We start from the raw sequence: 144,179 nt of genomic DNA, 5'->3' as shown, positions 1-144,179 counted from the left end.
TTTTTAAATTCTTCTTTACAATTAACTTGAAGACTGTTCAAACAGTATGATTGAAATGCCAAATAGAATAATTAGAAATGTCATTTCAGTTTGGCATGAGGAATACACATTGCTTCAAATGTAAAATCCTTGTTTGTATTTTGTGTGTGTACATGTGGTTTTTATTTCACCGGGTCTGGGCTCTCTTCAGAAGAAAGTAAATCCATGCAAATATACACATGTACATCCTTATTCAGGAAAGTGTGTAAAACTTAAGTAGAAAGTACTTAAAGCCAAACATGTACATAGTCCTCTTCCCATAAAGCTAGTGGGATTTAAGCAGAGGTTTAGCCCGTTTGCTGAGTCAAGTAGATCAGCATGGATGGTTGCTCGACACTCTTCAAACAGTAACATATGCTCTTCATTTTAAGGTTGTGAATAATCCTCCTGTTTTCAGTGTGACTGGTGCAATTAAAATTTAATACATATGCAAGAGCATTCAGCACTGGCCTGGAGGGTTCAAGCAGTATATTGTGCTACTGAGGAGAGAGACACCCACTTGAGGGCTGGAAGGTTTCAGTCTATGGCAAGGTTCAACAACATATAGCATAAGTGCCGAAGGTGGGGGAGAGGTGGATCCTCAGTGTCACTCAGGTATAAAGAGGAGGGGCTACTGAGTCCTGACAAGACATTTGGGGAATCTCCTGACTCTTTCTCAGTCTGGGGCTCAGACATCTCTCCTCACACAGGGGAGAAACAATCAGCTGCATCACCCCTTTCAGAGGCCATCTTCCCCAGCTCCCCCTGAGCTCCTTCTAGTGCACTTAGCTTCCCGCTTGGGAAAAAAAGAAGTCTGGCACACTGTGCTCGAAAAGATTCTGACCCCTGTTCTACATCTCACACTTTCATGGGAAACATCTATGGTTGTTGAATTTAGCTATATCAGAGCATGTGTTCCAAATCCTGTGAATTTATGTGTCTGTTAACAGCAATTTAAAAACCTGCCAGTTTTCATAGTATGCTATAAACAAGAATATGTAGTACTTCTGAAGAGTTATCTGCTATTGCTCTGAAAATAGTATGATAATTACCAGGGAAGTCACCACCAGTGGTACTACACGTTCCCTATTGGTGTGCATTCTTTATTGTAATAATATTTGGACTTCTCACAATGTGAAGTGGAACACAGTGTTTACATGAGTTAGAAGTACAGTGCTGGAAAGAAGCAGCTATATGAGTTAATGTTCTTTGAATACCAGTTGAATAAACTTCCATGGGAAATTTGTTTATTTCTGAACTTAAAAGTGGTTCCAGGAAATACTCGTGCTGTGACAAAGTTTCACTATTCTCTGGAGTAGAGAGAGATTTTATCATGGGATCATGACCTGGCATGTGCCAGTAAACGAATGGACATGCTATACTTTTTATTCTGAGCTCTAGTGTTTACAAATATAAAGAAAGAGAAGAAAAAAAAAAAGTAATTCTGCAAACCAACATTGGAAGTTGTTGGAAGTTGTATTTAAGGTCTCAGGAAAGCCTTAAAAACCTTACAAATCCTGATAGCAAGTTGAAGGAGGAGATGATGGGGATTCATAAAAGTAAGCAGTTGTGGGAAACAGCCACTGCTGAGCTTTTTCACTGCAAATATCACTGCTTCTAATGCTGTTGTCCTCTGTACATAAGCAGTAGACGTAACATTTTTACTGAAGCATGCAAACCAAAGATAAGTTTTACCTCAATATTTTTTTTTTTAAACCATTAGAACTACAGGAAAAAAAATAGATGTGACATGTAGAGCAAAACACAGAATCTTCTAAAAACTAGAACAATCCTGTATATATAGTGAAGACTACGCCAGTGAAGTAGAAGGAGCAGACCCTTGCCACAGAAGTAATTTCGATGGCATACTGACATTTTTTCTGTTTCTTGCACAGGAAGAGCTGTGGAACATGTCTCCAAAGCTTTTTGACTTACACCTGTGACAGTCAGCAAGGACGGATGACTGGTGAAGTAAGAGCTGTGTGATGGCAGCACACCGAAGTGTCGGTCAGTTGCATCCTGTAAGATAACAATGAAGATTGCTCTGAGTTTTTCCAGGGATACTTTTGAGGTACCTTTTAGAAAGCGCAGGAGGTTCAGTTGGCATGTCCATGGGAAAGGACAGTCTGGTGGACTGCAGGCAGGGTGAAATTTCTGAGTTCTAGGTCTAGCCTGGCTGTAGATTACCTGTGTGATTTTTTAAACAATTGCTTCATTGAGGTTTATTCTTTAGGCAGGTGTGTACTTGATAGGCTCAGTAGCCAGGCTGGCCTGGGTGTGTTATCCCAGCATGAGGTGGGAAGGCATTTCTCTTAGTGTAGAAGGTGAGATAACTCCAGTGCCTCCCATTGAATTCAGAGGCCAGATTCTGGAATGGAAATCTTTGGCCTTGATGAGGAAACTCAGTGGGCTTAGTCACCCACAGTCATTGTTATTCAGAGCATCCTCATGGTTTCTGACTTGCCCTGGTGAACCTGACAGGCCTGTGGCAGCTTGGCCTTTGGATGAACACAGGGGCACCTGGTGCAAAGTGAACACCTCTAGTGAACGGGGGATCAAAGCGATTTAGTGTTCTCTAGTGGTTCTGTGAAATTCCTGTTACCACAAAAGCGGGTAGAACACTCAAATACCCCAATGAGAAGTGCCTAAAATGATGAAATAGCTACAGGCTTTGGACTGTGAAACATATCTTACACCAGTTCAAACAAAACTGAAGATTAATGTAGATTTTGTAATGACAGGCAGCTGCATTTTTGGCAAGAACTCAAGCAAAATACAGGCATGGAGAAAAAGTTGCTTTTGATTATACAAGGTTTGGTTGTACGGTCATAACTGGAATTTACACAGCTTCTTGTTCAGGGAATTGGCACTTTGCTGCATTCCCACAGCAATTATAAAATAGTTGTACAGAGAAAATGACAAAATGCAACATTATTAATATGTACTGTCCCCAATCCTTCTCTTTTTTGAAATGGCAACTTCTGAATTTTTCCTTTTTTCCCCTAAAAAGTACCAGTTCTAATAAAAACAAAGCTTGTTAGAGAATGGCGTTAAGAGAAGGACAAAATCTTATTTCTTCTTAGTAAAACCAACTTTTCTTTTGAGAATGTGTCAAGAAATACTAAACTTCATGAAACTTCTTTAGCCTCTCATTCTTTCATAGCGAGTGATGGATCTTCTGGTGACAAATGATGAATAGTTCTGTAAAATACTTGTTTCTGCTAGCAGTAGCCTCAACATATTTTCCAGGAAAAAAACCTCTTAGATATAGTGATTCCTGTTTAAAGTAGAACTGATTTTCAGAATCTGTACTGTAGTGGAATCATTGAAACCAGACAAAAGGAATTTTTATTCTCTTCCAGCTGCATATGCAGTTTAAGTTATTTTACTTGGATGGCCTTCTCCAGCCTCAAAGTTATGTACAAGCAGTTAGCTAATTAGTAAAGTAAGGCATGCAGGCAGGCAGGAGAGAAGTTGAAGAATGCTTTCCAATAGCAAATGGATTTTGGAGATGACTGGTGATACTCATTAAGTGAAGCTGAGGATCATTTTTTCTGGCTAACTCCTTGGCTTTCTCCACCCCTCCCTTCCCCACCTGCTACATTCCTCCCTCCTCGCTTTTATCTGCAGCCTCTCTTCTTCCTCAGACCACAGCTGTCCAAAGGCCTTTGCTTGCTGCTTACATTTTTTCCGCTCTCCGTGCCGGCTTACCTCACTTCTGTCGGCATCTAAAGAGACATATCAGCTGCTTTTCCTCGCTAGAGAAATCCGGGCTGATCCCCAGGGATTTGACACTGCAGTAGGGATGGGACTAGTCAGCATGTAAGTAGCCCGAATTGTGCAGCCAACCCTGTCATTTTAGGATATCACTACAAGTAATGTGTGACCATTGCTGTGATCAGGGGGAGATTTGCCCACAGCTTTTAGCTGGACCATGACTGAGGCCTTAGAGTGCTGAAAATTAAGGAAGAAAACTTGAAACCTCTCTGTCAATGTTTTAAAGATGTCTGTCACACAGAAAACACCCTGGTCATTGGGGACTCCTCTGTACTGGAGCAAATTATCTTTCAGACAGGAAGAAAAAAGAAAGAAGAGAAACAGATTTTATTTGAATACTCTATTTAGAGTATTAGAGAATAGAGTAACAGAGAAAACTTCATTTAGTATGGTCCTCTCACAAAGAAAAATCTCAAACTCCAAAGAAATGCAAGAATAGGGATTAAATGAAGGAACAAATGTCAAATGTAGAATAGAAAATGTTTTTGCTTGCCCACATGTAAGAAAAATTAAAGTATCTTCGTAAGCCAAACCTTCACATACAAAGTTCTTGTAAATAAGGACCGAGTGTGACTGGTGGCAGGAATTTGGATGATATTGGTAACTGCATGTCCAGGTCTGCAGGTGCCAAATTTCTCTGAAAAATCACTTTCCTCCCAAAGTGCTGGGCTGGGGTCACTGAAGGTCTTTTGGTACAGTGCCAGTCCACATTAGGTGCTTCACAGAGATATTATGAGTTGTATATTATGATCCTATATATTCTCTACAAGGGTTAAGCAGTACTGAGCAGGGCTGACACTGTTTATACACCTTAACCAAAGCCTGGTAGTCTGCTAAGTAAAATTCCAATTAAAAGTATTTGTGAAACTGTCGTCCAAGTAAAACGTAGAAAATATTTTTTAACATAAAGGCTAATACCCATCAGTGAATAAAGTGCTGCTAAATTGATGGTGATTTTGTCTTTTGGATGTGTCAGTGGCTTAGTGCAAAGCCAGACTATTATGTCCCCAATGAAGCAGAGAAAGCAGAGTAAGTAGCACTCAGCAAACAAAATCAGTCCCTCCAGTCTTATGTCTTGCAGGGAAGCTTAATTTGGCTTGAATTAGCAGAAATGTCGTTGTAATGGGTATGCAATGATGGAAATCAAGTCTGACTGTAGAGTGCTGCACCACTTCAAATGCAGGTTATCACAGACAGGGTCCAAATGAGGCCTGGATGCAAAAACATTAAGACTTCAGAATCAGGATAAATTTTTCAAGTCAGATCTGTAATGCAGTTTCAGCAAGGAAAAGGAACAGAAAAATGTGTCTTTTTTTTTATTGGAAATAGTTCTTCTGACAGACTGAACACCCCTCAGTCAACAGACTGACATATTTTATAAACTCTATTTTGTCACATTGGTGAGAATTTATGCCTGCAGAAGTGTTATAGGACACAGCAGCAGTAATTAATCCCAAATCCCATCAGTTGTATAATAGTTTTAGTGCTACATGATGTTACTAATAAATAGCATGCCATTTCTCTAGGGTGAGGCTTCTCATGCAAGGAGTATATTTCCAATGTAAGATTCTATTGTTATGCTGGCTGAGTATGTCTAACAATTCAGTAAATTATATTTCTCAACCTAATTTTCCATTATTATTAATGAAATCATTTGCTATTCAATTATAATTGGTAATAATTGTCTGTGAAATTCTGCTTTCTGTACTAATTTTATAGTTTCTCCAAAAATGACAAAAAATGTAGTTATGTGGGACAGCTTATGGTACATCATCCCATACCTTAGGTACAAATCAGGACCAGACTATATGTTGCAATTAAATTATTTGGTATGTGTGATGACACCTCCTTAGTATCTTTCAAATGAAAGCATGAATTTTCTGTGTGTCCAGCTTTGTGTATATGAAATTTGTGGTGTTCAGCAGTGGCAGCTTTCAGGGCTACTGTCAGGGAGGCACCCCGAGGTTAGTTTAAGGGACAACAGGGTCCAAAACAACTTTTATTAAACCAGTGAGAAACAGGGTTTTAGCACTCCAAAAGTGACTTAAATACACGTTTGGATATCAGTTGAGGAAAATTATTATGGGGCAGCAACTAATACAACAGGTGGTCCACAGAGTGCATGCACATGGCTTCACCCAAAACAATGCTGGAGCCATCCCTGAGTCCCGGAGGAGTACACACTTGCCTGAACACAGTGTGGGATTATTTTTAAAGAAATACACGTACTTGTAGTGAGTACGGAAAGTGTACACTCGCGATTCTGTGAGGGTAAATTTATAATACACTCGCAATCCTGACAGGGTTAATACATGTGCAAATGTGCACGGAATATTACACGTGCTTATGTGTAAGCACGGGAAGAAGATACACTCGTGATTGTGTGAGGAAATAATTTATACATGTACTCATATTGAGCACGGAAAGTTACATGTGCTGATGTGGAAGCACGGGAGGAAAATACACCCATGTTTGTGCGAGGATTAATTTTACACGTGCGCACATTGAGCATGGAAAGTTACACGTGCATATGTGCACGGAAAGTATCAATATACTCGCAATCCTGCGAGAAGTTTTACTCACACCCGTGGCGGCAAGGCAAGCGCAGTCCCCATCCCAGGGAGGGGGGCTCTCGGCGGCAGCATCTTGCTCACGCTCCGAGAGACCCGCGACAATGGGCGGAGTCTCGATGAGAGTCCCGTTTTTTATAGGCTGATCAGATCTGACTGTAGGCATTCTAGAAGCTTCTCTGCACCCCTACACTGGCTGTGGGTGCCCCTGAAGCCTTCAAACATCCCCCACACTGGCCGCAGGCGCCCAGCGGCTCACTGGCACATCAGCACTCCCTTCTCCTAATGGCCCTGGCCAGGGTGCTCTGGGGCCAAACAAAAGAACCTGTTAGCCTCAAGTGGCAGAGAGAGAGGGAGATGTGTATATTCCTTCCATTATGAAGGAGGGAGGGGGAGAAAGGGGGGTTTCCATTCTGCCACAGCTACCTAGGAATTCTCTGCTTCTCTATGAAGTCCCTCCAAAAAAACCTTTTCAACTGTCGATGTCATATATAGTTCACAATATCTAGGGTGCACTGTGCAATAAACTGTCCATGTGGAGCTAGTCTTACTGCCAGTGCTGTTTAAAGAGTCAAGAGATGCTGGGCATAACGTGCTCAGGAACTGCTCAGTGTGGATGTGTTGACTCTGGATCAGCACCCTTGCCTGGCACTGACCCCCCTGCACACTGGCTGTGGGGTTCCTTCAGAGCAGAAGCGTGGGGACCCCATCAGCTTTGTCTGCAGGCAGCAGCTGAGTTTGAGTAATCTTAATCCAGATGTTTGAGAACCACATTAAAACCCAAAACCTTCAGATTCAGAAGCTGTAGACAATTCCCATGGCCTGGGTTACACTTACCTCCAGGCTCTTCTGATGTGCCTTTGTGTTTATTTGCTCATCTGGGCAGCCAAAGACTCCCTTGGCATAGAGGCCATCCAAAATGGATTTACAACAGCATAGCAGAAGGAGAAATTTGTTCCTTAATCAGAAACATACCTCTTAGGAACAGTTCTCAGCCTGCTAAGTTTGAAATAATCTATATGATGTTATGAACTCCTGTAGAAGTCACTTTGGCCTCTCCTTGGGCTGAAGGTGATGGAAACAGAAAAGTACATCACTATTTCCCATTTGTTCCTCACCATGGAAAGGCTGCCTACTCTTTGACTTATAACAAGCTGAACCTTTCCTCATGAGGTCACTATGCTAAATGTGTCAGCCAAGCCCCACGAATGGCCCTTTCCCACTGCCTGCATGAGCATCTTCAGCTAGGAATAGACTTCTGTATTCCAGAACTGATTTATAGGGTTGGGTTAGAAATAGTTTAAGTAATAAAAACCACCTGTGAAATGCTGAACACTCATTGCTTATACCCAATCAGAACAGGAAATTGTTTTATTCTTATACTCCTTTCCTGCACTTACAACTAGGCAAAACTATGGTATGAGGTGCCCACTCAGTAAGACAAGATCTTGGTGAAATACAGGGGAAAAACAGATTCTTAGTTCTTTTAGATTTCAGAGTAATTAAATGATACTGTAAAAATGCTGTCTGTGTTCATGTCACCCGGTACTTACCAAGTGTATTAAAAAAAACAAACCAACCAAAAAAAACCAAAAACCAAACCAAAAGCACACACAAAACCAAACCAAAACAACCGCCACCAAAACACAAAACCCCCTAACAAAACAGAAAGAAAAGAAAGACAATTAGATTCTTGCAGAATACAGCAAATCATCAAAAGTAACTGAAACCACCTGTTTCTACTTCCTCCCTAGAAAAGAGAATACCACCATCTATAAAGCACAGAGCAGTGAATGCAGCAAGTCCTGAAGATGAATCATGAGTGAGTGCCCTGTCAGTTCATGTTGACTTCATCTGTATACTCACTGAGTAGTTTGTACCTCTGGACAGTAGAAGATGCATTCTCTCTGTGTGGTCTCCTTTGTTGCTGACCGATACTGATGTGTTTTGAAACTTTACTGTCTTTGCATCCTTTAAAACAGTAGAAAGAACATTTTCAAATATCAAATAGATAGCTGTCATTATTACTGCTGCCCTTACCAAGACCAGTCAAAGCCTTGTTTTCAGAAATGTCAGGATCTTTGCCATATATACAATGGGTATCTCTACTAGTGTGATCCTAAAACTTCAGCTGATTGCTGCACTAATATTTGAAGCCAAATATTGAATATATAATATATATAATATATGAAGCCAATATACATCTCCAAATATCAAGACCTCATTACTTAGACCTTTTATCTTTTTTCATTTTAATTAACTTAATGGAATGAAATAAGTAAAAGAAAAAGCAGGGAAACAAAACAAAACCAAACAAACAAAAAACTCCACAAAAAAAAAACAGAACAAAAACCAAACCAAACCAAACCAAAAAAACCACAAACACAAGCCCAACCAACCAACCAAAAACCAAAACAAACCACACAAAAAAAACAGCTTGTCATCATAATTGGCCAGATCCTCAGCTGGCAAAACTTCAGCAAACTTGCATCAGCTTATGGGGTGAGGCCTTCAGATGCTGGAGAAATTACCCCAAGAAGTCTGTATGCTATATACACTATGTATATAATAGTTTGCTGCACAATAGCTGCTAATTGATCATTAAAAAAAAAACCTTAGCATTTCAGATAGCATTAAGTATATTATGCATTTGCACTTCTAGATCTTCCATTCACATGCAATTATGTCTTTTGATTGACATTTATATTGCCAACATTTACTCTGCAGTGTGCATAGTTAAATAAGCATTAATTTTAAAAAAATCTGGTTTTCATATCTGCTTGAAAACTGCAGATATACAGCCTGCTGTGTTCCTGTAGTACTGGCCTGAAGAGGAGATGCAGGAGCTTGTACCAGACAGTGGAATGAACTTGTGATTTGATTCCCCAGAGCTGGTTTCCCTTCAGTCCTCCTGTAACATGAAGGTGACTCAACAGTGCCGGTAGCCAATGCAGCTATGCGGAGCGTGTTTGTCTGGTGTTTCTTCACAGTTCTGTTCAGGTTTCCCTGGGGGACAAAGCAGTTCAGGAACAACAGTGACATTGCGTATGCTTGAACTGGGAGCACATGGCTCCTGTAAAACTTCCATCCTGAATGGCTTGACAGTGGATCATTTGGGAATTAGGGATGAAAGCAACAGATGTTATTCATTCAAGCACCTGGATAAAGAAATGAAAACCTGAAAACTACATATATTATTTTGACAAAGCAAAACAGTGAAACTTGCATTTGACTGTGATGTCCCATCCTATTCAGATATGGTGCTGTTTGTTTTTAAATGGAAATATGGCTTGGCATAGCACAACAAAACCATAAAGGCCCTTGTGGCCGTGTTACATCTGGGGCAGATGTATTTGATGTTCTTACTTTGATCTCCTGTGTAATCAGTGTGTTTTCAGCTTAGATCTTGAATCCACATCTTTTGTAAACAAGAACAATTCCCAGACCTTTTGATCTGCAAAATGACTCATTCTTCCACAACTCTACTCTAGAACAGCAGAGAGAAGTGATTCCTGTTCCAAGGGCTTTCTTTGGCATGCTTCTCTGAGGCATAGAAAGCTCTCTCCTAAAAAATGAAAGGGGCTAAACAAGGTCTTTACTGGATATCTTGGAGCTTTTTCTTTGACATTCTTCCCCTGGCTTTCCTTGTGCCTTTAAAAACTTGGATAAAGTTTCCCATGATGACTGTATTCATTGACTGCATTGCCTGGGACTTGTTTGATAAGGAAACTGGGACTGTAGAGAAAGAAAGGAAATAATGGATGTATAGAGGCTGATGGGTTGTGAAGGATGCAACGAAACTGTAGACAATGAGAACAGAGACAGCAGAGCCAGCAAGGACTTCGTGACAGGTGGAGCTTTGAGACGAGCTAGGCGAGGACATAAGGACAAAGGACTGAGGTGCAGGACAAGGGCGTTGCAACTGGCTGAGGAGTTTGAAGGAGAAATTATACATCTGAACTCCTGGGATCAAGCCCTGTGAGTAGGAAGAAGTGATGGGAGGTGGTGGGGAGAGAAGCCAGGCAGCATGAGGGGTCCAGGGCGGGGGGAGTGGGTCTAGCTTGGGAGGAGAAGAGGAGAAAGCCTTGGAGGCACGGATGTGGAAAAGACAAGACAAGACTAAGGCCAGCCCAGAGAGAGAGGGAGAAGTGGTGACCACTAAAAACATACTCTTCACTGTACAAGTGCACGCCTAACCTTCACTATTCATCCACACTTACCACTTTTTGTGGAACAAATTGGCAAAATGTCCTCTTCCTTTCAGAACGAATGAAAATCTGTTCCTCTCTTCTCTGAATTTAAGGGGTTAAGTTTTGTACTAAAAACCCCCACATTAGCCTTATGTAAAAGTGTGAGGGTTCATTTCAGTTTGAAAAGTGATTTTTTTCTTTGAAAGCGTACAACCATTTTGGAAAAACATTTTTTTCCCACCTGTCTATCCCATTCAACCTGCAGTACTAAATAACATGAATCTTGCTAAAAATAGGGTGAGATCATGTGAGGAAAGACAATCCCAATGCATTTACAGAAGTCTGAATTACAGTAATTCTTTTTACTGGTGCATTTTGACTTTTCAAATCACCCTTAATAGTACTCTTTTAAAACACACTTTTCCATTACTAGATAGAAACATTGCTACCTAATATAATGAGACATTACCCACAATTTCTATTTCTGTTTGCCTCCTCTGTTGTGCTTCTTTTGTGTGATATACTCAGAATGTGGGTAGTAGCTGTGAGCTATTTTTGGTATGTGATACTATAGATGTGAGCAATGGCTCACATTTCAGAACAGAGGAGGATTCTGCAGAAGATATCTCATTAGGTGCTCTTAAAATTATATAACTCACAAATAATGTTAAATGTTGCAGCCTCCCTGGACAGCAAGGCATGAAACCCGTTTGTGTGTAAGCAAACAGAAACACAAAGCAGTGCTGCATTTTTCTAACTAATGGGTGTTGTTCACCTTCTAAACTGCTTATTTTGGCAGTCACTACACAGGCACAAATCTTATATTTTACTTCTGTTTCCCAGTTAAATTATTTGTTTCTTGTCTTTTCTCAACTAGAGGGAAAGCAAGTGTCTGTGATTCTATGATCTCATTTCTTTAACCTGTGGTTTTTTACCTGAAAAGCACTTACTGCGAGCTGTGCCAGAAAGCTTGCTATGGTGTGTCATCTTCAAGCGCTTGAGTGGCTGCGTATCTGGGACCTGCCGTGTCCAGTGGGGTCACAGAAACCCGGGCCAATGAGCTTCCCTGGCATGGCTTTCACATCGTGCACAAACACATACTTAAAATATGCAGTATGGGCCAAGACACCCCTGTTGCCCTTTCCCTTACTAAAAGTACTGCTTGCTCATCGCGTCATTTTTAGCTTTTGACTAGAAAACTGATGGGGTTTACTGAGAGGCTCTGGGAGTTCCCCAGTGTTTTCCTTTGGAAAAACCTACATCCTGTTATTGGGGTACTTTTTCCACTTCCCTTCACAAAGTGAAAGAGGTCCAGGAATGTTTATCTGCTCCCAACTCTGTCTGGCTTGTGTCTGTGAACAATAAGTGCCTAAATAAAAACGGAAAGCTATCTAGTGGAGTGCTGATTTAAAAACCAACACAGAGTGAATGGCATGTAAGTATACACAAGTGTGTAAGTGTATTAAACACTGTGTGACTGATCCTAAAAAGCCTGTGCTTCGGGCCTCAAACATTTACATTCATAACTGAAAATTTATTGTGTATGCCTATCTTTACCTATTTCTATACAACACATATGTGAGGGTGTATCTGCTCATTTCACTTCATTACATACACCAATGTGGACCTGACCTTTGGTCTTTTTAAAATGCTGGTGAGGTTTCCCCAGTGTCAGCCAGCCACTAGATGGGACTGTGACCCTCTGCCTGAGAAGCTGGATTTGGGGGCTTTTGTGCATGGCCTTTCTGTGGCTAATAGGTATTTGTTTAATGTTTAGCTGCCAGGTCTGGCCTGTGTCTGTAATAAGTCCCACACAGGCAGGAGGCAGGTTGTGCCTGGAGCCTTCCCTTTCACCCAGTTGGAAGATGGAGGGCAAGGGACGGTGTTTCTGGGTGAGAGGCTGGATGGGGAGGGAGATTGCTGCCCTCATGCTAACGTCTGACTGCAGTGTGGGAGGGAAGGGTGGCCCTGAGACCCACACTGGTCCCCCTGGACATTTTGCTGTAGAGATTTACAAGTGCTCAAGTGATGTGTTTGGAGTGAGACTGCTGGATTCACAGTGAAACCTGGTAATAAAATGAAATCTGGCCAGGCAAAAGTTTGATCCATACACACCCCTCACCTCCACTTCCATAACACCGAGACAGAAGCATATGTGCACTTGGCCGGACAAGAAAACCATTCAGTGATACTTCTTTAAATGATAAAGAAATTACTTTTTACATTTTTATAGAAGGGAGAAAGCTTAAATTATGCATGCATTATCTAGATATATTTGGGATATAGAAATCCTTTGTGCAGTTATGATATTTATTAAAAAAGAGTCAGTGGATAAAGAAAGCCTGGACAATAAGCAGCCCAGTAGAGGTGAGACACCTGGTTCATGTCCACTGTTGTTTCCATGTCCCATAAGTTTATTACAGACACATGAGACATTTTACAAGAATAAACCCATATTGATGAAATACCTTTGCTTCCCTTGGGGCAAAGAGAAGGCCTCTGAGCTCAGAGATACAGTAGTAACATTTTTCCATGTCTTTTCAGGGTAAATACTAACATCTTCTCCTCTTGAGGCATTCCCTGTTACACCTGAGTACTGTGCCAGTCCTCTGGTACAAGGTCCAAAGATGCCATAAGCCTTCTCACCTTCCCAGTTCCTCCCAGCTTACTTTACTGCACTTTCTTGGTTTATTGTTTCCTTAAAGCTCCCCGAAGCTCTCAAATGCCTTGAAAACTTTTGGGGATCATCCAGTTTGAAGGTCAGTGGAGTCAATTAGGAATGTTTCACTGACTTCAGTTAATTTGGATAAAGCTTCCATCCATGTTTGTCTTATGATTCCATCCATGTTTGTCTTACGATTTTCAAGCATTTGTGAGGTGGAGAGGCATGATGATTATTCTGGAATAAGCTTCCAGCTGTGTGAACCACTACAGGTACCATCACTAGAGTGACTTTAATTCATACAACTGCCTAAGCACATGGCAGCTGACTCTCAAGGTCCCATTTGAACAGCAAAGCCAAGAGCTGGGCTCCTAGAGCATCCTCTACACTTTTGGAGCATACTGGAGATTTGTTTGCTGATAAAAATCAGCCTGAATGCTTCTTCATCTGAACTCTGTCTGAGCGTGATGGATGAGGTGTCTGATTCTGAAGCTTTCAAAGGGTCTGACATAACCACAGGAGCATGTGGTATGCAGTGGTACCAGGTTAGAGATTCCCAGCCAAGAGCTGTCTGAGCTGCTTTGCAGCAGCCTCTTAGCTGGGGAAAGGGACCCATAAGCAGTGGTACTAATTCGTTGCAGTATATGCATCTGTACTCTGGGAGTTATTCAGAGAATCAAAGGCACTGGAGAAATCTGCAAGATTATTTTGTAGCTTCTCACAAACCAGATGATACAAGAAAATGAGCTGGAAATCTCTTTTCTTAAGGAAAAAAAAAAAAAAAAAAGCCAGGCAATTACAGGTCAAAACTGCAGAGTCGTTTTCAACAGCAGCAAGTCCAGGAAGGGGAAAGTGAGGACAGCCTAGAAACAGCTCCTTTAAAAGCGCTAGGAGAGGGAATTCCCTGAGCTCCATTTTGTAAGGAAGTGTCGGGAGGCAAGAAGGAAGCACTGTGGTTCGACTGCAGTGAGAAATAGGCCTTTTGTGGCTTTCTGTGGTCACCCAGGATTTCTGTGAGGTGACCTGGTGTTTTGAACACTGATGTAGCTTGAGGTGGATCATCCAGGGAGGAGGAGAGTGAGAACTCCACAGTCATGTGGGCCACATCCTGGCCTCTTGAATCCAGCTGGAATCTACTACTGCAAATCCTTGCGTGTTCAGGGTGTCCCAGGTATTGTCATTTTCCTTTTCCTGACAGCGTCTCAGACATCAGGTGTGTTGGTGATTTAAACTTGCACCGACCAAACTATAAAACAGCTTCTGAGTAACCAGGATATGATTAAAAACTTTCAGCACCTGGCTTTGAACAGGTGATTAAGTGCTTTATAGCCTGTGCTATGCACACCAGACCCCATCCTACTTGTATCCACACTAAGCAACATACACAATTTCCTTTTTTTCACTTATTTATCTTTGTGAGTTTTTATTGGGTTCTTTTCTTTGCTGCTTGGTTACAGGTTTGTGTTGGACTGTGAATAATTGCTTCAGTTGGTTGCTTGCTAGTTTGGTCTAACTGATCTCATTGATTTAAAATAAAATATACAAAAGTCCAAATAAATATAAGGAAGAACCAAAGTGGCTGCAGAAACAGGGTTTTTTTTACTGTCCTAATTTTCACTTCCTGTTTGACTTAGTCTGCCATGAAGGTCCAGCTGTCAGAATTTGTATCTCCACACACACACTGTAGCAGAATGCAAACCCTTCTCTCTCCCCCTCCCTCCTTAAGTATGGAAGGAGTGGGCACATCTCCCTCTCTCTCTGCCACTTGAGGCTAACAGCTTCTTTTGTTTGGCCCCAGAGCACCCTGGCCAGGGCCATTAGGATAAGGGAGTGCCGAGGTGCCAGTGAGCCGCTGGGCACCTGCGGCCAGTGTGGGGGATGTTTGGAGGCTTCAGGGGCACCCACAGCCAGTGTAGGGGTGCAGAGAAGCTTCTAGAATGCCTAAAGTCAGATCTGATCAGCCAATATAAAACGGGACTCTCGTCGAGACTCCGCCCATTGTCGCGGGTCTCTCGGAGCACGAGCAAGATGCTGCTGCCGAGAGCCCCCCTCCCCGGCATGGAGACTGCGCTTGCCTTGCCGCCACGGGTGTGAGTAAAACTTCTCGCAGGATTGCGAGTATATTTATACTTTCCATGCACATATGCACGTGTAACTTTCCGTGCTCAATATGCGCACGTGTAAAATTAATTCTCACAGAATCGCGGGTGTATTTTCCTTCCGTGCACATTTGCACATGTAACTTTCCGTGCACATTCGCACGCTTACTTTCCGTGCTCAATACGAGCACGTGTATAAATTATTTCCTCGCACAATCACGAGTGTATTTTCCTCCTGTGCTTCCACATAAGCACGTGTAATATTCCGTGCACATTTGCACGTGTAAGTTAATTAACCCTCGCAGGATTGCGAGTGTATTATAAATTTACCCTGGCAGAATCGCGAGTGTACACTTTCCGTACTCACTACGAGTACGTGTATCTCTTTAAAAATAATCCCACACCGTGTTCAGGCAAGTGTGTACTCCTCCAGGACTCAGGGACGGCTCCAGCATTGTTTTGGGTGAAGCCATGTGCATGCACTCTGTGGACCACCTGTTGTATTAGTTGCTGCCCCTTAATAATTTTCCTCAACTGATATCTGAACCTGTATTTAAGTCACTTTTGGAGTGCTAAAACCCTGTTTCTCACTGGTTTAATAAAAGTTGTTTTGGATCCTGTTGTCCCTTAAACTAGCCTTGGGGTGCCTCCGTGACACACACGTACACACGAACAGATACAATGAACTCTTTCATAGTCAGGATTTACTGGTAAATGGATAGTAGTGTTGAGTGCCTGCTGCTCTCCCGTTCATGGCAATTAGTTTGGATTGGATCATACACACTTCTGAATGCTGCCTGTAAGGTGCTTCGTGACCTTGGATGTCACACAACATCCCTCTCCTGTCCGATAGTTAAGTACTGAGCTGCTAGAGCATCTCCATGTGAAGTGGATCTCAGACTCTCTGGAGAAGATTCTTTTTATTCAACAATTCCTTATAAGTATTCTCCAGTAAATGTTCCCTTTAGTATAGACAAGGGTATGAAAGGCTTCACTGAACAGTATTACTGAGGTTGTGTAGTAATGAAAAATGTAGGAGCCCAAGGATTTGTTTATAGCAGATTTCTTAGCAGGTTGAAAGTAAAAAGTATATTAAAAAAATTTAGATCAGTGTATATAACTACTCCTGTATATATGTTTTATAGTGCAATAGTTCAAGAAATATCAAATTCAACACATTTTTTTCTTTAAATATAAATGTCAGTTTATGACAAACGTTATAGCCAAGTCATATCACTGAGGAAAGACAAGGGCTCTCTTGCTTACCATGTCTCTTCAAATTACCTGCGCTGAGTTGTGCAGACATGTGTAAACAAAGCCCAAATTAATAATTTTCTGGGTATGTTGCAAAGCCCAATTTTTATAACTGGTAATCACAAAGGACTGGGCTAGGGAGTAAGAAATAATAAAATGTGTGCACGGAATAGAATGATTTGAATTTACATATTTGGAACTGTTGATTTTTCAGTTCCCGAAAGCACTGAGGATAGACATATCACATGAGCCAAATCTTGTAAAATTGGCTTCTGCCTTGTACCGGCATGCTGTAAAACGCATTTTAAATCCTAGCACCAGTCTTCCTTCTGCTCTGTGAGTCCAACACCAGCTGCCACTGGTCAGTCTGATCTTGCACACTTCCAGAGTGGTCACTGAATAGGAGGAAGGACATAATGCTGAGCAGCAGCTGGGATAAACATGTGCCAAGCCTGGAGCCAAGATAACTCTGCTGTGAAGTTTTTAAAGTGTAGTGGCTGGCCTGACTAAAGCTACCTGGGCCTTGGACATGCACCTCCTAGTTGTGTTGAAGGCACATACGGGGTGTGTGTATTTAATGCCTGTGAATCTGATGGCTGTGATCTCCTAGTCTGCCTGGCCATTTGGGAACAGGAGATCACTGGCAGTTAAAACCATATGTGTAACACATGAAAAATGGTAAGAAAATGTGGAGGAAACATATATTAATTACACGAACAAATACGGTAGGAAAAAAGTTCATCTTAGAAAAGTTACTGAAAAACTTAGTTATTTAAGATGTCATGTCAAAATTCAAATTTATTTCATCCTAGATTAGACTCATGTGCATCTGGATTCAGTTATCTAAATGTAGGTCCTGTGTCATTTCAGCTTAGGTCTTGTGTAATTTTCAATGCTTGTGAGACATCCCACCTGTTGTTCAAAAATATTTTGAATACTTTTCAAATTCAGTGTAATATGTCATCTTGTGAGGGTGCCTCAAATGGTTTAGAGTACCTACATACTCTAAAGTAGCGTAAGACACCTACAAGTATTCCTTGAATACTTTAAATACTTTGGACACCAAAACCTAGTTATCTTAACCCAGTGCTAATTCCCCCTCCTACAATTCAGTGACATCAATTCCAATCAACAAACCTCAAAACTTCAGCTTTGCAAATGTCCATCAGTATGCTTGTACTAGTAACTAGATAATCAGCATCACACTGTTTTAGTAATGATGAAGGCATTGGAGAGCAGTAACAGGCTTAAATTAAGATGAAAGACAGCAGATCTAGTTGCTGTTCTCTGAAAACATGAAGGAGTTAGATTTTTGCTTCCTTTAATGTCTCAGGGACCAAAGAGCCTCACAAGTCTTCAAATTCAGAAAATAAAAAATATTGCTTTCTCAGTAATGAGGAACAGAAGAATGCTCAGTATACTCACACTAGTAAGTTGTTATCAGTTACTGAATCCAATCTGGAAGCTGGAGCTGTTACTGCGGTTCTTTCCAGAATCTGCTTTATTTATGTAATGTAACATTTCATCCAGCCATGCTAAATGAAATGCCACAGAATATGCACAGAACTGCCCAGAGAGAGGTCTTTGGAACATGGACATAGAGTTGGTTTCCATCAGAAAGTACAAAGGCAAAAAGGACCTCAGAACCTTCTGTTCCCCAAACGTGCCCAGAACACGGATGCTGGAGTTGACCCCTTCAGTTTGTGATGACTATGGGAATTTCCAGCTTGATCTAAATATGATCTAAGCAATTCAATTTGTCAACATGATGATAATTCTCACCTCCATGTCACCACTGAATATCGGAGTGTCTGTTTTGGACACTGTGTGCAACTGTACATGGAGTATGCTTCATTGTATCAATTAAGCCATATCTTTTTCTTTTCCTGTATCATTTGATCATTGATAACTCAAAGCCTTTGGCATGAGAAGAGACTTCTGCCTTTATTACTCATCCTTTTATTGCCTTGGGTTTTATCTGGATAATCTCAGGTAACTAATTATGGTTTTGGTACAGTGGCATTTCTGGGAATGGACCCTATTTTTATACAAAAGCAGTCACTCAGCCTCAGTGGAGCAGACCTGTGACCTTGGAACAACCACTCTTTAACAAAGCTTGTTACCAGCTACTCCAACCAGACACACAGCTGAATGAGTATTTCCCACACTAGTGTCTATACTTATTTGAGGATGCCTCATAGTTTTATTCTACCATTTTAATGTAGACCATTGGCTGATGTTATTGGTTATATGGAATTAAACATTTAACTTAAAAAATATGTTCCTAGCTATGAAGTATAGGGTGTGTATTTCTATTTTCCTTTGTGTGTGTCGTAGGAGGCAGCCTGTCTCTTTCTCTCAAATGTTCCTGATTAATTGTTACAGAAAAAATACAGCTCTAATTTTATAAAATGGAGAAAAAATTGTATCTTTTCACCTCGATGGAACTTAGGGATGGATGGAGCGATTTACTGAAGCGTCTTCAAAAATATTTCACCTTGGGACAGAAAACAGAAAGGAAAGATTTAGCTTATTGCAAAATGCAGGGTTTTAACAGCTATGTATACTGTGTACCTATACAGGTGCCCTAAACAAAAAGCAGTGTTTCCTAACAAATCACAAGAGTGTTGTATGGTTTCTAACAATGTATCTAAGATATCTGCATGGCCCCATTATCCAAATGTCAGCAAGCTTCACAATATTTAATGCTTTCTCTCATAAAATCCCTACTAAGGAAAGAATGCCTCTGTCCTTCTTTAGCAGATAGAGAACTGGGAAGGAGTTCAAAGTGTTGCCTTACAAAGGCTGCTGCACTGAACTTGAACATCTGAACTTGTTCCTGAATTTGTGCCAGCACACGAGCTGCTGTGGCTCAGACCTGCATGCTGTGCTCTTTAGCCCTCCCCACTGCACTGAAAGGAAACCTCCAGGAGGGAATACATCTGTGTAACACCATATGCAATCATAAAGGCAGGTATAGCTGTGTAGCCGTACAGCTCTCTTAACGCAGGCATCAGTCCTGGCTAATGCAAAGCAATGCCAGCTTGTCCAGACAAACTACATGAACTCTTTGAGCTTCCTATTTGTTCTTCTTCAGGTTTGTTTCTCTTCTTCCCTGGGACAGGAGAGGTACTCTTTAGTTTTCAATTTCAAATCTTAGGTCTTTCAAAAGGATTTTTTTCAAAACTGTGAAAATCCAGATCAATCTTTACAGCTCCAGACTAGCAGAAAACAGAATGAGGCACAAAAGCAAACAAATCAGTCAATCAGTCAGTCAGTCTAATGGTTGGGATCTTTCTCTGGTAGGCAAATAATCCATAATACATCATGTCAAATATTTAAAATAAATGATCTCTCCATAGTTCAGGGACTAGTGCATGGTGTGTTGGCATTTCTCTTTATACAGGGTAATATTGCTTGCTGGAATGGGAGATTTTAATGAAGAATTTTGGCAGTGTCTTGAGTTATAGTCAGCTGTCATTTATTATCTACTATCATAGCAGCATGACAAGTTTTTCTTGGCATTCTAGGCACTTTCAGAGGACATTAGAAAGATATTTAAGTTGGGTGAGAGATGTAGTACCACATGAGGGCAGGATTTTGAAATCTAGGGATTAAGGGAAGGGATGCATATGATTACTAGAAAGCTCCTGTCTCCAAACTGCCAGTGAATGGCTAAACAAAAATTAAGCCAGTTTCCTCCTGGTTGGTGGGCACAAAAATTTCACTTTTGGTAGTCACCGAAACCTGATCCATCAACATGATAATGGGTCATCCTGCCAATTATTCAAAACCCTGCTAAATAACAAACACAAGGCTGAAATGTTATGAAGCATTAGGATTCGTCATTGGCCAACATTTGTATAAAGAGTAGCTGGGCCTGTTGGTTTAGGAAAGTTACAAATCCAAGATTTTCTGTTACCACCACACTTGAAACTAGTTACAATGCCTCTTTTAAAATATGTCAGATCAGTGTTCAGGAATTGCTGAGTTACAGAACAGACTTGATTGGAACTCATTGTCTCATCTTATGACTGTTTCTTTCTACTTTATTTCTTAAATAGTCAGTTATCAGAAGTAATCACACTTCACAAATTGAAAGCAATTTAATACAAAGAAGCACTAAATTTACTTCAGGAATGTTGCCTTGGTTTTCAAAGCTCACTAGGAAACCAGATTTCAGTATCTACTTTCTTTCCCCTGTCTATAAAAAAATGCATCTAAGTGCAGAAAAAATACTGCAAACTAAAGCAAGCAGCTATACAGTAGGTCCAGCAGTGAGCACTGAGTAGCTGAAACAGTAAGTTAGACATCAAAAAAGTCAGCATTTCATTTCTGATCCTTGGACTTAGCCTGCCACCACTGAGGCAAGACAAAATTTTGCAATGGTATGTGTTCAAGAGAGCCTTAAGCTAGCTCTGAGTGAAAGCATAGTGCAGCACTAGACACAGATGTTGGTTGGTCATAGAAACAGTATATTGCTGTGAACACTGCTCTGAGCCCAAACTAACTCTGCTTCTAGCTTGGGTTCAGGGCTGCACAACCATCACTACTCTACTTGTGCTCTCCTGGCTGCGAGGATCAGCTACACGGCAGATCTGCACTGAGTGTCCTAATACACTGCCAGCACATCCTAGGTGTTCTGCTGGCCTCAGCCCTTGCTGCTGCAGGTCTGCACAGCTCCACTTACCTCTTGGTTACATGCCAAAGGATGGACAAGAAAGAGCAGTTTGATGGGATTTTTTTTTTTTTTTTTTTTGCCAATGCTTTTTGAAGTTTTTATAGACAATTCAGCCTCAGCTTATGATGAACAGTAGTGAAGGACATTTCCATAAGCCCCTGACCATATGTTGATACCTGACTTCCCTATATAGTTAGGCAGTGGTCACTCAATAGCACATTAGCTGTTCTCCCTTGCTTTACAATTTTGCTAGTCAGAGATTTTCAAAAATACATCATGTTCATAACCATGGTGCATCAGAGGAGAGTAACTGTCTTCCTTCTTTCAACTTTGAATGAATCATAGAGTTAATCATGGACACCTAGAAAGCTGTATTTCCAAATATCAGTCAGCTATTTAAAACCTGTGATCAGCTGTCAGTGTGTCCTGATGGAGGTTGGATGGCTCCGAAATGTTGACAAATCCACTATTTGAAAATAAAAGCAAGTTATAACACACCAGACTGCAAGCATCTGTACTGTGAAGGCTGGATGCAAAGCTTAGAAAAGAATACAGAGTGGGATTGCGTGCTGACAGTTCTCGGGCATTTTTATTCCAATGTTTCATTTAGGATGATTTAAGACCTGGATGAGCAATGCCAACAAAATAAATAAGTAAATGCAGACAGGCTACAAGAATGCGGCTATCATGGGAGAATGACAAATACCCAGATACCACATTCTAATGGGGTCCCAGATTGTCCGCTGCCTTGGTGCAACAGGCTCTGTGGCTTCTGAAGTAGTTTTAAAGCCATGCACTGACTCCTGATGGTGTACAGATATGACATCCCTAAACATTTGCAAGTGTGTTCCTGTGTGCATGCATTCAGATGCGCACGTTCACATGCTTCTGTGATTCTGTTTGTGAGGACAACACATTAATAGGAGAACAGAGAGCATGGAAACCATGTGGAGAGCTGAGGTGGCAGGGAAGGGAAAAAGCAGAAGATGTAGGCATTACCTGATGCCTTCTCCCCTTTGGTACAGTTCTCTGTGCCCAGTTACCCTCCAGAGTCAGCATTATCCCTGTGAAGAGAACTGTGGAGCCCCTCCCCATCTTTCTTTCCTTTACAGCATACCTCAGATTCCTGAATCACTCTTCAGCTGATAATCTAAAGATTGCACTAGCCCTCTTCGCCACAAACTGTTGGAAGATGCCATGGTCCATTCAGCTGATTTCTAGTCACACTAATCCTTCTGTCAGGGTGCGTGAATGGCTTCATCTCATCTGAGCAGCATCCCTTCATCCCAGTATGTTGTCATAGAAATATCTGAGCAGAGGCACAGAAACAAAATAATTATGCAGTGGTAAATTTCAGAATATTATTCCAGCCAGCCAGAGACTTCCCAAAGTGAACATAGTGCCTTTGTCTTTAAAAGCTTTTTTGTGGGTTTTTCTTCCATAATTTTCTCTAAATGATTTTTCATCCTATGACAACATTTAACATTTACTCTAACTTGAGACAAAAAAAAAAATCAACTGTAGTTTAACTCTGAACTGGGAAGAGGGGTAATTTCTTGTGTTTGTTTTACACTGCTTTTGCTAGTGCTATGCTCTTCAGGTGTGGATCTTCATGACAGAACCTCACTAATTGAGCGCATGACCAGCATTAATATATGCTTTGAAAGGCAATAGAGAAAAGTGTTTTACGGTATCTAATAGTGGTGTTATGGCACCTTTGAAGGATCCTGAGCCTTGACTGTGGATGAACACTGCTAAGAACAGTACATAGATATAAAGAGATATGCAGACCTTTGTTAGTAAGGGTGACTTAGCTTTGGGCAGAGTTCTTTTCAAGGACAGGCATAAACAGAACATTTTAAAACTAAGAGGACTTTATATTTCTGTATGGGTGTTTGCTGGTATTTACATCTTACAGTAAGACTGAAACTGTAGGAAAGGCAGGTAAATCAGTAGGAAAAAAAAAGTATTATTATCCATGGTTTCCAAGTGGATAAAGAGAGTACAGCAGAGTGCGTGAACTGCCTGGGGTTGCACAGATGATGTTTGTGCTTCTGCTGAACTGTGGCTCTTGATGAGATGGACATTTGTTGGAGTATTTTCAGCCTGGGAAGCCTCTTAAAAGTTGCATCAGGATGCCAGGGAGTGTGGGAGAGCAAGCATTCACAGAGGGGAGTGGGCACTCACGGCTTTCATGCCGTCTGGCAGGGCTCATCTCTTGAGGGAGAACATCAGGGGAGAGGGCTTGCAAGCTTGTGCAGAGCTAGAGAAGATGGCTGAAACCTGAGACTTCTAGGTCCAGCATAACAAAATCAAGAGAGAGTGGACAGATTAATATCTCAGTGGAATCATGACACATTCACACAGAACAGTTAGGGTTGGAAGGGACCTCTGGAGATCGTGTAGTCTATTCCCCTTTTTCCCTTTCACAGTCCCATGACATCCCTTTCCATCTGCCATTTTAAACTGAATTTCTGTTCCCTTGATATTAAACAGTAATCAAATTTCATCAAAGTGGCTGCAACAATTCAGCAGTGGATGAATTGATTTCTTTGTTTCAGTCTTCATCACATATGTGTGAAAAGTGCTGTAAGATCTGTTAAAGAGGGAGGCATAGGTTAGAAAAAGTCAGGGGATTAATGCTACAGCCTGATGGGTGGCCTCCTCTGGTCTTGGAGGAGTTTTAAATACGTTCTACCACAGAAGTGATCAAGAGAGTTCCATGGCTTTATACTTAGGGAAAAAACTCCTGGATGATGGAGATTTAAATATCAAGTACAGACTTGAACCTGTCATGTCCTGTGGATGTCCTTGTTGAGTATTACCTTTTGGCTTAAATAAACTCACCAACATAGTCATATTATGAATCTCATATCTGCCATTTTTTTTTCCCAGCTGACAATAATAAGTAATTCAATCAAATTGCAATATCTCCTGTTGTCAGATAAGCCACTGCCTTAGGAGGCCATGCAGCACTAGTGTAAAGAGAAGAATACAAGCAGACCAGTAACTGTAAAAGATGGGCCTTCAAGATTTGCATTTCTCTATCTTTTTCTTCTTTACTACTACAATATCAATTAAGTTAGCATTAATATATACTAGAGCATCTGGACCAAACTAAGTAGTTGTCTTTTATATTGCAATTCATTGCAGCGCTCAGTCTTTCTGAAGTAGGATACATGAGAGCAAAAGTTTTATTTGAGCTTGTTATCTCATCTGGTCTTACAGACGAGTTAAAAACTCCAGCAATTTCCATTTTTAGTTAGGAGACATCCAAACTTAGTCTTTGATGTTCTTTGTCAAACTGAGATTAGAATACATCTGTGCGACATGTTAGTCTAGATTTTTAGCCTCTCTACTTTGGCCCCTTCTTCTGTGTTCCCTCTGCTCCAAAAACCAAAACCAGACACAATCTTTCTGGTTCAGGGGCCACATCTTCCATTCAGAGTGTAGCACAGTGGTGCCTATGAGACACACATTACAAAGTGTAACTGTAATAATAGTTGACACTTCAGAAACTCAGCAGGACTCAAGCAGATTTGCTTTTACAGACATTTCCCTCCTCTCCCAGTTTTTGCTTTTGAAGTGTTTGAGTTAATCTCTGCTGTAATGCAAAAAAAAAAAAAAAAAAAATCTCATATGATTAGGGAACCAGTTTCTGGATATGTGAGAAAGTTGTGCAGTAATTTATAAGAAATCTTTTAGCAAAGACCTTACCATACTTCTGCTCTTCGGCACTATGAACATAGAAGATTGTTTCCTCTACAATAATCAGGGCTACATGACTGTAGTCATTTCAGTCAATATAGCTATAAGAGAAAGACAACATTTGTGAGTTTCCATCCCAGTGTGAACACAGAGTTTTTTAATCAACTTGTAAATTGATTTATATAATCTAGGTCTTGCTCCCTTTTGTAAAAAATTATCAATCTGTAGCAGTGCCTAGTATTAATATACATCCAATCAAATACATTTCTTCAAGCAGCATATGGCAATTGCATGAATTTTAACTGAATCAGTTCAAAAAGTTTTAATTAAATGGATGTAATCTCTGCATGTAGCTAGCCCTTGGTCACAGAGTTAATCTAGATGACTTTCATGGGAACTTCACTTCATCTTTTATCTTTCTGCCAAGCCAGTAGAAATTAGTGGTTGCATTGTGAGGTGACTCAACAAAAATAAGACAGCATTAATCAGTGGGAACAAATCTTCATTTGCATAAGTGTAAACATGTTTCCAGAAATAGAGCAAACATAATATCAAGATTCACTAGCGTGTCGCTCCCACATCAACAGGTTACAGCACCCAGCTTTCTCACAGAGGTGACAGTCTTCCTGGTAACTTTTCATAGATTATTTTTGTCAAGAACATTCCTAACAGAAAGCAAAGAGAAGATGGTGTTAACACCTAGCCAGGAGCAAACCTGCAAATACCTGGGTCCCTGATTCATGCATGGAAACTCAGTACTAGATGGTGATTACCCATTTTAGTTTGTGTCCTCCATCAGTGCAGCTGATTTGGGGACCTCATGGCATTGCACAAACACTCGTTTGTGCTAGAGAGTGTTGACAGGTCTCTGATTTCAGAATGCCTGGTCCCAGTGTAAGTTACAGCAAGGTTTTTTTAATGGGTACCTGTTGAAGAAAAGTTTCCATGGGAATGAGAAAACACAGAGATCTACACTCACTTTTGTTACCTCACTTTTGACATGTTTCAGATTGTAACTCCCAAAACATCAGTTGTCAAAGGCCAGGCAGCTGAAGGAAGACAGGCAACAAAGACATGACTAATGCAGTTGTGGGAAGCTACATACCAGTGGAGGACTTTCTGCAGCTATCAGTGGCCTTTTATGACCACTTTCTCCTGAAGATGACTCACATGCCCCACACTAAAAAAAGTGCATGTATTTTAGGTGACAAAGGTGAGGAAGGAAAAGGCAAAAATCTATTCCTGGTGGAAGCTCTTCTATTGACTTCAGTGGCGTTCTGTGAAAATACCCAGACTTCTGGGATAGAAGGGGCTGATATTCATATTTGAACTTGTATTTGAAGTCACTATTGTATATACAGGAAATGCAGAGAACAGTAGGAAGGTTAGCAATAAAAATAATTTTGGTATTATATCATATAAAGGGTCTTGGATGTGTGTGAGACTTTGATTTCCTCTGTTGCAAACAGAATCACCGGTTAAGGTTCAGAATATTTTGGTCTAAGTACTTAAGAGATGAGCTCAGGCTTGAATCTAGCTTCTGTGTTTGGAAGTGGTATTGCATCCAGCTGTGCTTTCCCACCTCCCTCCTTTTTCAAAGGTGGAGCAACAGGGTGCAGGGTGCGGCAATTGTCCCTTTGCCTGGCTACAGGAGCAGCAACCTTTGGGAGAAGGGAAGAGTAAAAAATTTCATGTGATAAGCAGTTTAGCTCAACTCAGGCCCTTTGAGTCCTAAATTTAGATACTTAAACTTTTAAGAAGGATATGTTGATAAACTGTAGTGATCTGTAATCTGTGAGAGTACGAAGTAGGTAATCTAGACTTTTCTATAGAACAACAGAAGTTATAAACTTTGTATATACAGTACTCATCGCTGTTTTCATGCAAGTGAATGGTTTAGATTTGTTCTGGGCACAGAACTCTGATTCTCCCAAATGCATGTGTCTTTGCTAAGGAAGTGATGTGCTAGGGTTTGAATTGTGTGCAGCTGGAGGTTAGAACTATTTTATGCTTATAAAGTACAGCTGGGATGCAGAATTTTCATATGTTTCGTAACTGAATCAGTTAGATAGTAATAAGGAAACAACAAAAATAAAATGTGGAATTTTTTCCTAAGGATCTGCTGCAAATGACGTATGATTTTCTAGACACTGAAATATATATATTTTTTAATTTAAATTTTGCAAGAGGTCATTTGTCACAGATGAATACTACCAATAGCTAAATACGTAACTGATAAGAGCTACAGGGACACAATCTAGAGCAGAAGGCATACAGAAACAGTTTGGACTCATAGAAGCTAAAGATTAACATGTGAGATCCCTGACCTGCTTCTGCAAAGCCAAAAAGCTGCCCAGCTGAAAAGCCTTGGAGGAACTCCATCACTAGGGCTGTCTCCTGAAGCCTGCTCAAGTTGTAACCTAGCAGCAGCAGCACTGATGTCCACACAGGTCTTCTTCTTGGGGATTGTTCTTCTACTTCAGTGGAGGAGGAGATACTTACCTGATGTGTTGTGTGGAGCAGGCTGGGCTGGTGTGAGTACGGTGTAACCAGACACAGCCCACAGAAGCAAGACAATGAAATACCAACTGCCTGGCAGCTTCTGCTCTCTTGCATGACCCAGGCTACTCTTGCAGGGTGAGCCCTGAACCAGGACAGATAAACCCAGTGAGAACTGAACAAACTTTATATGCATCTGCTAGAGCATCTCTGCAATGTGCCTGGCAATCTGAGGCGCTTGAGCAGACACCCTGCAGAGACAGCTTGAGTTCATGGCTTAGTAGCTACCGGACCCTGTGCGTCTGGGCAGGAGCTGCCCCCAGAGCAGGGGTCCAGCCTGGTGTAGGGCTGGGCTGGTGGGCTTGGTGTGGGTGTCTGTGCACCCCAGGCACCTTCATCCAGCACTCAGAGGGCTGAGCATGAACTCTCACCTTGCATGGTACTGGCATTTTTTGCTCAGCAGATTAAAGCCATCTGAAGCTAATTCACATAATGCTAAGTTTTCCTGACTTAAAAAAGGAAAAAAATGAGTCTCATTCCACAAAACCACTGATGGAACTCTCCACCAGGCCCTTGCTCAGGGTGGCTTGTGATTGCATGTTGAGACTGATATTTAACTGAAGGAGATTTAAACACTCACTTTAAGTGAGTACATTCCTTAGCTGGCCCTGAATTGGAAGCACTAGTGTGTCTTCGTACACAGTATTACTTATATCACGTCCTAAATATGGCATATGTTGAGAAGTGGTGAATGAAGTCAAATAAACTACAGTAAAAAATTTCCTTCCTATAATTAGAGACAGACTGCAAAAAATTCCATCACACAAATAAAACATAAATGCTAAGTGAACAATATAGTCAGGTTTAATGATTTATAACCTATTATTTTATATATACCTGGTAACATCAGAACTACTACATATATCTAGAAACAAATGAAGAAACAACTTACAAAAATATTAGTGACCAAATAGCACAGACAGTGTGCTGCTTTGCTGCCAAATCATGTAGATTCCTTTTTGATAGTTTGTCTCTCTGGATTTCATCCCTATCTGTTTTTGTTTTTATAGGTATTCTTGTATTTCAGCTCTAGCCTTGCAAAAATACAGACCTCAATGGAAATAGAGACACATAGGAGTGTTTTAAAAAGGTTGTTTTGTTTTGTTTAGCAAGATTTAGGTAGTATACTTTAGGCCATTTTTATATTTTTTAATCTTCTGCTTGATCTAGTATTTTACATTCCTCTTAATGTTTAAATAAACCTTCACTTTATTTATCCTTATTATCCAAACATTCCCTTGATGAAACCAAGTTTTTGCTGTGTACAAGCTGCCAGGAGAAAAATCTTAGCTCTCCTGAAATCAATATTTACTTAAAATTTAAATGAAAATTGTTAGTTCTGAAAATCTTAGGAGACAATCTTGTCTTGCAAGGAACTGAAATAATTTAAATTGCAATAGTGAATGCCAGACTCCATGCTGCCTCAAAAGCAGTTTAATGTTCTTCTGATATTAATATCTGCTAATAAAAATATGAAATCTATCACTTCTTCCAGTGTGAAGCCAAAATAAAGCAGACCAGACCCACTTATCCTTTCACTGCTGTTTTGAAGTTTTGGCTTGCTGTGCTGCAGAAAAAAGGTACAGTTTTCTTTTAAACATGAAGCTTAATGTGATCTTTGATCTTTGCACTTCAAAAAGTTTTTTTGCCTGGAACAGTCTTTCACAGAGGAGTTATAAATCCCTGAAAACAGAAATTTATAATAGAAAAGCTGTCACCACATTAATAATGGTATCATAAATGTGGTGCTGCTTCTATAGTTAGTCACTGCTTAAAAATAAAAACCAGGAAAATAGGATGTTCTGACATGAAGTCTATCCTCCTGTGCTCAATGTCAAATGGTCAATATTTAGTCAACTGTGTTTTTTAAAACTGTTAACTATAGTGCATTCCTTTGCATTTTTCTTTCTTTTGAGAACTTTCATTTGTTGGTATATAAAATACTACATTTCCCCCGACAGATAGGAGTTGGAAAAGAGTGAAGATTACATATATTAAAAAGTTTCATTACATAATAAAAATTATCTTGGATATTTACTTAGAAAGCCATTAACTGGCTTACTTTTTTTTTTTTGACACTGCAATCTTTGTCAGCAGTTTGGATTCAAAGACTTTAAATTTAAAATTTCCTATTGATCTCCCGTAGGTCTTGGCATCCTTCTTATTTCTTCTGGACATATGCCAGCTCTTTAGGCTTTAAATTAATTTGGAGGAGAGGAATCACTTAAACATACTGTAAATGATCTAATACGGTAAACTTTGTAGGCATTCAATAGACTGTGTGTTTGTGTTTGGTTTAGACATGATACTGAAAGCACGTGTTGTAGTATATTAGTATGTATCTACCTGGCACAGGGAAAAAGCATAAATAATGGTACAGTACAAATTTCACAACGACAATCTTCCAGGGAATATCCAAACAAAATTCTAAAAGAAAAATTGTCTGTTGATACAGTGTGCTCTGCTGGAAGGTCTTTTGGACATCGACAGACACACAAAAACCATAACAAAAAATGCTTGTGAAATGGAAATAGATAACTTGTGCTACTATCATAAAGCTGACACTGCAACCCAAAGATTTTGGTCTTGGTTGCAATATTTGTGATCCAATGAATTTTAAATGTTCTTGACATATGTATTTAACCCTTTGCATGGTTCAGAATGTGACAGAAGGATCTTTTAATGACTGAAGATAAGCAGAAACAGAGCAGCCAGCTGTAGCAGTCCTGTTGAGGTGAGGGTGTAACCCTGTAACCTTGAGATGCAGGGTGTAACACAAAGAAAAATGCTTCATTTTTTTTTTTGGTTTGAATTCTCTCAGACTCCTCTCTCTGAAGTCTTCACTGCTGCTCTTGTTCTGCATAATTGTGTCATAATCATCCTTTCTATTTCCAACTCCGTTTTAAAACACATTTCTTCCTAACAGACTACCAAACATTAAACCTTCTGTGGAAGGATGTAATTGTAGGAATCTTCAGAATGAAAAGCCCTTCTCAGCACCAGTGCTGGGTGACGTTATGGGATGTGGCAGTACTGCAGAACCTCCTCCTCTTATTCCAAGCATTGCTGGGCAGAGAAAAACTGTTAAGTGCACATTGAACTCAAAGGGTTTTCATCATCATCATCTCATTTACTGTACATTTTGACTGGTCTTCATTTTCCCTTCCCTATGTCATAATACACAGAGCAGCCAGAAATAGCAGTGTGAAAAAATGCTGTTACTGTTGGCCCTGGTCATAAATCGTCATAGCCAAAATGAGGTGCTTTCCTATCACTGCATGCAAAGCAGCAAAATACTAGTGTCTTCTGCAGAATTCTGTCGTTCTCCTCAGTACAGGACACCTGAGTGTTATCGGTCATCCTGGGATCTTCCCTCAGTATTACCTTTGACAGTGTGCAGTGTGCTGTCAGCACAACCAGATCATAAGTGTTTTAATATCCAGTGCTTTAATATTTCTGTTTTTTGGAGAGGGTCAGAACTTGGCCATTTTAGGTACTTGGATATTTGCTTCAGTAAAGAAAAAAGGCACTCGTAACTCAGAGCAGTTAGTGCACAATAACGCTCTATTGAAGACAGGGCAATTTGTAGGCTGTAAATAAATTAAACATTGAGCTGAAGATCATATAGAAGCCAAATGTGAGCTATGAGTTTCTTTCCTTTTGCTAGGTTTTTACTTTTAGTTAACTAATTCAAGATAGGAACACACCTTTTTTATTATTTTTTTTATTTTTCTTTCTTTTTTTTTTTTTTTTTTTTTAAATCCTTAGAGAAGGCAAGACCTTGCATCTGACAAACCAAAGCAAAAGAACATTTAATTCAGGATCCAGATTTTGCAATTTAGGTCCATCTGTGATAAGAACAGAGTGTGAACTCATGGAAATGCTTGTGTGAATTTTTAATAAATTGTCAGTGGTCCATTATGATACAAGCTAGAAAACTGCAAATAAATGCAGCAAGGAGCTACCATACAGACAAGAGGTGTTTCCTTAGCATTGAGTCCAGCCCAGCCCAGCCCAGTGTGCTCCAACAAGGTGCAAGGAGTAACAACTCCCCACAGCAACATTTGAGTCCATCTCACAGAGCTGCTGCAATGTCAGTAATGGGGCATGGTCAGAAGCACTTTGTTCTGCAAGGACAGGACTCAGAACAAACAGTGGGAGAAGCATTTGTATTTAATCTGGTAACCTGATTAAAACTAGTTACCTTATTTTCAACAAACAGATTACATGCTAACAAGTGCAAACATTTGTAGTAGGTTAAATATACCAAAAAAGCCATGAAGTCTAAAAAAAAAAAAAAAGACATTTAATTTCTTTTTGGTCTGCAAATGATTTGCACTGACTTGTCTGTTTTGCCAAGGAAATGAGAAAAGTTCATTTTAGGTCACTGTTTTTTAATTCTGTTATTTGATAATTTTTTGGCAACCTAACCATACAAACAGATACTCATATAGCTCTAGTTCATAGTTCTGGTGATGGCTGTTTTCCAAGATGTATCTGGGAAACAGTTAAGCTCCCACAAGTGCATTTATTAGGAAGGGAATTATATATTTGGGATTTTGTAATTCTTTCTTACTTCATTACAGTATTCGGTTTTCAGGATTGCAAAGAAGGAAAAACCTAATCTCTTCAATATGAGGCACACAAATTTCAACTTAATACGCAATGTGAAGAATGAAAATTCCTTTTCTGGGTAGAGTTTGAACACTCCTTTAGTAAATTTTGCAGACACACGGAAGTAATCTGAATTATGTTAAGATATGCAAATAGTTTTCTATGGAAACTAGAAAAAGCTGCAAACTTTAAATCCCAGATGGAGTCCTTATTAAGGAAACCTCATACTTCTGAAAATCCTATTTCTCCATCTGCTTGTAATATCTTTCAAGTGTCTCTCTATATAATTGTACTGATGATTTCTCTGGGTCACATTCTTTACTGTTTATTACATAATTCCACTCCTTCCCCAAAAATGCAAACATTCACCTTATCAGTCAGCAAGGACTAAATTCAATTTCTTTGCTGATCTGAGCAGGAGAAAGTGATATATTTGCGGCACTGCGGCAAAAATTCCACCAAGGGAGCGTGCAGCTGGAAACTCACTTCTTCCTCAAACTCTCTGCAGAGAGAAGTATTGTTCTGGGGACCCTGTCCCATCCTTGTGGTCTGACTCATTCTGACTAACTGAGTTTGAGAAAGCATCAGCTATACTCCTTTCTGGGAAACTGCAAAGGAACAATCATGCTCCAAATAAATACAAATAAGTGAGCGGCAAGCATCTGGGAAAAAGCAGTTTAGAGAAGTGAGAAATTATTTATTGTCATCCAGTACTCAGCTACAGAATAATTCTGGTTGTTATCTTATTTTTCTTTCCTGACCAAGGGAATTAAGTTTATAAGTTGTGAACCCAAGCTCAGTACAGGATTTCAGAAAATGAGAGGACACATTTGGTTAAATTTGTATTTCAAACTGTTGTTTAGAGGTTTTTATCCAGCCATTTCAGTTTAAGAATGCAATCAATTTCATTGACTTCAGTACATTCTTCAAGTGCATTAGCTTAAGCCTTGGCTGATTTACTTGGAGAAATGTTATGTTTTTTCAAACAACATTCTTGCTTCTCTATTTATTTGCTTGCATGTTCCTGAGAAGATGATACAAAAAACAGAGGTTCATCCTCCTGATATTAAAAAACCCAAATCAGTACCTACTAGAAACTACTTGCACTAGGTGACAACTTTTGATAGGGAACGTTACAGACCTGTGGAAATAAAATAACTGCACCTGCCCTGAGCACGGCGATAGAAGGAGGGTGCCAGCTGCTAAGGAGCCCTCAGCTTTTCCAGCTTTCATAGGGTGCACGCAGGAGGTGCTGGCTGTTCACTGGGGATCCCCCACTTGGAACTGTAGGTCGAGATACTGTATTTTTCTGGGTATAAAAGCTGTATTTCACAGTAATGTTGTAAAGCCTGCAACCTCTGTAGTAGACAGATGGTGTCAGTCTTGTATTGAAGCTTTATAATTACTCTCCCCTGGTGCTCACTAGAACATAATAAATTCGACTGTTCAGATTTTTTTTTTTCACCTGTACTTGCCTAACGGAAAAAAAAAAAAAAAAAAAGAAAAAAAGAAAAAGAAAAAAAGAAAAGGAAGTGACTTGCCAAAATCTGCTGTGAGCAGGTCACACAGACTGTCCTTGAATTGCAGTTAGCTTTTGCAGACCAGAGTGCAAAATCCGCATTTCCTTAAAACTGAGAGCTCTTCTCTGAAAAATTGCCTGATCTGTCTGTCTTGATTTCTTTGTCAGAATGACCGACTCTTGCAGAAATGCTTCTTATCAGAGAGAGACACAGAAAATAAAGAGTGCCTGCAAGACTTTAAATGGACGAAACCTGCCCAGAATTGGAAAAAAACAACAGCAGTGAATGACAGATCATTTTAAGGCAGGCACCACTACCAATAAAAAGAATTCTCATAATATGCAGAGCTACAACACATTGCTGAAATGATAATTATTATATAATCCATTACTTAATGCAAACATTATGAGCTTTTGGATGAGCTGTAAAACCAAGTTCTTGGCCACGCTTAACCTTCAGAAGTGCTTTGGCACTTTGGCCAAGAGCTGGGGTGTTAACAAAAGGGCTCTGTCCAAATTCCATTTTGGTAACTGTATTTTGCTTAACTGACATTTGCATGTAATTTAGTTCTTATAGTTAGATACATTATTATTCCTTGCTTGTCTCACACTGCAGTACAAAGCTGCTGTATTAAGGGTTAGTGCTGTCTTGCCAGGGGTTTTGATAATCCAGAGACCAGCAAAGGGGTTCCTGTTAGTACCAGAACAGGGCTTGTGGTCAGTGTTTTGGAAGTTTGGAGTGAAAGTGCTCTATAAATAAATGTCCATAACCAAAACTCTGTTTCAAATATCACAGATACCTTGGAAGCCTTGGTATTTGCTGGTGATGCTGAACCCCCGAGACTGTTGACAATGTTAAGGGAGTTGGTTAGCATCCCTGCTGAGCCCTGAACAAATGAAAAAAGAGCACTGGTAAGAGGGCTAAAGAAATATATGCTATGTGTATTTTTCTTAGTTGAATTTAAACTATTGATTTTCAAAAGTATCCATTTTGCAGTCTATCCAAAGTCTGTACACTGCTTCAAATTTGAGCAACTTGTCTCCAGAAGCAGACTTGGCAGTGTCCCTTGTCATTTCTTTTGTGAGGACTGGGTAGGGATTTGTGTTCTGACCACCTTGTTTTTTAGATAGGACATTTTGGAGAGCGTCTTTAGGAAATTTACCTCATCTCCTTGGGAAGGTTACTCCCTCACTGGATTCTCTGTAAGAGGAATGTTTTGCTGCCTATCTTTCACGTACATCATCTTAAATATTGTGATTAGAGCTGTATTAGATAATCATCATGGTAGCCAAGGCTCCTCAGAGCACTTTGTTTGGGGCAGTCTGGTCTGCACAGCAGTGTGAAGGCAGAGGAGGATCTGCCCACAGCAGCTGGCAGAGGGTGAGCCCAAGCCAATGTAGTTACTGCAGAGTCCTGCAGTCCCTCCTGCCTTCTCAGCCTTCTGAAGGGCCGTGTGTGTACCAATGAAATGATCATGGCTGCAGTGAGGATTGGGGTGTTCTCCTGCAACTGCCCACAGTGTCTGTCAGCCGAGCTCATGGCATGTGTTTGAACCACCCAGCGCTCTCCCAGGTGGTACCTGCACTTATTTCCTGGCATAGCGTGAGCCTGGAACAGGTCTCCCTCTGTGGCAGCAAGGATAGGACCACTCTGCTGTGGAGGGGCAGAGAAGCAAGCTGAGGAGACGTCACCGCTGCAGAGCTGGTTACACCTATATTTTGAGAGCACAAAGAGAACTGGAGATGAAACCAAGTTGTGAATACCAAATCCTTGTGGTTGTGTCTTGTGGGTCAGGGTTGTGCTTGGGTCTCCTCATGATGTTTCAGTCCTGAGGAATCAAGACAAGTGGAACAGGGGAAGACACAGCAAAATTTTTCCTGGTCCATGGATTATATGTCTGGTTCTGCCTGATGTAGATAGCCATACAAGAGACTACAGCAGCCAGGTTGGCTTGTGCAGGAAAGCTGAGACCTGTCAGCTCCGCGTAACAGAGCTGGGACCTCTTTAGGACTAAGCAGGCCAGGGAGACAGAGAATTCTGTGACAACTGTGCTCTCACAGCTTGCATGCACCAAGGCAGAGGACTCCTCTGCAGCTGCTTTTCTCCTCTTGCTGTAGTGAACCTCTTTGTTAGTCTGTATTTAGCTTGCCCATTTTATGCCTCTGGAGAAATGGTGACACTTGTCCCTTCACCGAATGACATCAGTGAGGACTTCCATTCACTGACAGTTCATAGGCAGCATCACCATGTGCATCATGGGAGCTGGAGATGAAGCCGTTGGTTTCAAGTTCTCCCTGTTGTATCTTGCCACTGTGAAATGCGTTGTTCTCTTCAGTAGCAATGACCTCCATTCCCCCCATCTTTCTATCCATAAAAACATTATACCAGGTTTGGCATTCTGTTATTTAGTCTTCTGTCTCACCGAAAATATCATGGAACAAGCAGTGAAAGCTGGTACTGTGTTGTATATAGAGAAAAAGTGATATTTTATGAATTTTATGATGCAAAGTGTCACTTCCAGTAAGTAGCTCTCAGTTCATCATGCTTGTTGCTATGCAGAATGTGGGGAAATGCTGACTCTCACACAAGTGAGTTTAAAATGTACTTTATGTGTTACAAAGTCAAAAGCACAACTTGTTTCCAAGTGGAAATAAATACAGAGAAAACTTATTATGAAGAATGGAAACTAGAGGATTCTGATTTTCTCTTTTGCTTTGCTGTAGTCTGATTTCTTCTCCCAGGGGTGCTACTGTAAGAGTTATAATCTAGTAGTGCCCTATTTGTGGCTTTGGTGACTACATGAGAGTCCTAAGAAACCCTTGTCTTCCTGGATTACTTTTTCCATTGAGTTTATAAGCCTAAAAAAGGGTCTTCCCAACTCATTTATATTCTTGAAATCACATAAAATTTAAACAAAAGGGGATATTTTGCTTCTGCCTTACTGTGATGCAACTCTACAGGAACTCCCTTTGCTTCCAAGTAGTTTATCTGGATCTACATAAGTGCAAATCAGACCAGAATTAGGCCACTAAAAATGGAACTGATTTAGACATTGCCTTAGCATGCCTGGCATTAATGATCTCACTTTATTTAGAGAACTAGCCAGCTCTCTTCCAACTTAATTTCCTTTAGCTTTTTTTAATGTTCCCTAGTGGTAATATGGCTTGAGATGATGGGTTACCTTACCCAGCAGTGCAGGATGCAGAGTGACAGAAAACATTGAAACAGTGGGAGAGTGCTGGCTAACACTGACGGTAAAAGTACCATCCACACCCTACGAGTGGCTGAATCAGAGAAGACATAAGATATTTTCCAAACATGCAGTACAAATTAGAAAAAGATCTTTTATGCCTTTGTTATTGCCAATGCTGTAGAGCAAAGAAATTAGCAAATTGAAACCAAGGGCCCTTCCCAGAAGAAGCTCTTCCTTATCACAGGACATACCACACTTGAGATGCCCTTGTCACATCTCAGCTCGCTTTTGGTTTTCGCCAGTCAGAATGAGCTTATCTGTGATTTTTTCATGTTTACTCAAGCTCTCAGCTTGATAGTGATGCATGACTGATACTTGGGTGGTGCCACATTCCAGGAGATTTGTAAAGTAAATAAGAGAGAGAGACCTTTAATTTTGTGAAGTTAGTTTTGGAGCTTTGCTTTCCACAGCCATTGCCATAAAACCTGCAGGCAGCAACTTCAGCCCCATTTGGAGTAATTTGTGCTCTGCTGGCAATGCAGAGGGTCCTATAAGCTGCCATCAGCAGCTAGATGGGGATATTTTCTGTCTGCATGTTGTAATTTGGCTGTATCCTTTTGTGGACAGAGGAAGACTTGTCCATATATACTGGGGCAGTTTCTATAGGGAACATGGTATGGAACACTGGCTGTTCAGCATGGGTTAGACAGCCCTGAGACATGTCCAGATCACATTGAGGACAGAGTCAGTTTGGAACAACCCCCTGAACAAGGAAGTTGCAAGAAGTTTCACTTTCTTTGCTATTGCATGGCTTCTCTGTGTACTTGTTGGAAACAGCCAAGGAAGGAGCTTCATATCTTCTGTTACTGCATTCTGAAGTACTTTCAATAAAGTATAATTTGATTTTCCTATCTAAGGACCTTGAATGACCATGTTTTAGTTGAATTTTTAGTTTCAAAGTAAAAGAATCTAGCTGAAATAAATGCTTTATTTGGAAACATGAATCCCTGATGTCTTTTGTTTTTATAAATTCTTTTGTTACAGTGTAATTTTGAGAGCCTTATAATTGCCACGTGAACTTCCAGGATGGCTGGACCTTTACAAAGATATAATGAAGGTGTTTTTATTTTGAAACAGTGGACATGTTTTTATCATGAATTTCTTTGATTATTTTTGGAAGACAAGCTAATGGACATGAATTTTGCTTGGTGTTTACACAAAAAAACAAAAAAAGAAGATCATCCTCGCTTTTACTAAGCAACTTCTTGTGGTAGTGGTGCAAGAGATTTTAAGGTGTTTTTTTTCAGTTGCTTCTTTATATTTCTCCTAATGGATGGTTTTTCCCATCTTCTAATCATGATTGAGCAAAAAAATCATGAACCAATAGGCTCAATATTTTTTTTTCCTGACATCTGAAAAGGATGGAAGAAATAGCGTACTCACCACCAAGCGATCATACTGCCACTTACCACCTTATCTTGTTGGTGAAGTCAGCACAGGAAAACTTTGCAGAAGAGGCCTCCTTTGCCATTCACAAGATGCAACATGTATGCAAGGTAAGTTTTTTTCACACAGTAATCCTGAAGTTGTCTGCTTATTGACTAAGGAATCTTCCTTTTACCCATCCTATCACCATGTTTGCAATGGCCCACCAGGCACTAATTCTTTAACATGCTGTCTCTATAGAAGGTAACCTCTGGTGGGATCTCTGGGTTCCCTGGAACATATCAGCCGGTGCATCCAGTGACCTGACCTCCAGGGACATGTACCACATGGGGTTTCTCCCAGACAGAGTGGATTACCCACTCTCTGTCATATTTTCACTATTATAAGAACCTCAGAGCACTCAGCCTTCCTATGCATATCAGAATTGTGTAGTCTGCAGTCATATGCATGATGTGGTTCTTCAAAAATGCTGTTGCAAGAACACGTAGCTATTTCATTTTAAATGTAGAACATTCCTGATAAACGTATCAGTATTATTTACCATTTGGGTGGAAGGGAAAGACAGGCATGCAGAGAGTCCCATAGATTCCTGTCTGTAAGTACACAAAACCAGACTTCAGGCTCTGTCACTGCAGACCATGAGGTGAAAGTCATAGATATTTTGTCATATTGGGCCATGTCTTCTCTCCACTACACAGTGATGATGCATCGTATCACATCCAAAAATCAGCTGTGGTGGAGGAGCTGTAATTTTGCAGATTTCCATGAGAAGATGAATCACAATGGACTTGCTCATGACAAATTGCTGGGCTACAGAGCTGCGGGAATCTGGCCACATTACAGAGCACAGTGCCAAACCAATTCTAGCCCAAACCAGATGTACTGCCACTGCAGAAGACCTGACCAGAAAGAAGAAAAGAAAAAAAGGTATGACATTTTGCATCATGAAATTAGCAGCCCATTGGTTCATCATCCATGTCTGGAACTACAGCTCTGCCTTTCAGTTGTGTTGCTGGAGAAGTGGATCACACACCTCCTGAAAAAGCAGTGCAAAATTGGATGAAATAATGCAGTGAAACGAGTGAATAGTAAGTCTGTATTAGTGAGTATTGTTTCCTCTGGTAACTGGTCTGGCCCATGGGAATACTGAGTTCCCAGTGATCCCTGTGAACATCATACCTCTCTGTCTCCCTAAAGAACACCCACAAATTCCTTAAGCCAGATAAATAAAAGGAAGTAAAGCACATAACAATAAAGTACTTGGCCTCATTACTGTATACCTTAACTCACTGTTAGGCATTCAAATGCTGTGGAGAGACTTCCAAAACCACTAGTATGCTGAGTGTACTGCATACTGCAGGGCATGCTGAGGATGGGATCATGTCTAAATCCAGATGCTTATTCTGCTTTTATAGAAATACACACAAATTTGCTCTGGAGATAAACATTTTTCTTTCTACACATGCATGGAAGAGGAGGCGTAACAACAATTAACTACAGCTTTAGTCCAGAGAGTTGAAGACTTTAGTTGTATTGTGTCAGTAGTTTGTGGTGGTTTGAACTTCCACTTCTCTAGCGAAAGGCTTTTCTGTAGCTTGCTGCCTGTGGTATAAGGAAATGTTTTGCCTTGAACCCAGTGATATGTTTAGTCTGAGGAAGCTTAATGTTAGAGGAAGTGGTTGGGATTTAGGCATCCCTCTCCCCTTGGGAGTAGGTATTACTGAGACTGAGAAATCAAATTCCACCAACATCTGAGTCTTAGAGTGTAGTAGACTTTCCTTAGCTCACAGACTCTAGGAGAGCTGGGCCCTGCTGATACCAAGAAGGGTCATCATTTAGCAATTGTCCACCCAAAAAACGACAGCAAAAAATCCAATCACAAGCCACATGGCAAGAAGAATTTTATATAAGTGATAAGTCTCACTTCAGCATGTTCCAGTAGGGTTTGTGAGTGGATGACTCTGACCATTTCTTTCATAGGAATCATCTTTAGTGTTTACACAACTGTTTGTTTTATGCACCTTGTTTTTCACACTTATTGGTAAAGTTTAATAATAGTATGCTGTAAGAGTGCATGGAAAATCTGATTACTGAAATTTCTTACTCAAGCAAATTTTAGCTTTTAAAAAAGAATTGTCTTTTCAGGGCTTTGTCATAAATGTTTTTCTCCTTTTCAAAGTGAGGGTGATATTATTACCTAGTAAAACCAGAAAGTGGGACAAAATGCTGTGCAACTGAAAAATGAGATTATGAGTCTCTAGGAAAACTCAATGTTTTCCTGTCTTTCTGTGTTGTGGTTAGACAGGAAGGCTGGTGGGCAGGTATATTTTCATCAGGAAGGTATATTTCCATCATAGTCTCTGTGATGCTCATATTAACAATCACGAGATCATTAAAATTAGAATGGTGAGAGAAATCAGAGCATTACTCTTCATGTTGACCATGGAGCTGCTGCTTACAAAACAAATACTCTGTCCTAATAGACCATTAGGTACACCAGAAGGCAACCATAGTAAGATTTGCAGAACAGACAGGCAACAGTATTGCTCTTAAACCAAATGTGAGCAAGGGTAAGAAACCTGAGTACAGATAGGAGCAAACAGCTGAATAACCAAGAAGAAAGGAAAATGAAACAACACAAAAACAAGGATGTGGAAGTATTATTCGGTGTATATTTAGTGTAAGTCTCAGTGCAAATCACTTGGCTTATAATGGAGGTTGGCAAACCTTCTAAATTATGAACCAGAGTATTCAAGACACCCTTTGTAATTATTTCCATCAATACTAAAGAGATACTAGAGTGACATTGCTCTGTCTGATAAATGTGGATAATTCTTAAAGGAATATTGTTTATCTGGAAACTTGTTAAAAAGTATTTCTGCTTTTTAGTTGTGTGTTGTTGCTTATAACTGAAAAAGTCCTCATTTAAAAAAAATACGGATCAAAACTCATTTTAAGTTATGCAAACACTGTTTCTGTCATTTGAGTTCATGTAACAAAAATCGATTCTGAATTTTTTGGCAGAAACCCAGAAATAATTACTTGAGTTTTACACACACATTTTCAAGAGTCTTATCTGGCATCCATAAATATCAGTGGAAATTTAATTTTTGCATGAAATTGTATTACACTGTATCCATGTAATATTTTAAAACATGCCAAAGGCTGTTGGAGTGCATTTTACGACTTTTTGGCAATACTGCCAATCTCAATAAAATTAAAAAAAGAAAATACGGAACCATATTGGAGGCTGTTTTCAATAACAAAAAGTTGTTGTCAGCTTGTTGTGGAAGATCCTGTGGAAAAACATGAGCAATGCTTTTCAAGTGGTTACTGAGTTTGAAGTTTTAGTAGGTACTGAGGGTTCAAATTCAGATCCAAACTTAGTGATGCAGAATCAGCTTTGCCATAAATTCAAGTATACCAAGGTCCAAGAAGGTTTAGTCCTAATTCTAAATATCAGAATGAAGGTGCATCTTTAAGCTTGATAAAGCTCCTAAGGTCTGGTTAACATTGCGCAGTGCTGTCGAGAGGGAGTGACTTCATAAAATGCACTAATAGAAAAAGGTAAACTGAATGAGCTAACATAAAATCAGTGTAATGGCAAGAGAATTGGGTGCTTTTTTACATGAAGGTTTAAATAATTCATTTTCTTCTTCTTCCATTTTTGACATCTCAGCCCAGCTCAGGCAAAAGTGTGGGCTGAGAAGACAGCTACACTAGGTAGGCAGCCAATTAGAACAAACTTTCATAAAAGAGCAGGATGATTTTTCAGGACAGGCGTCGTTTTTTCTGAGCACCAATATAACTTCCTAAATGTCTCACAGATGCAGACTGAAAGAAATTGCATCCCCCTTCCAGTAAAAATATCTTAGCCACCTCAAAGAAGAGACCATCTGGAGGCTTACTCACTTTGGGGGATGCTGATTTAATTGAGTGAAAGTCCAAATAACTCTTTAGGAAAGACATGCTGAGGAACAGCATGATTTAAAGTAATGTATCTCCAAAAGAATTTGCTTAAGTATTATTATTACCTAATCAGCTGTATTATCACCATACTTGGGAAGCCTAGTCATAGACCAGAGATCATTTTGAAGGACTGTAAAAAGGAATTTAATGAGTGCTGTTATTTGTATTACACTAAAAAGTCTGTCAAAATCCTGTAATGTTTCAAAAATAAAATCAATACTGTTAGTTACATTTTGCCCTGGCAGCCCCATTTTCAGACTAGTTTAAGGTAGCTTTCAGGCAGTTTAAGAAATGTTTAAGCTTATTTTCATGTAGTTTAAGAAAATAATATTCACAAAGCCTCTGAAATGATCTCTGAATTAACATATATGACTCCCATTAAAATCAGCTGAAAGTTTCCAACCAAATTTCTATATGCTGGTTTGAAAACCAAAGGGCTTCTTTGAAAACCAGAAGGCTGAAAAGTCACAGTATTACAGATTTTTATCCACATGATTTTCATTAAGTTTAATGTAAGTCATACAGGCAAACAAAATGTTTCTAAGAGGGGTTGGAGGATGAAACATACATCAGGCCAACCATTGGTCAATGCTGGGGCCGATACCTCTTAGTCCCTTCATTAAGAATCTGGATGATGGGACAGGATTCACCCTCAGCAAGTCTTCAGATGATACAAAACTGGGAGGAGTGGTTAATAGACTAGGTGGATGTTCTGCTATCAGAGGGACCTCACCTGGTGAAAGAAATGGACCAAAAGGAACCTAACGAACTTCTGGAATGGGGAAATGCCAAATCCTGTACCTAGAAAGAAAAAGCCCAAGTACCAGCACAGACTGGAGGCTGACCAACTGGAAAACAGATTGGCAGAAAGTCTCAGGTGTCCTTATAGATACCAAGCTGATCGTGAGTCATCTATGTGTCCTGGGAACAAAGCAGGACCTGGGCTGCATTAGGCAGAGTGGTGCCAGCAGATTAAGGGATGATTGCCAGCTTTTCAAGTGAAGAGGTAAATGAACATGAACACCCTCGTGTTCAAAGAGGTGACTCCATCTGCCTGGAGGAGAGTCTGAGCTGTGACTGAAATGGGCAGCACAGACATCCACCCAAGATCCTTGGGAATAACATGAGATTACCAGTTCTCTGGTTTGTAGCTTTCCTGGCCGTGTTTCTCCTGGCTTTGCTGGTTGATGTTGGGAACTGCTCTGCCTTTTCAGACCTGTCTACATGTTCAGAGATATATTTGGCTGATGAGTTTTGACAGTTTTTCTACTTCAAAGTGGCGACACTGTGTTGAGGGGGAGCTGAGATCCTTCAGTTCAGAAATCTCCAGTACCATTTAGACAATTTACAGATCATTCCTCAGATTTCTGTCTTCAGCCTGGAATCTCATCAGCCCTGAGTACTGTAGATCCCTTGTGCTTGCAATCTCTGTGCCAAGAACTGACAGTGTAGGAGACAGACGACTGTCTTCAGAAGACAGCCTTCTCACTGACTGCTAGGGCAGGATCTATGCTTTGAATTTTTTTTCTGCTTGGCCCCTGCTATTGCCACCTTGGCTTTTTGCGTAGTATGAAAGGAGTAAATTTTACCATGTCACCTATTATACATATTCTGTTTTTCTAGCCTGAGACTTCTCTTTGCCCTTTGATTTTTTTCTTTGCGCAACAATTCCTCTTTCGTTTGTTTTACTCTGGGTAAGTTGAATTGATCCTCTCCTATTGACTGGAGATTTTTACATCTCAAACCTCAGCCGTCCTCTAAGCCCTCCCTTCCCTCATTGTTACAGTGGAATTACTTATCTACATCTATTTACTCTTTGATTCTAGTGGAGCTGGGAATGTTAAAAACTGGACAGATTGGGTCATTTCCAATTCATGTGAACTTCAAATAAATGAAATTTAAAAACCTAAATATATTTCAGGGTCTATGTCTTATAGCTTCTGGGTGATATCTGTAACTGGATTAGGAAAACAGCCTTAAAAGTATATTGTGGTGTCAAATTGTATTTTTAAAAAAAAAAAAAAGTTTCATCCCACAGATTGTAATAGCCTAGCAGTTAGCATAATTGGGAATTAATGGAGAAAAGTTCAGTTCTCTTTGCTGCCTGAGAATGTCAAAACCAAGGATAGGCATCAGCTCCTAATGGTTGCTGTGAGTAGGACTCTTTCTTACATTAAAATTGCTGCAAAGAAAATCAATAATATTTTTCCCAGTGAGAGAAGACTAACTCTGTAAAATGGATTAGAGCTTCCAAATGGGGGAGGAGAGCTTAGACTGGGCCCAGTAGCTGAAATCCCTCTATTACTGGATTGTTTTCTGCAGCAATCTGAAAGCAAAGCCAATTTTGCTCTAGACTTTTAGGTTTTGCAGCCTTCTAGTCTTTCCAAGATTGGCCTGTTCAAAAGGAGAAATCGCTCAACTCCAGACACATATGGCTCATAGTACCTTTGCTTCTCCCTTTTGTATTCTTCCGATCATTGATTTGTCTTTTTATTACTTGAATACTTTCAAGAAAGAACTGTGATGTCTCCTGTGTCCTGTACACAGCCTACTACACAGTCAGTATGGTGGGAAACAAGCAGAACTAAGAATACATCTCAGAAAAAATCAAAGCACAGCGTATCTGAGGTCCACAGGTGCACCCTCCTTTTCCTCAGCCTGGCTCCCTCACAAACTGGAAAATTGCTGCTGTGTCCATGTGCTCTGCTGGATGGATGCAGTCCTAGTCTGTAGAACCATTTAGAGCATAATAAACACCTTCCAAAGAAAACCTGGATACACAGGTGGGAGGTTACATAGCAAGGTCTTATCTTGACCTGAAGACCAGAAACAAGGAAGTACTATCCTTCCATCTAAACTCAAAATTGTATTTTACTGATGGACTAGTGAAGCCAAAGAGCTGTGTCACCTGTCAAGATGTCTCTTCAGGTGCATTGAATGGCTGCAATTTAAAGGACAGGTATTTTTCTTCTTTAAGCTTGCACAGAATTTGTAAAACCTATAACAGTGGCAAATCATTTATAGATTGAGAAGGAAAGAAGGAAGGAAACCACTCCAAAAAAACAAGCAAAGTCAAGTGGCAGAGCAAGAAGCAGGTGGGAATGAGGGAGAGGGAGCAGTGAGAGTGAAAAGACATCAGAGAGGGAAAATTATACATCAAAAAGCAGGGGTGAATTGAGGAAGGAGGAAATGGGGAGGAGGTGCTTGCAGAAAAGGAGAAAGGGAGATGGAAACAAACAGAGAAGGATAGTAGGGTATCTGGAACATGAAAGGAGAAGAGGAAAATGAAGGAAGAAGGTGACCAAAGGGAAAGAAAGAAAGAAGAAATACGTGCTGGAGGCCGACCAAAGGAATGAGAGAATCTTGAAGCAAGTGGATGTATGGAGAGAAGGAGGCAATCACAGGAAAAGAAGGGGTGTAAAATGAGAAAGTGAGCAATGGAAGCATGAAGAGAGGAAGAAGAAAAAAGGTGTCGTGAAACAGAGCCTCTACATCACTTGGTGGACTTCCAGATGTCAGAATTAAGGTAAATTAACCTCTTCTTAATTTATAAACAGAACTTTTTCAGGGGAAGTTTAGAGGTTATAGCGGAAATAAAAGTATTTTGTAGAAAATCCAAAATGTCATGATTTTTACAAATGTTGTGCTGTGCTACATATTGCTTTGTGAACAGTGCCAAAGTAGAACAAATTACATCAAGCTTTGTGTAGTAATTAGAAAAAGAAAACAGAAACCTAAAATTTTATGACACTGGCAAGAAAGAACAGTCTTATGTATGCAATGCCTTACAAATCTGTGGAAGCTATCATGACCAGTGTCCAGCCCTCACTTCATACATTACTCAGTGTAAAGGATGATGTCACAGAAGGATTAGGTCTAATCCTGGACAAGAAAGCCCTATAATGACTCAACAAGGGGCAGAAAACAGGGAGCTGAATCAGCTTAAAGTCAGGCTTTATGGGTTTGGATGGAATCAGCATTTCGCATGTGTGGTCACGCTATGTACACAACAACACACTCGGTTCCTATTGATACTCTGTCTGCCACTTCCCTATTCCTGTCTCCCGTTTTGGCATGCTGCTGGCCTGGTCTCTGCCTGCCACTAACACAAAATAGGAGACTGTGGTCCAGGATCGTTACAAGGAAAATTTTAATTAACAGCAGAGCTCTTTGCACCACCTAAGTCTCACAGCGCATTGATCAGCGCAAATAGGCAAGGGATAGATCAAGGCAGGCCTTCAGTTTTCGTGTGGTAAAAAATGTGGCTGCTGGATAAACCATCTTAATTTCTCAAATTCTGCTGGTAGCCTTTGAATCTTCTGTTTAACAAAGCATAGCCATAGTTCTAAGTGACCAAATATGCTTGCCTGCTTTGTGTGGATTACCAGCTGGTTCTTCCAGCCTCAGAGCTCTGCTCAGCCCAGCTGAATCGCAGCAAGAGGACAGGTCTTTCTAGAAAGAATACTTCTGCAATTTGTATAAAAGCTATCAATGAGCCATGGAACATCTTTGAAACAAGCCCCTTAGTCAGACCATCTCTTAGATGCGAATCAGCTAGGCAGTAAGGTGTTCAGAACAGCACTGGTTCAGCATTACCTGAATCAGAAGCAAAAGGTGGGTGATTTGAGTGTTATCTGAAATGGCCATTGCGAAATGGGATCATTCTCATGCCTGATACTGAAGAAATCTTTCTCGTATTGAAATGAAAGAAAAACACAGAGATTTATAGAACATTTAACTGACCTTTTATTGGAAAAACACCAGAATCCTGCTTGTGGAGGCAACAAATGGAAAAATAATTTGCAGCTCATCATGGCTTTGATACTTCCTTAATTATTTATTTTAGAAAGTAATACAAAAATGAGTGATAATTGTCGCAGAGGTGATTTAGTTTCTGTTTTGGGGAGGTATTATTTTAAAGTTTTCTTTACATTTTAAGCAGATTAAGAAATTGAGACTCTGGAGATATATTACAATGTAATGTTTCTTTACTCACACAGTTTTCAGTTTCCAAAAACAAGAGCCTCATTGAAAGGTGCTGTTTAGTCAAAACAGATTTTTAAAAGGCGTACAATTGTATTTCAAATTTTGCTAGGAAATGTGGGGACTGCTATAAAAGCTCTGTTTTGCAACTGCCATTTAAAAACTTTAAAAAGGAGGGCCAAATCTACCCTAGGTATAACTCTCCTAAAGTGAATGTGACAGTTGGAATGAATTTGGTCCATTATTTTCATGGCTACTTGTTCAATTTTTAAATTACTATTGCAAGTCTTGGATGTGTAAGAAAAGAGTACAGGAAGGAGATTCTAGCACATGGAATAAAAAAGAGATACTTTTTTTTCCTTCCACTGAGGAAGTAGGCAATCACACGATATTTCACAGTTAAAATATTGTGCAAACTGGAAGAAATGTAGATATAAAAATCAATGACAATGATTATATGGCAGCTCTTCGTCACCTTTTGCATAACAGCTTTGACCTTCTACTCACTTTCCAGTGGACAGTTGTCAATCCAACTGTCAAAACCACATCTCAGCTGGAAGAGTTTTGCATAGAGACTACAGGCCTCAGCCTGAGGACATGGGGGAATCCAGTATCCCGGGCACATGGAGAGGAAGTTGCATTCTCTTCATGTGGTCCCCCAACAGAGGATAATATTTGGAGTCAGTCTAGTGACTGGTGATCCTTTCCTCACTGTGGAAAGGTGTTCTGGCAGGGGTGTCTCCCTTCTCTCTTCTCTGTCCAGTTGCAGAGTTTTTTCTTGCTTCATTGTGAGTTTCTGGCTTTTCAGAGGAGACAGAATGAATATTCATCAGGAACTGGTAAATTGCTGTGACAGCACATCATAATCCCTCCTATAAAGCCGTCTTAGGTTATTGAACCATTGTCTCCTGTCCAAGTATAAAGGACAAACAGAGAAAAACACTTAACCATTGTGTGCTTCCAAGAATGATCCAGAAGAAATTTTGCAGCACTGATAGTAAAAAAAAAAAAATAAAAATTAAAAAATCAAAACAAGGGCGAATCCACAAAATGACTCAGGGTTGATCCAATAAAGAGTTGAGGAAGTTCTGGAGAAGCTTGGGTGTAGCTGAGTGTAATTATGATCCTCAAATCCTATGCTCAGCTGCAGCTAACCCAATATAGATACCTAAACTCACCAGGGGCCTCTTGGTTTGATGTTAAACATTACTATTATGAGAATTCAGTTCTATGCAGCCCATCTCGGATTGCCCCAATATGAGGAGCTCAGCAGCTGGTTCAACACTTGATCAGGTTTCAGAAATAGGAATTTTCCCTTAAGTCTGTCTTTAACTTGAAAAATATTTTCAGAATTCCTAGCAAACACAGAGAACAGTGTGTTGCATGAAAAATACAATTATGTGTATTTTTTGAAAGGAACCAGAAAGGAATTTTTAAATTTCTTCATACTATAAGACAGAATTTTTAGTACTTGCAATACTTCCTTGGCTAGACTGAGAAAGTTCAAAGTCAAGTCTTTCATTATTCAATTGTGCCTCAGAACTCTTCAGCTGTAGGTTGCTCTGTGGTTCTTGATGCATCTTCTTGAGTTGAAGATGGAATATGTCACAGGTAAAAAAAAAAGTTAAAAAAGACTAGCATAATAAAAAATAAAAGAGCACAATACGTGGCTCAATCCTGAAAATTAGGGGCTATAAAATAAACATCACAGGGAGGAGAAAGATTTATTGATTCTGGTTATAATTTTCAGGAATATTTGTTTATCTGGCAACTACTTAATATGAAAACAAGAGGAGAAATGGGTTTGAATTCCCATTGGCTGAAGAGGAAAATGAATCTTGATGCTCATACTTCTTGGATAAACACCTTTGTTCTGAGTTTGTGTGGCAAGGTTATAGCAGCAAGGGGCTACAGGGATGGCTTCTGTGAGAAGTTGCTAGAAGCTTTTGCTATGTCTGATAGAGCCAATGCCAATGTCAGCTGGCTCCAAGATGGACCCACTGCTGGCCAAGGCTGAGTCCATCAGCAATGGGGGTAGCACCTTGAGGATAACATAGTTAAGGGGGAAAAAAAGTCTAGCGAAGGCCAGCCAGAGAAGTGAAGTTAGAATATGTGAAACAACTCTGCAGACACCAAGGTCAGTGAAGAAGGAGGTGCAGGAGGTGCTCTGGGCACCTGACCATGGTGAGGCCAGCTGTCCCTCTTCAGCCCATGAAAGACCATGGTGGAGTACATTTCTATCAGCAGCCTGTGGAGGACCCCATGCTGGAGCAGGGGCTTGTCCAAAGGAGGCTGTGACACCAATGGAAGCCCACACTGGAGCAGGTTCCTGACAGGACCTGTGGCCACATGGGGGACCCAGGCTGGAGCAATCTGCTCCTGAAGGACTGCACCCTGTGGAAGGGGCCCATGCTGGAATAGTTTCTGAAGAGCTGTGCGACATGGGACAGATTCACATTGGAGAAGTTTGTGGAGAACTCTTTCCTATGGGTGGGACTCCCTGCTGGATCAGGGAAAGAGTGTGAGAAGGAACGAGAAGCAGAGACACTGTGTGACGAACTGACCACAATCCCTATTCCACATCCCCTTGGGCCACTCAGGCTGAGGAGGTAGAGAAAACGGAGTGAGGTTAAACCTGGGAAGAAGAGAGGGGTGAGGGGAAGGTGTTTTAAGATTTGTTTTTATTTCTCATTATCCTGCTCTCATTTGATTTGTAATATATTAAACTAATTTCCCTAAGTCAAGTCGGTTTTACCTGTGATGGCAATTGCTGAGTGATCTCTCTCTGTTACCACAACTCACGAGCCTTTTGTCATATTTTTCTGCCCCTATCCAGCTGAGGGAGTATGATAGAGTGGCTTGGTGGGCACCTGGTGCCCAGCTAGGTTCAGCCCACCACAACTGTAAAATGCTGGCTTGGACATTCCAAAGTTTTGTTCCTGGGGGGCCATTCACTAGGCTGTGGAAAGAGGAATACAACAAAAATCCATTAACACCATTGTATGGTGCTATTTCTTATGAAATCAAAATTGTAACTAGGAGAACTCATGTTTTTGAGTGATTTTACTACTTATCTCATGAGACAATTTGGATACAAAGCTTTTGCTCTGGGATTGACTGAGTCAAAGCAATTTAAGTGTATATCTCATTTTTTTCTTCCATTAGCCTCTCCACTGAAGTTCTGTCCTTGGTCACAGCATGAGATTGGGATCATGGTCAACTGGTGCCAGATTCAGCTGTTTCAGAAACACATGACAGGGAAGACCAAAGGGTCAGGATTAGTTTCCAATGACTGTACCAGTAAGTCTTCTTCCACTCCCCAAACCTCTGGCATTTCATACAGTTTGCCTCTTGTTTCACTTTTGCCTTAACATTCATTGCTGGATCTCTCAAGTCAAAACACTTTGATGCTCTGAGCTCGTCCTTCTGATATCCTGCATCACAGTCATCCCCATGGTGCCTCCAGCTTTGCCCGACATATGTAGCTTCTTGCTCTCCTAGTTGTAGTGAGCATGCTTGGGGTCCTGGAGAGAGGAAACTGCCTATCTCTGCTGCTTGTTCCCAGCTCACCTGCAGGTAAGAGCTATAGAACAGCCCCAAAAAAGGAGAAATCTGCTCCTTTTGACACCTCTGGAAAAGACTCTTGAAGTGATTTCATACTTCAATGCAAAGTAGTAAATGTAATCTTGTAAGTATGCTTTTTACACTGTGTGCTCACACCCACTGGATCAGGCTTCTCAACCAAGAGAGACAGAGAATATGCCCTTTAGCAAACATGATCATGCTTATAAATTAGATTGACTTTGAATTCTCAGTCCATGTCAGCACTAGGGGTGCACACAACTACAGTTTCAGTTTTCCATGGAAACCAGGTTAAAAAAAAGGAAGCTGTATAAAACGTTAATGTACTCTTCATTCTTGGACCCAAATATACATGCCTATGAATGTCTATTTCTGAGCAAGTTCCAGTTCCCAGCCAGAAGTCGTTGGTTCTAGAGTTATAATGTGACCGAAAACTTAGACTTAGTTTTGTTTGGTATTTGTAAGACTGGATTTTTGGAATTGCCAAGCATTTCTTTCCAATTTTACTTTTTTTTTCCCTTAGTCAGTGGAATTTAATGAAGATGTATCCAAAAGCAGAATTTTAACTGCCCTGTAATTATTCTGACATAGTAGCAAGAAACTTGATTTTATTGTATGGTTCCATTTGTAATTACAATATAATTATTCATGTGTAAATCAGAAATAAGTGTATTTTAATTGTAAGTTGGTTTGGGAATTTAAAATGAATCTTTTGGTGCTGTGTGAGGTATATACTGAAACACTAATTCTGAATATTTCAGAACTCAATAGGAATAGATATGTAATTTGAGTATATGGAGCAGTGTAGAGGGGTTTTTTTAGAGTTAAGTAACTACACAGTAACAAACATGTACAGTATCTACTAATCACATTCTGAATTTCTTAAAGAATAATTAGTGGCATTTTCTACTTTGTAAAGTATTTATTTTCATCCTTATGTTTTCCCTGTCCTTGTATCTATTCTTGATGACAATTTCATATTTGAGGGTTATTTTAGGTAAAGGAAGTGAATTGCCTGAACTTTCAGGTTATTATTTGAAAATAATTGCAAGAAAATAACAATAAATATTAAGCTTTTGTATGCAACACCTTCAGCTAGGCTATACATACCTTCCTCTACTATCAAAGTCCTGTCCAGGTTGATTTCTGATGAGTTAAATCTGTGTCCAGGATCTCCAGACCGTTTATCTGAGGATGACCTTAGAAAGGGGAGGGCTCACCTGGAGGCAGAAGTTGATGAGAATATACTGACTCATGACAGTCAACTGGGGGATAATAAATGGGAAATAAATGAACGGCACCATTTGGGAGATGGGAACCAGGGTGAGAACACTGAGCTGAGGGTCTGAAGCTCAGAGGTTGCAGGAGAGGAAACAGAAATGGGGAATAGAGGGAAATTTAAGGTCTAGGGAAATACTTGATAAAGGGTTTGGAGAAGAATGGTGGCAGATGGGAGAGTTTGCATTCAAAAAGGAGTAGGAAGGCCTTATTTCTCTTGTTTTGGGGTTGCAAGGACTGATTCTGTAGGAAAAAAAGAGATTGGGTTGGTAAAATGTATGGAAAAATAATTGTCAAAGATGAAGTAAATATAAGCAAGGAGAGCTGGGAAGGAAGATGAGTAGCTTTGGTACGGGAGTTTGTAATGGCAGAGACCTTGGGAAAGGCCAATGTGGGAGGGGTCACTTGACACAAAATGTGTTTGGAGGAGTTTTTAGGCAGGAGGGACTGGGGGATTTGAGACCTGGGACAGAAGGGCCTAAGGATAGTAGGGTGTGAGGGGCAGGTTAGGGTTACCAGTCTGGTAAATATTATTATCTGGGCCCTGACAAATATTTTTATCTGGTCCTGATGTTAGAGCAAAGGCATGTACACAGAAAACTGCCTCCCTGTTCCTGTGCTAAGAACAGCCCTTCCCTTATTTTCTGTTTGTAGCAATTGCAGTAGGCTTGTTTGGACTAAATAACCCAGAGAATAGTCATGTAGTCATGAAGGATATGAATTCTGAGTGATCCAGGGAATTATTGTGCATTATGAAAATTCACTACATGAATGTTGATTTGAGAGACTGAAACTTAATGTTTCTGAACTTGTTTCACACCATAAGTGTGCCTAATAAATCCAAGTTTAAAACCAGACACTCTTCCACACAATGACATACATCACTTTCATATTAGCTGTTTCCTTAAATATCTCTGTAGGAAACTGGTCCTAAATCCTTCTGTGAGATCCAAGATCCTTCAGTAGATGGCCAGGTAATCCTTCTCTCCATATGCTGTGAGCACTGAATTTGCGTAAGTTTATAGCAGCACCCATCAGTGTTCTATGGTAGCTTTAGTCTGCTTTTCTTTTTGGATAGGGCAACACTGAGCACACTTGAAATCCTGTCCATAATGCACGGTTATTTACAAACCACTTGATACAGAAGTCACAGCACATATTTGTGCTGGCTAACAATCCTTCGTCAATGATGGATGAAGATCAGGTGTCATTTCTGATTCTTTTGGATGTGTCAGCTGCCTCCAGTACTATTGACCATGAACTGACCTGCACTCTGTCAGTCTGGAAGCAAGGGCAAATGGGATGAGTTGTGAAGCTCAGAGTCATGCACAGCTTTGAGCCCTGAAGCAGCCTGTCAGTGGACTGAGGAAGGGATCTCTTCTGTGTTTAAAAAAAACTCAGCTGATTCTTTATTTCACAGTGGGTTTTTTTTAATATGTTTGCCTATTAGCAACTTGATTATACAGCTTTAGCATTTATCTAGGTCTCTGCTTGCTTGTATCATAAATGTTAATAAATGTTGTAAGCTTTTATGAAATGTTTTCTACTAATGTTTTCCCTCACAGTCTTTTGCCTTTAGCTCAAGCTTCCTCCAACTGCTTCAAAAAATAGATGAAAAAAGCTGTACTGCATATAGCATGCTCAGAAATGTCACCCACCCCCTTACCTTCCCCCAACAAGCAGCCAAACAAGCTTGTCTCTGTTGAACTTGGGGGTATGAGGCAGGTTTTATAATTAAAGATGGAGACAATTCTGCTAGATAACTCCTCTTGTTGGCTCCACTGCCTGCATCTCTGCTATTCTAAGCTGTGAGATGTTGCAGCATACTAATTTCCTCCATTCAGTCAGAATTTGGGTTATACACAGCTCCAGGGATCTCTTTCATACTAGATATTCCAATTGAAATGACAGGGGAAGAGAGAAGGGAAGGCTATACTTTTCTATCTTCATTTCTTTATTCTGTGTGGGGCAGCAGAGATATTACCTCAAGTTGCTTCCAGGTTGAAGACCCAAAATCAACAGTCTGAAGTTCACCTGGAACCAGTTGCTAACCACTCAGATGTGGGTTTGTGCACTGCCAGTGTGTATAGCTCTGCTCAGGAAACCTGTGTGAGCCATCAGTCAGAGCCAGTAGGTGAGTTCAGTATCTAGGGACATATAGAGAACTCTGCATCCCAAGGTGAAAAAGTAATGAGTGGCATCAACACACAGTCTGAAGGGAGCCAACTTCTTGGTCCAACTCCTATGGCAAAGCAAGTTATGCCATGTCAGCTCAACTGTGGGAGGAGTCTGTGTTTAAACTACTAGCCAGGTGCAAATATGAGATAGATACAAACTTCTCCACCCTGTATTTACTGCCCTCAGATATACAATTAGTCAGAGAGGCAGGTAATTAGGTGGAGATACAATTAAATCGTTAATAGCAAATGCAAATCAGTGCAACACGGGCATCTTGGCTGAGCACTGTGAAGACAGGAAGTTTTGCCTTTTACAAAGAGGCACAGTAGAGGGATTTTCTTTTTCTTTTAAAGATCCAGTTACATGTCAGCGTAACTCTATGGTTAGATGTGGCCTATGAAATCCTACTTTAGTAAGACACAGTTAAATATGTGTCCTTCACCAAGGGAAATAAGCTGTTCCCTCATGAATTGCATACATTATATTAATTTCTCTAGTCCTTTGCTGAAGAGAGAAAAATGAACAAATAATAAGGTAGTTAATTACAAAATTCTGACATTTGTCCACTTGTTGTTGCTGTTTTTGGCCCCTCTTCAGCCAAAGAAAGATGCGAGCGCTGGAAAGCAGATGAATTTCCCTGGGGGACCTAAACTAGTGCTGTGCCACAGCCAACAGCTTCAGCCATTTGGACAAAGTGCTATGTTGTGTCTTCCAGAAACTTTTCCCAGGCCTTCATAATATTTGATGATTAGACCAGGATTGTTTACTGTAGGGTGGCAGCCACACTCAGTACAAGCTTGTTGCTTTATTCTGCACTGGCTCAATCTGTTTGTGCAACACTTTACATGTGGTGATAAAGTCAGTGAAACATTGGCCATGGTGTAGTGTTATTTACCAAACTAATAATGTCTCTGTTTTGCTCTTTCCAAAGTACTGAGGATAGATGGATTTCAACCGCCTTGTAGTTTAAAAGCAAGAAAATTACTATGTGTAATCAATTACTACTATCTGGCCTCAAATCTGCTTTGTAAATCTTATAAATCTCCACCCCAGTCTTTGTTCATCACCATCCCCAGTCTTCTCCTCCATCAGCTGTTAGTCAGCACTTCTCTGTTTCTTCTTTAAGTTATCTACCCAATGTGCCAGAGGCAGGTGCAGGAGACGAGCACAGCTGCCCATGATTGTTTTAACATCAGTGCTGTGTTTTCCAGTTGTAAAGTATTTCCAAAGTTTGTTTTCCTCGATGAAATGAAAACAACAAAAAAAAACCAAACCTGTTTGTATTCCCATGAACTAGTACCCAACTATTTTTAAACCTAACTTTCACTTATGGTTTTCATCTTAAGGCTTCAGTTAACTGTGTTGCTTTGTTTTAGTTTTGTTTTTCATTGTTCTATAATCCTCTGTGGTTTGGTACAACAGGGATTGAGTTTCATTTGCGCAGCAAGTTATACAGGGAGTATTACCACAGCAACTAAGATCCTGATTTATAAGACAAAACAGAGCTGCCCCCTCTATTCAGACAAGATTTACAGGTATTTTGCTAATCATACATCCAGAGTTGCTTTGATTTCCAAATGAAGTGCTGCCTATACTATTAATAGGGCTGTCACCTTGACTTGTGTAAACTCACCCAGCTGTTTTATGTCAACGAAGTGTTGGCTTTTCAATTTCAAAGTTTCCTGCTCTCATCTTCATTTGCTCTGAGCAAAAGCACTACCCTAGAAATTATTACATTAAATGTAATTGCACCTCAGTCTGGCAGGATCAGTATAACTGTCCCTTTGATTTTGTTCTTTGGGTAACAGCCAGGTAGTACTTTTTCCCTGAGAAAGGATTTTGCCATTAAGGATATAAGGATGTTGTTCTGGCATGAGCTTTTATCGTCACTTTGCCTTTTTTTTTTTTCTGTTGGTTGGGTGCTTTGTTTGGGTTTGTGTGTGTGTGTATTTTTTTTTAATGTCTAATGTATGGTATTCCATGTTACTATATAGCCAGGCAAGAAAAAAATCCCCTCCACAACACCAACATAAGTCTAAGATGACAGGTTGAAGCCCTGATCAGTTTCAAATTTTCTGTCATGCAAATCAGTCCACACAGTCTCTGTCTTAGCTCCTGAACTGCAAAACAATGCTTATTACAGTGCTACTTCTTCTACTCCATGCCCTTGTATGCCATTTTCAGGCTATGAAATCTTCAGTTACCCTTCCCTAGTGCAACCATGGCAAGGGCTTGAATGATATCAGTGTTGGTGCTGGGAGCTTATGTGGATATCCCTATCACAGCAGGAAAATTAGCCCATACCATGTCTTGATTAAGCTGTGTGCAAATCCAGGAGATGTTAGACAGTTGTGTTGGTGGGTTGTTCTTGTTTAAGAAGTTGTTGTTGTCTTGTTTAAGAAGTTGTTGCCATATTCTCCAGGGAATACGTGGTGAGCACGCTGATGTGGCATTAGCAGTAATACATCCTGAAGCTTGAAACACCATGGGGAACTTAAAAAATCCCCTCATATCAGAAGTGCCAAACGCTTTCTTAAATAAAGACTACATTCTGGCCTCACATGCACAAAACCTATTTCTAGCCCTCAAAGATGATGAAAGTCACAAAGACTTCACCCTTTTAACTGGAATAAAAAATTCTAGGAGTTCATTGGGATGAACCCTTCCAACTCAGGACATTCTAACCTCTCAACTCCAAAACTTTCTTCTGGTTTGAGGCACTTCTCATTAAAAAAGTAGCAAGAAGGATTACAAAAGTAAACTCCTCTGTAAAGACTGTAAAAACAATGCCCCAGTTGCAAATGAGTTGCAAATATTGCATTTGCAATATAAGCAAAATTCAGCTCATAGCAAAGACATGCTATGAGACTGCACCAGCTGAGAGCATGCAGGATGGCTACAGGCAGACTAAAGGTGTTTGGGGTGAAAAGTCCCTGCCCTTGAACTCACAGAGTATTGCATTTTCTACGTCTACGGGAAAAGGAGAGATTGTGCCATTCATGATCTACCTTACCATCATAAGAACACCTAGTCCAGTTTGACTAATGATAGGCTCTATGTTATGAGTATCCTATGTAAATATAGGCGTGAACTTCATCAAGTCCAGACTTATCTCATGTGTAGGATGGTGAGCATAGACTTAGGAAATGTGAAGTGAGAGCCAAGCATGTATAGACCTGCTCTGTACACAGATCAGGGTGCTGTGTCAGCTCAGCCTTGATTGTACTGCCCCTGTGCCTTTGTGTTGGTGTCATGTCATGATGGAGAGGTGATTCCTGGAACAAGAGTCCTGGGTCTTCTATCATGTAGACAATTAACTTTTCTTGTCCTTGTGTTGAGAGTGCTTATCTGTGGTCTGAGCCAGATATTTTCCAGACACACAGACTGGAGAGTGCACTGGCTTGTTGATGGCCAGGGTAGTGAACATGGCTTTCTGGTATGAGAATCATAACACTGATTGATAAAACCTGGGTGAACATTTTCTATGGGTCAGTTACAATGCCTTTGAAATTAGAGGCTGGACCTGTATTCAAAACACACATACGTGGACACCACTTTGTTGAGAGTAAAGCTGTTTAAAAGGAGCCAAGAGTGATTTGTTTGGTTTTTTTTTTATTGCCGTTTGAATTTTTAAAATCCTTACTGGGTCTTCCTATGCAACAGAAGTCTTATAACTGAAGTGACATAACAACAATAAAGAGCCTAAGAAAAGAAAGGACTGTTAGCACCAAGGCTAAGAGTAAAATTCTATAATATGATTTTTTTTGTTTGCTCATTTGTTAGATAACATATCTGTAATCCTCAGCTTGCTGATAACTTAGACCAGAGTCATGAATTCTCTTTAAAACCAGTGCATTTTAGTTAAAGAACCTCTTAATGTCCAACACAGTGGTATTTCCAAGAACAGATCAGGTGAGTTTCTGTGTTAATTTACTATTCTCAGTCCACCAAAGGCCAGTCACTGATTAAACACGCACAGAGGACTAATCAATAAAGAGCCATAACTTTGATCTAATTGGTGCTGATTCTGATTACATAAGTTAATACTCTTAATGAAACATGGTTCTCTTGACTTTTCAGTTTGAAATCCTGTGTTTGAAATGGTTGCTTATTAAAAACATTATGAAATAGCAACAAGAAGTTGCTCTTATTTACTTGTTTCAAACGCTGCAATAGCATGCTCTTCTTAACTGGTGTAAGTTTTTGTTTAGAGCTTTTTACATGTGACCCAGAAATTATGCTTTGATCTTTCTGTAAATAGTAAATGGCATGATTTCCTAAAGATACAGTTTACATCTATTTTGTAATGTTAAAGAGGGCAAGTTGGTGCCCCAGTGTCACAAGACAGGATTGCTGAATTCTCTGGTGCCAACTTCCAGCTTCAGCTGATGTAAGAGGAAGCAAAGAAGAGCCAGCACTGGGCATCTGTGTGCTGTCAATCTGCTTTGACGCCGTCTCATAGATGTGTATTTTGTTTTCTTGCTGTGCAGTCGAGCATACCTGTCCACTAGTACTGAACACTTTCTGATTTCAGCTGTTTAAATGGTTTTTAAAAATGGGAAGTCAGCCCTCACCCACTCCCCACCGTAGCTCTAAGTGCTCCTGCATTGAGAAGTGTATCAGTTACCTCTTTATAGTCTTTGTAAATATCAGTTGAAACAAATGAATCCTTCACTGGTTTCAAGCTATCTGCTGTAAAGGATGCGAAGTTGTCCCAGGGTCTCTTTGATGATGTCTGCTGTGGAGAGCTGAAATGTCATTGAATTAGAGGATGGAAACAGAAATTCACCCTTCCTAGCCAGGAATAATTTTAGTTTGTGTTGACAGACTTTATACCTTGCTAATCCTTTCCTTCTAGTATTCCTGTAGTTTGGGATGGGTTAAATTGTTCTCCATTAAAAAATAAAAAAAAATATAAGACCAATGTCAACACCTTTCTATATACATCTCATTTCTCTCTTCTCCTGCTTGGTACATGCCGTAGTTGTGAACAGATATAGATGGCTTTAGCTATGTGAGTCAGTGTACAAGGTACAGCTGTATTAAGCTTTCTCTTGCCCTCCAGATCTAATCTCTGTCTCACATAGATCAGAGTCATGGTTGAAGCATACCAAAACTCCTTGTTGGATTTTGTGTCCACTAAACAAAAAATAACCTGTGAGTATGGACAGGAGGGAGAAAGGCGGAGGACGAAGTTGTTTAAGTTGATTGAAGTTCCTGCTTTAACTACTGCCAATATATTTTTTCCTGGTGACTCTCACCTGAAAAATGGTGCCAGAGAAGATCTCAGGAAACTTAGAGAAGATGTTTTCCCCTCTAGTCCCTCTCAGCTGATAGGTAACCTAGCTGTAGCAAGAAGGACATGGGACAGTTTAACAGAAATGCCTGAGGAGTGCTTACTGTTATTGCAGGCACACCCTGCTATCTATGAATGGTATACTTCTGAGGTATGTATCATGGCTAGTGGGTCATGAAAAGCACACAAGTTAAATACACAGGGGCAGGGTATGCTATAGGGACAGAGAGGCAGAAGCAAGATCTTTGGGCTGATCAATCAGCCGAAAGCAAAGCTGACTTCTCATTAGCTGAGTTTCTGGCAGATGAGGATGCTGATTAAAATGTTGATTTGCATTTTAAAACAAAACTTGAGGTACAATCTATGTACTGGCCTGAAATTTTGAGTAATACCTCACTTTACGAGGTGAGAATGAATCTTGTGGTGCCATGGTGCCTCTTCCAGTACTTGGAGCAGGCCACCACTCTGCAAAAGCTAATCACTTCACAAAAATGGAATGCTTAACACAAATCTTCTAGTGCACATGTTCTTGGTGCCTCTTTATGAGTTGTCATATTTTCATCCTAATCGTCACCAATTATCATCAAGGTCAATTAAATCAATCAAAGGTGAAGAGCAGAAAAGTGAGATAGTGGCAACAGTTAGCAGAGTGGTTAGTAAACACTAAATGCTTTATGACAAATCTCAAAAATGATGAGTAAGGTACACAAAACCACAGTAAGTGTTTTATGGTTATCAATTGTGCAAACATTATGTTTGGTTTTTTTTTTAATAAGGGGTTAATATCAGTCCTCTTACTAGTCCTTCTCACCCTTAGATGTATCAAAGATCACCAGCTTCATTACTCCAATAATCTGTTTTCTGTCTTTACATTTCCACAATTACATTCAAATTTCCATGTGAAATGTAAGACACTAAGATTTATCTATATAAAAATTTATAAGGCCTTCATTCTCCATCAGCAGTTTCCTATTTTGTTCTTAGATATTCACACAACATCTGAAAGCCTTGCAAACATTAATGAATTTATGCTATAACCTCCTGGAGAATTAAAAGAGAAAAGTTATCTCCATTTTACAGCTGGAAAATGGAGTCAGAAAGATTTTTTTATGTGCCTGAGGTCTCTCACTGGATTTTTCAAACTCTGTGTATAAAGCACAAGACTTTCTTAGCCTCTGATTTTCTTTGCTTTGGGGATTCTAGCTTATTTAAATTCTAGCCTCTTGAACACTTTTCTCTAGGCCAGATCCATGCAAAAACAATTATTAACCTCAGCAAATATCTGGAAAACCACTTGACCAGAAGAAAGCTAGAGTTTTTATTGCATGTTCACTGTCTACTGTAGCTTGCAAGGCAACAGAAAGCAAGCAGAAAACAAACCCTGAATGTTCTCCAAAATTCTTTGAAAATATAAGCTCATAGAGATTTGGATTTAATAGATTTTCTCATCCTAATTTTGCCAGGGATAGATGTACTAGAAGCTCTTCTAACTGAACTTATGTTGTTGTTTACACTATTCAGGTTATTAGCATTTTGGCACTTTTTTTTCCTGAAGCTCTCTCCTGCATAATTAACCTTGAGTTTTATATGGACTACTTTTATATATGGGTTTCATTTTATGAGGGCTGGATTACATTGTCATGATGCCTTGCCTTCTGCATTGAATCTACACACCTCATAAGTCCCCGTTGATTTAAACACTTCAGAAAAATGCAACTGGTTGGTTTGTCTATTTTGTAAGAAGGACAGGAACAGCCAGATTTGCTGTGCTACTGAAAGGAGTTAATATCTGGTAAGCTACATTGTGCAGTATTCTATGCTGCTTCCAGCTCCCAGCCCTCTTGCTAAAGGTTAGTCGCTTGTGCTATACTTACACATAACTATCGTTTGGTAACTCTTTTATTTGTTTTCCAATGATTTATATCAAGTTTAGGTGTTTTTTTTGTTTGTTTTGTTTTTTGTTTGTTTGTTTGTTTGTTTGTTTTGTTTTTCTTGGTAAACTGGGGATGTAACTATTCCATAACATTTACCTTGCATAAACCTAGTACACTGCAGTTATACCATTGTATGGGTATTGATACAAAAGTAGTTTATTCTCCATAAGCAGAACATGCTTGTGAGGAAACCTGGGTAGTAGGACCTTTATAATATGGAAATCTGCATTCTGATGGAACCAGCACATCTTATTCCTGAACACACTGAGAGCCAACAGAGTCAGAGGGATGGAGTAAAACGAATCAAGAACAATGAAGTTATTGGGAAGTTTCTTGATTCAGGAAGGAGATCAATACACACTGCTGTGGACCCTTTTCCATGTCTCTTGGCTTAGAGAACCACAGGGAATTGAAACTTTTGATGGAGCCTTTGGCAGGAAATCTGAGAGAAAAAAAACATGGAGAAGTCTCCCTCCCATAAAATTGCTGCTCCAAGGAGTATATGTCTTAGATTCTCTGTTACATATACCTATTTCACATTATGGAACTACTCATGACTTACTGGATTTATTACTGACTTCCTCAGAAATAAGGAAAGTTAGTTTTGGGTTTATTATATCTTGACATGAAGCAGTCTGTCAGTGATAAGGCTGAAGGACAGAGTTTAGGACTTCTGTAATTTATCCTATATTTTTTCCAAGCTTATTCAATATATAGGATCTTGGACATCCAGAAAGTGGAAAATCTCACACAACACCAGTGTTGGTACTATGTGATATCTCACTCTGAGCAACCTGATCTGTCTTCAAAATAGGTCCTGTTTTTAGCAGGGGTTTGGACCAAGAATTGTTTGGTGACTCTGTGTTCCTGCTCCCTGCTCACTGTAAAGCTATAACTATGGAGAGCCAGGTCCATGGCTTTCCATATGCCCATGTTTCCCAGTGCTTTGAATTCCAGAACTATATGCAGCACCATTTTCCAGGTGAGGCTCTACACTGGTCGTGCTCTACACCCTGAGCAACAAGGTACTGTCAGTGGCAATTTTTGCTCCCACCAGCAGTCAGAGATGCTGCCATCTTTACCACCAAATCCTTGAGGTCTCATACAAACCATAAGTTAATAAACCAAACCGCACCTGTAGTTCTTCAGTCTGGAGGCCACTGATTACACAATGTTTTGTTACGGACTCCCGGTTCTGGGAAAGGATTTCAAGGCTGCCTGTCTTTCATGAAGCCAAATAAAGTCCTGGACAGATTATTAGTTCAGACAGGTCGTCACATAAAAAGCATGACACTAATACTAGGCCAAAGACAGTTGTGGAAGCAGTACAGCTGTGTTTTTGTGGTGCTGAGTCAGCCAATGCCCGCTGTACAGTTAATCTGCTCAAGGAGATGACTGTACATCACAAAGAAGTGGAAGTTTCAGGTGCATGCTGTTCATTGACATTTGCAGGATTTGCAACTCCAGTAGCAGTCACTGGGTGAAAATGAAGCAATTTGCTTTAATAATGCAGATGCCAAAATAGTAAAATATACAGGACAATTATATTGGGAAACTCTCATCATAAATTTTATTTATTTTTCGTATTGTGGCGTTGTTTGAACAGTGTATTTCCCACATTTGAGGAAGATGATAAACAGAGTAACTGAGCTGAAGCTAAATATTTCATAAATCCATCTTTCAACAAGGTAATATGTCATCAATTCAGGCACTGGAACAAGTAACATCGTTAAATGTTATGGCACACTTCATCCAGTTCCTCCACAAAATCATTTTCTTAATACTGTGGTTGTAAAGGAAGTTAGTATCAATCAGTCAAACATAGACATACACCATTCTAATTGTATATTTTGTCAATATCATAAAACTGGTATGCTTGATGCCTTAGCAACTATGTATGCAAAGTATAGCAGAAATATTTTGTCTTCCTTACATAAGGATAATATCGCCTATTTCATTCATCTACAACTCAGACTACTCGTTGCCCTAAAAGTGATGAGGAAGTCTGAGTAGAATATGCTAAAGAAGTGGAGAGGTAAGCCAGGGGAAGCAGATGACATCATCCCACCGGGGACTGGACCTGGGTGAAATAACTTCTTGAGTTTCCTACCAGACAGGAAGGTTCCACAAAACCACAGCAACACTTGGGAATTGACACTGATCTGATTTTTTTTTTATCTGATGCTAAAGAAGATGTGCAGAGATACAAGTCAGCATCCTGAACTTCATGGAGAGTAGAATTAGGAAGAAAATAATTGACAATGTAAGTGAAAAGAGAAAATACTACAGAAGTCTTTATATAAAATATAGTGTCCCTTTCTAGAAATAATTTGTGTCATACTTTTATGACTCACGTAAATGTTTTTAATGTTGACATGTACTAATGATACTATTACTAAAGCTGAAGAGAAGACCTAATTTTCTTCTGAACTGTAGTCAGCCCAGATGTTTCTAATGAGTGTTGTGCTTTGTTATATCATTAATTATTTAAAAAGTTTGTGAACATATCTGTTTCTCCATTTACCCACTGATTTATTAATTGCTCTAAGTAATTTCCCTATTACTGTTTGAGAAACTGTGGGAATTGTCCTAAACAAAATAAACCCTCTGAGTAATCTTTCACATTCTTTTGTGAGGATTTATGGGATCTCTCCTAGGTGAAAATGAACATTTTCTGTAACCATGGGCAGAGTAGGGCGATGACTAAACCAGTTAAAGCACAGATTTGATCTGGCTTACAATTATCTGTATGGTTTAACCATTAATACTGGAAGTAAATAAGCCCCAAGGCAGAGTTTTGGTTCATTTGCACTACCTGGGATAGTACCCAGGAGCCCTTTGTGGGATAACATGGGCCAGAGACCATTCCCTACATGGGTAAGGCCCCACAGTTTAATAGGATGAGGGATCCTAGCTGACCTGTTTGCTCTCAAGCTCACAATGCAGAGCTCCCACTGCATGCCTGGGCAATGCACTGACTCATGGCCATGCTGCTGAAGCAGAAAGTCAGATTGGAAGCTGCAAGGGTTAAACAGTACGGTTTGCTAAGCCACACCTGAGGGTGAGTCAGTCAGGAGATGTCAGCAACAGTAAATGAGTTGATCACAGTCAATCTCAGATGCTTCTGAATCAGTTGGGCACTCTCCTGTGCCAGCTCAGGGATTGCAATATGTATGATGGGCATAGAATGGCATTGCATGAGCAAGTGGTTGTTCCAGGCATAATAGAGTCTCCTGTTATAGACAGCTCCCAGTATGTAAAAAGAGAGCTAGGAAGAGTCCTTAGCTCCTGAAAGTGTTGGTAGCTCTTAATAATCCTGTTCTGAGTGGGATTTTCAAGACAACTGCTCTCTGGCACCTCCCTGTAGTTCCCAGAAGTCATCTGCCACTCCCCTGCCTCAGCCTAGGGTTAACACCGATCTTGTATTTTCTCTCCATCCTGCCCAAAATATTTCTTAAGGTTCCCTTTTTGTTGCCACATGTAAATCTAAAAAGAGTGCCTCAGAATCAATGTAAGTTTTTAATGTAAATACAGGGTCTGCACATAGCAAAAGAGAGAGAAAAGTAGAAGAAAAGAAGAAAGGAAAGCAAGCAGGACCACGACTCCTCTCACTGCAAAACTTAAGAACAATTCTCCTCACTTTACTCACATGAGAAAGGGAAATTCTCTCACACACCTACACCCTCTCGCAGTCTTTCTTCTATCTGTTTTTCTGATGCTCTCGGAGTCCTCTGTCTTTACTCAGTCATCCTTGCCATAAGTTTCTTTACATTGTAATAGGGTAAATCTTCCAGATTCTGAGGGACCCTTTTGCCAGAGGAACTCCTGGATACACGCTCCTATTTTATGAAATTGAGGGCTGCTAAATTAACTGGGGACTGACTACAGATATGATTCTTCGTTCATAGCAGAAATCCTGTTTTACCAACAGCTATTTTTAAGGAAACCTATTACAATATACATGTAGTTGTACATTCATATTCTTGTATTTTATTTTCTGTCAAAAAAGACTCCAAGTTCAAGAATATCATGATCTCTGTGTGTGTACCACATTGGGAATTTGAACCTTAGCCTACTCACCTGCTACCCTCCTTAGGGATCCCAAAGATATAGGCACTATTTAAATCAATTTTCCCAAACCATTTTCATTTTTCACTCTCTCTGTGCACATGGCTCTTAGTCACATGCAAAAGCCACACATGTACCAGTCTGAAATGATGAGTCAAGGCCTGTTTTATTGACAAGCAGAGATGTCCTCGGTCACTCAATTTCTGCTGGCAGCTCTTGTCATCTGCAGCATGCCAGTCAGTTGGACAGTCCTCAGAAGTTCTTTAACTTATGACCAAGTATAGAGATAAGAAGAGGCAGGGTTGAGAAAATTAGGAGATGGGACCTACCTGTTTTGCAGAGGAGGGAGGCTGCCCAGAAGGACTATTATCTGACTTTCGGGTAGTAGCAGTGCTTATGTTTGAAGTGTGTGTGATTCTATAACCCACTCCCCAAATGAAGTCACAGCAGGGATAAGACTCAAGGCACATGCTGTGAGCAGCAGGAGAAGCAGCGTTACCCTAGCGTGTGCATGGCCGAATGCAACAACCCGCTTCAGTGAGGTGACCTGGACAGGACAGTGAGATTTGCACCTGTGGACAGGTCTAACCTTCACTCGCCACACTGCACACCCTAGTTATGGGTTGAAAAAATGTTTTTGAGCTTTTCTTCTCCTCTGGTGTGGTACATGCTTACTGGGTAATGTCTGATCTCTGTGGTATCATGACCTATCTCGGGGTAAATTTTGGCCTTTGGCTTGACAAATCATGACTGTTTTTTGAACTTTATTACAATAAAGTTACATCAGCTCACCTACACTGGCTTCTTGCACTGTGCTAGGAAAAAGTTCAACAAGAGCTGAAACTATCTCTCCAGCCTAGGTTTGAACTTGATTTTAAATACAAATATCTCTCCTTTTCAGCATAGTCAGGAAAGACAGGGTCATCTTTATACCTGATATCTCAAGCAAAGCTGTGGATAAATATCAAAGATGTTAAGGAAAGGCAAACATATCCCTTTTATGTTTGTGGGCAGCATTAATGACACAGGGTGAAATTTATCCTCTTATCAAAGGTCAACACAAAGCTAGGCACTACTTCAAAGGTGCATTGATCCCATAACTGGCTCCTGGCACTGAACTGGATTTCACCAAATTCCAAAACTTACAAGAACCAATAGATTTTATTTATCTGTGTAAAAAATAATGGAGTGTGTTCAGATACAGGCACATATAAAAATTCACACCAGCTATTTTGATTTTGCTGGGACAATGTATTGGTTTTTATCTTGTGCTCACATATTTTGGACAGTTCTTTCTAGCCAGCTGTCCCTCCCTCCCACTTAATCAGTCAAAACATCCCTGCTCTTCAAAACTACAAAATATTTACTCAGACTTTGTGTTTACTAGGAATAAGCTGACAGTCCAGAAACTGAGTATTTAGTAGTGCACATACTGCTTGGTTTGAAGGGGAAAGCAAGAGTGAAGGCTCTGTCAAAGCCATTCTTTCAGATCTTAGTGAATAACTAACACAATGTTTCCTACCACATTCAGTCAATGCTCAAAGATACCAAAAAGGTCTTGCAGACAGGGAAAACATGACAGGCAAGGAACAGGGCAGCAAAGCCAATACAAGAGGAAGTTAAAAAGTTGTGCCTTTTCATTAGTGATCACATGCATAAATGTGTCACTGCACAAGAGGCACGGGATTTTTACATTGGAAGTATGATCGTGCTGCATGTGAACATATAGATTGCAAATACTGTAGAAGAAGATATGGCATCTGCATTTGGTACTTTTTTATTTCTTTTGTAATTTCTTTGGTGGCTGTATTTGAGCAGGGTGTGCCAATATTTGCAGTCTGGGGAACAACATCAGAACATCTAGTATTCCCGTCTACTAGTAAAAATAACGAGAACACTTCAGTTAATTCAGTGTACCTTCATGTGTATTAGTCACTGGTCCCTGTGCGCACTAATTATAGACTGCCTTGATGATGCAACTGCAGGGCACAAAACAAAGATTTTACAAAAGTTGTTTTGGTATATCTTTTTTTCTTACTAGGCTAATGGAGAAGCTGCTTTAGGCACACATCCGTGATTGAATCTGTCCTGTTCTCAGAACGTGACTGTGAAAGTTAATACGATTACAGTGGCATCAGCTGCGATAGATTAGGTGATGCTTTGCTCAGTATAGGTAAACCTACCTGATAGCGTGTTCTTCTTTTAGTCCTGAGAAAATCAGATTTATTTTTTTTTTTTGATCTGCAGTAGTAAGATATGAAGAATCTTTATATAACCGAGCTGCATTTTTTTAACCTAAGTTGCTCTAAATGTTTAACCAAGGGCAGCTAAATCCTGTGTACTATGGTTCACTGTACAAGTTATAATTTATTAAACTGTTATATTCACAAGGTTAAGTCAGAATTCCCATGTTCAGTCATGTACATGATTGCTTTGGGGTGTTCCAATAGGTCAAACTCTGACAGTGTCAAGCATAATTATCTCCTGAATATATTCACAGCTTCTGCAAAAGCCAATATTTGGTTTTGCCTTATTTGAAGAGTGTATTCATTAGTTTGCAACCCTATGTGAGGCTTTCTAAGCTTCAGCTGAATTACTAAAATCTGCAAAAAACACAGATTCCTTGAAGATGTTATGACATACAGCACTTTGAAGAAAAATTGTGTATTTCCATTAAAAATTCAAGACATACAGTTCATTTTTGCACACTGATGCAGCTATCTGTATGAGTTTGAGCCCATGGTGGTAAATACACAGTAATGCACATTAGCTTGTTTTTCTGAGTTAGTGGTTTTATCCATATATGATAAATTTATAATCACCCACTTTATAATTCATTTGGAGTTTATAAAATGTGACTACTGATGTTCTCCACCAGTGGAGTGGATGGTTCCGATATATCAGGTATTATCTAATGTGAAATATCAATAACATAACTGAAGAATTAATACTACAATAAGTGAGACATCTGGAAACAGTATGTTAACAAGCTGAAGGCCAAGGCACATGGCTGAACGCAGTTGAGCTGCAGTAAGCTAACAATTTGTCATCTGTCTATTGAGTCAACATAACTGACCTTGCGTCTGCCCAGGCTCTGGAGAAAAGCGTATTAATGTAAAGCTCTTTGACTGACTTCTTGTCTGCCAATTGAAGAAATACTGTTTCTTTCCCAAACTTTATTAATTCATTCTCTGCTATAACAGTAAGCATGTATTAATAATTATTAATAAATAAATAACATCTTTGTGCTGAAATAGTTACTTGCTACCTGTGTAGTAGCTTGATTCTGGCAGCTTGTGATCTTTGTTCCTTTCACTGAGAGGCAACCACAGCTACTTTGAAGGAAGGCGTCTTTTGAGCTCAAGCTCCAGTTGATACCACACACAATGTTATTTGTGAAAAAAAACGTAGCAATCCTCCTTATTTATTTTTAGCCCAAACTGTTGTATCAGTTCTGCTCAGTCTGCATCTTTAATTCTTTTATAGAAAGGTGATTTAAAAAATAAATTTATCAAAACAAAAAGTCTGACAGATAGACTAGAAAATAAATTAAGTTAATATATATTTTAATAAAATAAACAACAACAACGAAAACCAAACACAAATATATAGGCAAATATTTAAAAAAAATGCATAGAAATTTTCAGTAGAATAAAGATCTAGCACTGTATGAAACTCTGAAATGGCACTGGTATAAGAAGAAAAGTCAGTTACAAAAGTCACATAAACCTATTTATTTCAGAATGCCAGTAAACACAGATTAATTTCTGGCTTCCATCTAGCTGTTGACATTCCTTAAGAAAACAAAAAGGAAAAAGTGAATAAGGACCCTTTCCCTATCACTAAAGGGTAGTGACATCTGTAAAACATGAGTAGACGCCTATGAAATATCATCAGAATTAGGGTGTGTGAGGATGGGGCAGGCCAGGATGGGGCAGTGAGCAAGCAGGGATCAGGTCGCTCCAGGGTTAGAAATGTGCAGGGTGGGCTCAGCAGGGAGGATGGGGAGCAACCCCATGGGTGGGTGGGACACGCTTTCTGGGAGAGATACTGGGAGCAGGGAGGAGCTGGTTTTACTGAACTATGCAAAACTTCCTCCAGTGAAACCCCACATAAACATATGAGGTATGTTTGGCATGTGGTCAGAAATCTGAGTGATCACAACTAAATTTGTTTGGAAAGTAGAAATCCATTTGGCTTAATAAAATAGCTTGGAAAATATTTGACTTTTGATTTGGGTTAAAAAGTAAAATGAACAATCCTCCCTCCTCCTGCTCCCAACATTACATGTATTTTTTATTTACTTCAGCAGAAAAAGATTTCTTTAAAAAAATAGTGTTTACTGGGAGTTCTGTCTTGCCAGTTGTCTGCCTGCCCAGAAAGTACTGCTCACTTTCCTCTTCCTTTCCATAAGTGAAATTATTAGTCTTCGACTGGGGTTACTAGCAGTTAAATGTGAAGTCTTTTTGTCCTTCTGCTCCTTTTTGCTGATGCTGAGGGGGTTTCATCAGCTTTGAGGCTTTCCCCAAAGGTTGAAATACAGAGGGTTATAACGTGGGTAGCTGTAGCTCTCTTCTCAGTAACAGAACAGAAAAATGAAAATAGCCACTGGAAAATTCAGTTTTATAGGACAGACAGTTTCTGTTTTGATGAAAATAACCTTGATGAAAAATTCCCAGCTAGCTCACCCCTCAAGTCCTCTCCAAATATGTCAGATATTCCATTTAGATATTTACATCTGATATCATATACCACAGCAGGATGGAAGCTGACTCTCTGCAAAGTTTAGCTTTTACATTAAATTATGTATTTTAATGCTAGAATGCCCCTTGACTCAGTAGTATAGTGATGATTCAAGAGCAGCAAATTATCATGAAGGTAATGTAGTAGTAACATTTTGTGACATTTGCCATCTTATTTTTGGTTACATCAGGAAAGGACAATATATCTATGTTCTTCTGAGTAATTGTTTTTTTTTTTTTTAATTGCATCTGATGCTTCACTCATTAGCCTCTGAGCTTCCTGAGAGGACAGATAAGAAGTTTTTACATTTTGTTTGGAATTTAAATATGCTAGATATTCAAATGGTATACAGACACCCAGTCATACAGGTGTGTGTGCTTGTGTGTCTTTACTTTTGTATAAAAGAACTGCAAATCTTTTCACAGAAATTCCAGTCAATGAAATTTATATCAAATATTTGAACTTCTTCTATTTTTCAAAACATCCTTTCTACAAATGCTGGAGTTCGGGTTTCAGAATAATTTATTTTTAAACCTTGCTTTAGGTACATGAAATAGCTCTTCTCTCTGCTAGAAGGCTGGCCAAGAAGACTATCTTACCCCTTCCTCTCCAAAATACATTACTATGATTAACATAAAGAATTTTTCTCTTCAAATGTCAAAACAATGTATCTAATATTTTCCTCCCCTGTCTATAACCTCTCTCTTCTCTAATTTTTTACTGAGTTTACAAACTCAATTTTAATAGGGGAAATTTTCAGTCAAAAACTGTAGTCTGTTCTTTTTTTAAAGAGATAATGTTCTCAAGGACAGAAGTCAGTAACAAAGGTTACAGAAACCAGGAGAGAAAAAGGGCTGAAGTGGAAACGGGAAAATAATCAATAAAACAGTTATCAACTAAGAAAGGGCACTGCATGAAAGGAGAGTAGAGGTTCACTTCCCTTTGGGATAAGGGAGAGTAAGAAGAGAAAAACATGAACATGAACAGGCCCATAGGAGCCCATAAAATAATTTGTGGTTAAAAGAGCCTATGGCTCACAACTGAAGTATCCGAAGGCTAAAATTAGTAATAGAGCAGAGACATGACTGTGAGCATAATGCCAGCGATGAACTGCAGCAAGAAGAGCAACTAAACCTCTGAAACACTAGAGAAGTGTTTTGCTTGGATTTTTCTGTTTTGTCCTGGAGTGACAGAGCTTTTTTGAGTGAAAGAATCATCACAATGAATCATCAGCATATACCAAGTCAACCATGTGAGAGAGATGGGAAACCAAGAGACAGACAGCTTGATACTGAAATGATAAATAGTCTTCTTCCTCCACTTTCAGTATACTATTCTCTCTATCCTCAGAGTGGACTAACTTTCTTAGGTCTGTACTTTTTAGGAAGCAGTAGTGCTACTTTAGCCTTTAATTCAGTGTCGCTTCATGTACATAGCACAAATTTGGGTAGCAACAGATCAATATTGTCAGTGTCTTGTCTTCCTTATTAGAAGATACTTTTGTCAGGAAGATGATGATGCAATTGAAGAAATGTATTCATCAAAACACAGACACATATGATTTAGATAAAGGGAGGAGAATTGGTTTTTTTCCTTAAAAAAACCAGCACATCTGCTTACATGCAGTGACTGGCCAATATACACATATCATCCTATATATTTGAAGATAACAATAAAGATTTATGATCTAATTCTGTAAGTCTGTGTCAGACTGCAATAAATTTAGAAACAATTTGCTTTGATAACTAACTGGAAAATTAGTGTAATTCTTAACAAGAAAGAGCATGTTTATAACAGAAACATGCTGTGATAAAATACTGTAAGAACTAAATATCCTGGAAAGAATTTTAATTCTTATAAAGATAAGTAATTGGTGGAATGCTAATTCTCTGTTTACTAGGAATGACTGTGCACCTCAACTACATACCAAATGTCTTGAGGAGTCTGATAGTATTTTTACAGGAAAGCATATGATTTTTTTTTCAGATGTGTGAACATAATTTGTTAAGTAAAGACACATAAGGAAAAAGAATATTATGTTGTGAAACATGGCCCCACAATTTCATAAAGAACTGTTATGATTAAAACACTGGAACATGTCTAGCAGTGCTGGAGTCATTGCAATCAGATATTAGACAGGCGAATAACTCTGCAAGAAGAAAAGGACGTCAATAATTTGGTGGTCAATAAGTATTTCCAGAATTACAAATGGAACTATTTCAGTCTACAGTAATAATTTTTAAAAAGAAACTAAAATGAAACATTTCTGAGGGATATAAACCAGTTACACACTAATGATGTAGGAAAAAACATCATCTGAATTTCAGATAAATCCAAAAGTTCATAACATGTAACTGGGTGAACGAAGGGTGGAACAAAATAGCTGCTGAGTAACTATCTCTTTTTCTCTTGTATTAAAGAAGAGACCAAAACACATGAGCTGTTAAACTGATAAATGAAAAAAAAAAAAAAAAAGAAAGGAAAAAGAAAAAGAAAAAGAAAATAGTCACAGTTGGAAAACAGGAAAAGACTGTGGGGTTAGATTACATTTCCAGGATGATAAGCACATAATTCCTTTTTATATACAATGATACTAATTTTCATGGCATTAGACATAATATTTCTTAACTTTCAAATAATATTACTGTTCGATAAAAAATGTAGTTTGACATAAAAATGAATAGTTCAAGCATGATTGTGCAAAAGATGGAAATATGATTTCAGTAAATTCGGAATTTCATTTCAGGGACTACCTTGTTTTGTTTCAATGATAGATTTACGAGTTTCAAAAGCTGATTTTGTTTTCCCATTCGCTATTCCAATAATGTACACTATTACACAGAATCACACAGAATCGACTGGGTTGGAAAAGACCTCAGAGATCATCGAGTTCAACCCTTGGTCCAACTCTAGTCCGTTTACTAGATCATGGCACTAAATGCCATGTCCAATCTCAGTTTAAAAACCTCCAGGGACGGCGAGTCCACTACCTCCCTGGGCAGGCCATTCCAATGCCTGACCACTCTCTCTGTAAAGAATTTCTTTCTAATATCCAGCCTAACTTTCCCCTGGTAGAGTTTAAGCCCATGCACCCTTGTCCTGTTGCTAACTGCCTGGGAAAAGAGACCAATCCCCACCTGTCTATAACTTCCCTTCAGGTAGTTATAGAGTTAAACATAATTTTACATATTTTATCAGAAGCTTTCATTTGGGGGAGAATTTCATAGAAATATGACACTAATTTTTACAGAAATACAGGAAAAAACCCAGGATTCCATTGTTTACACTACTGGTGAGTTCTGTGAATCTGGTATAAACTTCTGGACGGTTAAATATGCTAAAATTCTTCCAAATAAATCCATTAACATTTTTATAAACTATAGATTGTCCCTAATTACAATTGTTCTCTTGCCATTAAGTGATCACACACTCTCCATGAAGGCTTTGTCTTCTGTGTCATGAAAATGTTCATTTTCCTGACAAACCAGAACAGGGATATGTACTATTGGACTCATCCAGTACAAAATTACAGCATTAACCACATCACTCAGGGGCTTTTTGGTCTGCCAGTCCATCCTGAGGAGCTCTAGGGGCTTTTTGAACTCACACAGTCCATGCGTTGTGACATGATGATGTTAATTCTGCCCTTCTTGTTCTTGGGGTGGATCTGTGAATAGTAAACATTGAAAATAACCCCAGTGTTTGCTTTGGTGTAAGCTTCTTAATATACTTTTTGTATGTTTGAGTGTAATGGTGGAGCTACCTGATATTGTGAGATTACAGTGGATATGTAATTGACAATTTAGAATATTACTGTCCAACCAGTCCATGACTTCCTGTCCTCAGGGACCCAACAAGAGCCACTAGGAGGGAGCTGGAGACAACTCTTGATAAACAGCCAGACTTGGGGAGAAGTGGTTAGCGCAACAGAGAAAAATGCTCATTTTGGCAAAATAACCCCAGGTCTGAGTCTAGCAGGTTAAGTCAAAAGGCTGTCCCTCTTGGCTGAGGGCAATGGAACACCTTATGTGCAGAGGTCCCAGAATTTTCAAGAGCAGATGGCACCTTCTGTACGCAACATTTAATGATGTGTGCTAGTAAAGCTGACGTTTATGCTGTTTTGGGACATTGGGGCCCTTTGCAGGCTCCAGGTACCTTCTGTGCTCTTTTATTTGGGTGAGCTCAGTGAATTAAAAGAAATAAAAGAACTATTTGCGTGAAGGGAAATTCACTGCAGCCAGGGTGTCAAATGTCTGTGTATATGTTAATCAACTCCAAATGTATCCACAGGGAGACAACTGTTGAAGTGAATTGCATAACTGAACATAACTACCCAATCCTACTATAGGAATGCATTATTTTATCCCAAAGCACTCAACAGTCACAGTTGCTGATGACCTCTTCTGCAGCCAGAGGTCCTTGTGAAGCCCTGGCCAGTTTAGCTTCCTACGTTCCTGCTTCAGGGAGTTGGACATGGGTCACAGTCTTTTCCAAGACTTTATATTAAAGCAACTTGCACAAAAGCATGTGAGAAAGCTGTGACCCAGGTAAGAAGAGACCAGACATCTTCTGTATAGCAATATCTACAGGAGCCACAAAAGTGACCACTGTGCAGCAGAAGGACAGAGGCTACTGAAAAGCACCACCCTATGTCATGAAGGAATGTTTTAGTTACATGTGCAAGAGGACTGAAGTAAGATGAATTGGTTGATCTTAATTTTGTCTTTTTTTAACTGACAGATTTTTGACTTTGCAACCAGATAGTTTTATTTTAATGTTGTTAGATATATTGCCTGTGTTACTTAGGTTGAAAATAATTCAGTTGCAAGTATATGTGGTGATGTTATTATAAAATGTTACCAGTGTTATCAAGCCCTGAGCATCTGCAGTCACCCTGAACTCTTAGTGACTACAGCTGGCAGGAGGAAGAATTTAGGGAGGAAAGGTATACTAGAGCCTTGTAGTGCCTTTTTGAAATGACTGGAGAAGCCTGCTTTGAGTCTCTGCTTATAAAGAGATGATAGAAAAATGCTTTGTCCATGTGGTTCCTTTAGAGCTGAGGATGAGCCCATGAAGCCGTGCAACACATCTGAGGGAGAAAGTCTGCAAGGGAGAGAGGGTGGTTTAATTGTCCTTCCGTGCTGTCTTGTAAGGGAGGTTTTCTGCTCAAAGCTTGTGCTATAACAGGTGTTGCTGGTTACTTAGTTGTGGTGTCTGAGCATTTGTGTTCAGTTGTAATTTTGGCATCCTGCTACGGCTGACAGGTGGGAATGTCACCACACTTGTACCTGGGATATAGATAAATGGGATTTAATGGGGGGCACCAGAGATATTTATCTTCCAGAGCTTTCTTCTTACTGAATTTCAAAGGCCTGCTTTAAACAATGAAAATGTGGGAACATTAAGCTGAAGGTCAAAGGAAGTTTTTTTTTGTCTGATGAGAAATACTTGGCAAAGCATAGTTCCCTCACTAAAGACACGTAGATATCAATGTCTTTAGTTTTACCTACAGAAGTCTTTTTTGGCTGTTCCATAAATTAAGATTTTTATTATATTATTTTTATCTTTTCTTCCCAGCAGCTTTTACTGTTTTCAATGAACACCAAACTGGAGAAGCAGACTTTGCTCATGGCATGGAGTATGATGGCATTGAAAGGCTGTTCTCCTCATGAATAAGAACAGTTACAACTTGGTAGATTGGAAATATGAAACAGATGGATGAAATTCTGGTTTAGATTTAAAATTACTATCTCTTTCTCAAAAGTGTTTTGTTTTTTTTTTTCCTGGCTGTACATGGATCTGAGCATGTTTTCACATGCTAGAAAATACATGTGGAATTTTATGTTTGCATCAACTGCCAGTGGGATTTTGCATATGCACAGATAATAAAATTATTAATGTTTGTTGGAGAGAGGGTAGAAATGTAGCCCTCTATGGAATGAATACTGAGAGTTTAAAATATATCTCAAGCTTTTCTGCATGTTTTCATTCAATGTTGCAATGCTCCAGGGAAGCTGTGGATTCACCTCAGCACACTTCTCTGGAATCCTGAAGCTGGAGAACTGTGTTTAAAACAGAAAATTCTTAGGACTGTTTGTTTATTTTTGTGAGCATTTCCTTTTAAAGCAAGATGGTTACAGACAAGCCATCCAAAGTAAATGATTTGTAAAAGATATATTAAAGTAATTTTTTAGGTGGCATAAGTGTTAGATTTCTGTTCAATCATGTAAAATACAGAAGTTGCCACGAAGCTAATAGAAAAAAGAAAGAACACTGAAAAAGTGATCAACATACTTCTAGAAAGAGCCGGTTTAATATAGTGTCAGGCTACCAAGTTTGCAGTCTCCACCAGATAACTAATACCTGCTCAAAAGGCAACTAAACATGTAAGTTGTTTCCCCTGTAGTCACTGGGTCTCTTTCCACTGACTCATTGCTGCAAAGAAATGTACCTATTCCATTCCCTCAGCTGGCTTTTAAAGTATTTTGAACCACCTGTCAGATGAAAATGGTGCAAGTAGGCAGTTTGCACTGAGTTAAACCCCTTCTGTTAGATGATCTATGAGGAAATTATGAAAAGTTTTCCTGTTTCTGCTTCAGAGAAAAAGAGAGAAAAAGAAAAAGAAAAAAAGAAAAGAAAAATGAAGGATAAAAAGGAGAAGACAGAACAAGAACAAGAACAAGAACAAGAACAAGAACAAGAACAAGAACAAGAACAAGAACAAGAACAAGAACAAGAACAAGAACAGCCCCTGTTCTGCACATCACAGAAAGGGATTGTGGCAGTTGCACATCCTCTGATGAGATCCGGAGCCTTCAACAGGGCAGATGATGGCTCTTTAGCACCATTTGTACCCTACTGTGACTGTCCCCATGTCACCTTAGTGTGGTACCAAGGTGCTGACAGTCACATCCTCCCCTACCCTGGGGCAGGGTGACTTCATCTCCACCTGGCTGGGGAGCAGGAGGGGTGGGACCCTCGGTCAATTGACAATGTCCTCAATAAAGAAGGTGCCCCGAGAAGCTGAGAAACTTATGGACTATGTCATAATGACCACAGCCAGATCTGACCAGGCTATAAAACAGGGCCCTGCCAAAAACCCCCTTCGAGTGGTCTTCTTGGAGCAGCGGGTCTGTGAACTGGAGCCCTCCCCTAGACTGGGATGCCATCTAAGGAGACTTCCCAGGATTGAGCACACCTCTCCTCTTCTTTCGGTGAGTGGTTTTTCCCTTCTGGATATATCCTTGAGTGAGCCCTTGCCTAACCCAGGCCAAGTGATTATTTTCTTGTGGGTACCCTGGAGCGAGAAGCATCTGGTTTTGTTTCTTGTGAGTGAATGTGTGCACCCTGTGGATCCTCATTATTCTTATGTGGTTGTATCCCAAAAATCTCCTCAACTGATATCTAAATCTGTGGTTTACGTTGTTGGAGGGCTAAATAATTTGTATAAACCCTGTTTCTAGTTGGTTTACTGGCTATACTTTTCCAGCTAGAATAAAGTCTGCCTAGGAGCTTTATGTCTACCTAAATTGACTTTTCGGGTGCCTCCATGCTGATACTAGGTTTCAAGAATACATCCTAAAAATTATGCTTAAAATGTATTTTTTTTTAAAAAAGTACAGACTGTGTCTATATTCTGGATCAGTGCTATTTTTTCAGTATAAATTTATGATTTACTATCAAAGTATTACCTTCCCCCTCAATACCTTTTCTTCAGCAAAACTTTTCATGGAAACTTTAACAGTTCTATATTGTGTGATTGCAAATATTTTTTTTTCTAATTGATATGGTGATACATATTATTAACAGGAAAAAACTACCCTTCACCCCCCACTTACTAATTAAATCACACTGGATCTCATGAGGAATAACTGTTAATAATGAAAATAAAATATGATTTACTAGCCGCATAAGTGCGGTGGGCAGGGCTGACATCACTTTTCCTGTGAATTTGTAACTAGATGTTCTGTAGATGTGAGTTTAAAGGGGACTAGCCAAGGCTTGCAGAGCAGAGCCCACAGTTTCTCATTTGACTGAGGGTCTCAGAGCTCTCAAAGACTTTAAGCTGGCTTGAAATCTCGCAGCACTGTTGGGTAGAGCAAGCCCTGGTAGATGTTGTGTTGAATGGGGCCTGAACAGCTGCAGAAAATGGGATGACAAATACAAAATGACCATTTGTGGCAGGGGTAGCAAACCAATGCAGGGAAAGAGGTGAACAGCCACCTCTTACTTATGTGGGAAAGTAGGGCTGGACTGTCTGGGATAATGGAAACATTTGGGTCCCACAGGGAAGACCCAAGGGAAGGACAGTCACAGAGACAGCCTCCCTAGGGCCAGTGTGGCCCATGAGCTGGATACCTGTGGTACTTTTGGGTGCACTATCTCCCATGGGTTCATTTTGGGAGTGTAACACCATGCTCCCCATTGCCTTAGAAGGTCTTGCTGGAACAGCTCCTTTCGTCTCACTGCTGCAGAGGCTGGCACACAGACTGAATGCAGGCTCTGGGACCTGGGATCATACCCTTCCACCCTTTGTCCATGGCATTAGTCACATCTTTCTAATAACTAGTAGCAGTTTGCATATCCTGGGCTGGGAGCTGCTCTATGGACAGGTGGGAGAATTCAATATGGGAGGACATTCACTCACTTTTCATTGAGAATCAGGTTTTATCAGCAAAGATATCAATTCCAATTAGCAAAAAAAATCCATGAGGTGGCAACTTCAACCCCAGAGATTACCCAAGTGCTTAGGAGCTCTGGGCTCCCACACTTGTCCTTCCTCTCATGTTTCTCCCATGAGTTTCCCTAAGCACTGACCCAATTGGAAGGCAGAACTTGTCCACTGTAGTCTCCTTCTCTTCATGAAAATGAGCTAGGGAATAAAGGTCTAGATTTACCACACCATGTTAATACTGCGGGAATAGAGAAGTTCCACTAGCTGTGAAAAATCCCTGGCTCAGCTTTCATGTCCACCATCATATCTGTACAGCATCTAACACAATGGGACACAAGACTAGCTGGGGTCACTGTGTGATACCACAGTGCACAATTTAATCACAAACCTATTGCAAATTTGATTTTGAAGAGACTGCTTTCAGAAGGATCACTGACAACAGGAAAACGATATAGCAGTCTGAAACCCACTGGCAGGAGGAAGGAGCAGATGCCCTTTACAAATTTCTAAAGGCTTTCTCAATAAAGGACAGGAATCCGTTCAGCAGCAAGAAGGAGAGCAAAAGCATGAGTAACTGTGTGAAGTAAGGACAAATATAACTGTCTGGATAACCTCTGTGACAGCAAAATCTACAAGTCTGTGGAGAATTTTCCCAAAGAAAAGGGTGAAAACCACTCTGAACGACATACATAGACTAGATTAGACAAGATACTTAATGTATAATAGATGAAAATCATGCTTTTATGCAGAGAAATATAATATTCTAATGGCTTTCTCCAGCTGTGGTTTACAGTACAGAAACAATACTCCAAAATAGAAAGATTTTTATTTCCCCCCCTCACTATTTACTATTAGAGTATCATCATCATCATAGAGCATCATAGAAATTGTGTGATTTTATTTTCCTTTGGACAATAAACTATACAATTAGAGTATGCAAATAAAATATATAAGACATATATTTCACTGAAGATATGCTGGCTGGTTATTGCACCTTCTCATGAGCTCCTGAAAGAACCATAAACTATCTCCTGCCACTCTTATGTTGAATTCTGAATAATAGCACAGAGAGTACCTTAATTACAACGTGGGGTTTTTTGTTGTTGTTGTTTGTGGGATTTTGTGTGTGTGTGTGTGTGTGTGTGTTTTTATTTGTTTCTTTGGTTGGTTGTTTTTGTTTTTGTTTTTTCACCTGGTGATATAACAAAGTTAAGACCTTGATCAGTTTACAGATCAGATTCATATTCTATTCAGTCTTATGAGAGTCACCATTAGAGTATTCGTCTGAGAATATTTTGTTTGCCTCCAAATCCAGGTTATTCCACATGAAAATATTGTGTACAAGTAGGTGCTCCTTGCCAGCAAACATGTTGCAATGTTATGCAGTGGTACAGTATGTTTCTGTAGAAGGTGACCTCCATAATGTAAAATTGTAGGTTTAATATTTTGCTTCTTTTTAGGGAGATGACTAAGGTCTCAGATGGGATATTTTTGGGAGCCAGTGCAGGAGAGAGGTTAATTAAAATAAGGAATATTTTGTCAGTTGTAAAAGTCTGTAATTATGTAGAACCTTTTTCTATTTTTAAGCTACTCTCAGACATACTGATTTTTGTTTATAGTCTGAAGAACAAGATGACCTGACACTTCCCGCACTTGCAGACATTCTGGAGCTCATGGGCTGGCATCATTCTTTGGCAAAAGTTGAAGAATCTGATTTAAACACACTGTCTACAACAATGTTGTAGAAATGGATGACCACAGATTACTAAAACTTCATCTTTCTGAAGAGATTGTTCACTGTAGTCCAAATCACATCTATAAGTGGTTGCACCTCTAGTAAAGACAAAGAATATACTTGTCTCCTTGCTGACCTTAGATTATTATAGGAGAAAGCAAAAAAAGTATTATTTTTACTCTATGCACCATTTTAAATACAGCTCTACCCCTTCTTTAATTCCACTCTGATGCACAGATCTTCCAGTTATTCAGGCATATGCTTGGGGGAAATAGTGAGTCCAATTTCAATAATGGCAAGAGCTCTATAAAAATCACCAGGGCAATTGTATTAAGCTCAAGCTGCTGCTTTCTCATAGTAATGGTCTGGAAGTAAAATAAAACTAAACAAACCTAGACACAACCATATCTTATGGTATAGCCTACTGTAGCTGTCTACTCCTACCCAGCAGATCAGTCATGTATTTTACAAAGCCATTTCTTTCATCCACCTTTAAAAAAAATAAAATCTGTAGAAGGAGAGAGTATAAACATAACACCACATTCTTCACAGTATAGCTTCTTAACAAGTGAATTTCTTCCTGCAATGGAACAACCTGTGTGATATTAAGGTTTATTAAAAGTTTGCCTTGCAAAGCCCCCTTCCTGCTGGCACTTCCAGTGAAGTCAGCAACCCTAAACAGTCAGGTGATATTCATCCATCATGTAGAAGTCTTTGAGCATTTTTAAAGTTTTTTTCAAAGATCAGGAAGTTTCCACCTAATGAACAATGTACCTCAGAGGCCTAGAAGCTGATGTTGTAATTCACACATCTTTTAGTCTGAAACCTTTGCTGGTGAACTAGTTTCAGCTGAATCATAAGTTCAGTATGCCTTGCACTACATATTGCTTATAAATTGGCAGGTGAGTGTTCTATAGAACACAGATAATGTCCTTGTTCACATTTGTGATGAGTATTCAACTATTTTTGCTTTTTAAAAAATAGTTATTTTTATTTTCTGCTGTTGACAGATGTCATTGCATTATCAGTTTTATTACTCTGGTAGGCATGATATAAATAAAAATATATTAAAATTGTCTTTATAGGACATTTAAGCAGCTTGAAATCCTAGTAAGACTAAACTACAAATACAAAATTGTTCTGGGTTTATGATTTTAAAGTACTAATTGCTGAGAATCTGACATATTCCAAAGGAAGTTCAGCATCCACTGATAGAAAAGGCACAGGAAATCCAGGCTCCCTCACAAGGGCCAGACTAAGTCATGCTGCCTTGAGAAAAACAAAACTGTGCAGGCAAGAAAAAAGGCATTATTTGCTTCATCAATGTTATAAAGACATTTCACTTCTTTGAGATGAAATTATGGGTTTAGAGGAGGAAAGGTCTCCTCACAGCAGTCTCTGGGAGCTGACAGCTTTATAACATAAGGCTCGATGGTGTTTAATGAGGTATTTCTGAGATGTGGCCATGGTCTCAGTCTGAACAGTTTTCTTCCACACACCTGAGATTCATTGACGTGCTGCTGGCTGTGGGTGCATGGTCTCTCCCTCACTAATTCAAGCTCTCTCAGCCCTTACTCATATGTGGGGTGTGCCATCACCCTATGGGCCAGACTGTTCAACCAGTTTTCAGTCCACCTTATTGTCTGCTCATTCAGGCCATGTTTCATCTGCTTCTCTTTGAGGATCCTATGGGAGACAGCGTCAAAAACCTTACTGTAGTCTAAGTAGGCATCATCCACTGCTGTAGCCTAGGTAGGCAATAACTACCACTGAGGGGAGCCTCATCTACCAAGCCAGTCCATTGTAGGAGGTTATCATGTTGGCCAACCATGACTTTCCCTTTGTGAATCCATGCTCACAACTCCTCATGACCTTGTCCTTCCTGTTTCTGGAACTCATTTCCAGGATTAACTACTCCATCACCTTTCCAGGGGTCAAGGGGAGGCTGACTGGTCTGTAGATCTCTGGGAGGTGCAGCTGGAGAAATTATTTTCAATGAAGTCAGGTAGTCAGGAAGACACAATGAGTATTATACTAATGAAATGAAGAGTTAAGAAGCAATTGCTGAGACAAGATTAAAATTCTCAGAAGGGCAGAGGTGTAATACAGAAAAAAAAACAAGGCAAAAGAATGGCTACTGGAAAAATCAGTCAATGTAGATGATGGGAAGCTGAGACAAAGTTCAGAGAATTACTGAAATCACTGAAGGAAGGAGGAACCACAGAAATAGGAAGTAATTCTTCACTGTAGCTACTGGACACATACATCTAAGATGCAACAAAATGCAACCTTGTATGTCCTTAAACTATGTTCTGCTGCTGCTGCAAAACCGATTATGAGCTTTCACTGCTGATTGTGGTGTACAGTAAGGATGGTTTGCAGTGGCAGGAATTTCAGGTAAAAAAATGGACAGATCAGGAAATTTTTAAGAATCTTACAAACTTAAATAAAACAAAACATAGATTGTTGGTTCTGTGGATGTATGCATATGAAAATTGTGAGAGTATGTTTTTAAATTCTGTCAGAAAAATTAATGTGATGTCCTTTGGAGGGGCTGGTTTAGTTGCAGTTTAGTATGCTGATGCTTCATCAAGTTAAGGTCAAACCATTTGACTGACAGAAGTGATAGCTGTCTGGAGAGCTGAAGTGTCATAATGCTCAGGTCACTAACAATCACATGAAAACTGATATAGAAGTGAGATGTGATTGTACACTAGGAAGGCTATATTCTGGTTGCTTAATTGGCTGAGCCAGCTGAAGTATAGGTGAATATGTGCTTTATGTTAATGCTAGCTTTTTACAAGACTAAATCAGATGCTAAACTATGTTATGTAATATGATTTTTTAGTAAAAATATATTATTATTAATTACATAAAAACTTGAAATAAACCACTACATTTTAATTTTATTCCATTAAAAAACCTGGTTTCTCATTCTATCAGTCACAAAAGCTGCATGTACTCATAGCACCTGAAAACCTACTTTGTGCAACATGGTGCATAAAAGATCTTAGAGAAAGGTGACCTCAGTGCACCCTTAGGCATGGTTACAACTGGTAGCTAAATGAGCATTTCTAGTAAAAAATCACAAGCAGCAGATTTAGGACAAAAATTGCCATGTGATAACACCTAATTCTCTAAGCACAAACTGGGCAATAACATTTGTTTTGTGGTACTTTTCTTTGTACAAATCAGGTGAACTTCTAGCTTTATGCTCAGTCTTGCTTTGAAATGAAATGCAGATTCAATACAGCAATATACACCAAAACCTCAGAAAAGTATTTAACTAGAACCAGATGTTGAGCAAGATGCCACACATGGAGAAACCCACTTTAAACAACCACCTTACTGTAATTACTTGAGTCAGCTTGGTTTATGGCAGACAGAAAGGAGCTTTTCTTAGTTACTATAAACTGGTGCACACACTTCAGCATGTGAAACCAACACCCCCTTAAAAAACATAGTGATTGGTTGTAGGATTTAGAGTTTTATAATTTTGTATCCCTGGTGACGAACTCTGGATGATACAGAAGCAAAAGCCTGGACAATCTACTGGCTTCACATGACAAGAATTGTGGTTTTGTTTTTCTTTAATCTGAATCTGAAAGATTATACCTTTGTTGTACATTCCAAATCAAAGTGTCTGACATTGCTAGGGAAAAAAAAAATAAATAGGAGAGATGCTGCCAGCTTCAAAGCCACACTTCAGAGTGAATTTTTATCTGCTGTTACTACATGCAAGTAAATTAGCTGAAAGAGATTTCATGAGGAAAATATTGTTCCAGTTGTCCCCCCCTTATTTTTTTAACCAAGTACCTGGGTTCTGAAAAAAAGTTGAATCTGATGCTAGTTCTGTCTAATTTTTGGCTGGATGTGCTTTAGACAATACATCAGCTATTGTCTTTAGAGAGGGAAGCAGGAAAGACCTAAAGAAAGTCTGAAATCCAGAATGGGTAGGGCAGACAGTGGGATGGTTTAACAGAATTGGAGGTCAGAAAGAACCATCACAGCTGTTTGCCTGATGCTCTCTGTGCACTCAGCTTGGGAATGTGCTGTGAAGTGCAGTACCATCCCTCAATACCAGGGGTTTTATATGTGAGACCACTGGGACAAGCTCCCGGTGCTGGTACAGGTTCCAGCTAGGAAGGGTCTGTGTCAGATCTGTCTTGGTGACCTCATACTTCATACACAGCAGTGTGTTTCTGCTACCCCATGTACTCTTTCTTTTACAGCCTTGCAAACCTAAACTATAGAAATTGGTTCTTGACCAGAAATATGGTGATTCATTTGTTCTGAGGAGTTCAATGAGGCCATGTACCCAGACATCTGGGAGCAAAATCACAGTACATTTAGCTATTGGAGGAATAAATTTCTCCAGGATCTTTTAGGATCAGATGAGATACAGGTTTTTTTCATACTACAAGGCTTCAGGAATGATCATAACGTGAAATGCAATGAAGTTTTTACATTCTCTGCAGCTGCTGAGAGGGACTCATATTTTCCCACAATCACATATTTCCAAGCCAGACTATAATGACCATCTTGCCCAAACATTAGAATTCACAGTCTTTAAGGATTTTCTGCAGAAACCGAATAAAATCTATAAAAAGCAGTTAAAGGGAGTGCTTAAAGACATGGTGAGACCGCCACTTCCCATAACAAACTGGTTACAGGTTTTGTTAAAACACATTTTACTTATTTGTGATTCTTTAGGCATATGATTCAGATTATTCTTTTATAGTGATTTGCATCCCTAATTATTTACTATCCTATCAAATGTTATATCCTCTAGGAAGGACAGAAGAGGCAATTTTTCCCTGCTTAGGTCACTAAGTAAAAGTACACAGGATCAAAAAAAGTATCTGAGGGATTTTGTTAGGAAAAGTTCTACTCGTCAATGAGTTTACATTGACCGTGTTTTAAGATTTCTCAGTTAGCCAATGTTCTTAGTCCCTCAAATGTACGCCTTGCTAGTTCCATTTACTCTTTTTTTTTTTTTTTTTTTAAAGTCAAATGTTAAGGTAATATTTCAATTAACTCAGAAAAATCCAAGGATACAATATCAACACAGTTACATTTTCTAGCTAGATTTATAACTTTTCCAGAAAGTATAACAAGATTGTTATATAAGACAGACCTTCTACAAATAAACACACTAACTATTCTTGCTCATATTTATAACCTTAAATTCTTTGCTGAGGCTCTAATTACTATTTCATAATTCCATGCAGAATCAATCCACAGCTATTAAATGCTCCCTATTCCTTTTAAATATTGGAAGAATATTAGTGATTTCTGATTCTGTTGAAGTTTTCCTGAATTTGTTTAAGGTAGTTTGTAACACTTCTCAGCCACTTTGTTAAAGATTTTGGTTGAAGTACTAACATACTGTTCCAAAATTCCTTAATCTTAGCAGATGCTTCTTCACAACTTGCTCTTCTTAGTTCATGTTGGAAGCAGTCTTTTCTGCCTTTTTCTAAAATTCATTTCGTTCAGTTCCACTAGGTATATTTAACAAGGTACATAAATCCTTTTCTAGAGGCTTTGTCATATTATTTTAATAAAGTGCCTTCTTATTTTTACTGAATTCATAAAGTTTCCAAAGTGATAAGCGGTAGTTCTTCTGGTTTGCTTTTTCCTTTTTTCCGTTCTTACATATAAATTTTTGACATTACTCACATATCTCTGTGTAAGATGTCTTTTGTCCTACATTATTCTTATTCGTACTAGTAGAATCAAGGATTTTGGATGGCCACCTGTCCTGCAATATCTAATAGTCTTTTTTAATACAAATCAGTCTAAGTTTTTAGTTCCCTTACTAATTCCAACTACACTTTAAGCTTTGGAAATTGATACTCTTAAAGTCCCTGTACATATATATCACTGAATACTGCAATATTCAGTAGAATATTGTACTTGTATCACTGAATGGTAGCCACCTGTGCCTGAACAGCCATGGATCCTTATGATAAAGACCAACTCTCCTTCATCCAATAAAATGAGATCCAATGTTGCATTATTACCTGCTATAGAATTGAGGACCCTTAGAAAATTTATCTCTTGTTTTCAGAAACAGTAAAGACTTTTTTATTCCACTGGCCATGTGAGCTTTCAAGAAGTATCCATCACACTACAGTTGTTAATAACAACTTTTTCTTTTTCCTACATGTTATAGATACATATCTCATGAGACATTCATATCACTGCTTCCTGAGATTTAGGCTGTTCAACCCCACAGTGTAATGGTGACCCTGTCACCCTGTGGGAGCTGACACCTGAAGCTTTGCTCTGGGGTTCTTGGATTTACTCTAAACTTCTGCAATACCTTCCCGATGAGGTGCGCCACTTTGAAGCAGGCACATAGAACAAGAGCCAGCATAAAAGGTATTAGCTTAAAGGAAATTTGGGCCATAGAGAAAAACATGTACAAATAATCAAGAAAATGGTTGCATGACAATTGGGAGTGGACACAAGATAATATGGCTCTGGCTTTTTTAATTGACCCTAGGACTCTCTTTCTTTTACAGTATTTGCAGAAGAAAGAGGGAAAGAAAGAAAAAAAGATCTGACTATAAGGTGCAATTCTTTCTAATCTCATGCATAGCAGAGTATTTGCATGTAAGATCCACACACATACATGGTGATCTATATCAAATTTGAAGATTTTTAATAATTTATGCGGTGTCTGAAGAAAATTCACAAATCTATAACCCTAAAATTTAAAGTTGTGTGAAGTTTCAGACAAGCAGAAACTGTTTACACAATGTACTTCTCACTTTGAATTAATTTATTCTATATTTTGCTTCAGTAATATATGACATTTGTGATTTTGAGGATTACTGGTAGCATTACCCTAAGAATGACATGAAGAAGTTACCTCTGTTCTTGTAGATTTCACTAAAATTCTTGCCCACATACGTAATTGTCATAGTCATTTTTAGTCTACAATCTAAGTACTTCTAAGTGGCTGATTAAGAAAGTGTGTTTAACCCATCACTTTTAAAGGTTGCATCAAATAGGAAAAATTGCACAGTGGCAGTCAGAACAAAGTAGTTTGCTTAGCAGGGCAAAATTCTCTCTTATAGTACTTTCTCTGTTTTCCAAAATCAGCACTCATCACCTACCATCTGTTCTTGCTTTCTGTGTGAATCATCTTGATTTGATTGACATTCTTCCCAATGGCAGAACTTTCAGTGCATGTTAACTTATACAAAAGAACCAATTTAAGCATCTCTTGTGTATAAATTAGCTAGAGAATCTTAGAGATATACTGCTTATCTGATGGCATAATTGAGCCCAAAGCTCTACCATTGATCTTTCACCACTTGTCTGTCCAAAAAAAGAAAAACAAAGAATAAAGGTATAGGGATGGAACTCTATACATCAGAATTAAAACTTTCTCAGCTTCTCATATAATTGCATTTCTTCTGCAGAGAAATTAGGAGAAGTTAAAATGTAATAGTAAATCTCATTTCTGACAGAAAAGATGTGCTAGTGCAGTAAATGACAGGAATCTCTGTATTCGGAAAGGATAGTGAATTACTCATAAAATTCCATTAGTACTTTTTTTTTTCCCAATATTTAGGTTATGTAAATTTACATTTATGACGAAGTTGACTATTACTCCAACTAACTAAACAGTTAGCAGAATACTTCTAAGTGTATTCTTCAGCAACCACAGTAACTCTTGACAGTATTACAAGAAGATGAGACTGGAAATATACCGGTAAGAAAACAAATTGCTGATCATGTTAATTCCCCCACATACTGTCACATAACGCAATCTTTCTGAATGCTTCACTGTGTCCATTGTATATGGTTTGTCCTGCATGTTTCCATAATTTAAAACTAATAGAGTTGTCAGGGTTCTTGACAATACTGTTGTTTTTGTGTTTCCAATGCACCGAATCAGAAGATAATCCAATAACAGATCTGCCATAAAACTGGTATGACCTAAGTTTCTTCCAAATATGTGGTGCATACAAATATATACATATATAATACAAATATATACAGATATATCTATATCTATATCTATATCTATATCTATATCTATATCTATATCTATATCTATATCTATATCTATATCTATATCTATATCTATATCTATATCTATATCTATATATCTATATCTATATCTATATCTATATCTATATCTATATCTATATCTATATCTATATCTATATCTATCTAGTCTTTACCCAAAGGACAGGCTGCATAAACAAGGGTGTAACCCTTTTCTAGTAAGTTAAAAGGTAAGTGATGGTGCTATTATTGGTGCTATTGGTGCTATTATTCTGTAAATGTGGCTCATCCCACATGGTAGTAGTAGAGATCCTCCATTTTCTGTGGGCATTTCTCGAGCATTTAATTCCCCTTTCCCCACGTACCCACCATCTAAATCTGAATCTTCCCAGCAACTTGTAAGAAAAAGGTGGGATTCCGAAAGTGGCTGACTAAGAGGTTACACATAATACTTAGGACACATCTTGAGGGAATAACCTTTACAGATCACTGCAGAATTTATATTTAGTGAGTTATAGTGTCATTGCCCTTATGCATGTCATATTTTAAGCAAATCTAACATCTTATTTTATCTTCTTTCAGTGAATTCTCTTATCTCTGTTACAGCAGGAACAAATCTAAGAGCAATACATTCTATCTGTGACTGGAATAGATGGACAAAGGCATCTCTGAACACTGTCTGGGTGCACCTGCTGTTTTCCCATACTGGAATATGGGAATCAAGACAGGAGATGTCACCTATGCAGCAGATGAACCCAGCTGCACGGGCTAACATGCAGTGGGATAAAAAGGAAGAGATCATCTGCTCTGGGCATGTACCCCCTCATTCCTCCTGAATAATTCTATCCAAATTGACTCCTGGAGAATTTATAATTTACTAATGTTGTGCTTAATTCCGTGTACAAAAGGAAGAACGTGTTTTAACCTTTTTGCTTGGTTAGTTTTTCATTTTTTCAAGTGTTATTAATTGCTGTTTGTTTTTTATTATGGTGACTCCAAAGTTTCTTAACTGTTTATTTTGAACTAAATCTGCTAATTTATTTTATGTAGTGGAAGCAAATTTTGCCAACCATTTTTTAAATAACCCAGACACCAGAGAATGAATATTTTTTTATGGTCAAATTGATCACCTTGGCAGCCAGCCCATTCAAATATGTTTCTCAAAGTATGTAATATGACTTTGTTTTTACACAGGGTTCAGTGTCCACCATACACAGTATAGCAGTGCAGAACTACTTCCATCTACAGATCTAAATGACTCATACTGGGTTTTCATTTATGTCCCTTCTCAATTCTATGACCTGTAACAAGACAGGTCTGATTTCACTTAAACTGCATGTTACTAAAAAAAGACATGTACGATGTTTCTGGGCAACATGACTGAGATGGCTTAGACAGCATCAAGGCTGAGATTAAGGTTGATCAGAGGAGGGAATTTCTGAAAGTGATGCACTTACAGAGGACAGCAAAGCAGCCTGAGTCCCAGGTAAGTGCTGTGCTGGCAGGCAGACCTCAAAATCTCCATTGACTCATACTGGTCTTAGGAGGTGCAGGTTTTGGTAACCAAGGGGTGGTGATGGGAAATAAGGATGACTGTCATCTCTGGTGGCAGTAAGCCCCACATTTGTTGTTGTCCTGACAGATGTCTATCCGTTCTATTCTGTCTATCTGTTCTTCTGTTTTCTACACCCAGACTTAGCCTGTGGCTCTTGAAGTGGCAGTGTACTAATTTCTTGAGATGCTGATAAGCCTGGAGCTGGCCCTGAGCCTCCCTGGGAAGAACTTATATGCCATCTGTAAATCAGTTGGCGTTACTAGTCACAGACAGGTAAGGTCTTACCTCACAAAAGAAGGTTTTGACAGAAGTTACCATCGTTACCAGCTTCCCTCCAATCTCTTTGTCAATGATTCATTAAATGCCTCTGCATCTCTCTGGCTTTGTCTCCCTCTCTTAAGTCAACTGCTACTCCCCTCAAAGACAGCAGTAAAATCCGGTGCTCTTCATTGACATTCATAACATTAAGCATGGCCAGATTTATAGTGTGTGCTTGTATGATTTTCAAAGAAAAAGGATTTTTCAGGAACATTTGTTTTCAATTTGCTTTAAAGAGGCCTAATAGCTGTGTTGACTCCTAGTCTGATATTGGACATACTTGGAAATGGGGAAGAATGAAAGAGGTTGTAGGAGATCCAGCCAGGTACAGAGTGGGATGGGAGAATGTGTTGCACCCATATGAAGTATGTTATATGAGTTTCCAAGAGCCCTGGGAAGAGTTCATCACTACCCTGCCTGGAAAAACTATCTTTTGTATAGCTCTTTGCACCAGAGAGCCTGGACAGACTAACTTTCACAAACAGGCATCCCCAGCTTAAACCATTTGATGTACATGATGCTACTAGCCAATAAATCTTTCTATCATGGCTGAATTTCCAGGTAAATTGCAAGAAAAGAATTGACTGTCCAGAGGATCCTGCTCATGGGAAACTCAGCTAGGGCTCATCTCCCCAGTGAACCTAAATGTGTTGAACACCCTCCCTTAAAATCTTGATGTGCTCTTGTTTGCACAAAAGTAGCTCTGTTGAAATTACCTGTGTGCCAATCCAATGAAATCAGAAGCAAGCCCATGTAATTTGGACATTTGAGCCCAGATATATCTCACCTACAGCTAGGTCTGGTATGGGACATCAAAGTTAGAAGCAGAGTTATGTAGGGTCCCTCCAACAGACCATGGGAACAGAGGCCCACAACTCCAAAGGAAAATATTTGCTCACTTATATCACCTGACTCTCCATTGACTCATCCATTAAACCAGGTAAGGTGAGCCCAGGAATAACTGGGCTAATTTTCAAAGCGAGTAGCTGTCAACCGATAGATGTGCCATAAGGTATCTGCCTAAGTAGTTGATCATAAAGGATATAGGTATGAGCACAGAATTGTGATTGATGAAAAGCTCTTTGGGACAGGGAATTCTGTACCTCATATTCATCCAGATTTTTTTTTTTTTTTAATAAAAGACAGCAACCTTATTTAGGTTTCAATTTAACCCTTATTTTAGAAAAGAAGATCTTTCTTTTATGGAACATATTTAAGAAACTAGGAAAAATTGGTAAAGTGAGCTAGATGGAGAGGTAAACTTGAAACATATGTGCTCTCCTGGGATCACAGAACATGGATCTTCTCAAGCTGGTTGCAAATGTAGTTATGATGTTTTCTGTGGGACATTTTTCTACTTTCATGTTTGTCTTGAAAAAAGGGAAAAATTTTCTTGTACACCATCAGCTAAGAAAAAAAATAACCACCACAAAAAACTGGGAATGGGTATTCTTGCTTCTTCCTAGCATCTTTAACTGTAAGCTACAAAAGCGTTTCCGCGCTGTAATGCGATAGACAAAGCAGTGCCTAAAGACTCTGGAAATGTTGGAGTTTGCTTTTGCCACTGATGCTGCCAGATGCATTTCCTTGGGAGGTCACTTCTCTGTGCTGTGCTCCACTGCTTCCAGATGTGAGAAGGCACAATTTCCTGACAAGATTATTATGAGGTGAATGGAAGTAGAAGTCCTGTGTCATAGCAGCTTTGTATTTACCACTCACTGGCAATAGAATTACACCTATTATGCAAATTCATTGTACAAAGAGAGACTTTTTCCTTACAGGGTTGAAAAGTAATCCATGTGACTTTCACTGAGTGGTTCTGTGTCCTCTTTCCTTGTAAACAGAGGAAGACTAACATTTTATGTTTACCTGATAAAAAACAATATGCTCTTCCCAGCAACTAGCAAGGACCTGCTCCTACAGCAGCAACATTATTGTGAATGAACTCATTCATTTACAGTTCTGATCCCATTCTGACAACAAATCCCATCTGCATGTGTTTGTTTTCTAAAGAAAAGCATTAGCTCAGTGTGAGGTGTTTGGATCGAAGCAGCTCACCGATATCCGCTGGTATTATATTTACAGGATCAGAATTGTAGCACTTGATAACTCTGTTGTTTGTTAGCTGGACAGTGAATTCATTACCTTCAGGATCCCAAATGTTTACAACTAGTTGCTACTAGAAACTGTTTTGATTCTGTATTGGAAACCACAATCATGTAGATAGCCATTAGGTCAGCTTCCCAGGGAGACCTGGGCTTTCTGCTTCTCACTTATAATCCCTCTATTCATTCTGCTTCAGGCTGGGGGACATGAAACTGTTTTCTAATTTAGTACTTCAAACTCTCCTTATTTTTTACCCTCACCATTAAGTACTAATCTTTGGTGGAACTGACAGTTTTTTTCCTGTGCTTTTTTACAGGGGACGTGGTAGATTACTTCAGCCTTGTTCACTGCTTTGTGGGAGCGAGGCTTTCATCGATATATTTTCTCTGCTTCTGGACAGCCTTCATTCCCATCACTTATAGGGAACATAGGAATGCATGGAATCACTCGTGTATGTTACTACCTATAGTCTATTTATCTTGGAGGTATTTGGAGCTGTTATAAATTGCTATAAACCTGGCGGTCTGAAGCCATGAAAAAGAATGAGCTTACTTTTAATAACTGACATTGAAACAGGAGAAAAGCAGTTCAGAATGCCTGGAGAGGTGTGGAGGCTCCTGCCAAACTGGTGAATGCTCTGTCTGCAGCTACTTTTGAAAAAAGTGAATTAACTGGATAGGCCAGGCCTCTGTTGCATGTCAGTTATATAACAGTTTATAAATTTTCTGTTTAAAAATAAGCTGTGAAGTTTTACTGTTGAAGTGAATATAATGTTGGCATTCATATTTGAAAGCAAACAGGCAAGCGTGCCCAGGGTGGGGGAGTCCCCCTGCCCACTGCAGATGGCTTCTGGGAAGAGCCAGAAGAAGATGAAAAGAAGACAAAAATGAGGAAGAAAATTACATTTGAGTATTGAAGCATTTCTCTTGTAGGCAGAGGGCTTACTAAGGGCCTTTAATTCTACTCTGAACAACATCTGAAACTTTGGAGGGATAGGTAGGACATGTGTCCAGCAGTTTAGGATCTGACCAATGACTTACAGACGAAAGCATCAATAGTCTGAAGCAGAGCAACTGCAGGGCAGTCACTGTATCAGTGTGTGCCACTGAATTTGGATCAATTCAGCTGAAATCACCCACGAGCCTAGTAAAATTATCTGTACCACAGAGAATCCTGCCAACCTGCACAATGAACTAAGTGTGAGTGCAATGACAACAGGAAGATAGTAGTTAGCCACCTCAGCTGTGAGGAGAGGACTGGGAAACTGGGGCAGAGAATTGTAATCTTGCATGCTGTCATTTAGTTCTTCTTTCCCTGAGCTATTGTATTATTGTGTTTTCCTTTTGTTCCCAATAAACTGTGTTGATTTATGCCACATTAGTCTTACTGTTTAAATATGGAGAAATGTCAATTGCTAAATAACTGCTATAAGAGAGTTACTCAAGTTTCTAACTAGGAGTTCACAAGAGCACTGTTTAAATGTTTATAGAAACCCTAACAAATTGAATGCACCACCATAGCACAAAGTTTGCACCAACTTTTCCATTTTCCATTGAGAATGACTCAGTCCTGTTCCCTTTTTTTTGTTTGTTTTTATTTGGGAGAGTTTGGCAGTGCAGGCCTGCAGCTCACTCACTTTGAATGATGTTTTTCTCCCTGACTTTCCAGACAAGTTTTGAGATGACAAAAATAAAAAAGATGGGGGGAAAAAAAAAAAGTAAGTTACCTAGAAGGTAGAAGTCTTACAAGCCATTGCCCATGTTTTCAATTGAATACTGATTACTTAATGAAAATCATAGAACCGTAGAATAGTTTGGGTTGGAAGGGACCTTCAAAGCTCATCTAGTCCAACGCCCCTGCCATAAGCAGGGACATCTCCAACTAGATCAAGTTTCTCAAAGCCCCATCCATCTTGGCCTTGAATATTTTCCACCCCTCTGGGCAATCTGTTCCAGTACTTTAACACTCTCATTGTAAAAACTTTCTTCCTCATGTCTAGCCTGAATCTCCCCTTTTCTAGTTTAAAACCATTGCCTCTTGTCCTGTCATTACGTGCTGTTCTAAAAAGTCTGTCCCCATCCTTCTTATAGTCTCCTTTTAAGTACTGAAAGGCCACAATAAGGTCTCCCTGGAGCCTTCTCTTCTTCAGGCTGAACAACCCCAATTGTCTCAGCCTTTCCTCACAGGAGAGGTGTTCCATCCCTCTGATCATTTTTGTGGCCTCCTCAGGACCCTCTCCAACAGGTCCATGTCTTTCTTGTACTGAGAGCTCCAGAGCTGGATGCAGGTACGGCCTCACTAGAGCACAGGAAGTGGGGAGTATCACCTCCCTCAACCTGCTGGCCACTCTCCTTTTGATGCAGCCTGAGATAAAACTGGCCTTCCAGGCTGCAAGCACTCATTGCTGGCTCATGTCCAATCTTTCATTCACCACTACCCCCATACCCTTCTCCACAGGGCTGCTCTTGATCTCTTCATTCCCCAGCCTGTATCAGTATAGGGGGTTGCCCAAAACCAGGTGCAGAACTTCGCACTTGTCCTTGTTGAACCTTGTGAGGTTCACATGGGCCCACTTCTTGAGCTTGTCCAGGTCTCTCTGGATGGCATACCATCCCTCAGGTGTGTCAACTGCACCACTCAGCTTGGCATTTTCTGCAAGCTTGCTGAGGGTGCACGTGATCCCACTGTGTTGTTGATGAAGATATTTAACAGTACTGATCCCAGTAGAGACCCCTGAGGGACACCACTTGTCACCAGTGTTCATCCAGACATTGTGCCATTGACCACTACTCTCTGGATGAAACCATCCAGCCAGTTCCTCATCCACTGAACAATCCACCCATCAAATCTATACCTCTCCAATTTAGAGAGAATGTTGTGGGGGACAATGTCAAAAGCTTTGGAGAAGTCCAGATAGATGACATCTGTAGCCCTTCCTTTGTCCACTGATGTAGTTACTCCATAGTAGAAGGCCACTAAGTTGGTGAGGAAAAATGCCCATTTGGGGCCCAAAACAGATGTAAGATGTAGCTCATACAAATCCCTGTTTTAAACTTGAAGAGACCAAAGAAGTTATATTTTGTGATTGTAAGTGAAATACAGTTCTCTCACATTCTATCTTTGATCCTTAAAGTATGTGTAGCCATGGGAAGAACCTTTAGGGTATACTGTTGAAAAATGTAGAGCTGGATTACTCTCTCTCATGGAAAACTATGTTGAAGGAAAGAGTTGTGTATTCAGATAGATTCTCAATATTTTCACACAGAGTGAAGTTTCCATATTTTCATGGGAAGCGAGTTTGCACACTCCCTACCCTGGAACAAATCTTGTGATCCAACCCACACAGAGCAGGTCTCCATCTGGAGGGAGCTGAGACCTGGCATTCCTAGCTGGGCTTCTCAGCATACTGGTTTAGTTGTAATCCCATTAATAAGGACACCAGAATTAGAGAAAGAAATAGTGGGAGGTGAACTCAGTCTTCCTGTGTGAATGCTTGTTTTCTTGTTTCTGGTTTTTGACACCTACTTTGTCTTTTTTGAAGCTGTTAATTGATGATCCTTCATTTCTGACAGTTTGTTGTTTTGTCCTGTTTACTTGGATTTAATGTAATTGTCTTATTCCTTTTTTCAACTTTTGCCTGTTTAATCTTCAAATCTCCCTTCTCAGCTGCATCTTCCTTTCCACTGAGACACAGTGTAAGCCAAGTATCTTGAACTTTTAAAAGGCTCCATTGCCTAAATACTTGTTTACTTCTGAACCTTCCCTCTCCTTCCACATGTGCCATTGGTTAACATTGAGGATTGCTGACGCTAGTGCCACACTGAGTCATCCTAACAGAGGTGCTGTTCAGGTTATGTGAGGTCAGTATTGCCATTCCTGCTCTTGAAGTCCCCTGCCCATGTTGCTGCATGTTCCTATTCATTTGTGGCATTCAAAGGTTGTACCTAGCAGAGTGTAGATATTGTCCCAGGTGGGACACAGGCTTGGCTGGGTTGCTATACAGCAATTGGTGAGAAAAAAATAGAGATGGCATGGAGCCCAAGGCACCTGTACCTACAAGGCACATCCATATGGCAGCAGCTCTAGGCTCTGAACTTCTTCCATTCACTAGAGGGGAAAGTTGCATATGTTTTCCCAAGGTGACATACAGCACAGAAAGAGAATATGCTTCTGTCCTTCTTATTCTTTAAACTTCTGCATCAGTTAAGCCTTTTGAGATAAATAGTTTCGCTTTTGTCATTCTTGGATTATAACTCCTGTAGAACAAGAACTTCTCATTTTTGTGTAGGGCATATTGTGGTGGGATCCTCTATACCTGTCTGGAATACTATAGATGTTATTACAATGCTCCTTCCACTAATATCTTCAAAAAGATTTACCAGTTTTTGGGGTAGGCAGGAAGCTGCTAGAGCTTGTGCTTCAAGACATCTGGGAGATATTGATGTGGGAGAAGAAGAATGTGTATTGACTCGATAAGGTTTTCTAAGCAGGTTTTTCTGCCTCTTGATTCAGTGTCTGGAAGAATGCCCATTCCGGAAAGTAACGATAAAACTGAAGGTTTTCCAAATGTTTTTTGGTAGCTGGCACTTACTTTAGATAGAGCTTTTAACTTAATTAAATCAACCATTTAACCCTCTTCTTTAATCATGTGCTTTGGAGAATTTAGGAGAAAAATTACCCTAGGTAGAATGTTGAGATGAACATCAGAAAAATAACTCTCTAAACAGGAAATCATGTGAACGCCCTGGTGTACACCTACTCTCTCCCATTTCAGAACAACATACTGAGACTATGAACTGCCTGCCACAAAAACACCAAGGACATTTTGTTCAGCTGCCTGGGATTTGAGCACAATGGTACTTTCTGAAGTAAAAGTATTCATCTGGGACATCTTCGCACATAAGAGCAGGCATTCACTTAGGCCACTATAGTTACAGTTGCAAAACAGTTTCCACCATAATCTCCTGCTTTGTCATGCTCATAGCTTTCCAAAGCAAGAGAAATTTGGACTGATTTTTCCTATGATGATTCTTTTTTGGACCAGAGCTTTTCTTATGAAAGGCAACAAAATTAGACAACTAGGTTTTGCAAAGCCAAAAAAACCCCTCTTTTTTTTCCATGATGAAATAGTGTAAATATAGTTCTCACTGCTCTTGTCAATAAATTATGAAATCTATGCAAATAAAATTGCAGGATGTCAGAAAACAACAATTTCAATAATCACACTGAATGTGCCTTTTATTTTTTTTTTTTTTTCCTATTCTGGTTATGAGTACCATTTTGCTATTTATCTGGAGACCTTTTTCCTTTCTCTGTATGTGTCGAGATTGCTATATTTATTATAGATAAAAGTAATTACTTTATCACTAAAGACCAATCTCAGAAAAAATTATTTAAACACGTGTGTCAGTGGCTCTCTAGTTCGGATTAGGCCACTATATTTCATTGCTTAATATTCTTGTACGACATTACCATCCTCTGCGATTGCAGTGGCTTGACCTTGACTGGTGGCCAGACACCCACCCAGGCACTCTCTTAGTCCTCCCCTGCAGCAGGACAAGAAGACAAAAAAGAAAAGCTCATGGGTCAAGGTAAAAACAGGAAGATCAGTTGGCAATTGCCATCATGGGCAAAACAGACTCAGCCTGGGGAAAATGAATTTAATTTATTCACAATTAAAATTGGTTTGGATAGTCAGAAACAAGACAAATTAAAACAAAACCTTCTTCCCACCCTCCTCAGCTGCGATGCTTTGTTCTTGACTCCTCTTGGAGTCAACAAACCTCCTCTTATCTCTTCTTGTGTCTTGTCGGTTGTAGACAATCCAAGAGAGAGAAGGATCTTAATTCATTATTATGTATCTAGCATAATGCTGTCACGTCTCACTTGGATTTCCATTAGCCATGTTTACCACATCAGATATATACTTTGCATAGTCTTTTCTTTTAGCAATTCTGATACATCAAGTTTTGTTGTTTTTTTTTTCAAATTTAGAAGCTGAGGGGGATGTCAACTTTCAGCTACAGATGACAGAAAATCAGATGCTGAGTTTTAACTCAGTTTTAAGACAAGCATATTCTTGGATATGAAATCTGACTAAATACTCCATATTCTGATGTTTGAGACAGTCACTAAAAACAGTCATGCTAATATTTTCTAATTCTGAATTATTTTTTAAAAAATGCCTTTTCCATTTTCTTTTAAAATATTTCATAAAAATGTTGTATATATTTATCCTTAATTATTTTATTATTTATCTGAATTTTCTCATCCATTGACTGTTCTTAATTAGAAGGATTATTTTATTCCTTTACTAGATGTCTTGAGCTGTAAAACTGATTTCCTATTTCAGTCAAAATCTTTATTTTTAATCAAAGAATGACTTCAATTACATTGTCCTCAGCATCTGCTTTTTCTGACAGCATGCTTAAAAAGCTTTCAGGTGTACAAAAATTTTTAGAAACAAGTATAACGTTAGATGGATAAATGAAGAGAACCATGATTGAGATTTTTCTCATCTCAATTTAAATATATGGCAATAAACACAGTATTAAAAATCTAGTCACTATTCCCTTTTATAAATAGAAACACCTGTTCTCATAATCAAAGGAAATCAAGCTATTTTTAGCTGTCACATTTGTGTATTTTTACTACCAGACTGTATCAATTCCTAGAATTCGAGCCTAACAATAATTTTCTAAGCTCGTCTTTTTTTAAGGGTCTACATTCATTCATGCTCGGGACTCATATAAACTCTGTCCAGAAATGCTTTTTTGATGCTTCAGATGTTCTTTCCAAAGGCATAATAAAGCCACTGAATAGGAATAATGATAATGATGACAATGACAGAACAAAATAAAATAGACAAATAAAGAAACGAAGACACACACACACACAAAAGCAGGCAACCAAAAAAAAAACCCAAACCCCAACAGTTATTTGAGAGAATACTTATTTCTGAGTTGTGCCCACTATGAGTACCATGCCAAATTTCACCATCTTATTTATTCAAAATTAAGGTGACATCCATGAGGGAAGTGAAAGTTGTGTAGCAGATTTTGTGTGTCCTAGATCCATATATTGATAAGGAACACATTATTAAAAATTTCACTTATGAAGAGGGCTTTTTTCTCCAGGCATTTTCTGTGGCCACTAACCCAGCTGCATAATTTCTCATTTCTAGTCTAAAGGACATTTTACAATTTAAACTTTGCATTTTGTTAAAACAACCTGACAAAACAAAGCAGCAAGGAGTCCTCTATCCTATGACCAACACACCATGTTCACAGTGGATTCAAAGCTCGTCTTTGTCACTGGCACTGAAGCAGGGAGCTCTCTGGCAGCACCACCCTTGTCTGAGAGGAGAAGGGTCATAATGTGACATGCACAAGGTGGAACAACACTGTCCATGTGCCCATGAAAGTATGTCATAATCACAGAAAAATGTAAGCTGGACAGGACCTCGAGAGGTTATCTGGTCCAACCTTGAAAGAAAAGAACAGACCAGATTGCACAAGGCATTGTCCCATGAGTTCTTTCAACTTCTCCTTGTATGCCATGCTCCATCCTCACAACTGTCTTGGTAAACCTCTATTGTGCTCTTTTCAGTTCATTGACAGCTCTCTTCTACTAATAAGAAGGTATCAAGTAAAACGCCATATACAGCATATGTAATCTCCCCTATTCCAAAAACACATACATAGGTTTTTGGTTTTCGCTATTCTTCATGCATTACTCTATCAGATGCAAGAAATTCTGGTTGAAGGTAATCGTTACATAAAATTACCTTTCACATTTTATACAAGAAGTTTAAAGTGTTTATTTTGTGCCCTGAATTTTGTGCCTTTTAGGTGTCGTACAATTTGATGTCCACAGGGATACAAATCTTAGATTTTCGCAGGCATACTCTTGGTGGAAAGGTAGGTCAGGATGACAGACTATACCCCTCAATATGTGGGAAACAGCCAGTTTTAATGTGATGATGCAGCAATTGCTGCTATTCTTATACATGGATTAGTTTCCAATGTACTGGGTGGTTTTGCCTTAAAGTTTTGGTATTCCTGCTTCCATGAACCCCCAATAAATACTCTCTGCTCTTATCCTGTATAGCAAATGACTTAGTTTCTTTATCATACACAGGATAGCACCACTTCTCATCTTTCATTCCTCCAGAAGTTGAGGGAACACTCATAGAGACTGATTTAGGTTTTTGCATTGAGATGAATTCCCTTTCTGCTACACATCCCCAAATCAGCTTTTAAACAAATCTTTCTTGTACAGAAATAGATGAGAAATATCCAGTAAGACTCAGTAAAGAACCTGAAATATATTAAATTCACGTCAAACCATGGTAGTAACAATGCATTTCCAACATCTTGTATTCAGGCTCATACTTCATGAACACGCCTTGCTCGAACCTCAGCTGTTTGTCAGACAGCAGTGTTTTAATCCACCATTGTCAGAGGGTGGCAATGTAGGAACACACAATAAGCACATGGTCAATTAGTGGGAGCTTCTCCAGAGTGAGAGCAGCTGCTCTCCTGACACAGCCACAGCCTTCCCTTTGTTTACTACCCTCACAGTCAGGTTTCTGTGAACACCGTTCAAAACAACACAGGGTGGTCCTGAAGAAACACCATGCTTCATGCATGACTGTCTCGCACACAGAAAACCTTCCAGACAGAGACAAACACACTCGTCTTATTTACAGTTCACCCATGCTCATCCCAACTTGAATTTCTTCCAGATCTGCCAGAGGAAGTGAAGCAGGCAGCCTGATGTGCTGCTGGGAGTCGCTTCTCTGCCATGCCTTCTGCATCCCACAGAGCCGGCCTGGTCTGCATCGGTGATCTCCTAATGGGTCTACATAGAACTGCGGGACTTGCAAGGTAGGTGTCTGTTACAGGAAAACAAGACAGAAACTGTCTGGGATTGCTGGTGATTCCAATTGATGTCACCTTCTCTTCCTCTTAGGTATCTTGTTACTTCTTTTCAATAAAACATTGCTATCTTGAGCTGTGTGACCGCCCAGATGACAAGCACTGAAATACTTTGTTTTGTACTAATTCGGTTTGAAGGAATAAAGTACATCTAACTTTACCATTGCAAGAAGTACCTAGGAAAATAAACACTTTATGTTCTTTTGTACAGGTGTACAAGATACTAACAGTGTACAGGCAGGACAGCCAAAACCGCCATTTTTCCCAGTAAGTAATTGTTTGTTTCGCACATGGGATCATTATGACTGTTATCCTTCTTCCCCTAGGATTGGGATTAAGACTGCAGTTCAGTGCTTGTTGAGATGAGTCATTATTCATTTTAATATCTCTTTTGGTGGCTATGAATAATTTCTGTTGTCAAAGTGCTGCAGTATCTTCTTAGGAACAAGTCCGTTCTCTCTGCACTTACAGAAGAGCTGAGTTTACAAGAGGGATGGACATAGTCCCTTATCTTTTGGGTTTGAGTTGTATATCTTGGACAAACAAGATATGAACATAAAGGGAGTTTGCCATAAAATCTTTCAATAAATTAATATATTAAAATGTATTCCTTCCCCAATCATTTTACTGTCGTCATTGCTTCTGCCACATCTAATTTATAGGGTGAAACCTCTTGGAACAGTGACTCATCTTTTCCTTATAAAGCACCATCCACGCAAAACTGTATTAATAAAGGAATAATAATGGGATCTGTTTGTCTCTTAGAGACTGAGGCAGAGATAACTGACTCTGTTGCAGATGGTAGTAAGGATGTAGTATAGTTTGTGTCTATCTTAGATAAGGCTGGCCCCCGATAATGCAAGGAGTGTGAAGTACAGAGGCCCAGGAATGAAAGCTCAAAGCAATTGGATCTTAGAATAGAAATCAGGAGTCAGGATCCAAAAGAAAACACACCACCAATGCAAAACAGTTTGCATTCTCTCCAGCTGAGAATCTCAATACCACTGAAAAGCAACCATGATCCAAACCACAGTAGATCTCATGAGATAATGCAATAGTTCTGTTCCACTGGAAAAGTAGAGTACAAACATTTATTTGTCAAATAAATTAGTTTCACTTCTGAATATAGAAATACATTTATTTATTTGCTGTAGAGTGGTTATTCCACATGAATAGCTAACCCTGGATAAAATGTGGAAGTTTGCAATCCATATTTCCTGATCCTTCTGCTGATTGTCTGAAGCTGGAAGTTACATATTTCTTGATGAGGATGTGGGAAAGACACAGACTTTGCTGCTTCTCACAATAAATCAGAATTTGAATACTGAACTGCAAGCTGCTTATCCACAGTCTATGACCACTATAGCATATACTTTACTACAGTATGGCATTGGCATACTATGTCAGTACTTAATGTCTGAAACAATAAATACAGAGTGCTTTTAAATAATTGATATGAACAGATTCCAGACAAAACAGTTCACATATTTTCATTCTCAAACAACATAATCCTTAGCAGATGCCTATAATTAGGGACATAAATGTAAAAATACAGTAAAAGAATGCATGGAGTTTACTTATATCTACTCTCAGATCTACCAGGTTAATGCAATTAAATGCTTTAGTTCAGGATGAGCTTGACAAACCTCTTCATTTCTTCAGTTCATACCAGATATTTATAGCTTAAGCAAAATAGAAAATGACAGGAGAGTGGACAAGCTATTTATATGAGCTAGAGAAATAATTATCAGATTATTCATGGCACTGTAAAAAGCAGGAATGATAAACAGCCCAGCTATTGTAATGTGATTAGCTAATGTTAGTTAAGCATTGTGAAGATAGAAAGAGCTCTACAAAGGTTAAACATTATTATTATCACTGTTAATTCAGAGTGATGGAAGGCACAGTGCCTCTTACCATGTGCTGTGTAAAGCTTGCAGAAACTGAAATGTAGAACTGATTTACAGATGCGATAAAAAGCATTACCAGCCGGTGAGCTCTTTCTGCTCGTTCCTTGTTGAGGTCTGATTAGCTGGTCATTTGAAAAGATATGTCAGGGATAGCAGCAGAGATGTAGAATATATCACAGTAGGACGGACTGATGTGGGTCAAGCTCTGCACCAGTCTGCCTCTCTCCAGCTGCCCTGGGGGTCCTCTAGTCACATACAAGAAGCAACAACCCTGAGAGCTGCAGGTTGCCACTCACAGCATTCTGTGGTCCTGGAAGGCCTTCCAACATAATACATGTGGGCATAACCATCCTGGAAACATTAACATTCTTTGGCTACAGGCTTGTATTTCTGGTTGTCTAGGTATTTATGCCATGGATTGTTGCCTTAGGCAAAAGTCCTTGTATCTACTCTGTGAAACAAAACATGCTGCCCCAGGGTGGTTTGTTCCATCAATGTATTGTTACATGGAACAAGTTGAAAATAAGCATTTTTAATTTTGAAGGAAATTCTGGTGTTTTAAAAGCATCCCATTCCAGCTTGGAAACCAAATGAACCACAACTTCTTGCTATACTAAATATTAATTCTAATGAGAATTCTATTACTTGTGCTAATAATGAATCACTTCAAAATATCGATTTCTTCTTGTTCAAATTGAAAAAAATAGTGAAATCAATAAACTTATTTGAAAAACATAACTATTGGAAAATTTTTAGAAAAGTGTATTCTGTCAAGCGTTTCATTTAACTGTTCTGTGGTGTGTGTCTCTTTTATGAACAACATTGGATAAACACCCAGTCTTCCAGAACAAAAATAGTAAGAAATCAAGGCTGGTGAATGAAAATACAGTTAGGAATCAGAACTGATCTTAAAACATGGATTCAAATTCAGGTGACAATCCTGCATGACTAGGGTCTTGGTTTTGTTTCAGCAGGGAAACTTTTATATCTTAAAGTATCAGGGAAGTATTTTCAAAGAACATGAAGATACCTGCTTCAGCTGGGGTAGGATACTGTCTTCGCTTTTCAAATTTATTTCCACTATCTGGGAATCGATAGTGTTTTGCAGATTCACTAACCAGAGAAATTCCCTATCCCAAAGTCTTATGAATCTGACATAGTGAGCAGGACAAGCAAACAGGGAGGAGAAAACAAAAAGAAAAGAGGAGTGCTGGAAAGCTGATTTACCGTGTGACTTTGGAGTCCTTTCCAGCTGTTGGTGAGTCTTACCACTGACTTCAGCCCTTTCAGTTAATTGAGAGCTGACATTCAGAATAACAGTATTATAATGGCTCTTAAAAGAGCTCTGAGAGAAAATCTGAAGTGATTCACAGGATGATTCACTCATATTGATAGCAAAATATCAGCAGTAGCTAAACATGACAGATACAGTGTGTACAGAGACAGCCAAGCCAAGTCTAAATTAGAGCTTTGAGCATGCATTTGTGATTTAGTCATCTGGATAACAGACCATAGGCTGTGAGCAAGCAGTATTAACTGAAGAACATTGCATTATCTCCCCTGTGAGTATTCCCAAAGGTACAAAATGTTTGTCCCCCTAAAAGTGATTCTTGCCAGTTTTGGGGTGTGATTCAGACTTATAATTCATAATATGATCTCTGTCATTATTTTCCAGTTAATTTAATTTAACTCAAACTTCCTCTGTGTTACAGAATTTGGAACTCATACTTCTGTTGATTCATCATCTGTGATGACAAAATCAAGCTGCAAGAGCACCACAGGCCGAAGTGTTTGTAGCCACAGTGCATGTTCTCATTACTTGCTCTTCTATTGGCAAAAGACCGTGTAGGTCTTTTGGGACCTTTTTACACAATACACTGTGAGATGTGGAAGTGTCACAAGAAAAGCCATTCACACTATGGGCACAGTGGGTGGAGTTTTCACCTTGTCCAAGTAGCACAAATGAGTAATTTAGAACATAAAACAAGGGAAAAATTGTAGATAAATAGACAATCTCCTTCTCACTGTGTCACGCTGGCTATTCCTTTATCTCTGTCACACCTGAAGGTCAGAGTGCCTTCAGTGTCTGGTGGTATGTGTATCAGTGTGTATGCGACCACCTTGGATTTCAAAGGACCACCTAGTTAAACAAGATCCTTCCTTGTGGTGAACTCCACCATCAATTTTCAGTCATGGCCTGGGCTTGCAGGAATGAGAAGGTGTGATGAAAACCATGGATGAGGAATTGCCTGGCAAGGAAAGAGAAAGGGTGCTGCAGCAAAGGTCTAGGACTTGAAGGCATTTGTGAAGCTATTCATTTACCACCTGAATGTTACTAAATGATTTTGCTCATCTGAGAAAGCTTGCACGTATTTATGGGTCTAAGGAAAAAAACAGAGGTTGCAAAACTTTTGTGTATGAAAGGCAACTTTTGTAAAAAGATGAGAAAAACACTGCTAGTGAGCCACCAGGAATATTTTCCTTGCAGAGCCTGTCACTTTAGACAGTGGCTGAAATGGTGGTGGAGGGTGGGACAAAGCAGGAGACCAGCAGGTTCATAAGCTACAGTGGGACAGTGGGAGGTGGCACATATGTCCATTAGCTTTGGGAAGCTCAACACAGAACCATCAACAGAGCTTACTGTGGTTTGGAAGGTGATGGGGTGCATTCCTGTAAAGTATCAAGAACACATTATTCCTGAAGCTGGACACAGGGATCTTGGTATGTTGAGATGTCAAGGTTAAGTTACTTGCATATTTGGATGGACGCAACTCTTTTGGTAATTCTACTGGAAGCCATTTATTTCTTAATTGGAAATTACATAGAATTGTTCAAGACTACCATGAATGTTGAGAGTCTGGACAAACAAAACAGTTATGGGGAACAAAACAGCAAAATACTACCTGCAACCTATTATTAATATAGGCTGGCCACTCATTGACTGTACATTACCCTTTGTTTTCAGTAGCATACATCCATCCCAGTATGTGAATAGATCTTTGGACCATCTCTTTCACTGAAAGTTTTGCAAGGCCACCCTTACAGGGGACAAGAGACACAATCAGTGAAAATGTATCTTTCTGATTTACCTTTCTGATTTACATTTTTTCATTAAAAGTATTAAATTGCTATTGAAAATGCAACAAAGGCAAATTTGCTTATGAGAGGAACTTGCTAGTGAACATCTCCCATACCATTGCCATAGCATGTTAAACAAACATGCTTGCTTATTGCAGTATAGAAGGGAACTTGAGGAGGGACTAAGAACCCACAAAAGATATGTGGAAGAAAACACTACATGTCCACCAGTAAAGTGATAAACTCTCATATTGCTTTTAGGCTCTGTAGCCAGCATGGCTCACAACTATAACAATAAACAGAATAGGGTGGCCCCATCCAACCTGCCTGGTTGGAAAGAGCCCTCTCATGTAAGGGGAGTCTTCTGGGCAGAGGTCCCATGTCAGGGACCACACTGACAGTGTAGCAGGATGAAGAAGAGCAAGTTCCAGTCCTTCGGAATATTCTCTGACACTGTTTACTGCAGTGGAGAGATACAACTATAGAGCACAGAAACCTCTGCAGGTTGTTCCCACTGCTATTTCCTCAGGGTGGGTGCAGCAGGAGAAGTATAGCTGTGAGTCTCGGTCAAAACACTTGTTCTGCCTGTCTTTGCTGTTCTGTAAGGTTGGGCAAGTTCCTCTTCCCCCATAAAACTATTTTCCTAAATCCTCTTCTATCCTATGGTTTTTCCCTTTCTTTGTTTTACCGTACCCTCAATAAAAAGAAGCCCACTACTACAAAAGAAAGCTTCTTTGTTCTTTGGTTTGGGGATTTTCCAATTTTTTGTGTGTACTTCCCCAGAGATAAACAGGTTTTCCATTGGGTATTATCTTTAGTTCAACTGCTGTTCATCCACTTGTTAGTGATATATTGTTTGTGCTATAACTTTTTTCCAAAAGAGTGGGGTGAGGTGTTGGAAAATTTTCTGATGGCTAGCTATGCATTGAAGTTTAACAACACAGCAATTTCATAACAAGAACTAGGATTATTTAAATTACCTCATAGGCAAATTCCCCCAAAACACCAGGTTACACTCACATGGCCTAATCATGGCCTAAAGAGCCTTCATTCTCCTGTTCCCTAGGATAATCTTTCATTGTAATTTGATGGTCAACATTTTTTTATGCCTAAGGTTTTGAAATATTTTATTATTTCAGTTCTGTTGTTTTAAATAAACAGGTTCAGGTGGCATTTAATCTGGAAAATCACAGAATATGAGCATCACAGAATGGTTAGGGTTGGAAGAGACCTCTTGAGATCATCTAGTCCAACCCACTTGCTAAAACAAGTTCACCTAGAGTAGATTGTACAGGAATGTGTCCAGGCAGGTTTTGAATGTCTCCAGAGAAGGAGACTCCACAATCTCTCTGGGCAGCCTGTTCCAGTGTTCTGGCACCCTCAAAGTAAAGAAGTTTTTCCTCATAGTCAGATGGAACCTTCTATGCTTCAGTCTGTACTCATTGCCCCTCATCCTATCATTGGGTACTACTGAAAGGAGTCTGGTCTCATCATGTTGACGTTCACCCTTGGGATATATATGAGAATTTATAAGATCCCCTATCAGCCTTCTCTTCTCCAGGCTGAATAGACCCAGCTCTCTCAGTCTTTCCTCATAGGAAATATACTCTAGGCCCCTAATAATCTTTGTAGCTCTCTGCTGGACTCCATCCAGTAATTCCTTGTCCTTCTTAAACTGGGGAGACCAGAACTAGACACAGTACTTTAGATGTGGCCTCACCAGGAAAATAGCAGCTGGCAGATGTCTCAAAATCGACGGCCCTTGTTCTTGTGGGTGACTTTAACCTGCCAGATATCTGCTGGGAGCTCAATACTGCACAGAAGAGGCAGTCTAGGAAGTTCCTAGAGTGTATAGAGGACAATTTCCTTCATCAGCTGGTAAATGAGCCCACCAGGGGCAAGACCCCGCTAGACCTACTGTTTACAAACAGAGAAGGGCTGGTGGGAGATGTAGTGGTTGGAGGCCGCCTGGGGCATAGCGACCATGAAATAATAGAATTTTCAATACTCAGAGATGCAGGGAGAACCATTAACAAAACCTCTACGCTGGACTTCCGGAGGGCAGATTTTTGCCTATTCAGAAGTCTAGTTCAGAGCATACCCTGGGAAACAATGCTTAAAAACAAGGGGGCCCAGGAGGGTTGGACATGCTTCAAGCAGGTGGTTTTGAGTGCACAGGAACAGGCTATACCAGTGTGCCGAAAGGCTAGCCGGCGGGGAAGACAACCGGCTTGGCTAAACAGGGAGATTTTGAATGAAATCAGAAATAAAAAGAGACTTTACCGACTGTGGAAAAAAGGGCTGGCTACTTATGAAGAATTTATGGAAATAGCTAGATCATGCAGAAAAAAGATCAGGGAAACAAAAGTGCAATTTGAAGTTAACTTGGCCAATTCTGTCAGGGATAATAAAAAGTCCTTCTTCAAATATGTTAATAACAAAAGGAGGGGCAAGGAAAACCTCCATTCTCTGTTGGACTCTGAAGGAAATATAGTTAACAAAGATGAGGAGAAAGCTGAGGTACTTAATACCTACTTTGCCTCAGTTTTTACCAGTAATACAGGTGGCCCTCAGGACAACTCATCTCTGGAGGTGGTTGGCAGAGATAGGAAGCCAAATAGGCCCCTTGTATTCCAGGAGGACATAGTTGGTGATTTACTGAGCCATCTGGATCCTCACAAGTCTATGGGACCAGATGGGATCCATCCTAGGGTGATGAGGGAGCTAGCAGAAGAACTTGCCAAGCCGCTCTCCATCATCTTCCAACAGTCCTGGCTCACTGGGGAGGTCCCATATGATTGGAAATTGGCCAACGTTACCCCAGTCCACAAAAAGGGCTGCAGAGCTGACCCTGGCAACTACAGGCCTGTCAGCCTGACCTCGGTGCCTGGCAGGGTTATGGAGCAGATCATCCTGAATGGAATCACACAGCACCTTCAGGATGGACAAGCGATCAGACCCAGCCAGCATGGGTTTAGGAGGGGCAGGTCCTGTCTGACCAACCTGATCTCCTTTTATGATCAGGTGACTCACCTGGTGGATGAGGGGAAAGCTGTGGATGTGGTCTATCTGGACTTCAGCAAGGCCTTTGACACTGTCTCCCATAATACACTCTTGCAAAAGCTGGTAGCCCATGGCTTGGACAAGTGTACTCTACGCTGGGTTAAGAACTGGCTGGAGGGCCGGGCCCAGAGAGTGCTGGTGAATGGGGCTGCATCCAGCTGGCGGCCAGTCACTAGTTGTGTTCCCCAGGGGTCAGTGTTGGGTCCCGTCCTGTTTAACATCTTTATTGATGATTTAGATGAGGGGATTGAGACCATCATCAGCAAATTTGCTGATGACACCAAGTTGGGAGGGAGTGTCGACCTGCTGGAAGGCAGGAGGGCTCTGCAGAGGGATCTGGATAGACTGGAAAAATGGGCTGATTCCAATGGGATGAAGTTCAATAAGGCCAAATGCCGGGTGCTGCACTTTGGTCACAACAACCCCCTGCAGCGCTACAGGCTGGTCGCAGAGTGGCTGGAGAGCAGTCAGACAGAAAGGGACCTGGGGGTGCTAATTGACAGGAAGCTCAACATGAGCCAACAGTGTGCCCAGGTGGCCAAGAAGGCCAACGGTATCCTGTCCTGTATCAAAAACAGCGTGGTCAGCAGGACAAGGGAAGTGATCCTTCCCCTGTACTCTGCATTGGTGAGGCCACACCTGGAGTATTGTGTTCAGTTCTGGGCCCCTCAGTTCAGGAAAGACATTGAAGTGCTGGAGCGGGTCCAGAGAAGAGCAACACGACTGGTGAAGGGACTTGAACATAAGACCTATGAGGAGAGGCTGAGGGAGCTGGGGTTGTTTAGTCTAGAGAAGAGGAGGCTTAGAGGTGACCTCATCACTCTCTATAACTACCTGAAGGGAAGTTATAGCCAGGTGGGGATTGGTCTCTTCTCCCAGGCAGTTAGCAATAGGACAAGGGGGCATGGGCTTAAACTCTACCAGGGGAAATTTAGGCTGGATATTAGAAAGAAATTCTTTACAGAGAGAGTGATCAGGCATTGGAATGGCCTGCCCAGGGAGGTAGTGGACTCGCCGTCCCTGGACGTTTTTAAACTGAGATTGGACATGGCACTTAGTGCCATGATCTAGTAAACGGACTAGAGTTGGACCAAGGGTTGGACTCGATGATCTCTGAGGTCTCTTCCAACCCAGTCGATTCTGTGATTCTGTGATTCTGTGATATTGAGCCAGTAACATGAAAAACTCCAACAGAATTGCTTTTACCAATTAAAAAAGAGTTTCTAGGAGAGCAAAATATTTGTCTTCTATTTTACAAAACAAGAAATTTCTCGTGTAAATTGTTTTCCCAGAAATGAGGATCTTAATGGTGATAAATTAATCTGATGGGTAATCAGATAAATAAACTTTTACTTTTAGTACAAATGTGGTGCTATATCACTTGAATAATAGTCTTAATGAACAGGCATGTGCAGTTTTGCTAAAAAAAGGTGATGAAAAATTTCAAGTGTCACATTAAACTGCCATAAATATAAATTATATCACTAAATCCTGGGTCTTCAACTTCTGTGAAAAAATGAGTTGAACAAGTTATAACTGTAAGCAAAAAATACAGAATTTGGATTCTTGGATGGAATTAAAATGAAGACAGATCCCACATTCCTTTCTGTGCTACTAACATATATCACTAGTTACATGAGACATGACATCCCCTTAGAAGTCCAGTTTGTATACTTAGATTTTCTGTATGGTCTTATGACTGCAATGAACACTGAAAACATGAGAGAAGATTATTAATTTAGTTCCAGATTCAGGCAGCAACCTGAAAAAATGGGTAAAGAAATTATTATTTTTCCCAAACAATACTGAATGAATTCCACAATGCTCTTCAGCTCTCTTTGCATTTTCTTTACCTGGAGAATGTTTTTGCAGCAGGATACAACTCTGATGCTTTGTGAGGTTCTGTGAGCTGCTGTTGGGCAGCATTACAAGTTCAGTTACCAGTGTGGGGTCTTTAGTACCACCTACTAAAAACACAGGACTAGGCAATTCTAAAATGCTGAAAATCTAGCAGGCAAGGCAAAAAGCCAGCTTGGCTGAGCAGGGATCTTCTTCTTGGAATACAGAAAAAAAAAAAAAAATTACATTGTCGGTGGAAGTAAGCTCAGGCATCATGGGAGGACTACAGAGATGCTGCTCATCACTGTAGGGAGGAAATTCTTGCTGCCAAAGCTCAATGAGAATTGAAGTTGGCCAGTACTGCGAAGGACAATAAAAATATATATATTTTAAAAAATATATTAATGGTAAAAGGCAAACTAGAAACAACATTGGCCCATTACTTGAGGAGCATGGTCACCTTATTAACAGGGGCATAGACAAAGCTGAGACCTTTAATGCTTTCTTCTCCTCAGTCTTCAACACTGATGGTGGACTTGGGTGTTGGAATGATAAAGGACTCGGCATTCCGATTCAATGTGAATCACGCAAAACCATGTATTACAGAAACAAGCCTCCTTATATATGCAACTATTCTCTGATCACGCGTCCATGCTCCAAGCATGCATTCACTGATTGGATATCATCTATGTTCACGAGCTGTCCACACACTGGAGTCTCACTTATGATAGGTCCGTTGATTTATGTCATGTTGAGGCCTTGCTATTTTAGAAATGCTTCTCTCCCATAGCAGGTCCTGTTTTCAGCATTTGAGTTGGCCTTGAAATTCCTGGCTTGTTCAGTAATAAATCTCCATCTAACAGAAACCCCTCCACACTTGGGGGCCCCCATAACCCTGAGCTAGAAAACTATGGATGCAAGAACAATAAACTTCCAATAAATTCAGTACTTTTATGGGATTTTCTACGCCAGCTAGATTCCTACAAGTCGATGGAGCCTGATGGGATTCATCCAACGATGCTTAAAGAGCTGACTGATGTCATAGCAAGACCTCTCTGCACGATTTTTCAGTGTTCCTGGGAATCTGGAGAGGTCCTAGATGTCTGGAGGCTGGCAAATGTTGTCCCAATCTACAAGAAAGGCAAAAGGGATGACCTTGGCAACTACAGGCCTGCCAGCCTCACTTCTGTTCCTGGAAAAATCATGGAGAAGATTGTTCTGGGTGTTATCAAAAAACATTGGAATGACAACACAGTCATTGGTCCCAGCTAGCACGGGTTCATGAGGAGAAAGTCTTGCTTGACAAACTTAATTTTGGTCTATTACAAGGTTACCCACCTAGCTGACCAAGAGAAGCCTGTCGATGTGATTTTTTGGGGTTTCAGTAAAGCCTTTGATACTGTTTCTGACAGTATTCTCCTGGACAAGATGTTTAGCATACAGCTGGATAAACACACAATACAGTTGATGAGCAATTGGCTGATGGGCTGGGCTCAAAGGGTTCTAGTAAATGGGGCTATGTTGGGCTGGCAACCATTCACTAATGGGGTTCCATAGGGATCCATCTTAGGGCCAATGCTCTTCTGTGTCTTCATAAATGACTTAGGCACTGGACTTGAGGGATTACTTAGTAAGTTTTCTAATGACACAAAACTGGGAGGAGATGTTGGCACTCTGGAGGGCAGATAGACCCTGCAGAGGGATCTGGACAAGTTGGACAACTGGGTAATCACCAACCACATGAAGTTCAACAAGGGCAAGTTCTAGATTTTGCACCTGGGACATGACAACCCTGGCAGTACATACAGATTGGGGGATGAGATGCTGGAGAACACCTCTGCAGAGAGGGATCTGGGGTTTCTGGTCAATGGCAAGGTGAACATGAGCCAACAGCGTGTCCTGGCAGCCAAGAGGGCCAACCGTGTCCTGGGTGCATCAAGCATAGCATTGCCTGCCAGGCAAGGTAGGTGATTGTCCCACTCTGCTCTGCACTGGTGTGGCCTCACCTGGAGCACTGTGTGCAGTTCTGGGTGCCACAGTATAAAGAAGATATAAAGCTACTGGATAGTGTCAAGAGGGGCTACAAAGCTGGTGAAGGGTTTGGAGAGGAAACCATATGAGGAGCAGCTAAAGTCACTTGGTTTGTTCAGCCTGGAGAAAAAGAGACTAAGAGGAGACCTGATCACAGTCTACAGCTTCCTTATTAGGGGAGGAGAAGGGGCAGGCACTGATCTCTTCTCTTTGGTGACCAATGACAGAACCTGAGGGAATGGCAGAAAGATATGCCAGGGGAGCTTTAGGTTGGACATTAGGAAAAGGTTCTTTACCCAGAGGGTGGTGAAGCACTGCAACAGGCTCCCAGGGAGGTGTCACGGCCCCAAGCCTGACAGTGTTCAAGAAGAGACTCAACAACACCCTCAGACACATGGTGTGAACTGGGGGGTTGTCATATGCAGGGACAGGAGTTGGACTCAATGGTCCTTGTGAGTCCCTTCCAACTCAAGACGTTCTATGAGTCTGTGCTTTTACAGACTCCAAAGCAAAAAATATATATGGAACTTCTCTTATTACTTATTACTTACATACGTTATATGTTAGAATATCTCATAAAGTTAAGTTAGTTTTCTTTAAATACAGTCGTTTGTTTAAGGCCTTGTTGTTTTGTTTGTTTGTTTGTTTGTGTTTTCTCAATTATTATTTTTTCCTCCTTGAACACTTTATTTTTGAAAACCTTAAAAAACCTTAGAAAGCCAGATCCTTGGCATGCAGTTGGTGGATCTATGCTCATTTAAACTATCAAAGAGTCTCGTTCAGTCATAAATCTGATTGAATTCATAACAAATATTAGAATGTATGTTTTCAGCCAAAACAGTTGAGGAACAGGTAAAATAACTGTATATTACAAAAGGATTTTTTAGGATTAAAGACTACATCAATAGAAAGAGAGATAACTGAAGAGCCATGACAGTAAGGTAATAGACTAAAATGCTCAACAGTTTTTCATTATTAAGAAATGTTATATGGTCTTGTGTATTTCTGCATTTCTTAATTCAAAAATGTCTCCCCAAGGATCCATGTTTAAAACTTCTTACGAGCAATAATGACAACACTAAAATTAAGGTTGAGGTGACACAGGAAAAATATTGCAAAGGTGACAGTTATTAAGATGCTTTACAGATTCATGTCATCTTCAGATCCTTTTCTCCAGCACTTCAGAGACGTAAAACAGTAGTCAAAATGCAGTGACAAATAACGGTAAAATGGCCCTTTTGTACCCGCAGGTCTCTTCTGCTCTATATCATCTCCGCATTTAAATTTATGACATAAAATGAGAAATAAGAAAAATAAATATCATGCAACTTTATGTGCAGAATTACGGCATCTAGGTACTGGCCTGCATGGGATTATAACTTCCCTTGAGAGTCTGAGCAGTCTGCCTTCTGCAGCCTCCTCCTGTGCTCTGGCCTTCACCAGGAAATATTCCTCCCCTGTTCCTCATACATGATGCTCCACAGCTGAGAGTCCCTGCAGCTGTACCCAACAGCCACCCATGTGTAGCAGGTTGTGCTTGTTCTCTGATGGATATAGTTTTTTTAAAAGATCCCAGTTTCTTTGTGGCTACTGAAATATCCCAGAGAATACACTGTTTGTTATAAAGATTTAAAGAAAATAAAGAAAGCCTTGAAAAGCTCAGCAAGGCTCTAGTGGAACAAATTAAAACAATTTTAATGGAATTTGAGTAGCAAAACCTCTGTTCTTTGCTTTGAAACTGTACTGGGAGTACAGAAAAATTCCCATCTACAATGTATGAAAATCTACACTAAATATGACTCCATATTTTATTTCACATATTGGTTTCCTCATTCATATGATGACAACTTAAGGACTTTTCATAGTCTGTGAATCAGTTAGCTGTGTAAATATAACATCATTTGCATTGAGGTGCTAAGATAAACTCAGGTGTCATGAGAAACAGCATGGTCAGGGCAGGTTACTCTTGTGTGCCCATTCCTCATGTAAAAAGCCTGACTCTCAAGGCATCTGCTGTAAGAAGCAATCACTGTGTCCAGAAAAATGATCAAGACTTGTAAGAACTCTAAAAGCTGCAGAAAAAAATCTGTTTTTGTCATCAGTTGTCTCTTAAACTGTGGGTGGCAGCAGTGTCCAGGCAGAGGGAATTTTTGGAAGCCTCTACTAGGGCCCTGACCTCAACTGAATGTTTCTGGAGGAGGCAGTATTAATTGCTGCCCCAAGACTGGAAGGCTAAGCTCGCAATAGGCAGACACATTAGTTTGTAAATGAAGGATTAGCTCAGGAACTCTTGCTAATAACCTAGTTCAGTAGCTCCATAATCACCACGGTGTGATGGTGAGTAATTTGCAGTGTTTGTAAGCATGAGTTCAGTGGCTGCCTAATTGACTCGGTTTCCTATTCTGGATATCTGTGCTATCGTTCTGTAAGATGATCTTTAAATAATGCTCCATGTGTCACAGCACATGTGGCATTCCTGATTTCTACTTCTCGCTTTCCTCATTTGGGTGATTTATGGGCTTGTGTAAATCAGTTTCGAAAATAAGTGGGTGCCTGTTCTTTTGCTGATTCATGCGAGCTCCCTTGTAAGCAAAGTTATGCCCTTGGACAGTCTCCATTATTCACAGGCTTTGCCTGCCTTGAATCTGAATTTGGAGGAAAGAGCATAGCTTTGCATAGATTTCTAGCCCTAACTAATTCTTTTATATTTTGTCTGCCTGAAAAGCAAGCTGAATATTTTCTGAATAAGCAGGTGTGCAAAGAATGACTTCTGTGGCAGAATCAGCATTCCTGCTGTCTTCTTGCTAAATAATTGCATGACAACTGGGGGAAGTTGAAATAAGCTGGAAGTGAAGATGTCCCTGATTTGCTCACTCCAACACAATCTGTGAAAAAGACTTGAGGTTCACCTTTAAAAATTCAAGTTCTGTTTAACTATGCTTTCACATGCTGGTTTCTAATAATGACTAAAACACATTGACCATGATGTTTTTGCAAGGGCACTATGAAAGGACAAGGCAGTATATGAAACAAGTATTTCATAGTTAACACCAAATTCCTGCACTTGTAGTGAACACAGCATGCAATGAATGATCCACAAACTATGCTGTGCTTTCCAGATATAAAATGTAAATAGAGTTTTTAAAAGTGCTTGAGGTTTTCAAACCCAGTGAGGAGATTTCCCTCGTTAGCTTTAGAAATATCAATCAATGTGTTTGAATCAGGTAGTCTAATCTAAACAATCATATATAGTAATGTTTCTCCCCAGACTTACAGTGGAGCTGGCTGTGACACAGGCAGATTAGATGGTTTAGTCGTGGTTTTTCAGTGAATCAATTCTTCTCCTTTATTGGAAATTTGACCTTCTACTTCTAAGACTTACTGAAATCAGCAGACTTCACAACCTTCTCAGAAGAGTGCAAGAATGAATAATAGTGTAAAATCAGCTTAATGAATTTGAGTAACAGGACTGGTTTGCAAAAGCGTTATTACCTAAAAATGAGAAACATGAGGTCAGCTGCAAACTAGATTGTGAAACTCTCTTTCTTCCTCTGTGGAAAGTAGTTTAAGTGATCAGAACAGGGAAAATGAACAAATTGGACTTACTGCTCCTCATGCATGGAGGGCTGGGATTTTTCAGAAGTTCACTGTACATATCGCACTCTTCTCATGCAGAGTTCTATGTAAAGTGCCCATTGACAGCAGTGGGAACAGTGTGAAATTTTACCCCACATTTTATTGATACGATCTCCCTGCAAAGAACAGAACAAAGACTCAGCTCCCGTGCCAGACAATTCACAGACTAGACACAGTGAATGGAGGGTGAGAATTGCAAAGGAGAATATGAGAGGCAGTGCAAAGACTGTAGTAATAAAATATTACAGTGTCTCACTTGTGGCATATCTACACCTTCTGAGGCTTTCAAGTGTTTTTATTTTAGTTTCATTTCACTTATTTGCCCTGATCAATGGATGGATGCAGTTCTCATTATTTTGAGAAGAAATATAGTTTCTACACAGTAAAATAATTTCAATTATTATTTGATCAATAGGAAATTCAGCACTGGATTAACAGCAGGTCTCAAATCCCAGATCCCTCCTCTATGCTCATCCTGTAGATCAGGGGTGTCAAACTCATTTTCACTGGGAACTGCATCAGCCTCGCAGTTGCCTTCAAAAGGCCAAATGTCATTTTAGGACTGTATAAATGTAATAAATGTGTATAAATGTATACAGTCCTACAATGACATTCGGCCCTTTGCAGGCATCCACGTGCCTGATGGGACCCCCAGAAAAAATGTGTTTGACACCCCTGCTGTAGACGAATGAATTTTCAACCCTACACTCCATAATCTACCTAGAAGTCCTCGCTAAAGACTTGCAAAACAAAAGTTTTGCATGTAATATCTGTTATGAGAGAGAAATAATGTAAAGGAAAGCTCATTAAAGTTTTAAAACTATCTAAGAACACAAAAATATTTTGGATCCCTTCTTATTAATATTGAACACTAGAATTTTAAAGGAGGCATTGGGAAGTGTCTTTCAGAAACATTGTGTGAAGGTATGAGGTAAATGTTCTACCATCTGGGAGTCAGTCAGGGAGTACAAGACAACTCTCAAAAGGAAATGCTGTAAATCAGGATATCCTATCCTATCCTATCCTATCCTATCCTATCCTATCCTATCCTATCCTATCCTATCCTATCCTATCCTATCCCATCCTATCCTTTCCCATCCCATCCCATCCATCTATGCCAGGCCATATGCCGCTTTAAAGCAGGCTGTGGACTGCTCTTTGAACATGCAAAACTGTCTGTGAACATCTTTTTTAGCTCATTTACAAGTGATTTAGTTCAGCACTTCAGCTGTGGTCTTTAAGGGTCAAATGTTTAATTATGTATAGAGGGTTAGCTCAATTAATTTTCATGAATGTAAGGTGACTTGCATTAACTGAGAACTGGACCTGACTGTAGTGCTCCAAACTAACTCTTAACTCCTTGATGTGGTAGGTGATAATAGAAGTCTTACAAGAAAATGCTTAACAGCAATGTTTTCATCTAATTTAGTAATGATAGCAGGTTTAGGTTTGTCATGGAAAGACAACTTAATTCTTGACAATGGAGACCCTACAGTGAACAGATTCTGATAGTTTGCAACACTAATTTGTTCCTAGCTTCCTCTAAGGACAGCTGTTTTCACCTATATCCAGAAAATTCTGATAAATAACAAATTAAACTGACATTGTCCATCAGTTATAAAGACATACAGATTAGTCTTATCAAATCAACTCAAAACTTGAAAATGCATGATGGAAAAACTCTTCAATTTTTTTTTTTTTTGCTTGCTTCAAGAGCTTTGGAATACCTATGGTGATAAAAAGTCAGAGAAGAAAATGCTATTTATTTGATAGTTTTGTCAGTGGGATGGTTAACACACTAACCAGAGAGCCAGATGTAAGATAGCTAGAAGAGTTTTGAAAATGTTTCTGCCTTCAGTAGTACTTTTGATTTATTTCTGAGAGAGTAGAGGAAGATTATAATTTCTCAACATATTTCTCTCTCCCTCTGTCTTTTTTTCATCATCACATTTACTCTTGTTATGGGTAATTCTTGTGGCAAATTAAGAAAATCTACAGTTTTCTTTTTCATGTGACTAAATAGAGTGTAACACGTAAAAATGCATATTCATTAGGTAGGGCCTTTGGTCTGTGAAGGGTTACATGTCTGGGAGTAGAGTGCTTAAAGGGCTTGCCAACATCCCATCATTCCCAATTAGTCAGAAGAATTGGCATAGCTGTGGCTTAATTAAATTTATGAACCAAATAAACTTCCTCATACCTTTGCCTGTTCTTTGTGGAATCCAAGTGCCCTTTCAAGAATAGCACATAAAACATATTTGTATAAAAGTGGGGTTTTTTTAAATTGCGTTCTATTTTTTATTAATTTCATCATCTTTAAGTTAGTCTCTAATCATAAACATTGAGAGATGTGGAAGTAGCGGTGCCCAGTAGTCTGCACTCTTACCTAGAATCACCCGATACTGGTCATGGAGGCCTGCCCACTCGATGGAGCAGATGATGCCTGACTCAGTGTGCCCAAGGCAGGCAACAAAAATATTTAGATCTCTTCAAACATGTTGGGGGGTGGGGTGGGGAAGAATGCCTTCCTGACCACAGATTTGGCAATCAGTTCACTGTGTACATGAGTAAAGAATTGCTATATTTACAAGCAATTCATTTATATCCAAAGGTACTATTTGTGTTCCAATAATTTTCTGTTCCCATTTGCCCCTTTTTAGTTAATTTTAGTGATTCAGTCTATTTACTGCTACAGGCAGACAATTTGAACCCTTCACCTTGTCTTTAAGAACTTGATATCTTCAAGCACTCAGGTACCAGCAGTTGCACTGCAGGTGGGACTGGGGTCATCTGAGCATAGCCATTTAGAAAGGAGATCTTGTCACGAACTCAGATGATTCCCACTGGAGAAGGTTTAAGAAAAACAGATGCAGATGAATCCAAAGGGAAACTCCTTTCTAAGATTTTGGGAGAGATATAACAACTTGCCCCCTTGAGACGCCTGTCTCTCACCTGGCTGTATTGCAATCACTTATTCAGACCAGGTGCTTGAATTTCTGATGGCTAATGTTGACTGGATGAGTCCCATCCTCTTTCTTATCTCTCTAGTGCTGGTGGAATCAATGTGCCTAATCAGAGTGACTGATGATCTATCCTGACTGAACAGTGAACTAGCATATTTACTCACTTGTCTCTCATGTTACGCAGAAATTATTAAACATTAAAATGCCAGTCTATGAAAAATTGGGCGAAATATTCAGAAGAGGCAGCATCTGATCCAAAGATAAAACCAGTTTCTGAACGGAGAAAATTCTGCTCCTTGGCCATGCTATTGTAAACCTAGAATAATTCCATTAACAGTAATGTGCACCAGAAAGGACTTTGGATCAATGTACTTTGCTGGCATTGTTTACATTGCCAGGAGTGACCGTATTTTGCTGTTCTTTTTTTGTTTGTCTTACAGTAAAAATCATTTTACCTCCCAACTCTGCGTTTTGCACTTTAGCTAAGGGAAGGAGAGAACTATGTTTATTTGGATGGATTTTAAGGAAAAACAAAACAAAACAGAACAATTGGATAAAAGTGATCACTGGGAATACAAAACAAGTATTTTGGTATATTTCTTATTAATTATTCTAAATATACTTTCAGTAAGAAAGTGGGGGTGTTTACTTTTATCTAGTAATTTATAGTTAATTGCACATGTTAAAATGCCATTTACATTAATGAAACATAAGGTTCTGATTTTTTGTCATTAGGTAACCTTCATTTCTTGCATGTGTTGTTTTTAATGGGACTCACTGTGTTCTCAGGAAATGATGTGCTAAACTATTTCCCTTCCAGAAAAAAAAAATAATTAAAAGTACCATCAACGTAAGAAAATTCTTCCACCCTCATTTAAGCAGACTTAAATTATGTTGCTGATGGTATTTACAAAATATCTGTGGCAAGTACAGTGTGTCTGTGCTAAAGTCAATGAAGCGTACAATGAACAGGACATAGTCACATGAGGCTTGAATTCATTCCAGTTTGTTCTCTGGAAATTTTTTTTTTTTTACTCAGATGATTGCAGTGACCAACATGTGATTTGGAGCGAGGATCACTCAGGTCAGGCCTGCATAAGCTGGTGGCAGAATGCCTGAAAGCAGTTCAGACCAGGAATGTTTGTGTGTGGTAGTTCAGAGAGTGTCACATGCAGATAGATATAAATTTTGAGAGAGTGCCAGTGCAGCTGGAGCTGTTTCATGCTGACACACTAACAAGGTGTTCTGTTGAATGGTAAACGCTCATGAGATAACACCTGAAACCTGGATACCCCTTTCCACTGAAGGGAGGACATGTGTTCCCTGCTCTCAGATGTTCCCAGAGGTATCTTCCCAGGTGTGGGTCTCTCTTGTGTGCTCAGGGCAGAGCTCAGCTTCACAGACACTGACCAGTCAACGTGCAGAGAACTTTCTTGTACTACTTAAATACATTACATATGTACATACATTATACTAATACATCATACCAATGTCCTTAACTATTTAAATAAACAATGTATTTGAAAACAAAGCCACAATGATGTAGCAATTATGGAAAGTGAGAACCTTGGGAGCTCTGCTGCTAGTCTGTGTATGTGCCTTAGATCATAGCTAAGTCTATACCGAGTTCCCTGTGTATACGTTACCCTCACTTCACCCAGGTTTTGTGCACCACTGCTAATCCATTGATCTTATTCCATGTGTTGCACAGACCACTGTAGCATTAATACAGCTTTCCAGGGAAGAGTGCTGAAGTGTTTATCACAGGGAAGCCACTGGTCATGTCCCCAGACACACACAACTGCAGAAACAGTAATACAGTAACCTGGGAACAGTTTTCATGTTTGGATGCCCCAGCTGAATTGGCAATACGGAAGTCTTAAACTGCTTCTGTATTTCTGACTCATCTTATCCAAACTATTCTGGGTGTTTCCTGAAAACAGCAGTTGAAAGCCATTTAAAACATTTCTCTAGCAACAGTGGCTTCTTTTCAGAGGCAAACTCTGCTGTCCCATCAGATGTTAATGGTGAAAAATCCTCACCCACATATACAATAGAAAGAGCACTCAAGTCTAGTATTTAATATAATTATTTAATAGCTCCCTCACATTAGTCAGACCTTGGATTCAGGAAGTTGTTAGTATTTAAAATTAAGTTGCAGCCTCCTTGTCATTAAGTTGTCCTTCTGAAGGAAGCCACACAGTACATATGGAACATATAAATAAACACAATTTATGCTGGAATATTTAGGGAAGTGAAGCTAAAGCACAGATGTATTGACGCCCTCACCTTTCTGACAGATACTTGTGAAAAAGAAATAGACATAGGGAGAAAGTATGGTGATATTAAGAAAAAGACAGGTCCTTGAGCCATGCAACAGCAATGCTGCATACCAGATGACAAGCAGGCAGATTCCCTGTGAGATGGGCTGCTACTCCTGCTGAGGCATCTGAACAGACAGCAGGCCATGACACCAATAAATAGCAGTATAAGCAGATGAACACTGGCTCCTACTACTCATATGAGACAAAATTTATAGAAAACTAGAATCATTAGGGAAGTAATTGCAGAGGCTGGCAGCCTGCCTTTGTATGAGGCTGTGACAGACATGTCTCACACAGTACACTCTACTGAAGTAGTTATTGCTTATAATGCTATTGCTTATAGTGCTATTCCTTCCCTTTCACTTAACTCAGTTAGGTAACTCATGCTGGGATGATCTTGTAACTAAGATAAAAGTGCTCTCACTTAGTGGATAGTCCATCTTTGGAAATCTGACAGCAGAATTTTTTTCTCCAATATTGTGCTGCATCTTTTCTCTGCCACCCTTCTCTTTCAACACATAGGAAGGCAGGGGGGTGAACTGCATAAGATGTACTCAGATTCCACGGAAATACCAGGGGCTTAAATACTTTAGAGCATAGGATGGGCAAAGTATATTTTGCTTTAGTAGAAATTCACTGTCACTATTTCCTGTTGGTCTCTAGTTAAGTAGAGCATTGCTGATGAAGATACAACAGCAACTCTAATTTTTCATTAAATTCTGAGGCATGTAAAGCTTGAAACAAGCTGCAGAAAAAGAATATAAAAAGAAAAAAGCGTGATACTCTGGATCTGTGGCATAGCAGCTGTATGACACTGCTGCTGGACTCTGCATTTGGTAGGAGTTAAGAAGTTAATTGACAATACACTACTGTAACCGTGTTTCTATTACTTTCACAGGGTTATGTTCACTCTAGTGGCTAATTTACTAGAACAGCTGCTTTTTTATTAAGAACCTGGTACAACTTGTTAGCCACAATAACGAGACGAAGTTTTCCACCATGTCTGGGTCATGAAACAGTAAAACAATGCAGAAATGGGACAACATGAGGAAATACTAAGTATTGAATGTTGGTAACAAGTCTTTTTGTCACTGATTTGAAAAACTAGGTTTTTAGACTTTAATAAGCAGGGAGTTCTAATTGATAGGAATTGTTGTAGCATTTTATTCAATACTGTGGGTAGTCGATAACTAAAATCTGCTGGTTTGAGTTACTGTATTTTTGTAAGACATCCATTGGTAGCATATGGTAGGTAGAACTTAAGGAAAATGTGATTTTAACATATCTGAGATGCATATTCACTTTCTTTTGCTGCTTATATTTACCTCTCCATTTATCATACTTTTGCAAAGAAGTTAGAGAACTTCAACTTGAAATGAGATGTTTACTGGATTTTACACATATTTGTCTGGTTTATACTGGCAACGGCTGCTTTTAAGCATGCATTTTGATAGAAAAACCTTGTTTGAAAGTGTTGAGGAAAATAAGGTTGTTCTTGAAGTTTGTTTATTATTAATTCTGGGATAGATGTTGATACTGTCCATTTATTAATAACACTGTGCACTGTTGTCTTCCACTAAATTACAATACTACCCTTATGGATACTGATATCTAACCCTTCACAGACTAATAATTTAATTTTGACTTACATGTTTACATTTCTTTACAGCAATATGTGAATCTGCAAAGTCAATTTACAGAACATTGGGAAAATATTGTTACCTGTTCATGGCAAACACAAACACAATCTGATTTAGCCAGCCACCTGACAACTTTCACCAGACCTTTGGAAGACACCACTGGAGACACAAGTCAACAGGTATTGGTCCCAGTACCAGAGCACTCCAATGTAAATGGAAATAACATTATTCCAAGCCTGAAGTTCTCTCCAAAGATGCTCTTATTTTGATAGATAACTAGGCAGGTATGAATCAGGTTATCATGCTGCAACAAAAATGGCTGGGAATAGAATTTTAGGCTGAATTCTGACAAGGTAAAATTAAGATTTTATTACTATTTCATCTGACATCTTGGATGTGATTAAATGCAAGACTTTAAACCGTGTAATGTAGAGGGCTGTATTTAAAATACATACCTGGAGTCCCTTTAATATCAATAAGTCTGCAGTTTCAGAAACCTATGCAACTAATCCCAAATTAGGTGTCAAAAACACATAAAATGAGTTGTGCTCCAGAAATGCCAGTTACAGTCCATTTGGTACAAATTTGGTCTAGATTGCAAGCTCAGCTGTCAATATTGATATAAAAAAAAAAAAAACAAAAAAAAATTAGGTAAGATGAACCTAATTCCCCTTAATATGAATGACGCCAGATAGACCACTCAGATATCAAGAGGCTCTGCATTAATATTTTGAGGAAAGATATTTGAAGAATATTTTTTCATTCATGTACACATGTACAAATTTCTAAAAGTCACAACATGCAGTTCTGAGACATAGAAATAATTTAAGACTTGAGAAGAAATGTTTCAAAAAGCACAAAAAAAAAAAGAGATATAAGCTATTATTATTTTAAAGTACAATTTCCATCTGAAGTAGCAATATTTATGAGGTGAAGTCTCAGAGGAGAATAAGGAGTCACAGTTCAACCCCAGAAAAAGACAAAATGTTTTTTTCATTATAAAGACCACAGAGAAAAAAACGTGGACAAAAAGACGTGTGTATTTTCTCCAACTGTATCCACTGGTCTAATGGACAATGTTACTTCTTCCCAGGAACTTTGTTTCACTGGAACTACAGTCAAACTAAGTTATTTTTCCAGTTTTCAAGACATGAATAATCAGGAGAACACACTGGATTCTCTATCTGACTGAAGCCCTTCCACAGCTATCAGTGCAAATGAAACTACAGGGAGAATATGCACCTAGCATGATTTGGCCCTGAAATGGCACAAAGAGCCAACAGTTTGACCATGGCACAACCAGTGCAACTCTTTCCAACCAGGACAGTGTGTTAATGGCATACCTTTCATGAAGGAGTTTTGAAGTGCTTTCTAAAAATTCATTAACTGAGCCACTCAGCACTTAGCATGATTAGGTCAGATTGGAATAATTTCTTCAATACTGAAATACAACTTCCACAGTGACAGCATGGGGGAAATGTATGAGGCCTTATTCCTCTCTCAGTGATGGGAATTTCCAGTTGTGTTCTCCTGGAAATGACTCAGATATGGGGTCTGCTTCTGACCTTCCCCAGTGCCTCAGCTCTTGGTCTCTGCTCTCAGTTGTAGGCAAAGAGCTGGCATTTTTCCAGAAATTGTTTTCATTTCTCCTGGGGAAAAAACTCACGTGCCTAGACATTGATATCAACTGGTCACAGCCTCCACTTCATACTCCCTTTAAGAATTAGCACTTCTGTGCCTCCCACAAATACAAAGCTTATAAAGCTGGTGCTGAAAATCACTACCAGTGAGTTCCTCCTTGGGAAGCACTCAGAAAGCATTGACCTAATACAAACCTTATCTTCAAGAATTGATAGAATCATGACAGAAGATGACATATTTTCAAGTTTACAAACTTAGAATAAGTAAGATCTTGCTATCAGAAGTCATCCTGTTTTTTTGGTTTTTGTTTTGGGGTTGTTTGTTTGTTGCTTGTTGTTTTTGTTTGTTTGTATGTTTGGTTTGTTTTGTTGTTGTTGTTTGGTTTTTTTCTCTCCCTGAACAAGAGTTATGAAGATATACAGAGAAACTGCTGTAGTTTTGCTAAAATGCATGACTTGTTGCTTTTGCTGTGCAAGCTGATCAACAGCAAAATTCCTGGTCAAAAGGCTTAAATTCCAGTTCTGATATATATTATCCTGAAGGCAAAGCAGGGCTGGACAACATTTTCCTCCAGAAAGAGAGTTGTCTCGTTTGGTTGGTTTCAATTAACAACTTCCTTGAAACATGTTGACCTTTCTGGTGTAGTACACTTTCAAGTGAAATGCAGGATGCCAGTCTAATCCACTCAGAGCCAGAATAGTTTAACCAATATCCGTAGGGCACACATCCTGTGACTTGATTTAATCTTATGATCGGGGGAGTGTCACTTGATGTGTTAGGTGCTGAAGACTTACGAGGCCCTTGACCTTTTTCACAACTATAAGACTTCCTTGTTCTCAGAACAAAGAGACTGATGATGAAAAGTGGTGGTTTTTTTTTTTTTCATTTTGTTAATTAGAACACAAAGCAGATGAGAACTAGCAATGATTATACACCTAGAAAAACATATTTTAAAATTAAGGATTTTAAGAAGCCTCTTTTCAAAATCAACTTGGTGATGTTCCAGGAGCAAACAGTTAGTGATCTATGCTGCATTTCATTCAAGTAACGATATTTGCATAGCGAGCTGAGCATTTCCACAACTGGTATAGAGAACTGTTGGAAACCACTACTTGTCATAATTTCTGCTATTCAAAGTGGTGAACTGCTCTCCAGGAGTAATGTTTTTTCTGCCGCTACTTCAAATTGTAATGTTTATAGGGAAATAATATTAGCTTTTTATTTCATTCAGCCACTATAGCTGCTGAATTTCTTGCACTTTTCTAAGCCTTTCTTTTGGAATATCTGGTAAAATAAAAATAATGTGACCTTTGTAATGATTAATACACAACTCTCACCATCTATGTGACTCTGTAAAGCATTTTATTAAGCACGTATGTGCATATTTCTCTGCACAGGTACCTCCACATAAATGAAATATTTCAGCCATTGTTCAGAAATTGAGCCTAATTCCCAGAACTCTCCATGGCATCGAGTTCCCTCAGTGTAACACTCGCTTTGCCACCTGGAAATTGTAGAGGTATTGGGAAAGACAGAAAACAGAACAAAATCAAAAATGCCTTCTTTTCACATGTCTTGGTTTATTACTCTAGAATTCAAAGTAGATGCCTGAAAAAGCACTGTAGTATGGACCATCTCCAAAGACAGTGAGTGTCTTGGAAAACGCAGACCTTCTTCCAGGTTCCAGAATGGCTGGGACACAAAGTGTCAGTAAACAGAGTGTCAGAAACAGAGATGGAGAATCAGGGCCCTTCCCTCCTTCAAACTCTTGTAAAGACCGGGAATGTACATGTAGTTGTACATCTTTAGTCTGTTTCAGTTTCAATAGTTTGCCATGAGTGGTGTATTTTTAGCCTAGGAAATTAGGTTTATGGGATTACACCGTTAATTAGTCTATCAACCACTTTCAAGTAATATCAAGAGTCAGGTCATGTCTCCAAGGCCTTAATTGCTATTACAGGTTTGAACAATGTATGACCCACGGCAAACTCATGGATAGAACAAAGCTGAAGAAACCTATCCAGAAAGGCTGAGCTGCACAATTCTGGTATGGCAAAGCAAGAGGTAAAATCTGAATTACTTATTTTACTTTAAGATAGAGACTTTTAGCTACAAAGTTGACATTTTCAAATATCTATCAAACCTTTAATTCTGATGGAATGATTTCAAATACATTTTAATGGTCAAGGGTTTGTTTGGTTTTTTCACATTTATTTAGAAACACTGTTTCACTACTGATAAAAACACATAGTGATCTGAATTTGCTAATGAATCTTAAACATAAACGTAAATATTATTGGAAAAAGCTTCCAGTAAAAATCTACCTGTACAGCTGCTTTCTCATTTTAGTGGTTATCAGGTACATAAGAAATGTCACACTGTTTCCAGGCTACATTATAATACTGAGTCTGCTGGTAATAGACTTTGTAATGATTTACTCATTCACTCACTCACTCATTCATTCATTCATTCATTCATCTACTGAGATGAAGTAGTCATGTGGCTTGGACCTCACTTTGTTCTAGCAGCAGTATATAATTAAAGAAAGTTGTTCAGCTTTCTTAGGCACCTTTTGAGAAGTCTTTCAATTTCTGTATTATTTTGAGATCTCTACCTGCAATCTGGACTCCTGCTGATGTTAGGAGGCATTCGGTATTCTGAAAGACAATATAATATAGACTGAATTTTATTTTGTATATCCTCAAAAAGTGTAATCCTATTACTCCCAAAGGCCAATTTCAAATTTTGCATGGTTTGACCTAGAAAATAGTGATCTTTCTGTATACATAAGGAGGTTTTCTTACATTTGTGAGGCCTATATAACTGTATTTTGCATAGATATGTTTACCTTTGTCTGCTAATACATGTCTCATACTTTGTTTTTGACATTATTTTTGGCTATGTCTGGTCAGTGCCATGTAGGGATTTACACAAGAGTGAATCCCAGATCAGCATTGGCATAATTCTATAACCAGCACAGCATAAGTGCTAGTACAGTTATGTGGCTTCTGATTTGACACCTCGCTTGTGTGACAGTAGCTGGGGTATCTTCTCACATCCCAGCATAGCACAGTGTAAATATAAACCTTTCACTGATATATCTGTACCTAGGTTCAGAACAAAAACATTACCTGAACAATCTTAATAATAATAAAAATTAATAATATAAATAATAAAAATATTGAAAATATCCTGTTCAGAAAACAGATATGAAAATTGCATGCCAGAAATGAACTCACGCAATCCTTTGGCAAGTGTGAATGATCTTGTTAAGTAATCACTGCTGTTTCATAAGGTCTCTGCCCCACTCATTTTCTCACAAATAGACATCTAGGGAATTTCAGGGGACAGAGAGTGTTCATCGTAATCTAAATCTTCAGAGAATTTTGTTGTTAGATTTCAAGGCTCCATCGAACTGAGATTTTATAATTACACAATACAGATTAGATGGGGTTGGCAGTTTATTAGATAGGAAAAAGTATGCCCTTGCAAATATGAGGGTACTATGCTTCGGACTCTGCTTGGAGGTATGGCCCTTCATTAAAGGAGTTTAAACAGTTTTTTAAAGATAAATAGATATTCTTGCATTTTTCTCCCTTAAAAATAAACGAAAAACAACAACAAAAAAAATGAGCTATATTAGCTGAAATTAAAAACAAACAAACAAACAAAAACACAACATAGTCTGAGAAGAAAATTTTCATAGTAATTTTGGGAAAACTATAAAAAAAAAGAAAACCATGGAATCTTATGGTATAAAATTTTGAGCAGTATTACTGTGATGAAATCATGACTATTTGATCATATACAGGTAGAATTCTTGTCTTCTAAAAATGTTATCATAAATGGTTAACTACGGTATTAAAAAGTTTGCAAGTTATATGTGAGGTTGTGAAGAAATCATCCTAGTTTCTTACACTTTCTGGTATGTTTTGCGTAATAAGACTTTTTGTTCCGTTAATAGTTTTGCAGGAAGAAGTTGATTTATATGGGTTTTTTTTAGTGGTTTCCTCAAATGTTAGGCACATCATCATTCCAAGTCTCCCCACTGAGTGCTTGCTTGCTAGTATTGGAGACTTGCAACAAAACAGAGTTGCAACAACTAGAATTTGACCTTCAATACACAGATGCCCATATCCTTTGAGAGACATGCATTTAATATAAGTTTTTGTTATATATTTTTTTTTTCTTTTTCTCAGGTGGAAGCATTTCTTTTTGCTTATGGAAACTGTGTTTGACCTTTACAGTAGGAACTAATGAACCTGTGCTGGCCAGGGGCCAGAGCTCTTGGTCCAGCATGGAGGGCAGCTGCCAGGATGGCATCTTCCAGGCAAGGAAATTACATGATCACACTGCCACCTGTTTTCAAAGAGCTACATTGGTTGCTGGGTTGCTCGTTTGTCAGGTCACCTTGTTGTAGCACGGCCAAATCATGCTGGGTCCTGAGCTCACTGGCTTTCCAGCACCCTGGGTGCCTTGGGCAGAGCCTGCCTGAGGCTGGCCAAACAATTGACACTAGATGTAGGAAATCTGATGCAATCTCTTAAGAATAGTAACTTAAAAATGTCAGGAACCGGTTTTTTTTTTCCTCCCTTTACATGTAGATGTCAGCGACGACAAAGAGAAAGAGGCCAGTGATGCCAAGGAGAGTGTCAAGTAGTTGTACTAAAGCACAAACTGATTTCAGCAAGCTGCACATAGTTTCTGCTCATACAACAGCAATTTTTGACTGGGATTTACTGCACGAGATAAAAGAGAACCCTGTATCATGAGTGTGCTGAAACTAAACTCCCAGCACAGCTGATGTGCATGTCCGATGCATCTGGCTGGCTGGTTAGGAATGCCTTAGAAACACAATGCTTGGTTAGCCAAACCAACAGCATTTCCTATGAACTCATCTCCATGAGGCTGGGAACAAGCTCTGGCTTTTCTGTTCATGTCTTGTGATAGCTTTATCAGAAAACCAGCTGATGAAGAAAGAATGGGTCCTGGTTGGTGGTTTAAATATTAAAACTGTCCTTCTGATATCAAGCAAAAAAATCTTCTCTGAGTGGCTTTGAGAAAGTTGGTATTTGGAGTTTATGCTTGCTCAGAAGCAGATGCATCCAGAGCTGCATGGAGCAAGGTAAAAGTAATGTAATAGGAAGAAAAGATGGGTTGTGCAGTGGCTCTCCTACTTCGTAGTTTAGACCACTCATTGCACCACACAGTTACAAAGTGGAAAAATCTGAAGCTCTCGAGGTAAATCTACCCTTGGTCACATCTACATTGGGAACATGAGGAACTCCCCCAAAGCGCTGCACTAATACTGCAACAATGTGCAGTGCCGGTGGAATGCAGCTGGTGGAACAGAAAAGCTACAGCTGTGGTGCCAGCTGCACTTCATACTTTTTCTAACCCTGCACGAAGTTCAGCTATCAAGATTCTTCTTGCAATGTCAGTAGCTGCGCCTATTTGCAATATGCATTTACAGACACTTTTTCCTTTTCTGTTTGGTCAGAGCTCATAACCCTTCAAATGCAGGAAGGCTTCCCCAAACTGTCAGAAATAAGGCCACTTGACTTGAAGGGTTCCCCTCAAATGAAACATTTCACACTAAAGCAGAATGAAATAACACTGCTTGCACATTGCTGGCTTCCCCCATCCCCAGCACACATACACACTTTTTGACTCAGCAACCATGCTGAAAAAGATCCATTATTTGTGTAGCTCTAGAATTTAGAGTGAGACCCACAAAGGACTCAGGTTACATCCATGCGTGCACTGCGGGCAGACACAAGCAACCTCTGTCCACACTCTAAGCTCACAAAAAGCCCACGTGACTATAGTTTAGTGAGTCACTGAACCTCAGCTAACATGCTCTGCTGAGACGAACAAACAAATATTCTAACTGCAGGGTAAAACCTTTAAAAATGTGTTTACTGCTGCCACATTTCTTGGTATCCAATCAAGTGTTTATCAGCACTATTTTGTGGTAATGTCTAGAAACCCCTGGCTCCTGCTGTGTTAAGTAGAAAAAAAGAAAAGAGAAAGACGCAGTTCCTACCCTTCACAGTTTGTGTTCTAGCAAAAGGTAGAAACAACCAGAAGGTAGAAGGGATAAAATAAGCTGTTGAATTACTCCAGGGTCACCTTTGCTTTGAACAAAATGGTGCCTGCCTATCCCATCATCTTCCTGCATTTTCTTTGGGATGATGCAAAAGGAGTCTTTTCAGGATTTAAATCATACATAAAACATCTATGGGACTAGGCAAAGCAGTAAGAACAACATTCATTTTTTGGCCTTGGTAATTACGATTTATTCATTCTTACTTTAACCTACCCTTAGTGGAACTGGAAAGTAAAATTTAATGCATATGTGCACTTCCAAAACAGTAGAGCAGATTGTGGAAACTGCATCATCAAAGCTTTTCTGAAGCAGAGCTAGCCTTTCCCCTTTATGCCTTAGTCTCTTGTTACACATATGTTATGTTACATATTAACTGAAGTTGTGGATGATTATGGAAAGCTGCTATCCTCTGGGTCGAAAGAGTGGCTGTTTATGGGAGATGATGCCTGAAGCTGCTCATAGAGGGCATTACCACCCAGCGAGAGCAATTTTTTTTCCAATCCAATGGGTATTCTTGTGCTTACAAGCTAAATCCTCTTTGTAAATAAAGTGAATAGTGCTTTTGGATGTATAACTCTCAAAAACTAGAAAGGGCTGGGTAATTCCAAATGGGCGGTGCTCAATACTTCCTTGAAATGGGCCTGTTAGTGAGCTCCTTGAAAAGCCCCAGACAATAAAATCACAAGTCAATTTTAAAAGTCTCCACCTAATTGAATGTACATTTTATTACATCCTTTAAAATAAAAGCAACAGTAAATGATCATATGCTCTGAAGTTGCTTGGATATTACAGGAATAAGCCCCTGCATACTTATTATCAACACTTACTTCCCCAGTGCCCTCTAATCCTGAGCAGTCATCTGCTTTATTGCTCTCTTTTCAGAGCTCATGGCAGCATGGCACAATCACTCCACTTGCCTTCCAGACAGCTTGATACCAGTTGTTTTGGGATGTTGTCAATGAGGGAAGCATTCCTGTGTAATGACTTCAGGACTGAGTCTGAGGTAGATCCTTGCTCAGAAGGAAATCAGAGTCTTTGATTACATACCTAATTCTGTCTACAGATCTGTTATTTATCCCTCAATACTGAGTATTACATTGGTTTTAAAAATAATCCCCTGGACATAACTCTGAACAATCTGTTCAAAGCTTTTAAATTAGCTTTGCTTTGAGTAAGGCTGGTACTAAATGACCTCCAGAGGTCTCTTAAAAAAAAATATTCAGTGACCCTGTGTTGTTATCATGTGGCCCATGAACTTTTTGTAAACTTTCAGGCATGTTTGCACATTGTTGTGTATATGAATGACAAATCTAAAACTAAAACTAAAGCTGATCTTTGCCAATAAATCTACATGGCATAGAGCATCATTTCACAGACATACTGACTCCAGTCCCAAAGCATTAGAAATATTGCTTATGATCCAATCTGATCACGCGAGGATCCTTGAGATCTTATTGTACAGCTTACTATTCAAGGCACAATGGCCTAGAACAACTCTAGGCCTCCAAAAAGCAAGGACAAGCTGTTGCAACCATTGCAACCAAGGTTATCTTTTCTTCTGCACCTGTTGTCCAGTGGTGCAAATGCCACCCTTTTTTTCAGTCTTCCCTCTGTTCAGCCTGGAGAACTCCAAGTCCCACCAATATTTGGTCATGCTCTGCTTAACACAACAGGAACAAAAGGCACTTAGCACTTCACTTTTTGATACCTCATAGTGTTGGGCCCTGTGTTACATCATGTATTACATTACCTTATTGTCAGGAAGCACTTAAATTCCTGCTGATTTCAAGGAGTGTATATTCGTAACCAGTAAACAGAGATACACAAAGAGTTCGAATAAGCAGTTCCGTTTTCCCACAACCATGAAAAGACCTCATAATATAGATTTGTAAAGAATCCTGTCTACAGGTATTTACTACAGGTATTTGAAGATTATTTTACACATAATTTACAAAGAGCTTTGTTTTACTGGATTTTCATAGGAATCAAGAAACCTCACTGGATGCGGCATCCTGGTTTTAGCTAGGATCACAGAGGCTATGTCTCTAGCAGTTGACTAGCACAAAATATAGAATTAATCCCACCAAACTTTTGTCATCCAGAAGTTAGGCGTCTCATCTGTGTTACCCACTGAGGACTCCTTTACAGTTTGTGCAAAGAAGGTATCTTAACTAGGCAGAATAAATATTTGCCTGAAAGTATCCAGTTCTCTCCATTGACTACAGAGAAAGAATTGACTGTATGAGACAAATATCTGACATTTAATTCACTGGGAAATCACTTAAGTTTCTATGTGCGTTATCTGAATGTGCTCAAATGAAAAAATATGCGAAATAAGCTAAAGGAGATTTGGATATGTGAAAGGATTTATTTTTCAGTTTATTCAAATATTGAACTCTTTACATTAATCTGAGTTGAACGGCTATACTTTTGTCAATACACAGTGGAAAACAGCACTGCAGTTTCTGGAGTTATTGCTATTTTAGTAGACAGCAAGAGCTGAGCGTCCTCAATAACACTCAAGATAAGCCCTTTAAAGTAGTTATTTAAGACATAAGATTCAGGAGGTTTCTATGGAGATGGCTCTTTTTGTGTAGGTGTATCAAAATAAGCATTTGCATCAAAGGAGAGTTCTGGAAAACGGTTGTTACAAATTCCATGTTTTTTGATCCATAGCTTGTCATATAGTATAATATTATATCCCTGATCTTAATATTGAAGCCAGAAGAAGTAGTAGGATTTCACCAACTCTGCAAATCAGATCATGCAGATTAAATTCAGTCCCATGAAATCCTGCCTTACAGCAGAAATATCTTCACTCTACTTACATCCCAGAAAACAATCCAGAGCATGACCGATGCTGGCTCCTTTCAACATTGATGTTAGGTCCTTCCTTCCCGCTTTCTGCAGCTTTCTTTAGCAGGTACCATACAGCACTGATGTTTGCTCCAAGCCACCCCACTTAGTGAGACAGGTGTCCATGTCCTGTCCAAACTCTGTCACAATTTCTGCAAATTCCCTAAATCCTGCCTAATCCCAAAGTCATTGGGGCTTTGTAATGAAGCCAAGATGTGGTGGTGCCCCACACCCCTGCACCTGCATGATGAGGTGAAAGCATGGACATCCCTCAGCATCTCTGTCAGCATCTCAAAACTACAGCACCCATTTCCCTGATATAAATCCCAGCTATAAAAATGCAGAGTAGCCTGCTTGGGCAGATGTCCCATCTTGCTGACAAGCTGTCACAGAGGTGAGAACACTGGCAAGGGGAACTGTCTGACAGGGGTGCAGTGCCTGGCGGGTGCTGCTGTGGCTGTGTGACCTCCAGCACCAGGCACGGGTGAGGATGGAGCTCTGCAAGACACTCTCTTCTCCCATAGGCACCAAGTTCAGATGTTTCTTTCTCCCTATCAGTCACAGAGACTCTGCACTTTTTCTGACTGCATCTTTGGCTTTTTTACCTTGCATCTCTAAGATCCTCTGCTGCTTTTCTCACTTTAGAACTCACATCTTTGCAAAAGTGTAACCTGAAAATTCCCTCTGATTCTGAGTGCCTGCAAATGTGTTTGGGATGGTGTGACGCAGATGGGGGCACACTTGGGATTGAGGCATCTACTGGTTAAGCTCTTTAGGTCCATTCAGAAACTTAAATATTTGAACAGCTATCTCAATGAAGGGCAAGGGGTAACACCCCTCTGTTTTTCAGAAAAGAAAATGTTTTCAGGCTGCAATGTTTTTCTAAACCCTATTAACCATACTTCCTAGTGAAGTTAGATAGCCTGCAGATTAAAGTTCAAGAAAGTGTATTTGCTGAACCCATGAATATATGAACATACTTTAGGGTATTGATTTGCTGTCATCAGCTACTGAAAACCAGAAAAGCATTTTACTTTAAAAAAACAGAGGTTTAATAACTTGCTATACCTTTAGACCTCCTCCCTGAGTTAAAAATTAACCACTGTAGTTAACGAATGTCTATCAGCTAGCAGCAAGTTCACTCCAAATATTCAAATAGAATTGACATCTGATCCACAGCAATTTCAGCTCACGTGATTACAGACATCTACCAGATCAGATTCAGGTTCAACTTTCACTGTTCACTGCCACTAGGCTAAGATTTACTCTTGACCCAAATTTTTCAGCTGCTCACATAGAAAAGAAATGGATAGATTCAAATTCAAAACAGGACTATGTACCTATGGTATAAATAATATCTAAGAATTTGTGACATCAAAAAAGAAGTAGAAAATCTACATATCAAGACAAGCACATGAAGGATTTAAAGAAAAGCCCTAAATATTTTACATATACACAGATGTCACAGTAAACATACTCCAAAGAGCACTAAGGGAACTAGTTAATGGAATGTTCAAGAAGAACATCTTGTACATTTTACTGAAAGAACATTACATTGTCTGGAAGAACAGTTTGAAGGAATGATTAATACTATCACTGGCTTCTGTGAAGAATGATTGCGGGAGTCTAATTTGATTAACCAAAATGGCATACACTGTATCTAGATGGTATTAAAGATAGTATAAAGAAAAGAACGCTGTATATATGCATAAAAAGGGAGTATTAATTACCAGTTAAAATACATATTAAAATGGATAAGAAGCACTTGAAATGCATCAATTTTTTTTTTTTTAATAGCTAAGGTTTTTTGGGTTGTACAATAATCATTAAATGAAGTTACATAGTAATACATGGAATGTCTGTTTCTTTCATATACCAAATCAGAGCTGTAGAGATTATTGCAATAACTATAACATGTTTTCTAGTGTGAAATAAATAAGCCTTAAGAGTCCCATTATTTCATGTCTCTGTGTGGGGATTTATGCACATCCTTCTCAGCACCATTAGCAGAGATAAAACTTATGTATGCAAATCCTAAGATAGCACATGGAGAATAGACTGGTAAATTTTGCAGAATAGCTATTACCCTGAAATTATAGGGAAAACACAAAAAGGAACTCTCTGGTAAGAAATTAAGTATTCTGGGCTTGATATTTATGCCCAGAGCACAGCAGATGGGAAAAAGTATAAATTGTAAGATTAAGATGTAAAATAGTACAATAGAGAATGTTTGTCCCTGTACTCCTGTCATGGGCTGGCAATGCCAGAGGGCATTGCAGATATTAACTGAAAGCATGTTAATCTGAAGGTGTGCTGAGTGGGAACAAAGAGCTGTATTCAGAAGATGTGCCATAGGTACCTGATTCAGTAGCTGGAGTTGCTCTGGGATTTAAGGTCAGGAGGGTGATGAGTGAACCAAGCTCTTGACCAGGGCTGGCACACCCCAGTTTCCTGCAGAAGCAATGGAGAGGCACAAGTATAGTAAAATTAGGTAACCCAACTCCTCCTTATATATTGCAGGATATAGTTTTAGTCTGTGGAAAGTTATGTTACAGAAAATATTAGAGGAATAAAGATAAATGTGCTAAGCACCCCCATCTCTGTATAGTCTGTTCCCCAGAGTAGTTCATGAAGCTCAGGATTCCCAGTACCACTCTGGGCTTGGGGCACATGTTGCTTTGCTTGTGCAGTCTCTCCCACTGCTAGGCTTTGCTGTTTATGGGTAACCACTTAGCAGAGCCCCTCTATACCTCTTTTTTCATTTCTCATTGCCCCTTACTCTGGAGTTGAGCAATGGCTAAGATCTTTTACCTTATTTTTGCTTTTAGGATAGCTTTACATTCAAGATCTCACCTTGCCTGTGAATCAAACTGTGCATGCCGTTCTTTTGTGTACGCCTTAGATTTTTTTCCAAGAGATGATGGGACACATTTTATTCACCTGCAACTGTACACAGAGCTGGGCAAATACTGCATGTGTCTTTCTGGATGACAAGACAATAGTTGATGCCAGAAAGCATCTCTGACACCTTCTCCTTTATTAATTATGGTTTTATGTAATTAATGTAAATAATGTTGATTTAGTATATCATGTAATTGTAGTACGTTGTTAATTGTATCATCTGGAGAGTTACTGAATATGAAAAAAGATGGTGACTTTGTTTTCCTGATCAACCAAATGATTTTAAACAATATATGTTTAGACAACCTCTGATTTAGGGACGGTGGGAATGTTGTTGATGTCAAGTTAGTTTCCTGGAAGTTCCTGTTCTGCTGTGAAAATTAAAGCCGAGGAACCACAATAGCCCTACTAGATTTTCTATCATTATATCTGTAACAGAATTAATCTTGTAATAGACTATAGGGCACATTGACAGGTACCAGAGCTCAGTTGTACCGGGAATGGTGCAAAAAAATGACAAAAGGAAACTCCTTGTTCCTGAGCTGCTAAATAAATATCCTGATATGCAACACAGCTAAGCGGAGCAGTTAACAGTTTCAGTAACTATTCATCCCTCTAGTATATAACATTAATTAATATTTATTTTAAAAGTAATAATTTTATTTGGCAAGTGCCAATGGTCTTTCCAGTTTTTCTTTAGCAAGAATAATTTCAAAGTTCAGATAATATCTACTTCCCTACTGCTTCTGTTAATGGAGAGTGCGCCTACTATCGTTTTGAGTTACGAAATTTAATTGCCCAGAGTGGCAGATACTTATTTTCAACAGCTGCTGAACAAACTCTTTAAAACGCTATAATTGTATATACAAGAATATTTAATGTATGCCTTGTGGCATTAAAAATGTAAGTGTATGTGAGAGAGAAAAATCTCATGGGCCTTCTGAAACATCTTCATTTGGGGAGGGACACATCTTGTGCTTTATTCTGTTCTCCCATTTATTATAGACAGAAGTACTTCATTTACATGGACTTTTCCTCATTTGCACAAGTAGCAGTGAAAGACGTCTTCAACTCTTCCTTTCATGGGCTTCTTTTTCAATGAACATGAACACCTGAATACCACGCCTTCTTTAGTAGTCACTGTGTAGTGTTTGTTTGTGTGAGAATCACTATGTATTTTCTCCCTAGAAATATTTTCATCTCATAGTTTGTAGTTCTACAGACAAATGAACTTTTTTCTCTTACAAGAGATACAGCCTAATATCTGCTACCACAGACTTACTTGATATCCCATCATATGTTGTGCAAGTGACCTATTTGAATAGGTTTTTGACTACAGCAGACAAATACTATGATAAAATCTTCACAATAAGGCATACAGAAATTATCTACTGCAGTAGATAATGCATTGATTTCTGGGTGGTGGCTAGGGATTGCAGCACTTACTCTCCTCCATAATTCCCAGAGGGCTCCCAAAGTTGATGGCTCCCATCAGTCTGGCTGAGGTTCACTATAAGCTGAAGAAAAATCCAGCAAAGCTTAGCATGAAATAGCTGTGGGCAGAAAATAGTACAGTAGCAAATAAAGGTTTTAACCATTTGACTATTAGGTAAATCAATCAAAAAGTTTGTACTACCATTAGCAATCTGGACTAAGAAGCAGTTTGCACTAAATATCAGGAGCTGAAAACTGAGACATGACTTGTGGTACTCCACAGACGAAAGAACTGAGACCTTTTGCCCTGGAGGGATAGATATACGAAAGAAAAGTAGTTATCTGATATCAAAGAGTACTGTCTAGATTACAGCAGCAAGATAAAGCTGCTGAAGTGCTGAAACTCTCTGAATTAAAAAAAAAAAAAAAGGCGTTTGGCCTACTCTGTGGGGGCATGCCTTTTCCATTATACAGTTCACAGAGTTATAGTTTAGCTACCTAGGCATGCCCTCTTTTCAGTGATAGAGTCAGTGACTTTCCTAACCTAGGTCATATAAATGCTGCCAGGGGATCCATTAAGTGCACAGTGTAATTCCCAACGTTCCCAGAGAAGAACTGTTTTTTTTCCTTAGCTGTATATTTGCTGTCGATGAACTTCGGCATTGAGGGACTTCGAGGATAACAGCTCTAAAATTAACTCAAAGGTTCAACAGAGAGCCAAGTAAAGATTTCTTGCTTAGTAGAAGTTCTGAAAATAGAAAGAGATGTCTTAAACAGGGTGTTTTCGCTGATCAGCAACCACAGGTTTCCTGTCCCCTTCCGCTTTGAAGAATCCTGATAGAAAAGAAATCATCCAGATGAGCTTGTGAAAAAAAAAACAAACCAAACCAAACCAAAACAAAAAAAACCAAAACAACAAAGCAAACAAACTCAGCGATAAAAATTTAATTGGAAGAAGTTTTTCTCTTCCACCCTTTATAAAAATCCCTAGGTATTTACATATAACACTCTCTGACTCTTGGGACTCAGTAAGTCGTCTGTTTTTAGGATGTGCTGGAATGGTCAGAACAAGACAAGTGGTGCACGGGGGTACATTTACATGTCATTGTCACGTCTGAGCTGCTCTCTGGGGACCTTGTAGAGCAAGCAGCATTTTGCTTGAAACAGTATGGTAGCTTTACAAGATTAATATGGAAATACAGGTTCAAAATGTTTTCTGTCATTGGGAATGTACAGGAATTACTTAGCTGCTACCAAGGGATTGCAGATGAGTTTCAGGGCAATTGAACACTGAATTTCCTAGTGTATCACAATTACAAAAACAAATGTACTGTTAGTGAGAGAGCTTTTAAAATATTATTAATTACTTCATCAAAGGTTTAATGCTTCTATTGGTGAGGATCATGCCTTTTCTCCCCCTTTTCCAGCAACCATCATTACATTTCCTTTAGTCTTCCAGCTCTTGTATTTGGATATTTATTGTACTGATTTTTCAAGCTTGAGGTTATAAAATACCCTCTGGGGTGAGGAAATGAGTGGAGGTAGGTAAGTGCAGAATTAGAAAGATGGTATTTCTTACATAATGCTCCGGTTAAAACAATTTTACTGAGCTGGAAATCAGACATTTCAATTCCCAGATCTTCCATTGATGCCTACAAATAAATCTCTCCTTCTCAACCACTTCTGCTTAATTGAGATCTCTTACCCTACATGAAGGAAAATATTATTATGCACCCATGTTGTAAGTAAGATAAGTGAGAAATTGCAAAAGCATGCTGTCAAAACTGGGAAGAGACCCATCAGCACCAGGTTGCTTTGCAGTGGGTTGAGGTACATGCACACACTCAGTTGGCTCAGCTCCACTTGAAAATGGTAAAGTTATCTCCTCAAAACACATCAACTAGGTTTCTTGTGGTAATGTAAGTATTCCTTCATGGAGGTCCTGGACTTAGACAAACTTACTAGATTTGAGTGTTGTTTGAAAGAATTGGCCTAGAGTTGCTGAATTTTCTGAAGGAATACAGAAAATGTTTGCGGTAACATCTGATACCTCTGTTCCTCTAAGCAACTAGGATCTCAAGTGCTTCTACTCACATGGGGAACAAACACATTTCCACTACAATTTGGCAACTTATCAGAGTATCTTGTATATTCTGTAAACATCCCTAGAAAGCTCTTTTCCTTAATTAGAAAAGGAAACAGCATTTCAGCACATGTTTAGCTTATACTGCACATGTTTAGCTTATACCCACTTGTGGTAGAGAAGGCAATACAGAATGTTTTTTATGGTTTAAACTTGGATCAATTTCTATACAATTCTTTCATGCAAATTTACAGATTTTGAATGGGTTCCTAACCCTTATTTTTTACTTTATTTCTCCCTACTCGTTATTAACTGCTGGTTTATCATGATTGTCATAACTTCCGCCTTGAATGGTCCATCTACATTTCAGATTAATAGTATGGTAATCAAACGATTAAGGCTGGATAAAAACTGGAATGCAGTTGAACCAAAATACTACATATTGTATAAAACTTCAAAGACTTTGTCATCTTGAAATTCAAATACAGTTCTAGGTCGTATTTCATAAATCACCTCTAGCAACAGAAGGGGTCAAGCCAACCTGCACTTTTTGCAGGAAATCTTCCAGAGAAAAGGGAATCTCCTTTCTTCTCTCCTGGAACCAGCAGCTCCATTTGACTCCACTGGTAGAGACAAATCACTCTAATCCTTGTAGGATTTCCACCTGCTTGCAGTTAGCTGGTTTTGCACAGGTTCCCTTGCAACTGTCAGATGGCAGTAGCTTTCAGTTGTCACTCCTGGTCTGGTTCATATTCCAAACACCAGGCAAAAAGAGAAGTTAAAGACGGCATAGCCCTTCAGCCCTTAACATAAATTCAGTTTTGCAAAAAAACAAAGACCCTAGCATAAAAGATAAGTGGGAGTTATTTTAGTTGTAGGGTGTGAGCTCGAGGTCTCCTCCAGGGACTCATTCCAGGCTCTGGGTTCTGGGCAGCAGGATCTGTTGTATAACTATGTCATCATCAGCTGAGCTTTGGTATTTTGTTTTCCAGAACTACTAGTGCAATAATAATAAGCCCAGTAGTAATCTTTGCAAAATCCCTTCTCATTGCCTACCATATTGAAGTAGAATGAAAACAAATTCGCAGCAGGCATCTAGAAAATTAGATATTAACTTTCAAAAGTGCATGCTAGTTTGCCCTATAATAGCTGGGAAGCAAGAACATTATGTTTCAGCACTGAACCTTTTCGTGTAATCAAAATATTCTCTCACTATAGCCTGGTTCACATCTGCTGTGGGCTTTAATGTTGGTAACAATACTTGTGATTGCAGTAATATAAATGTAGTCAGAGAAGAGAAAGGGAAAAGCCCTCTTATTTGTATTCAGAACTCTGACAATGGAGTTAATCCTACTGCAATTACTGAGGAAAAAAAAAGAACAAATCTGATAAAAGAAAATTAATGTGATAAAAACCACTCCTTTACATTTAATTAATGTCAAGTATGTGAAAGAAACCCACATGAGCAAAGAAGTGAATGACTGTGACAGAAAATTTGGCTCAAAATCAGGATCTTGATAAAGACTGTTATTATAGAAATAACATAGTTGACCACAGAGAAAACCAAAAGAAAGAACACTCCCTTTGACTATAAGGGAATTTAGGGTGAATTAGATAGCTCTGGCTGTTATTAAAGTGACCACGGGTTACAGGCTAGAGGTAGCAACGTTACTGGAAGGGAAGTTGCAGAATAGCAGAGTTGATCCTCTGCCCAATGCCTGCGAGTTCACACATTTCAGCAGGCAGTGCTGATGGGGCAGAGCTGCTCCAGCCTCTTTGCTTTCTCCTTCCCAATAAACCTGACAGAAGACAGCAAATCATTTCCCTGAAAGAAGTAAAAAAGAAGGTGTGCCCACTTACTCTGGTTTCGTCAAAGGGGCACCTGTCCATTTTATCCCATGTTTTCAATTTCCTGTTTTAATGTGAGCATTTTGATGGGCTCCTTTTCTTTCTTTCGCTGCTGCCTGACATGAAGCTTTATTGCTTTATCTTTTTTTATCTGTGGTTTGAACTCATGTCTGTCAGCTTCTCAGTAACTTGCACATGAACTTTCTTTCCTGGATTTGCTCCTTCCTGTAACTCTTGTTGTCACATGACCTTTTGTCCATCCTCCTTTCTATAGTTTCTTATTACTCATTATGTTCTTTTTTGTTTGTTTTGTTTTGTTTTGTTTTGTTTTGTTTTGTTTTGTTTTGTTTTGTTTTTTCCTGGCTACTAGTGTCACCGGCCTTCCTGAGTGGGTTTCATTTCCCCTAAGTTATTTACACATTAGATGTCTGCACCTGAACTGCTCACCCAGGCTGCCTTTGGCAGCTCTTCACAGGAATAGACAGTTGTACAGTGACTCATCTGACTTGTTTTAGATCGCTCCATTGGGATGAGATGCACTCTAGAAATGCCCATATATCTTACTGAAATTAATAGGGAGTTATACAAATAGGTCAGTTGAAGTTGTTGACATTGCAGCTGTGTAAAATGAGGTGAGAAAAATGCCTCAGGTATGTTTCATTGGAAGGTAGGATAGAGGAAGCATACAGCAAGAATTTATTCAAGACTTCTTACAAATAAATCTGAAGTCAATTTCTGAGGATAACTTAAGAATTCAAACAAACTTTACATAGTACCTGATTTTTTTACAAACATAAGTGTATTATGTTCAGACTATTAAATAATGCTAAGAATGATTCAGAAGCATCTGCTTTCCTTATATGCTGGTCATGCTGGTTTGTTTCTTGCTGCCCATAAAACACATGCTTTTAATCTTAATGGCTGATAAATATTGTGATTTAGCAGAAACTATATGGTATATTGTTAAAATAAGACAAAATAATTTGTAGATGGTGGAACTTAATTCGTATATATTATGAAACTATCTCCACTCCTGTGCAATAGGATGTTGAAATTATGAACTGTCTGAAAACTACCTCAGGATGTTCCTTTTTATGCCTGTGAATATTTTACAACACATCTTTTTGTTAAATTACATTGTTTAATAAT

General features: G+C 39.4%; 4 long non-coding RNA genes across 4 annotated transcripts; all 4 read left to right on the top strand.

Moving 5' to 3' along the window:
* The first annotated feature begins 32,239 nt into the window (after positions 1-32,239).
* Positions 32,240-73,949, top strand: LOC110364699 (uncharacterized). The gene is made up of 4 exons (XR_010469603.1): positions 32,240-34,563; positions 37,890-38,401; positions 38,990-45,786; positions 50,409-73,949. It is a non-coding gene; the product is annotated as an uncharacterized LOC110364699 (long non-coding RNA).
* Positions 73,950-89,102: 15,153 nt separating this feature from the next.
* LOC135578227 (uncharacterized) lies at positions 89,103-94,101 on the top strand. Its single transcript, XR_010469602.1, has 2 exons — positions 89,103-90,584; positions 93,052-94,101. It is a non-coding gene; the product is annotated as an uncharacterized LOC135578227 (long non-coding RNA).
* Positions 94,102-101,280: 7,179 nt separating this feature from the next.
* On the top strand, positions 101,281-107,390 carry LOC102088211 (uncharacterized). Its single transcript, XR_272397.3, has 3 exons — positions 101,281-101,623; positions 101,886-101,941; positions 105,297-107,390. It is a non-coding gene; the product is annotated as an uncharacterized LOC102088211 (long non-coding RNA).
* Positions 107,391-115,536: 8,146 nt separating this feature from the next.
* Positions 115,537-140,029, top strand: LOC110364688 (uncharacterized). Its single transcript, XR_002423613.2, has 3 exons — positions 115,537-115,932; positions 124,188-124,337; positions 127,760-140,029. It is a non-coding gene; the product is annotated as an uncharacterized LOC110364688 (long non-coding RNA).
* Positions 140,030-144,179: the final 4,150 nt, after the last annotated feature.

Source organism: Columba livia, chromosome 1 (genome assembly GCF_036013475.1).
Source record: "Columba livia isolate bColLiv1 breed racing homer chromosome 1, bColLiv1.pat.W.v2, whole genome shotgun sequence".
Taxonomy (NCBI): domain Eukaryota; kingdom Metazoa; phylum Chordata; class Aves; order Columbiformes; family Columbidae; genus Columba; species Columba livia.
This window is presented reverse-complemented; position numbering and strand designations above follow the sequence as displayed.